The sequence below is a fragment of the Lynx canadensis genome, chromosome D1 (assembly GCF_007474595.2).
Source record: "Lynx canadensis isolate LIC74 chromosome D1, mLynCan4.pri.v2, whole genome shotgun sequence".
Lineage (NCBI taxonomy): Eukaryota > Metazoa > Chordata > Mammalia > Carnivora > Felidae > Lynx > Lynx canadensis.
Window position 1 is genome coordinate 63,707,150 of NC_044312.2, and position 144,179 is coordinate 63,851,328.

At 38.5% G+C, this 144,179-nt stretch overlaps 1 protein-coding gene and 1 pseudogene across 4 annotated transcripts; both read right to left on the reverse strand.

Annotated features, from left to right (window-relative positions):
- Positions 1-30,423: 30,423 nt before the first annotated feature.
- Positions 30,424-89,863, reverse strand: LOC115526496 (interferon-induced very large GTPase 1-like). 4 transcript variants are annotated; one of them, XM_030333877.1, is made up of 2 exons: positions 89,806-89,863; positions 30,424-39,014 (listed from the first exon to the last, which is right to left on the reverse strand). In XM_030333877.1, the coding sequence occupies exon 2, from the start codon at positions 39,010-39,012 to the stop codon at positions 31,705-31,707; it is 7,308 nt and encodes a 2,435-aa protein (XP_030189737.1). In that variant the 5' UTR covers positions 39,013-39,014; positions 89,806-89,863; the 3' UTR covers positions 30,424-31,704. The 4 variants fall into 4 exon arrangements, with proteins under 4 accessions (XP_030189737.1, XP_030189736.1, XP_030189738.1 ...); XM_030333876.1 differs by lacking the exon at positions 89,806-89,863 and adding an exon at positions 50,415-50,449; XM_030333878.1 differs by lacking the exon at positions 89,806-89,863 and adding an exon at positions 40,529-40,828.
- A 32,284-nt stretch (positions 89,864-122,147) lies between these two features.
- Positions 122,148-122,888, reverse strand: LOC115525642 (annotated as a pseudogene).
- Between the last annotated feature and the right edge of the window lie 21,291 nt (positions 122,889-144,179).

The following is a 144,179-nucleotide window of genomic DNA, read 5'->3' on the forward strand; positions in this document are numbered from 1 at the left end:
CATAGAAGTATACACCAACTTATCTTTCTGTCTTCTTTTCCCTTCTCTTTCCCATCCCTCTTTTCTGGTCTGTCCTTGAGTTTGGGAAGTTTGGAGGGAATTTAAATTTATATCCATAGCCCACTTGCTCCTATGTGATTCTTCCTTTCCTCTCTTTAGAAGAATGCTCTCTAGGCAGGCAAGTTTTCAAAATATACCCCCCATTCAACAAACGTTTCCTGAAGATTCAGTAAGTATGAGGCTCTGTGATAAATACAGTGTATATGTGGAAGAAACAGTTGACTCTTCGCCTGCACACAGGGAGCAGGGGAAACAGGGAAATAGACATTTAAACAAATGGTTGTTACAAACAAGCCCTTGAAGAAAAACAAGCTAAGACTGACTTTTTTTTTTTTTTATGAAATTTATTGACAAATTGGTTTCCATACAACACCCAGTGCTCATCCCAAAAGGTGCCCTCCTCAATACCCATCACCCACCCTCCCCTCCCTCCCACCCCCCATCAACCCTCAGTTTGTTCTCAGTTTTTAACAGTCTCTTATGCTTTGGCTCTCTCCCACTCTAACCTCTTTTTTTTTTTTTTCCTTCCCCTCCCCCATGGGTTCCTGTTAAGTTTCTCAGGATCCACATAAGAGTGAAACCATATGGTATCTGTCTTTCTCTGTATGGCTTATTTCACTTAGCATTACACTCTCCAGTTCCATCCACGTTGCTACAAAGGGCCATATTTCATTTTTTCTCATTGCCACATAGTATTCCATTGTGTATATAAACCACAATTTCTTTATCCATTCATCAGTTGATGGACATTTAGGCTCTTTCCATAATTTGGCTATTGTTGAGAGTGCTGCTATGAACATTGGGGTACAAGTGCCCCTATGCATCAGTACTCAAGACTGACTTTTTAAAATTAAGTTTAAAATTTTAATTCCAGTGTAGTTAACATACAATGTTATATTAGTTTCCCATGTACAATTCTGTGATTCAGAAATTCTATATATTACTCAGTGCTCATCCCTGTTAGTTTACTCTTTAATACCCATCACCTCTTTTACCCACCCACCTCCCCTTTGATAACCATCAGTTCTCTATCGTTAAGAGTCTGTTTCTTGGTTTCTCTCTCTCTCTATTTTTCCCCTTTGCTCATTTGCTTTGTTTCTTAAATTCTGCATGAGTGAAATCATATGGTATTTGTATTTCTGACTTATTTCACTTAACATTATACTTTCTAGCTCCATCCATGTTGTTGCAAAAGGCGAGATTTCATTCTTTTTTTTATGGCTGAATATTATGCCATTATGTATATGCCATATCTCCTTTATCCATTCGTCTGTTGGTGGATACTTGGGCTGCTTCCATAGTTTGGTTATTGTAAATAATGCTGCTATAAACATCAGGATGCATGTGTCCCTTTGAATTAGTGTTTTTGTATTTTTTGGGTAGATGGTCGGTAGTGTGATTACTGAATCAGTAGGGTAGTTTTATTTTTAACTTTTTGAGGAAACTCCATGCTGTTTCCACACAGTGGCTGCAACAGTTTGCATTCCCACCAGCAGTGCCTGAATGTTCCTTTTACTGCACATCCTCACCAACACTTGTTTCTTGTGTTGTTGATTTTAGCCATTTTGACAAGTGTGAGGTGATATCTCATTGTAGTTTTGATTTGCATAACACTGATTATGAGTGATGTTGAGTATCTTTTCATGTGTCTGTTCACCATCTGGATGTTTTCTTTGGAGGAATGTCTGTTCATGTCTTCTGCCAATTTTTAATTGGATTATTTGTTTTATTGGTGTTGAGTTTGATAAGTTTTTTTATATATTTTAGATACTAACTCTTTATCACATATATCATTTGCAACTATCTTCTCCTATTCAGTAGGTAGGTTGTCTTTTAGTTTTGTTCATTGTTTCCTTTGCTCTGCAGAAGCTTTTTATTTTGATGTAGTTTATTTTTGTGCATGGTATAGGAAAGTGGTCCAGTCTCATTCTTTTGCACATTGCCGTCCAGTTTTCCCAACACCATTTGTTGAAGATTTTTCCATTAATATTTATTCCTCCTTTGTTGAAGATTAATTGACCATATAATTGTGGGTTTATTTCTGGGTTTTCTGTTCTGTTCCAGTGATCTATGTGTCTGTTTTTGTGCCAGTACCATACTGTCATGATCACTACAACTTTGTAATGTAACTTGGAGTTCAGAATTGTGATGCCTCCAGCTTTGCTTTTTTTTTGTTTTTGTTTTTTTCAAGGTTGTTTTGTTTATTCAGGGTCTTTTGTGGTTTCATACAAATTTCAGGATTGTTTTTTCTAGTTCTGTGAACAGTGCTGTCGGTATTTTGATAGGGATTGCATTAAATGTGTAGATTGTTTTGGGTAGTATACACTTTCTAACATTAATTGTTTCTCCAACCTATGAGCATGGAATGTCTTTCTATTTCTTTTTTTTTTTAAGTTATTTATTTTGAGAGAGAGAGAGAGCACAAATGTGCAGGAGAGGGGCAGACAAGAGAGAGGAGAGAGAGAATTCTAAGCTGACTCTATGCCATCAGCACGGGGCCCAATGGAATGCTCCAGCTCATGAACCTGGGAGATCATGACCTGAACCAAATCAAGAGTTGGATGCTTAACCAGCTGAGCCACCCATGTGTTCCATCTTTCCATTTCTTTGTGTCATCTTGAATTTCTTTCCTCAGTGCTTTACAGTTTTCAGAGTACAGGTCTTTCCCCTCTTTGGTTAAGTTTATTTCTAGATAATTTGTTATTTTTGGTTCAGTTAAATGGGATTGTTTTCTAATTTCACTTATTGTTTTTTCATTATTAGTGTGTAGGAATGCAACAGATTTCTCCACATTGATTTTGTATCCTACAACTTTACTGAATTCACTTATCAGTTCTAACAGTTTTTTGGTTGAGTCTTTTAGGGTTTTCTATTTCAACATAGCATTGAGAAGCTGATACTAACTTTTTTTTTTTTTTTCAACATTTATTTATTTTTGGGACAGAGAGAGACAGAGCATGAACGGGGGAGGGGCAGAGAGAGAGGGAGACACAGAATCGGAAACAGGTTCCAGGCTCTGAGCCATCAGCCCAGAGCCCGACGCGGGGCTCGAACTCACGGACCGCGAGATCGTGACCTGGCTGAAGTCGGACGCTTAACCGACTGCGCCACCCAGGTGCCCCCTAGAAGCTGATACTAACTTTTATACTGACTTTCTAGGCCCATGTCTGTGAAACTATCCCAGGTGCATACTTAGTTATATTCTCTTCATTTCTGCCAACATTTCCGCCATGCCATTTATCACATTTTATTTTGTCCTGTGTTCATTTTTCACTACCAGTCTGTGTACACCTTTGGAATAGGATCTGTGTGTAGGGATGCTTGGGTGGCTCAGTAGGTTAAGCATCCAGATCTTGATTTCAGCTCAGGTCATGATCTCACAGTTTGTGAGATCGATCTCCACGTCGGGCTCCATGCTGACAATGCAGAGCCTGCGTGGGATTCTCCCTCTCTTTCCTCTTTCTCTGCCCCTCCTCCTGCTTGCTTGCACCCATGTGCAGGCACACTTTCTCTCTCTCTCAAAATAAATGACATTAAGAGAAAAAAAGATCCATGTGTAATTCACTTTGTAAAGCTCTGTACCCTGGCAAAATTCTAGCTATATAGAAACATTGAGTATAAACTGTCAATCTCAGGCTGTGCAAAGATATGCATGTTCCAGGGTATTAAATTGCAATGGTATTTATAATAGTGAAAATTTAGGAATTTCTGCCTACCAGTAGAAAGTTGGTTGATTACATGCAAAAGGATATTATGCAGGCATGAAAATAGGCCATATTGTCGATCTTGAAAGGTGTTTATAGTAGATTTTGAATGGAAAAGAAGATTATAGGAGAGTATGTGTACTATATATTACCATGCATGACAAATTGTACATATTTAACATGTGTCCATATGCTTGAAGGATGGTCATTTAAATGTTCACAGAAGTTAATCTGAGTGGCTGGATTTTGTGTGTTTTAGACTTCCCTTTTTATTTTTTATTTAACTAAAATTTTTTTTTAATGATTATTTTTGAAAGAGAGAGATAGAGAGAGCATGAGTGGGGGAGGAGCAGAGAGGGAGGGAGACATGGAATCCAAAGCAGGCTCCAGGCTCTGTGCTGTCAGCGCAGAACCCGATATGGGGCTCAAACCCATGTACCATGGGATCATGACCTGAGCCAAAGTCAAGAGTTGGACGCTTAACTGACTGAGCCACCCAGGTGCCTGTATTTTTTATTTTTTGAGTGTTTTATTTATTTTTGAGAGAGTGCAAGCAGGGGAGGGGCAGAGAGAGGGGGACAGAGGATGTGAAGTGTGCTCTGCCCTAAAGCAGCGAGCCTGATGTAGGGCTTGAACTCATGAACTGCAAGATCATGACCTGACCCAAAGTCGGACACCCAACTGACTGAGTCACCCAGGTGCCCCCCAAATTCCTTGTTAAATGTTTTTTCACATTTTTGTAATTTTTTTCAATTAATAAATGTTATTTTTTAAAAAAACAACAAAGCTTTTAAAAAATTTCATCAAAATCTGATTCTCTTTCTCTCTCCTATTCAAAACCCTTCAGGGTCCTATTGCATAGTGGTTCTCAACCAAAGAACCCAAATATTCCAGGGACACTTAGCAATGTCTGCACAAATATTTGGTTGTCATGACTGCAGGGAGTGCTACTAGCATCTAATGGGTAAAGGCCAGGGATGCTACTAAACATTCTACAATACACAGAACAGCCCCCTCCAACAAAGAATTAGGTGGCCCCAATGTCAACAGTGCAGAAGTTGAGAAAAAGATCAGAATTATCCTGATGAGGCTCTTTACCACCATCTTGTGGTAAGTGGCGGGTCTACAACTTCTATGTAGCTTCAGCAGAAATTCAAATGGATGAAGTAGAGCTTCAGAAATAAGATGGGGCGGCTATAAGGATAGTTATAGTTAGAATGGGAGGCAAGAGAAAAGCAAGAAATATTCATGGTTTAGAGTGTCTGTGATGTTTTTATTAAGACCAGTAGTTTCTTATGAGGTGGGTATTGTTTATTTATGAACCCCACATTAAGATTCCCAGTTTCATTGTGACTCCAGAGACCCTGAATAACTAGGTGCTAAAGCAAGAAAGGCATTGGGTAATCTTTACAGATTTATTTAACTTGGCAGGTAGAAGGGAGCTGGGGTGATGGTGGGGATCTGCAATTGGACACATAGGTGCCTCCCCAGTACACAGGATGCTGAGTCTGTTCTTCAGGAATAATTGTAGCCCAGAGCACATGAAACCAGGGTAGGGCTCCTTGTTTTGGCTCAATTTAACTATTATCCCTACCTCTTTCCTCCTCAAGAATCCATTTTCAAGGCCTAGGCTTCTTTATTTGATCCTGCCTTTTTCACTTGCACCTCCAAGACCATTTAGAAAAAATATCTATTCTTGCTCTGCTCATCAATTTTACCTTTCTCTCTCTCTCTTTTTTTACCCTCCAGTTTTTTGTTTTCTAATTATCATTTACTGATGAGTTGCCCACCTGGCAGCTACATCTCATGCTCCTCTCCACTGCTCTCAACAGAGCTGTGGGCCACTGTTTACTTCCCTGCCTGCTGTTCACTGCTGGAAGGCCTGCATTCTCTCACCCTTTAAAGTATGCCGCTCTCTTCTGACAGCGGCATTCTGTAGGAATATTATGCAGCCCGTATTTCTTTTCTGCACGGTTGCTTTATTTTCCACAACCTCATTGTTCAAATCCACTTAGATGTAGCAGTCTTCTCACCAGGCCTTAAAGGATGTTACAGATTGGTTTCTCCGGAAGCAAATGCTGAAGTAGCGTGTTTATTAATAAGGGACGAACACCTAGAAAGGGGGCAGAAGAAGTTAAACTGTGAGGAAAATCCCACAAACCATCATCAGCCAGGTGGGGAGCTCTGGAACTAATGTAGCCCATCATAGCATCCTCTGTCAGGCGACACTGGTCAGATGTTTTTTTTTTATATTCTGTCTCGCTTAGTCACTGCATGTAGGCTGCCCCAAGAAGATTATGAGTTCAGGTGAAGGGGCTCTCTGTGGTTGAGGCAGATTTGAAGGATCTGACGGCTGAAGAATAGCTGCTTACTCTGTACTATTCCCCTCAGCTGGGCAGCAAGTGTTTCCTTGAAGGAAGATCTGGGTGGCACATTACTGTGTTTACCACAGCAGAATTGATGGGAATAACAATGTAAATTACAAGATGAATAGTATTGTTCTCCTGGTTCAAAGGAAAGGCGTTAAAGATAATTAAACTACTAGGCAGGTTGTTCCCAGAGAATGTGCCCTGGTTCACAACTTTTCCAACTTTGAATAAATGCAAATCCCGTAGATTGCATTAGCAATAACAATGGCATTGGGCCCTATTAGGGAGCTATTGCCAAGGAACCTGCAGTGCTCTAATTCTGTCCTTGCCTAGCCACTTTGACCTCCCCACCTCCCAAACTCATCCCCTTTTTGAGGTTTATATCTTTAATTCTACTGTGTTTTTAAAAATCTTATTTAGAGAAAATAAAATACAAATACAGGAGACAATAAGGCAAACACATTTGGAACCACTGCTAGGTCAAAATATAGAACTCACTACCTCTCTCTGTGCTTCTCTTAAGTGCCCCTTTTCAATTTTAATCCTTAATCTTCCTTCCCTCAGTAGTAATTACTCTTCTTTTTTTTATTTATTTATTTATTTATTTATTTATTTTATTTATTTTTTTTATTTTTATTTTTTTATATATGAAATTTATTGACAAATTGGTTTCCATACAACACCCAGTGCTCATCCCAAAAGGTGCCCTCCTCAATACCCATCACCCACCCTCCCCTCCCTCCCACCACCCATCAACCCTCAGTTTGTTCTCAGTTTTTAACAGTCTCTTATGCTTTGGCTCTCTCCCACTCTAACCTCTTTTTTTTTTTTTTTTCCTTCCCCTCCCCCATGGGTTCCTGTTAAGTTTCTCAGGATCCACATAAGAGTGAAACCATATGGTATCTGTCTTTCTCTGTATGGCTTATTTCACTTAGCATCACACTCTCCAGTTCCATCCACGTTGCTACAAAAGGCCAGATTTCATTTTTTCTCATTGCCACATAGTATTCCATTGTGTATATATACCACAATTTCTTTATCCATTCATCAGTTGATGGACATTTAGGCTCTTTCCATAATTTGGCTATTGTTGAGAGTGCTGCTATGAACATTGGGGTACAAGTGCCCCTATGCATAGTAATTACTCTTCTGACTTTTATATTAATTGATTTAATTTTATATTAATTGCTTACTTGCTTTTATTTACAGTTTTATCTCCCAAGGGTTTATCCCTAGTCACTATGGTTTAATCCTACCTATTAAAAAACAATGTGATATCTCTTCTATTTTCTATTATTCTACAAGATTTCCCCTCTTTTCCTTTCTTTTCTTCACAGGTTTCCTTACGAATGCATGATACTCGACCTATTCCTCCACCCTGCATTTTTCTGGCTGCATACTGTTGGTGCAGTTCAATTTGCTTCAGTCTTCTGTATTTTGTGTAAATTGGCAGCTTGATCCAGAGACTGGATTAGACTTATGTTTGCTCCTTTTGGTGTTTTATGTTCTTTCAGTTAGGAGGCACATAGTCGTCACTCTTTTTGTGGTAGTGGCTGTTGGTGCTCAAAGCTTGGATGCAGTAATTCAGTGGAGGATGCAAAATGGTAAAATTCTAATTTTCATTGATTTATAGGTGAGAATCCTTTCATAGAGAAATACTTCCCCTTCTCTACTACTTTGTAGCCCAGGGGTAGAGATCAAATGGGAAAGGAAGGATATATGGTTGATTCTTTTTCTTTAACTTATTAATTAGTAATTTAATTATTAGTTTATTGTGATGTTTTCAAAACAATGAATTATTGGTTCCTTGATATTTTCTGAAAGTGATCAATGTTAAACATATTTGATAGATTTCAATAAATTATAATTTTTATTCTTTTGAAGCTCAGATTGTCTAATCTTTAATTAGCGAGAGGCCTTTCAAGTTGGCTCCTGAGTCCTTTTGTCATGACCTTAGTTGTTTTTGATAGCTTCTTTTCTATCTGGTATGCAAATAATTTCTAGACCCTTCTGTACATTTTATGCTCCAGACTTGGAATCCGATATTTCTTGAAAAAGCCCTCGTTGGGGCGCCTGGGTGGCGCAGTCGGTTAAGCGTCCGACTTCAGCCAGGTCACGATCTCGCGGTCTGTGAGTTCGAGCCCCGCGTCGGGCTCTGGGCTGATGGCTCAGAGCCTGGAGCCTGTTTCCGATTCTGTGTCTCCCTCTCTCTCTGCCCCTCGCCCATTCATGCTCTGTCTCTCTCTGTCCCAAAAATAAATAAAAAAAAACGTTGAAAAAAAAAAGGAAAAAAAAAAAAAAAAAAAAAAAAAAAAAAAACCCTCGTATATTTTAGTGGAAGTTCATATTACAAGACCACAGTCCGGGTACTATGCTTTGTGAACCTGTGTTATGGTGCTAGCACTAGAAAAATGTATTAGTGAAAGAGAGGGGTGCCTGGGTGGCTCAGCTGGTTAAGTGTCCAACTCTTGATTTTAGCTCAGGTCATGATTTCAGTGTTGTGAGATTGAGCCCTGCATCGGGCTGTGCGCTGTGTGTGGAGCCTGCTTAGGATTCTCTTTCTCCCTTTCTGCTCCTCCCCACCTTGTGTGCAAACTAACTCTCTCTCTTTCTCTCTCAAAATAAGTAAGTTGATTAATAAAACTTAAAAAAAAAAAAGAAAGAAAAACAAGAATTGAAATATATGGAGCCAGAAGCTGATCTCTGGAGAATTCTCCCAGTGTTTAAGATTTGTAAGCAAGGATTTGGTTTTCATTGATACTTAGTCAAAATGCAAGTTCTGTATTCCTAAATACACTTGATTTATTTAAGTAGCATTACCATTTAAAATGCATTAAACTCCCCCCTCCTTTTTTGGTGGGAATCATGTGAAAGAGAATTCTTTAGAATTTCTGTGTTCGTAGGGCACACATATGTAAACACTACAAATTGTACAACTGTGCGAAGCTGTATGCTTTTACACATTCCAACTGTCATAATAAAAAATTTAGATAACATGTTAGAAGAAAGACTGAACTAGTTTTGTATCCTTACTACAGAGAACAATACAAAGTTGTCAACATATGAAAAGTATACTGCCAAAAATGAAGGAAAAGGTTTTAGAGGTATATCAATCAGTTAATTAATACAAATATGTTGGTTTTGGATTTTGTGGTTTATAGTTGTCAACTTACAAAAATGTGTAGTTATATCTTTGAGAGAGAGTGTGTGCACAAGTGGGGGAGGGGCAGAGAGAGGGGGACAGAGGATCTAAAGCAGACTCTACACTGACAGCAGCCAGCCCTTTGTGGGGCTCAAACTCATTCACGAAATGCAAGATCATGACCTGAGCTGAAGTCAGATGCTTAACCGATTGAGCCACCCAGGCGTCCCTATAGTTGTCACTTTTTAACATTTGTCATTTGTTACACATTCCTTTTCTTCTACAAGTATTCATTTTTTAAAAATTCTTTTTGTACCTACCTTTGGATTTATAATCATGTTTTCTTTTTCTTGAAGAGAGCCTTCTAAATTGTATAAGCTTCAGGCCCCTGGATGAGCTCCTGCACAGAGGCCCAAGTCTTGGCATCTCAACCTTTTCTCCTAGGGATCTCTTGCCTGTCTCTGCAGCCTTATCTTTCTTCCTGCTGCTCCTCACCGTTGGTGTTCTTGTGACACTGAATTCTTTGTCATTCCCGACCTGTAACTATCTGGCTGCTTTATGACCCTCCCTAACTGCCTTTGTTAGTCTGGAAACCATTTCACATTCTTCAGTCACAACACTGACAAGTTTTTCTAACAACTTACTATTATAATCCCCATTTTATAGTTGAGGAAATATAGAGTCAGAGATACAACTTGTTCGTATCACAAGCCTGGTAAGTGGAGGAGCCAGAATTCAATCCCAGACAACCTGATACCAGATTCTCTGCTTTTAACCACTACCATGCTGCTGCTTTTTCTTAATTAATGTTGACTGAATAAATGCCAGGTACTGGAATAGGCGTTTTACTTTTATTTCATTCTCTTGAAATCACTTTTTAAAAACAGTGTATTTATTTTGAGAGAGAGAGAGACAAGAGAGAATGAATGGGGGAGGGGCAGAGAGACTGGGAAAGAGAGAATCCCAAGCAGGCCCTTTGCTGTCAGTATAGAGCCCAACGCAAGTCTTGAACTCTCCAACCATGAAATCATGACCTGAACTGAAACAAAGTTGGATACTTAACTGACTGACCCACCTAGGCACCTCTGAAATCACTTTTAATTCACATTACCTATATCATACATCATGAGGACACTTACTCATACTTTTATTTTGATTAGAAGGACTACTAATGATCATTATTATTATTAAGATCTACTTCTACCCACAAAACACTCTGACCCCAAATGTGTGGATTTTTCCATACCAAGATATTCTCTAGTTTTTGTGGATACCAACTAGATGTCCTGTAATTTAATTTTATTCTGACAGTAAGTACTTGAGTTCATGCAGACCCCAGTGTTGAAGGACTCAGTCCCATCAGACTGCCTCCCATTTCAGTTGCCAATCACCAGTCGTAGGTCCCTGGTTACCCACACACTTCTCCAACTTGGCTTCAAATTGGATAACTCCATCTTCAGGTTTGATAATTTGCTATTATAATGGCTCACAGAACTCAGGGGTTTCACTTACCAGTTAATTTATAAAGGATATTAGAAAGCATACAAATGAGCAACCAGTGAAGAGGCATATAGCGTGAGGTTTGTTAGAGTCCCAAATACAGGAGCTTCTATCTTTGTGGAGTTTGGGATACATCCCCTTCCTAGCCTGTGGATATGTTTACCACGCCAGAAGGTCTTTGAATGCCTTCATTTAAGTGTTTTTTTATGGAGGGTCCATGACATAGGCACAATTGATTAAATCATTGGCCATTGGTGATTAACTCTGTCTCCAGTCATTCTCTGCCTGGAGGTGGAGAGGGGCCAGTGGGCTGAAGGTTTCAGCCCTTTAATTCCATGATTAGTTTCTCTAGCAACCAGCCCCTATTCTAAAGCTATCTAGAGGCCCATCCAGAGTTACCTCATTAGCATAAACTCAGCTGTGTTTGAAAAGGACTTATTAAGAAAAACAAAGGATACTGCTCTTACCCCATCACTCGTGAAATTACAAGACTTTTAGGAGCACTGTGCCAGGAACCTGGACAAACACTGAATACATATTTATTATTATGTCACAATATCTCACTAGTTAGTAATCAGAAATAATTGGAAACTTCTGGGAGCAGCCTGTAAGACACCTCAAATGCCCCCTCCTATTTCCAGAGGGTATTCATCTGTGTTGTCATTACCTCCCTCTTGTCCCTCTTTTTACTTTTCTTGCTTCATCTGTGTAGAGGTGGCTTTTAGGAAAACAGGGTTGAACAATGGAATGTGGAAACGGCCCACAGTGACAGCTGGCTGAATACAGACAAGGCCATCAGGCTAATCACCTCAAAATATCCCTAACTGACAAATGGGCTACTTACAACCGGGCACAGTTACCAAAAAAGGGAGAATTCCATACATTGCCATACCTCCCCTCACCATCCCTCTTTACTTTTCATTTTTTAAAAAATATCTCACAAACTGTGACATCATGGCCTGAGCCGCAATCAAGAGTCAGACACTTTAACCAACTGAGTCACTCAGGCTCCCCATCCCTAAACCAATTTAAATATATATATATATATATATATATATATATATATATATATTTTAAACACTTATTTATTTTTGAGAGACAGAGTGAGACAGAGCAGAAACAGAGGAGGAGCAGAGAGAGAAGGAGACGCAGAATCTGAAGCAGGCTCCAGGCTCTGAGCAAGTGTTCAGCACAGAGCCCATTGCGGGGCTCGAACCCACAAACTGTGAGATCAGGACCTGAGCCGAAGTCGGACACTTAACCGACTGAGCCACCCAGACGCCCCCCCAAACCAATTTTAAAGCCATATTTCATCATTTATATTTTCTTGAAATACATATTTCAGAAAGAAACGTAGTATTATAGTATATTCTATATATAATATACTAATAATAGTAGTATTCTATTCTGTTTTTTATTTCTGATATTTATATATATTTCCCTTTTGTCTTGTTCAGACTTTTCAAAAGATTTTTTCTGTGTTTAGTTCATTTCAGTGATCCACCTTTAATTCTACTTACTTTATGTTTTTTTAATAATAAATATATTATAATCATTTTTTACTTGAAAATTTTATTAACTTTTATTATTACTTTAAGTATTTTATGTATCTATAGGACCAAAATTTCCTCAGAGCTTTCCTTTTCCTATAACCCATATATTTGTAATACACTGTACAACGTTATAGTTGTCAATCATTTATAAATAGTCTGTGATTTTGGTTTTGATTTCTACTTTATGTAGAGAGATATTTAAAAATTTCCAAGTTGTTAATGGTTTGGGGGTATTTGTTCCTAATTTTAGATAATGTAACCTCTGTAGTTTCTATATTTGGGGGCATACTGACATTTTGATGGCCTGTTGTTAATTACTTTTTCTGTAAATAGCCTTATTGAGATATAACATACTATAAGCTTTACTTATTTATAATGCACAATTGAGTAGTTTTTATTTTATTTATGGAGTTGTGTAACTATCACCATAATCTATTTTTAGATTGTTTTCATCACTTCCAAAACAAACCTTGAACTCATTAGTATTCATTCCTCCCCTCCCCCTACCTCTACGTCTCAGCCTTAGGCAACCACCGGTATATATACTTCCTGTCTCTATAGATTTACCTGTTCTGAATATTTCACATAAATAGTTTCATGCAGTATTTGGTCTTTATGTCTGGCTTCTTTCAGTTAGTATAATGTTTTGGGGGTTCATCTATGTTATAGTACATGTCAGAACTTCATTCCTTTTTATTGCTGAGTAATATTCCATTGTATGAATCTACCATATTTTGTTTACCATTCATCAGTTGATGAACATTTGAGTTGTTTCTACTTTTTGGCTGTTATGAAGAAGCTGCTGTGCATAATTTTTTGTGTGGGCATATGTTTCCTTTCTCTTGGGTGTATGTGTAGGAGTGAAATTCCTGGGTAATATTGTAGCTCTTTATTTAACAGTTTAAGAAACGGACAAACTTTTCCAAAGTAGCTGTTAACTTTTCACATTCCCATAGGGGTTCCAATTTCTCCACAACCTCACCAACACTTGTCATTGTCTCTCTCTCTCTCTTTTTTTTTTTTTTTTTGTCTTTTCGATTATAGCTGTTCTAGTGGGTGTGAGGCGGTATCTCACTGTGCTTTTGATTTGCATTTCTCAGATGACTAATGATGTTGAGCATCTTTTTGTATGCTTATTAGTCATTTATATATCTTCCCATTTTCAACTGTAGAGTAGTGAGAGCACAGAAATGAAGGAAGATTAAAGGAACAAGTCAGGAAAATAGTTAAGAAGGTAACCTCAGTTTCTTTTCCTGTTGCCATGAGGCAGGTGTGGAGTTGGTGAAAGAGATAAGTTTTCAGTTGAATAAGATTGTATTAGACTATATTAAACTTTTTAAAGACTAAGATTCACTGAGAAAACTAGGTGATTCACTTGATATTTCCTCCATGGTTGATGAGAACTGAGTCCACTGCACAGACTAAATGAGGCAGTCATGAGAAAAATAAAATTGCTTTTTGCTTGTACCTACTGATCCCAACTCATTCAATAAACCAGGTATATTTGTTATACTTAAAAAAATTCATATGGTAGAATAAAGGTGGAAAATGCATATCATAAGGAAAAAAAGATAAAGTTTGACTGATCCAGTAGGCCAGAAAAGGAAAAAGAAACAGTCAGAAATAATACACACACAAAAAAAACCCCTAAAATAAGATTGTCAAAATAAGGCCAAGCTTATCAGTGCTGACAATAAAGGCAACTGATGAAAGCCATAGACTATCAGGGGCAAATTCAATTAATAAAAGATAAAATCCAGCAAGAAGAACTAATAGTAATACAGTGAAAAAGTTATTTTAAATATACAGGGAGGGAAAAATAACGAACATTCATAATGGCAGTTAAACATATCTTACAGAAACAGATCCAACAGGCAAAAATAAGTAAAGATAAGGGAAATTTAAAATCATACAATTAATCTGTTATATCCCATATACCCCTGTACTCTACTCTGTTTCTTTCCCTTCACAACAAATTTATCGGAAGAATTGTCTACTTTTGCTGTCACAGCAAACATAGAGAATTTACTTACCTTTCACTCACTCCTCTGCCCGATTTAATCTGACCTATTCTCCCACAGCTCCGATGAGACAACAATTACCAAGGTCAGTAAAATCTTCTATTTTGCCAAGTCCATGGAAAATGTTCAGTGTTACCTTATTTGACCTCTCAGTAGGATTTGACAGGGTTGACAAGCCACTACTACTTGAAACAGTCTCTTCATTTTGGCTTACAAGACACAAGCCTCATATCATCATCACCACCATTCTCCATCATCTTTTCCTGGTTTTCTTATGTCATTCAGGCTTCCCCCCCACCCCCTAAATTTCTTTCTGTTACTGACTTCTAATTCAATTCCATGGTAGTTAGAGAACATGTGAGAAAGCTACAGAGGGTTAGTAGAGTATCCAAATGGGTGAGGATGCTGACTTAATGCTGGGAGGTCAGAGCAGCCTTCCTTGGAAAAGTGACTCCAGCTGAACTGTCAAAAAACTAGAAAAGGAAGAAGTGTGGAGAAAAACATTATAGACCAAAGAAATGTACACAAAGGCCCCGTGGTAAGTGAGGAGACATGGGGCACTCAAGTAAATAAATTTTTAAAAAGGCCATTGGGGCTCCATAATAATGTTTAAGTGGGAGAGTGGTGGAAGATGAGGCCGGAAAGATAAACAGGATCCACTCTGGGGAGGGGTTTGTCTACTTCGTTAACAATTTTGGCCTTTCTTCATAGAGGCTTGGGAAATCATAAAAAAGATTTCAAGGGAGAGTGGTATTATATGATATGATCATATTTAAATTTTAAAAACCACTGTTTGACTAAAATTTGGAAACTGGATTGGATGGGCAACAACGAATGAGGAAAGACCAACTGGTAGGGGACTAAGAGAGATGGTGGCAGTTTGTATCAGAATGTTGGTGGTAGACAGGTGTGAGTAGATTTGAGAGATATTTGTGAGGTAAAGTTGACAGATCACGGTTATAGATTAGATATGAATAATGAGAGGAGGCTGTCAAAGATGACTCTTTATGGAAGCATCTTGTGTTTGGATAGTCTGTCACATTTTTCTGGGAATAGTACATTAATTTTGCTTGTTAAAAAAATTTTTTTTTCTGTTCCAGCATTAACTGTTTTCTTGGGGATAGTTCTGTGTCCATCTTAGTTTCTCTCTTTCTGTTTTTTTTTTCCCATTGTTTTTGTGATTTTTTAGTTGGACTGACCTGTGTTGGTAAATGGAATGAATTTCCCCACAGAATATGAAAATTATGATTCTTCTGATAGCAAACACATAGGCTAATTATGAGAAGGCAAGTATACTCAGGTGGCTGCTCTACTGCCTAGCCAGGTGCTTAGATTCTCTGGGTGTGAACTCAATGGCCATTGTGAAGGCTGGACATTGAGACCATTAATCTGTTTCTGTTTCTGTCCTTGATGCTGCCTCTGGAGTTTTTCATATAACTCTGTCTCTCTCTCCCCAATGAAATAAATTTTTCTTGTAGCTTTATCCTAGAATCAAATATCACAGCTCTTATCCCTGGGACTGATGCAGCTTTTCTGTAGCTCTTTAGTTAATTTCTACCCATGAGCATTCCGACTCCCAGATGCGGCTGTCTCTTAGGGATTTTTGAGCTTTTCTCATTTCCTTTAGCTGTTTGTGATCCTCATAAAGCCATAGATGTGAACTGAGGGTGGGGTCCTGGTTCAACCAGGGTGGATGACTTGGCATTCTGGGCTACCTGGTCATACTTACTCATGCCCTCTGTTCTACTCAAACTTGATCTTGGATATACTATTTCTATATTATAATGGATTGCTGCTGGGCATTTCTGACTCTATGCTTTGGTGGGTCCAAAATAACCCAACTTATAATGGGCAATTCCAGAAACAGTGTCTGTTTCTGTCTTTTGCCCATTTCTTCCCTGAATTATTTGTTTTTTGGGTGTTGAGTTTGATAAGTTCTTTACAGATTTTGAATACTAACCCTTTATCTGATATGTCGTTTGCAAATATCTTTTCCCATTCCATTGGTTGCCTTTTAGTTTTGCTGATTGTTTCCTTCACTATGCAGAAACTTTTTATTTTAATGAGGTCCCAATAGTTCAGTTTTGCTTTTGTTTCCCTTGCCTCCAGAGACGTATTGAGTAAGAAGTTGCTGCGGCCAAGATCAAAGAGGTTTTTGCCTGTTTTCTCCTTGAGGATTTTGATAGCATCCTGTCTTACATTTAGGTCTTTCATCCATTTTGAGTTTATTTTTGTGTATGGTGTAAGAAAGTGGTCCAGGTTCATTTTTCTGCATGTCACTGTCCAGTTTTCCCGGCACCACTTGATGAAGAGACTGTCTTTTTTTTTTTTTTTTAATTTTTTTTTTCAACGTTTATTTATTTTTGGGACAGAGAGAGACAGAGCCTGAATGGGCGAGGGGCAGAGAGAGAGGGAGACACAGAATCGGAAACAGGCTCCAGGCTCCGAGCCCTCAGCCCAGAGCCCGACGCGGGGCTCGAACTCACGGACCGCGAGATCGTGACCTGGCTGAAGTCAGATGCTTAACCGACTGCGCCAGCCAGGCGCCCCGAAGAGACTGTCTTTATTCCAATGGATATTCTTTCCTGCTTTGTCAAAGATTAGTTGGCCATATGTTTGTGGGTCTATTTCTGGATTCTCTATTCTGTTCCATTGATCTGAGTGTCTGTTTTTGTGCCAGTACCATAGTTTTTTTAATATTCTTATAATCAGTAAATTCTCTTTTTTTTCACATTTTATTTTATTTTTTTTCAGTATATGAAATTTATTGTCAAATTGGTTTCTATACAACACCCAGTGCTCATCCCAAAAGGTGCCCTCCTCAATACCCATCACCCACCCTCCCCTCCCTCCCACCCCCCATCAACCCTCAGTTTGTTCTGTTTTTAAGAATCTCTTATGCTTTGAATCTCTCCCACTCTAACCTCTTTTTTTTCCTTCCTCTCCCCCATGGGTTTCTGTTAAGTTTCTCAGGATCCACATAAGAGTGAAAACTTATGGTATCTGTCTTTCTCTGTATGGCTTATTTCACTTAGCATAACACTTTCCTGTTCCACCCACGTTGCTACAAAGGGCCATATTTCATTCTTTCTCATTGCCACGTAGTACTCCATTGTGTATATAAACCACAATTTCTTTTTTTTTTTTTTCAATATCTGAAGTTTATTGTCAAATTGGTTTCCATACAACACCCAGTGCTCATCCCAAAAGGTGCCCTCCTCAATACCCATCACCCACCCTCCCCACCCTCCTACCCCCCATCAACCCTCAGTTTGTTCTCAGTTTTTAAGAGTCTCTTATGCTTTGGCTCTCTCCCAATCTAACCTCTTTTTTTTTTCCCTTCCCCTCCCCCATGGGTTTCTGTTAAGTTTCTCAGGATCCACATAAGAGTGAAACCATATGGTATCTGTCTTTATCTGTATGGCTTATTTCACTTAGCATCACACTCTCCAGTTCCATCCATGTTGCTACAAAGGGCCATATCTCATTCCTTCTCATTGCCACATAGTACTCCATTGTTTTTATAAACCACAATTTCTTTATCCATTCATCTTTTGATGGACATTTAGGCTCTTTCCATAATCTGGCTATTGTTGAGAGTGCTGCTATAAACATTGGGGTACAAGTGCCCCTCTGCATCAGTACTTCTGTATCCCTTGGATAAATTCCTAGCAGTGCTACTGCTGGGTCATAGGGTAGGTTATTTTTAATTTTTTGAGGAACCTCCACACTGTTTTCCAGAGTGGCTGCACCAGTTTGCATTCCCACCAACAGTTCAAGAGGGTTCCCGTTTCTCCACATCCTCTCCAGCATCTATAGTCTCCTGATTCGTTCATTTTGGTGACTCTGACCTGTGTGAGGTGATATCTGAGTGTGGTTTTGATTTGTATTTCCCTGATGAGGAGCGACGTTGAGCATCTTTTCATGTGCCTGTTGGCCATCCGGACGTCTTCTTTAGAGAAGTGTCTATTCATGTTTTCTGCCCACTTCTTCACTGGATTATTTGTTTTTTGGGTTGGAGTTTGGTGAGCTCTTTATAGATTTTGGATACTAGCCCTTTGTCCGATATGTCATTTGTAAATATCTTTTCCCATTCCGTTGGTTGCCTTTTAGTTTTGTTGGTTGTTTCCTTTGCTGTGCAGAAGCTTTTTATCTTCATAAGGTCCCAGTAGTTCATTTTTGCTTTTAATCCCCTTGCCTTTGGGGATGTGTCGAGTAAGAGATTGCTACGGCTGAGGTCAGAGAGGTCTTTTCCTGCTTTCTCCTCTAGGGTTTTGATGGTTTCCTGTCTCACATTCAGGTCCTTTATCCATTTTGAGTTTATTTTTGTGAATGGTGTGAGAAAGTCGTCTAGTTTCAACCTTCTGCATGTTGCTGCCCAGTTCTCCCAGCACCATTTGTTAAAGAGACTGTCTTTTTTCCATTGGATGTTCTTTCCTGCTTTGTCAAAGATTAGTTGGCCATACGTTTGTGGGTCTAGTTCTGGGGTTTCTGTTCAATTCCGTTGGTCTATGTGAATGTTTTTGTGCCAATACCATACTGTCTTGATAATTACAGCTTTGTAATGCAGCTTGAAGTCTGGGATTATGATGCCTCCTGCTTTGGTTTTCTTTTTCAAGATTGCTTTGGCTTTTTGGGGTCTTTTCTGGTTCCATACAAATTTTAGGATTGTTTGTTCTAGCTCCGTGAAGAATACTGGTGTTATTTTGATAGGTATTGCGTTGAATATGTAGATTGCTTTGGGTAGTATTGATTGCTTTGGGCAGTATTTGTTCTTCCAATCCAGGAGCGTGGAATATTTTTCCATGTTTTTGTGTCTTCTTCAATTTCTTTCATAAGCTTTCTATATAGTTTTCAGTGTCTAGATTTTTCACCTCTTTGGTTAGATTTATTCCTAGGTATTTAATGGTTTTTGGTGTAATTGTAAATGGGACTGATTCCTTGATTTCTCTTTCTGTTGCTTCATTGTTGGTGTGTGGGAATGCAACCGATTTCTGTGCATTGATTTTATATCCTGCAACTGTGCTGAATTCATGAATCAGTTCTAGCAGTTTTCTGGTGGAATCTTTTGGGTTTTCCATATAGAGTATCATGTCATCTGAGAAGAATGAAAGTTTGACTTCCTCCTGGCTGATGTGGATGCCTTTTATTTCTTTGTGTGTCTGATTGCTGAGGTTAAGACTTCCAATACTATGTTGAATAACAGTGGCAAGAGTGGACCTCCCTGTCTTGTTCCTGACCTTAGGGGGAAAGTTCTCTGTTTTTCCCCATTGAGGATGATATTAGGGTTGGGTCTTACATATATGGCTTATATGATCTCGAGGTACGATCCTTCTATCCCTACTTTCTTGAGGGTTTTTATCAGGAAAGGATGCTGTATTTTGTCAAATGCTTTCTCTGCATCTATTGAGAGGATCATATGGTGCTAATACATACTAACTAATTCTTGTAGCTCTCTTGGAATGTAATCTCAGTAATCCTTGCAGGTATCCACTGAGATAGCCCATCCCATGTTCCAGGTTCCAGGTTCCAGGTTCTCGACTTTCCCAGTCAGGGCCCTGACCTTAGCAAAACAGACTTGCCCTGGCTGAACATCTCTGGATATCTGTGACTCTAACTGTTAAGTCCTGAGTCTGCGTCTTAAATGTGCTCATTCTTCCACTGCAGGGGACAATGGCTTCTTTGTAAGCTGCATAAGAGTCCCTTAGACTCTTATACACAGGCTTTAATTATTTGTTAACTACCCCTAATTTCTCATTATTTCTCTGCAGGGTGGCAGTACAACTTTCTAATAACCAGTCAACCTCACTTCCCTATAGGGAGTGTTCTCTCCATATTTTTCAAATATCTGAATCATCACACTGATAACAATGTTATGAAATTGCCACTGGTAAATTATTTAGCAATTTGGTTGCCATCTTATGTGAGGGACTGTGCTTTACATTCTACTCAAGTTGGGTCCTTTTTGTCAGCTGGGTGGTGAGTGAGCCAATTTCTAAACTCTATTTTATTTCCCATTTCTGGGACCATTTCAGTACCATCTCTGTAACTTTGAGCTATTCAAGAAACATACACTAAAATAAGATTAGACATATCAGAGATTTAATGAGAGACATGCATATGAAGGATAAAGTGGTGGGAGCAAGTGTCTATCAGTGAGCACCGTGGGATCATAATGCTAGTCTAACATCAGTAAAGGAGAGGGGGAAGAAGGATAAGGTAGGAAAAGTTTCAGATTACAGCACACTTCTGGCAAACTCTCAGGTCTTGAGCAAAGATCGCTTGCTGGAGGAGCTTTGCAGTGGGTGGGAACAGTCCAGCTCTAATAATCCCATCATGCTCAGTCATTGGCTGGGGGTAGCCCACATCTGAACACCATTTGTGACTTTGGTATGAGCACCATAGTGGATCCAAAAGGGTAGCACCTTGAAGCTGTCCTTTAGCAGGTTCTTTTGAAGGAGAACTAAGTGGTGCATCTCTATGGCAGCAGTAGGATGCAACATTGGATAAGAAGCAGGTATATATGTGTTTTGTTTTGTTTCTGTTTTTGCAGTCAGGCATTGGGTGAGAGGAAATACAAATGGAAGATAATGGGAGCAGAAATGAAAGCAAAATTAATTACTAGAGAGCTTATGAGAATAAAGAAGGAAGCTCAGGGAGGTGACCAGGCAGGTTAATCAATAGAAAACTCATAAATTCTTTAACAGGTTGGGATCAAACTCAGCATATTCTAAATGGCATTCTTTAGGGGTGCCTAGGTGGCTCAGTGAGTTAAGTGTCCAACTCTTGATATTGGCTCAGATTGTGATCTCGTGGTCATGATTTTGAAGTGGTGAGATGGAGCCCGGCATGGGCTCTGTGCTGGGTGAAGAGCCCGCTTAGGAGTTTCTCTCTCCCTCTTTCTCTGCCCCTCCCCCACTTGTGTGGGCATGTGTTCTCTCTCTCTCTCAAAAATAAATATTTAAAAAAATGGCATTCTTTTTTTTTTAACATTTATTTATTTTTGAGAGAGAAAGAGAGAGAGAAAGAGAGAGAGAGGATACAAGCAGAAAGAGAGGAAGACACAGAATCCGAAGCAGGATTCAGGCTCAGCTGTCAGCACAGAACCTGACCCGGGTGAAGGGGGGTTCGAACTCACAAACCCATGACCTGAGCCAAAGTTGGATGCTTAACCGACTGAGCTACTCAGGTACTCCTAAATGGCATTCTTAACTCTGTTCCTTAAAGATTCTACAAATCTGTTCCATTTTAGAGGAGTTCTACTTTTTTTTTCTTTTTCAAATTTTTATTTAAATTCTAGTTAGTTAACATATAGTGTAATATTGGTTTCAGGAATAGATTTTTTTTTTTTTAGTTTATTTATTTATTTTGAGAGAGAGAGAGAGTGCATGAGTGGGGAAGAGGCAGAGAGAGAGAGAGAGAGAGAAGGAGAGAATCCCAAGCAGGCTCCCCACTGCCAGCACAGAGCCTGATATGGGGCTCCAACTCACAGACTGTGAGATCATAACCTGAGCTGAAATCAAGAGTTGGTCGCTTAACTGACTGAGTCACCCAGGAGCCCTGTCCTTCAGGAGTAGATTTTAGTGATTCAACATTACGTATAATACCCAGTGCTCATCATAACGGGTGCTCTCCTTAGTACCCATCACCCATTTAGCCCATCCCCACTTACCTCCCTCCATCAACCCTCAGTTTGTTCTCTATTGTTAAGAGTCTCTTATGGTTTGTTTCCTTCTCTCCTTTCCCTCCACTTCCCATATTTTCATCTGTTTTGTTTCTTAAATTCCACATATGAGTGAAATCATAAGGTATTTGTCTTTCTCTGATTGACTTATTTCGCTTAGCTAATATACTCTAGCTCCAACCACATCATGCAAATGGCAAGATTTCATTGTTTTTGATGACTGAATAGTATTTCACTGTATATATATTCCACATTTTTTAACGTTGTTTTTTTTTTTTGAGAAAGAATTTGCAAGTGTGGGGAGGGGCAGAGAGAGAGAGACAGGGAGAGAAAGAACATCAAGCAGGCTCCCTGTTCAGTGCAGAGGCCCAACACAGGGCTTGATCTCATGACAGTGGGATCATGACCTAAACTGAAATCAAAAGTCTGATGCTTAACCGACTGAGCCACCCAGATGCCCCAATATACCATATTTTCTTTATCCATCCATCAGTCAATGGATATTTGGGCTCTTTCCATAGTTTGGCTATTGTTGATAATGCTTCTGTAAACATTGGGGTGCATGTACCCCTTCGAATCTGTAGTTTTGTATCCTGTCCTTTTGCATACGTAGTAGTGCGACTGCTGGATTGTAGGGTAGTTCCATTTTTAACTTATTGAGGGACCTCCATACTGTTTTCCAGAGAGGCTGCACCAGTTTGCCTTCCCACCAACAGTGTTAAGAGGGTTCCCCCTTCTCCGCATCCTAACCAGCACCTGTTGTTTTCTGTGTTGTTAATTTTAGCCATTCTGACAGGTGTGAGGTGGTGTCTCATCATGATTTTCATTTGTATTTCCCTGATGATGAGTGATGTTGGGCATCTTTTCATGTGCCTGCTAGCCACCTGTATGATTTTTTTTTTTTTTTTGAAAAATGTCTATTGATGTCTTCTGCCCATTTCTTAACGGGGTATTTTGTGTTTTTTTGAGTGTTGAGTTTGATAAGTTCTTTATAGATTTTGGATACTAACCCTTTATCAGATATGTCATTGCAAATATCTTCTCCCATTCTGTAGGTTGCTTTTTAATTTTGTAGATTGTTTCCTTCACTGTGCTGAAACTTTATCTTGATGAAGTCCCAATAGTTCATGTTTGCTTTGTTTCCCTTGCCTCTGGCAATGTGTCTAGTAAGAAGTTGCTGCGTGTGAGGTGAAAGAGGTTGCTGCCTGTGTTTGAAGAGGTCTGCTTCTAAAATGGCAGTGTGAGGAACTTCATGGATCTATTTCTCAGTGAAATAGTATAGCTGGTGAAATTTATTTAAAAAATCAACCAATGAAATATTCTGGGAATTGTCTTAAGGCCACACAGCAAATGAAGGAAATTTTATTCAGGAAACTCTATTAAAAGTTGGCAAGAACAGCAAAAGAGTCTGTGGCATGATCCATGACCCACTCTTCCTTCCACTGTAAGCAGATGTGGATGAGAAGATGGGGTTCCCTCTTCCCTCAGCTCCCAGTGAAGAGGTGTAGGATATTTTACTGGGAGGGGCAGGTGGCCAGCATTTTTCATCCCCTCCAACTTCGAGTTGTAGAGGCTAATTTGTAAGAGAGTGCTGCTGAGAAATTGGGGCTCCCTTCTTCCACCTAGCCCCACCCATAGGTGTGGAGGTTCTACCACAGGGATGGCAGGCTGAATATACTGGGACCTCAGCTCACTTGTAGGGAATGTGTTCTATGCTGGGAAGGGCAAGCCAAGAAGGCTGAAGACTGCTGCCCTTACTCAGTGCCTATTGAGTAGCTCAGAGATTTTTAGGTGAATAGGCAGTTCATAAGAACAGAGAGCCCTGAAGCTCTCCCCTAAAGAATTGACTTTATTTAAAAGAGTGTGAGGGGAAGTTAAGACCTAAGGGTGCTTCTGAAAACAATGGAGATTTTTGTGGTAAGAGTTAAGCGGAGGCTAATAACTCTATGACAGTAACATGCTAAACTATAGGCCAGGTAGTTTGCCAAAGAGAATTAGGGAAAGAGACAGGAAGACTCACCCTGGGGTCAGGAGAAAACCCTCAAAGATTGGCCTTAAAAACTAACCCTGCTCACAGTTTATTGGAGCAGACTGTGAAACCTCTTATGCCCTAGGGCACTGTTGAAAAGAATGGAACCATCAGAGAGGAATTAGTGGAGTCCAGCTGGGTGTCATATTGAAGGTGGGGGTAAACTGAACAGATCAGAGAAAGAGACTAATAGAATCCTGCTAAAACCAGTCACCCCAGGGTGATTGTGTTTATCACTGGCTGCATTCTCTGAGGAAGAACATCAGAGGCATAAGACTGCAAAAGAGGCAGAATGGGGGGAGGAGAATAGAGAATCCACTTCATTAAAACAGTCTAGCCAGTCACTAAGCACACAAATAATAACAAGACCCATAAAGGGGACCAATATCCACCTTGCTATAATATATTACCTAAAATGTCTACTTGGCAACAAAAAATTACAAGATGTTAAAAGAAATAGGAAAGTATGACTCATACAACAGAAAAAAAAAAAAGCAGACAACAGAAACTGCCTATGAGAGCAATCAGATATTAGAATTAGAGTAGAAGACTTCAAAGTAGCCATTATAAAATGTTCAAAGAACTAAATAAAAGCAGGATTAGAGAAGTAAATATGATGACAATGTCACATCAAATAAAGAATATCAATAAAAAGAAATTATAAAAACCCATGGAAATTCTAGAGTTTAAAAAGTACAATAGAACAATCCACCCCCTCCCCTCCATCCATGCTTTTGCTTTCTGTGGTTTCAGTTACCCATGGTCAACTGTGTCTGGCAGCAGATGATCCTCTTTCTGATACATCAAAAGAAGGTCAGTAGTAGCCTAGTGCTGCATTACAATGTCTATGTCATTCACCTTACTACATCTCATCACGTTGGCATTTTATCATCTCACGTTATCACAAGAAGAAAGAGGTAAGTGCAGTATAATAAGATATTGAGAGAGAGACCACATTCACATAACTTTTACTACAACATATTATAATTGTTCTATTTTATTATTAGTTATTGTTGGTAATTTCTTACTGTGCCTAATTTATAAATTAAACTATCATAGGTGTGTATGTATCTGAGAAAACATAGTATATATAGAATTTGGACTATTTGTGGTGTCAGGCATCCACTGGAGGGCTTGGAATGTATCCCCTGTGGATAAGGTAGGGGACAAATATAGCTGAAATGAAAAATTCACTAGAGGAGCTCCACAGTAGATATGAACCAGCAGAAGAAAGAACTAGCAAACTTAAAGGTAGACTGATAGAGATTATGCAAGTATGTATAATCTGAGAACAGAGAATAAAAGAATGAAGAAATGTGAACTGAAACTCAGGAAAATGTGGGACACATTAAGCATGCCAACACATACATAATGTCAGTACCAGAAGGAAAGGAGAGAGAGAGAGAGAGAGAGAGGTGTGCAAAAAAATATTTGAAGAAGTATGGCTAAAAACTTTTCAAATTTATTTATAAATATTAATTTGCATGTCCAAATGCTGAAAACTAAAAAGGAGGAGAAAATTGTGAAGGCAGCAAGAGGAAATGGACTTATCTTGTATAAGGGAACCCTAATAAGATTAATAGTCAACTTCTCACCAGAACCAGGAGGCCAGGAGGCAGTGGGATGGTATGTTCAAAGTGCTAGAAGAAAACAAAGGTATTAATCAAGAATCTTATTCCAGAAAAACTGTCTTTAAATAAATGAAAGCAAACTACATTTCCAGGTAAACAAACAGAGAATCTGTTGCTAGAAGACACATCTTAAAGAAATACTAAAGGAAGTTCTTTAGGTTGAAAGCAAAGAGCCTGAGAGAGTAATTTGAAATCACATGAAAAAACAAATCTGTTCATTTTTTTTTGTTTTATTTATAATTTTGAGAGAGAGAGAGAGAGAGGGAGAGAGAGAAAGAGAGGTAGAGAGAGAAGGAGAGCAAGAATCCCAAACAGGCTCCACCCTGTGAGTGCAGAGGCCGACGTGGGGCTCAAACTCACAAACCATAAAATCATGACCTGAACCGAAATGAAGAGTCAGACGCTTAACTGATTGAGCCACCCAGGCACCCCAACTCTGTTCATTTGAAAACAGATCGATTCATTTATTTATCCATTCAGCAATATTTATTGTGTACCTTTATTGAACTAAGTATACATTGTGGTAGGTGCCAAGGGTGTCACAGTTAACAAAAGAGATCTCTTGCTCTTATGGACCTTATATTCTAGACAATAAAATGAAATATCAAATGAGTATATGATAGAGTCCAGAAGATGGTAAGTTTAAAAACAAAAAAGTCATACATAAGGACCTGGATGCCAGAGGTAAGGTAGGGGTGCAGACTGTTTTATTAATTAGGGTGGTCTAGGAAAGGTCTCATTCATAAGATGAAGTATGAGCAAAGACTTAGAAGTATTTGGGAGCATAAGGGAGTTTTCACATTGGATATCTGGGGGAAGAATATTCCTTCAGGTAGAGGTAAGACCTACAGCTAAGGTCCGAACAATGAATGTTTTAGAATAGCAAGTAGTATGGTTGGAGTGAGTGACCAAAGAGGATAGAAGTAGGAGAGTAGATCAGAACAGTAACCAGAGGCCTTGATGACTCTTGTGACTTTGGCTTTCACACTGAATGAGAAATGGAGCTATTTCAGGGTTTTGAGCAAAAGATTGAAATGATCTAGCATAAATTCTTAAGAAAGCTTTCTGACTGCCTTCTGGAGAATAGGCTATAGATACGGCAATCTGTTAGCAGGCCGTTGAGCCTCAGTGCTTGCAGTGGAGTGGTGATAAATGGTTAGATCTTGATATATTTTGAAAGTAGATCCCACAGAATTTACCAATGAATGAGAGGGGTGAGATGAATTATGGATGAATCAGAGTATTTTTTGGCCTGGGGGATTGACACAATGAATTTCCCTTTAAATGAGATGAGGAAGGCTGTGGGTAGAGCAGGTTTCAGGTGAGGGGAGATTTAAAATCCAGTTTTGAGCGTGTTACACTTGAGATGTCTTTAAGACTTCCAAGTGCAGGTGTTGAATAGGCAAGTGTTTGACATTTGGAAAGAGGTATTGGTGAGACATATGTATTAGGAGTGGTCAATGAATGGGTGCTCTTTAATGCCTTGGGGACAGGTGACACATTAAGAGGGAGAGAGTCTAGATATAGAAGGAAGACCAAAGATTGAGCCCTCAGAGTATGCTAGCATTGAGAATTCTAATAGTAGAGGAAGAACCAGTAAAGCAGAGTGACTGGAGGAGGAAAAGCAAGGGTGCAGTATTCTCAAATCCTAGTGGAGAAAGTGTTTCAGGGAGGTGAGAGTGATAAAATGATGTTGGTAGATCAAGTAAGATTATTGAAAGTAAAAAAAAAAGTGGATTTAACAAAGCAGAGGCCATTGGTGACCTTTATTTAGTTAATTTAGCTGCATTATCACTGTGTGAAATATTAGAACCATCTTCAGTTTCTTTCTTTTCCTTCCACCTGTCATCACCTTCACCTCCAATAGGTAGAAAACTTGTCTATTATATTTAAGAGTCATTATTTATCACCTACACTTGTGGTAAGTACCATTCAAGATACTGAGCATATGGAAATGAGCAAGACATGGACCCTCTTTTTTCAGAACTTAGAGTTCAGAACAAGTTACAGGCATAACTACATTTTAGTAGAATAGCAAAGATAACAATAATGTTAATAATTACTGTAATTCTATTAATGTGACTTATGCTGCTGTTGCTGCTGCTGCTGCTAATGCTACTACTACTGCCACCAAACGTCATTAGAACGGGTACTCTGTGCCAGGCATGTACGTTGTCCCAAGTAATCCTCGCACCTCTGTGAGTTGGCACCCTTTTATAGGTGAAGAAAATAAAGCAGAGACAGGTTGAGGAACTCATTCAAGATCACACAGCCAGGAAATTGTGGAGGCCCTATGTAAAAGCAATCTAACTTCTGATTTTGTGTTCTTAACTACAACTGCAAGCTGACACTCCCTAACTCTTAAAACTTGACTTAAACCTACTTATTTATTCCCTCACCTTAAATTGCCTTTCCCTCATTGCTTCCCCTTACTCATTTTTACTGGGATAAGTTTCATAATTAGTCACTTTTATGTCAGTCTATGTCTTAGGCCTGCTTCTGAGGAATTTAAGACATATTATTTTCACATTGCTAAACAATTTTGGCAGTGACTCCTCTAAGTTTTTGATTGGTTGATTAGTATTTGAAATCATTGTAACTACTCATAAAGTATCAAAGGACATTGATATCTTGAGATGCATTTTGAGCTATAAGTGATAATCGCATTTATTGAGAACTTACTATGTTCCTATTATGATTTCCCAAGGAGTCCTTGTTAAATATTCCTGCCATTGAACCTTAGTCACATGAGGCTATCTTAACCTATCAATATGATTCTAATAAAATGTTACGCAAAAGCAAAGGAAGAAGGAACCTGAGACAGGGAGTATAACAATTATTTCTTATAGGGTACTTATTATGTATATGCCATTGTCCTAAATGCTTTATATACAGCAATTCATTTATTTCTCTCAACAACTGCATGAGAAATGTACTATTTTACAGATAGGGCACTTGAGCACAGAGAAGTTAAATTACATGCCCAAGGCCTCACAGGTACCACTGCTACAAAGATAGCAGTATTAGTAATTATCATGATAATATCAATGGTGATACACACACTTTCCTTCCCTTCCTTGTTCACTCATTTACCACAACACTCCCACACCTTACTAAAGGGTTAGAATGATTCAAGGGAATTACAATTTTGAGGCAAGGGGAAAAAAAATAAAAATTGTATGATTCATGTGTCTTTTCTTATAGTCCAAGGGAGGAGTCTGCCAGAACTTTAGGGGGTGAATTTTTAGACACACACTGTCTTGGTTTGGGCTGCTGAAACAAAATAATCATAGACTGTGTATCTTAGAAAACAGAAATTTATTTCTCAGTTCTGGAGCATCTGAGATCAGCGTGCTACCTGGTTAGATTTGTGGTACGCAATCTTCCTGGCTTGCAGATGGCTGCCTTCTCACTGTGGGCTTATATAGCCTTTCCTTGGTTCATGGCATGGGGAGAGAGAGGTCTGTCTGGTGTCTCTTCTTTTTTTTTTTTTTTTTTTTTTTTTTTAATTTTTTTTTTTCCAACGTTTATTTATTTTTGGGACAGAGAGAGACAGAGCATGAACGGGGGAGGGGCAGAGAGAGAGGGAGACACAGAATCGGAAACAGGCTCCAGGCTCTGAGCAGTCAGCACAGAGCCCGACGCGGGGCTCGAACTCACGGACCGCGAGATCGTGACCTGGCTGAAGTCGGACGCTTAACCGACTGCGCCACCCAGGCGCCCCTGGTGTCTCTTCTTCTAAGGGCACTAATCCCATCATGAGGGCCTTGCTCTCAATAAGTTATTTTACTCTAATAATCTCCCAAGGAAGAATCTCTCACTATAATCTCTTTAATCTTGACTCCACCTTCATGGCAGCTTTACACTCTCCATTACTATCATAGAAAACTCCATTCGTATACAGTCATCTTTTCTCTATCCCAATTTACTTCTTGCCAGTTTATTTGGGATCTCTTGAGCATAGTGTCTGAATCTCATTGAATAATCATACTGCTTAAATGCCTGAGGAATTTGTCAAAGATCTTCTTTATTTATACACAATTTTGGCTTGAAAATCAAAGTTAATATATGATATGTAATACTTCTTAAAGGTGATTTTGGATTCATTAAATAAATACAAAAGGCATTTAGCAAATGTTAACTGAACATTGCAATTTTTTTTTTTAAATTTTTTTTTTCAACGTTTATTTATTTTTGGGACAGAGAGAGACAGAGCATGAACGGGGGAGGGGCAGAGAGAGAGGGAGACACAGAATTGGAAACAGGCTCCAGGCTCTGAGCCATCAGCCCAGAGCCTGACGCGGGGCTCGAACTCACGGACCGCGAGATCGTGACCTGGCTGAAGTCGGACGTTTAACCGACTGCGCCACCCAGGCGCCCCTGAACATTGCAATTTTTGAGGATGCAGTGATTTGAGAGACAGGAACCATGCAGGGATTCTGTTTCCATCACCATTTCAACTTAATCATATTGGTAGGTCCTTCCAACTATTAATGCGATTATTTTCCAGAGAACAAAAGGAAAATTGTGCTGTTCAAGAATACCTGTTTCCTTTATCTTTTATAATTTTTCTGTTCCAGGATTTCTTTTGGAGACATGGGTCATTTTACCTGAAACTGATAGTATTCTGGAAAACTTTTCGAGTAATAAAACAGCAGAGTCATTACTCCTATCTCCTAACTTTAAAGATTCCGGTCCTTTGACTCTGGTTCCCTGTGCTGTTTGTTTTCACTGGCTATGGAGGGGTTGATAGTGCGTTAAATAGAAACCAATGGATGCCCTTATGTCCGACATATATTTTCTTCTTTGTATCAGGATTCCTTTAGATCATCAGCTTTGAGAACCTAGTGTAAGTCATTGTTTTAGAAGGTGTAGGTTTGTAGAATGGCTATTTCTTTCCCCTCTCACATCCTTGATTAGCTTCAGAGTGATTGTCATTTTTATTCTGATCATGACCCTATGACTTAAACAGTATGAAAAGTTACTTATCACCTAATGTGGAGATAAGTATTTCCTTATACTTGAATGTATAAAAAGAATTGCTTATTAAAATATTAGAACCTAAAAAACTGTATAGTTTTTGATATTTTATTCTTAAAGGAATAGTTGATACTTTATTCTTAAAGAAATAGTTTTTTTAAAAAAAATCATCAATGGCTTAATCAGATTTGACCTTATCCACAGCTTCGATTAAAATGGCCCTTTTTAGCTGGTCATAAATTATGTTAGCTGGTCATAAATTATGTTCCAAAAGCCAATTTATCTTAGACTTGTATACAGCACCAAGCTTTGAATACCTAAGCTCTTGTGACCCCCTCCCCCCTTTTTCTAACATATATAGGCAAGATGCCAGGGAAGAAGAGGGTGAGGATTAAATGAGAAGAACAGTTATTTGATTTCTGTTTTCTATATTTGCTTGATAACATTTCTTGAATTGATGCAGACTTTGTTCTGGTAAAGTCTCTGTTTTATTCCTCTCCAGAACAGAATATGCCTAAATGTTGCTATGCTTGGGGATCATGAATTTTCCGTGAATGTTTCTCCATTTGAGGATTAGTAACTTTTTCTCACAGTTTCACAGGATTAAAGAAAAAAAGGCTTTTGGTAGCTTCCAGTCAATATTGTATGAAATATCCATATATTTATTCTATAGAAATTTGTAAATTTGTAGTAGTCTGCAATGATTTTGTTTTCCTCCTATGAAAATGACTTTCTCTGAGACTTTATATAACATTATATATTTCGAAACAAAAACATTCTGAATAATAGTTTAAAACGTACAGTAGATATTTTAAATGGATTTTATTTGATTTTATCATATGTTCATATATTTTAGAAATATGTTTTTGAGCCAGAAGGAATTGAGGCAATGAAAAATGAAGTCTTTTCACAAGACTTAAAGTTAATTGATTGATTTTTAGATTTTTCATTTGAAAAAAGGAAATAATGAGGATTCTTACTGTGAGGAGGAGGTATTTTAGGATTGTCTGAGTATTGGGGTTCATTGAGTTTTACCGTTTTTTCAAGTCATCGAGCACATCCTGCTTTTTTATTTTGGCCCATGAATCAGGGATTTTACCTTTATTTATAAATTTTTTCTGATATTTTTCTTCTAGCTTTAATCTGAAGTGAGAGACAAACCATTTCCAGTATGGCTGGGTAGGTGAGTCTGGTGATGCTGGGTAGGTGAAGCTCCACTTGGCATACTCCCCTACTACTGCCTGTAGATAGTTCTTATATGGGTTTTTCCAGCTATGTGTCGAAACAAATAGAGGACTGTTTACTACAAAATTAGAACAGCAAGCAATGATAAAGTTGTCTGTGTTGCCAAAATACCTTCCACTAACAGCCTGAGGACGGTGGAAGAGAACACTGTGGTTTCCTTCATGTGTAGGGATTGTGTTTGTACAAATTGCTCCACAGCAGGGACACTGTTTCCAGCAGCCAGAGAGATGTTCAGAGAGCATTTTCTGAACTGCCAGAATCATTTCTTGTTCAGACATGTTCACATAGTTCTCTTCTACTCTTTTCATTGTGGGATCCAAAGCTTCACTCATAACTTCTTTGAGAAACTCAATATCTTTTATCTCTTGGTGTTCAGTGCTTATCAAGTCTTTTCTTGGAAAGATCACATTACTCCCCAGGTGATCACAGAACAAATCCAACCACCCAGACACAGTGCTGCTTTTATCTTTGGCTATTACTGTAGATTTATGAATAGCTGAGAGGATGGCATTCTTGATATCATCTAAAGTTGTTTTTAAAAAAGTCTTTATTTTTTCACTTCCTTTGTCTGAACAATATGTTTTAATATGGTTTTGAATGTAATTCCTAAAAAATGATTCTGAATTATGAAGGTAATCCCAGTAATTATCAAAATTTTCTTCTTCTGCCAGAGAGATGAGAATGTGTTTCTCCAGGTTAGACTTGTTTCCGTTGAATGCTGGGCAGGTAGCTCTCATATCCCCAGCAATTTTGAGGACCATTTGTTCCCATATGGTGGTAGAGACAGCAGGAGTGAGTTTGTGCCACAGAAAATCAACAAATGTTTTGACTGAAGTTGCTTCTTGACAAGATATCTTAAAACTCATGAAGAAATCCTCTTTCTTACTTTCCAGATGGTTTACAGGATCATTTGCTCTCTTGAATGCCCTGTGCATCTTCTTAAAAGTCTCTGATGCTTTTTGGAATAAACACAAAGATAAATCAATTTCATATTTACTTGTAAATGTGTATCTTCCCTCAGTGTTTGCAGATTTCACTTCCTCATCTATTATTCTCAGGATTTCATGGAAATAATTTGGATTGTAATCACGCTGTTGTGTCCAAATATTCTTAATAGTTTCAGCATATCTTGAAATAATGTGGTCAGTAGTCTTATCTATGGACATTTTATCATAGCCCTCTAATGTCCTTGTAATTATGTAATATTTGGTGTTCATTTTGACATGTTTGTCATATTTGATTTGAAACTTTTCTCCAGGATTTTCCTTCAGTGTGTCTACAATATTTCTCTCCTTTTTGAAATACTCCAAAAGGATGTTTTCAGAATCCACATCAATGTTAGGCTCTGTGACTAGAGGGAGAGTTGAGGACACAGCATAGACCCATTTTTCCCAAAGTTGATTGAACTTCTCATGTAGCTCTTCCTCACTCAATTCTGTGCCTTTGACAGTTAAAGCCAACCTTCGGCTTTTTTCTAATAATTCCTTTTCATAACCTGACTTTTTGTTTTCCAGTTTTTCTTGACTTTTCTTAAAACTAATAAGTTCATCAGCTTTTTTTTGGCTTTCTAAAATAAGTGCCTCTGTAAGGATTATTAGCTTATTTTCAAAATTTTCTTTCCACGGAACCAGTATTTCACTATCTGGATCTTCATTAAAATATTTTTCAAGTTCTTGCTTGATGGCTTCATACTTTTCTGTGACTGGCGCCTTAAATGTGCTTATTCCGAATGTCTGGATTTTCCCATTCTGAATCTGGTTGATTAGCTGGTTCTGCAAACCCAGCACATGACTCCTCAGCTCCCAGGTCCAGTAGTTATACATTGTTTCCAGTTTGCTCATGGCCATGACTTCTCGTGTGTTCCTGAAACTGAAAATAAAGTTCTCATTCACCAGGGCTCCCCACAAATCTTGGACTCGGAATTTTACATCTGATATCTTCATGATGCTTCCCCTAGATTCCTGTTTGGCTGTGAGAAGAATTCTACTTTTCAGTTCCTGGACATTGTGGCTGTAGCAAGGATTGGGAGGGGCCATTGGAGGATTGCCATCCCAGAGGTGAGCAAAGTAGTAGACATGAGTATTGACATCAAACTTAATGACATCACTAAATCGGGTTACATCTGAATACTGTTCTTGTTCAGCTGCTTTTGCTGCCATTTCATCTAATCTCTGCTCTAGCCGCCTTCGTCCTTCCATAGTTTGGTCTTTAGCTGTAACTTCCCCCACATTCTGATGGACAAAAAGGCAGCTAGGGGAGATTTTTACTTGTTTCATCCTCAGAAAGGCTTGGACAACTATTTGTAGAATATCTTGCATTTCTGATGGATTTTCCCCAAAAATGTTAATCAGAGTCAAGTTTCCAAGTCCAATAACAAAGGTTGCCAACTCATTGTCACGATTCTGGGATTTGCTGCTGAGTTCTGGGGCCCGAAGTCCTTCTGTGTCCACAACAAGCACAAAGTCAAAGCCCAGTTCCTCTGTGAATGTCTCCTCCACCTTCAGGAGCTGCATGTAGGCACCCCGGGTACACCTCCCAGCACTGACAGTGAACTGCAGCCCAAAAAGGGCATTCAACAGGGTGGACTTCCCTGAGCTCTGCAGGCCAAGGATAGAGAGAACAAACAGTCGTTTGTCTCCAAGTTTCTCAGAGACCTTGTCAAAAATAGCTGCTACCCACTTTAGAGGCACATATGAAGCATCCCCATCCATCAGCTCAATGGGAAGACCAGATATCATTAGATCTGCAGCAATCTGGGGAAGGGAGAGAAAAAGGTTATCTTTTGTGGAGAAAGTTTCTTCCAGAACTTCATAGATCTGGCCTATTTCTCTGAGAAGTTGTTCAATTCCCAAGGTGCAGTCAGTAATCTCTGTAGAAATAGCTTCTATCTCGTTTTGCCAGTGTTTCAGGGAGGTGTTCTTTGGTGCTTTTTTCTTTTCTGTTTGTACCAGTGACCACAAAGCCTTTTTCTTTTCATTCAGTTTTTCCAAGTGTCCTGCAGTCAGGTTGTCCAAAGACACACTCAGCCATTGTAAGAAGTAGAGTTTGGTATGAGTTTCTGAATGGTTTTGGATAATTTCAAGGACAGATTGCATTAGCTTATTGAGAGGAAAGGCTCTGGTTAATTGTTGCTGCCGTATTATTCGTTTATCTGCCTCAATCTCACTCTTGTGTTGTTCAATGCTCCGGTTTCCCTTTTCTCTCAGATGATAGAGTTCTTTGTCCTTTTTACACCAAAGATGCCACAGGTGTCCCTGAAGGGGCAGTAAGTTTTCCTTCATCTGAGATATCTGCATTTCTCCTAATAGGGCCATGAGAACCTCTACCTTTTCTTTGGCTTCCTTGCAGTCTCTCTGGTCTTCATCAATAAGGAATCCTTGCTTATGAGCAATCTGGGCACAGTCCTCTAAGCTAAAAGTAGTGTCAGAGAGCTCTAGCAAATGTCTGATTGTAGTTTTGAGCTCCTCTGCTAATTCTGCCTCATTTCTGTTCCTGATTCCAATTCTCACTTTTTGGCCAGAATTATTGGCTGTGGTTTTTTCTTTGTCATCAAGCAGACAGATCAAAGGTTTGGATAGCTCACACAGGCCACGGATAATTTTTCGGTTTTCTTGATTGCCATCAGAAGTTGCCATGAGGACTACAATGAGAGAAGAGATCTCCTGCAGGAAGGTGAGTTGCTTCTCATGTTCCTTGGCATCTCCATGCAGATTGGTGAAGGTCAGACAGTTGTCAAATCTGTCCTCATCTTCACCCCCAGGACAGAACCAGCAGATTTCCACTACACCCCCCATCAAGAGACAGTCTTTGCTACTCCCTCTGCAATGGCGATGAAAAAAGATGTCATGTTTACGTTTACTGAGAATACAGTTCATAATCTGAGATTTGGAAGCAGAGAAGCCATTTCCAACCCTAACAAAGGACACAATGGGGGTAGAGACACGACACATTTGCTGATTCTTGTAATTGTTCTTTGCGTCTTTTGTTGATTTCCTTGCTTGCTGCCAGCTTCTCCTAATTTGACTGAGAGACCAAAGAGAGAATTCAATTTGAGAATTGCAAGGATTAGGTATAAGAAGAGGGAGGGCAAACTGGCAAATGGAAAGGTTGGCCAGAATATATTGTCTAGCAAAATCATCAGCACAGTGAAGAATTGCCATCTGAATATCCATAGGGTGAATATGGGGTCTGGAATTAGTATCTGAAGGATTAGTGGGACTATCATTGTCTTCAAAAAAATCATCATATGGATCAAAAACCTCATTTTTCTGTTTTGAGGCACTTAGATAGACTTGATTCTCTGTGTTTCCATCATCTTTGAAGACCAGATATCTCAGCCCATAATCCAACATGAGTAGCTTCTGTAGGAAGTAGAAGGGAAGCTCCCGTTCAGAGCTGGGCTGGGTGTTGTACACAGAAGTCTTGTAGATCAGATGGAAATGAGCTCTGCTCATCCTCTTTGGGTAGTAGTGTTCTAGGCCTAGACGCTGGAGCAATTCTAAGAAAGCTCCATTTTCTGTGGCCTCCCATTTGTTGTTTTCATTATCATGTGGTTCATGAGGCAGTTCCTTTTCATGGAAGATACTTTGCAAATGTTTTCTCACTTCATCCATTTGCAATGAAGGGGTGGTGGCTTCATAATTCCCATCAATGAGCAGACTCAAGTCTTTCTCTAGGTTTACCCAATCATGATCTGCTCCAGGTTTGGTGAGGACATCTACAACTTCTTTAGTCAATGATTGTCCCATGTAGTGTCTTATAAATGTCAAACGTTGTGTTTTCTCCTTTGGAGAAACAGCTGTAACTCCAACAGTGGCTGTCAGACCTGTGAGCACCAGGAATGCCTGAGCCCTGTGGCTGCAGATATTTTTGAGCTCCTGGTATTTATCTTGGGCAGTTTGCATTTCATGCACTAGAAAGTCTAACTCATCACACCCCAGGAGATACTGAAAAGTCTTGTTTACCATGTGGTAACCTGCGCCAGTTGCAATGGAAAGTAGCAAGAGCTGTATGTCTGGCTGCTCTGTCTCTTGGAGGTAATTCAAGAAGCAGCGAAGAGACAGGCTGACCTCATACGTGGCCTTTCTTTGTGCTTCCTCCACTATTTCTGGGGACTCGGACTTAATCTTCACTTCCATGAAGTCATTTTTGTTTTTTTCAAAGATTTTAATTAATTCAGAAAATTGGGAGATTTTGATATACTCCTGCTCTGACTCTGACCTGAAGATCCACTGCATGATGGAATGAGCCTCAGGAAAGTTTGTCACGCTATAGATGTGAGGATCCAAAAGGCTGCGCAACTGAGATTTAATAAATTTGGTTTCATAAATGGAATACCTTTTGCAAAAGTTGACAGTGTTTACCAGAAAATTCTGCAGATCCTTATCTGTCAGGCATATGTCAATCCAAGTGTCATAACTTTTTAGTTTTTGACTCAACATTTGCATGAAACTTACCAGTTTTTTAAGCTGCTCTTCAGGGTCAGATACCTCCCAGGATTTCACATCCTCTAGGAAAACCCTGGCCTTCTTCATAACGCTCAGGAATTCTTCTCCACTCTGGATCTGGGTGGTGAAGCCAGTCAGAGCAGTGTAGCTGTCTTTCAGGCACATAGCTACCTGAAGAGGATGTTGAAAATCACTTCTGTGGCTGGAGAGGATGATGTCCCAGACGGGCACCAGTTGAATTCCCCGGTCAATGACACACCAGGTTCGATTACTGGCAACTAGGCCAGCTTTCCACTGGAAAAGGTCATTTGCTTCTGGTGGGCCGCCTGTCTGGGCTGTAGATAATTGGATTTTGGTTTGGAGATTTTGGGAGCTTGTGCTCCGAGAGTCTTCTTTTGAATGAGAGTCTGTCACAGCCACGTCTGTAGCAACTTGAATTCCAAAGCCACTGTAGCTGCCCCTTATGTAACTATCCAGGGCCTTGGCTGACTTCTGTTTCACTTCTGCCAGCTGTTCACTTTGGAAACCCTCTGAAATGGCTTTCCACCAGTAGATTCCTCCCAAGTGCAGAGGGCCCTGGTTAGCATGAGAGCCAAACCTGTGGAAGAAGGCTTTAGTCCTGGACTTTAGCAAAAGGAGTCTGTCTGAGTCTGCAGACTGACCCAGAAGGTCTTCAATGCATTTTAATTCCTGGAGAGCAGCCTTGGATAACTGGAGCTGATCGGTGGGAAAGTGGCAGGAAGCCAGCGGGATGTAGCTGAACCTGGTTGAGCAAAAATAAGAGTTCTCAGAATGTGATTGTTGGGTTTTCTTAGATTCTGAATGTATGCTGTGATGTACACTAGCTTTCAGGCTAAATCCCCAACCTTCACCTTTGGCTGAGGCAGTTGCACTGAAGCCCAGCTTCTCTATCGTCTGGGTGAATGTGGATTCTGCTTGAGAAGATGTAAATTCTCTTGTTTCCATCCGTGTGCCCTGCTCAGGGCCAAAGAGTGAGAAGTTCTTTGGGACACTGAGTAGCTCCTCTCTCTTCTCTATCAAACCCCTTTCATGGCTAGTTTTGTAAATTCCCTGCAGAGCCAACCCTCCAGATGCCCATCTCACCAGATCTCCATCTGGGAGGTTCTGCCTGTGAGACAATGTCCCCTCCATGAGGTTGAGTTGTTTCTGAATGTTTTCCATGACTTCTTGTAGGGACTTTTGGGGAGGTGGCCAGTATTCTTCAGGAATCCTGGTTGCCTGCCTCAGCTCTGCCTGTTTTTTCCTCACTGCTTCTTCCTCTTGCTGCCTCCCTTCTGACAGCAAGTCTCTTAGCTCTTGCAGTGTCTGCTCTGTATGCTTCTGCATTTTCTTTATCATCTCCAGCCGAGGCTCCTGTAACTCTGAAAGACTATTTGAGTGTGACATGTTAAGAAGCATCTCCAGGGCTTTTTTCTCCCAGGAATGTCGTGCTTGAGATTTCAGCTTCTGGAGGTCTTTTTCTTCCAGGTGTTGTAAGGCCTGGGCACAAGTCACACCTAGGTGTTCCTGCAACTTGGGCAACCAGTACTCGAGTGCCAGTCCTACTTCTGTCAACATCTCCTGGAGATCATGTGTTCTTTTGCCTCTGAGCTGGGGCTCATCAGGGGTGGACCTTGCTGTGGCCATGGCTGTGGGAAGAAAAGACACTCAGTTAGCCTGTGTTATGACCTTAGAAGTCACATAGCCAAAGGGTGAATGTACTAAAGATGCAAGTCTCCAAGGCTTTCTCATTTCCTCCTTTCATTGTTCCAATGAATATATTTTGTTAAAACAACTTCTTCTTCTTCTTCTTCTTCTTCTTCTTCTTCTTCTTCTTCTTCTTCTTCTTCTTCTTCTTTTTTGGCAAGACATCCTTGTGGGTGTTCTCAACATGGATTGCCTTTTAGTTACCAGGGTGAGTTGCACCTTGAAGTCTGGCTTTTGGCATTTCCTGTTACACAGAATTGATTGCATGGAGAGCATTAAGCTGAGGGTTGGAGTTTGGAAATATGCATGAGTTTGATAGCCTGAGGTTTGTTTTAAAACCAAGAGTGGGGGGCGCCTGGGTGGCTCAGTCGGTTAAGCATCTGACTTCAGCTCAGGTCACAATCTCACGGTTCGTGAGTTCGAGCCCCGCGTCGGGCTCTGGGCTGATGGCTCAGAGCCTGGAGCCTACTTCTGATTCTGCCTCTCCCTCTCTCTCTGCCCCTCCCCCGTTCATGCTCTGTCTCTCTCTGTCTCAAAAATAAATAAAACGTTAAAAAAAATTAAGAAAAAATAAAATAAAACCAAGAGTGGCCACAAAAAAAAAAGAAAAGAAAAAAAAAGATGGAATTTTGCTCTTTGCAATGATGTGGATGGAGTTAGAGTATTATGCTAAGTGAAATAAGTTAGAGAAGGACAAATACCATATGATTTCATTCATATGGGAATTTAAGAAACAAAACAGATGGACATAGGGGAAAAAAGACAGGCAAACCATGAAACAGACTCTTAACTACAGAGAACAAACAGAATTACTGGAGGGGAGGTGGGTAGAGGGAAGGGTTAAATGAGTGATGGAGATTAAGGAGACCACTTGCTGTGATGAGCACTGGGTGTTGTATGTAAGTGATGAATCACTAAATTCTATACCTGAAACTAATATTACACTGTATCTTAACTAACTTGAATTTAAAAAAAACTTGAAAACAAAAAGAAAAAAATTAAAACAAATTATTCAATAGCAAACAAAAAACAAGAGTGGCACCACCAATTATATTTCCTCTCTTAAGTTTCTGTCAAACCTGTGTTGAGTGGTTTCTTTCCTGTCTTTCTGTCACTTCTTCTTAGGCTATTTTATGATATTTATTTACTGTCCTGTCCTTTAACTCACTTGCGGATATCAGCATCATGGTGGTATAAGATGTTCCTCTTTTTTTGGCTCCCTTTTAAAACAACTTATTAGACATCCATCTGTGAACAAAAGTACCTCATTGGGAGTTGTGAGATACAGCACCATAGGCCAAGGGACATGGGAGTAGTCTCATCCTCCTGTGAATCTGGTAATAGGCAGAAGACCTCAGTATGGGCCATGGAACCAGCAAAACCAGCAAGTCTCCCCCAGCCCCCTGGCCACATTCAGAAAAAAACCTGGAGTGTGCTGTCCTGGGCAGATACTCACAGATGAAAGAATTTGCAGAAATCCAGCCCTCTTGATGGGAGATTCCTGCACAAATTTGCTGACATTGGTGGACTGGAACTGTCCATTGGCAGTGACCTCTACAGTGGGGCTAAAGGATAGTAGATAGCCCATCTACTCCCAATTGTGTGGGACATGGCTGGAGAAATCCATTTTTGGGTATTCATCCCAGAGTATCAAGTCAGGACTGGGAGAAGGGAGAAGAGATTGGGAAAGAAGAATATCAAAGGACTTTAAAGGGACATGGTCCCTGTTGATTACACTCAAGATTTCAGCAGGAAGTCCCCCCCCATGAGCCTCTTGGGAGAACCTCACCCAAGGATCTCCCCACCAGGTGCACGGGCACCCTCAATGACCAAGTGCTAAGCTGACAAATACACCCCACCTCCCATTGTGGCTGACTTTCTGTGCATGCTCCTGAGTTCAGTGGTGAGAGCTAGTCTGTTAGAGTGCTGTTAGCAAAACAGATCAGGATTTGTGAGGAAGAGAGAAACCATACAGTTGAGCCATAGCACCACCTTCTGGAAAACAAAAGAGAAGTTTCCAGTAGCCAATCTGCTGAATTGTAACAACCAGACAAGACCTAAAAGGTTAAGAATTCTGCCACAAGAGAGAGCAAGAATAATGGAGCAGTTGTATCCATACAAAGGTAGAGAAAACCCCAGATATAATAGTACCAATACACAGAATACTCTGACTGAAGGGAACTAGTAAAGATTTAAGGAGGCGTCTTCCAACTTCGGATGCAAAGCAGCAAAACTACAAGGACATGAAAAATGTCATTAACATGTCATTAACAAAAGATAATAATTCTCAATAACCTAGTTCAGAGGCATGGAATTTTGTGACCTTCCTCATAAAGAATTTGAAATACCTGTTTTGAAGAAAATCAGTGAGCTACAAAAACTCAGAAAGACTATTTAAGGAAATCAGGGGGAGATATGTAAATAAAATGACACTTACCAAAGATACTAGATCATAAAAAAGAAACAAGCAGAAATTCTGGAGCTGAACAATTTTTATCCTATTTTATTATAATTTTTTAAATAAAATATTGTGTTTATTTGAAAAATGATATAATTGTTTATATAGAAAAGCCAAAAGAATCTACAAATTACTGAAATTAATAAAGTTATAAGCTGTAATTTATAAGATTAAGAAACAGATGAGTAATAAACATTCAATATTATTTTTATTTATTTTCCCCTCAATTTTATTTTTAAAATTTTTATTTAAATTTCAGTTAAGATACAGTGTAATATTAGTTTCAGATGTACAATTTAGTGATTCAACACTTACATACATCACCTGGTGCTCGTCCCAACAAGTGAACTACTTAATCCCCATCAACTATTTAACCCATCCCCACACCCATCTCCTCTGATGGCCATCAGTTTGTTCTCTATAATTAAGAGTGTGTTTCTTTGTTTGCCTCTCTCCTTTTTGCTCTATGCTCCTTTGTTTTGTTTCTTAAATTCCACATATGAATGAAATCATATGGTATTTGTCTTTCTCTGACTTATTTTACTTAACGTTATACTCTCTAGTTACATCACCATCCTTGCAATTGGCAAGATTTCATTCGTTTTTATGGTTGAGTAATATTCCGTTGTATATATATACCACATTTTCTTTATCCATTTGTCAGTCAATGGACATTTGAGCTCCTTCCATAATTTGGCTGTTGTAGATAATGCTGCGATACACATAGGGGTGCTTTTATCCCTTTGAATTAGCGTTTTGTATCTTTTGTGTAAATACCTAGTGCAATTGCTAGATCATAGGATAGTTCTATTTTTACCTTTTTGAGGAAACTCCGTACTGTTCTCCAGAGTGGCTGTACCATTCGCATTTCTACGGATAGTACAAGAGGGTTCCCCTTTCTCCACATCCTCGTCAATACTTGTTATTTCTTGTGTTTTTGATTTTAGCCATTCTGACAGGTATGAGGTGGTGGTATCTCATTGTGGTTTTGATTTGTATTTCCCTGATGATGAGTTATGTTGAGCATCTTTTCATGTGTCTGTTGGCTGTCTGTGTGTCTTCTTTGGAAAAATGTCTTCATGTCTTCTGCCCGTTTTTAAATTTGATTATTCATTTTTAAAATATTGTTTTATTTTTTAGAGTGATCTGCACCCAACATGGAGCTCAAGCTCACAACCCCGAGATCAAGCATCACAGGCTCTACCGACTGATACAGCCATGCGACCCTAAATTTGATTATTCATTTGTTGAGTGTTGAGTTTTATAGGTTCTTCATATATTTTGGATACTAACCCTTTATCAGATAAATCATTTGCAAACATATCTTCCCCCATTCTGAAGGTTGTCTTTTAGATTTATTTCCTTTGCTGTGCAGAAGCTTTTTATCTTAGTGAAGTCTCAATAGTTTATTTTTGCTTTTGTTTCCCTTGCCTAAGGAGACATATCTAGTAGGAAGTTGCTATGGCCAATGTCAAAGAGATTACTGCCTGTGTTCTCCTTTAGGATTTGAATGGTTTCATGTGTCACATCAGGGTGTTTCATCCATTTTGAATTTATTTTTGTGTATGGTGTAAGAAAGTGGTCCAATTTCATTCTTTTGCAAGTTGCTGTCCAGTTTTCCCAACACCACTTGTTGAAGAGACTGTCCTTTTCCCATTGGATATTCTTTCCTGCTTTGTCGAAGATTAATTGACTATAGAGTGTGGGTTTATTTCTGAGTGTTCTATTCTGTTCTGTTGGTCTATGTGTCTATTTTGGTACCAGTCTTGAAAACTGCATTTTGTAATATGACTTGAGGTCTGAAATTGTGATGCCTCCAGCCTTGCTTTTCTTTTTCAAGGTTGCTCTGGCCATTCAGAGTCTTTCATGGTTCCATACAAATTGTAGGATTGTTTGTTCTAGCTCTTTGAAAAATGCTAGTAGTATTTTGATAGGGACTGCATTAAATGTGTACATTGCTTTGGGTAACACAGACATTTTAACAGTATTTGTTCTTTCAATCCGTATGAACATGGAACGGTTTTCCATATCTTTGTGACCTCTTCAGTTTCTTTCATCAGTGTGTCTTACAGTTTTCAAAGTACAGATCTTCTACCTCTTTAGTTAGGTTTATTCCTAGGTATCTTATGGTTTATGGTGCAGTTGTAAATAGGGTTGATTCCTTAATTTCTCTTTCTGCTGCCTCATTATTGGTGTATAGAAATGCAACAGATTTCTTTACATTGATTTTGTAGTCTGCAAGTTTATTGAATTCATGTATCAATTCTAGTAACTTTTTGGTGGGGTCTTTCAGGTTTTCTGTATAGAGTATCATGCCATCTGCAAACAGTGAAAGTTTTACTTCTTCCTTGCCAGTTTTGATGTTTTTGATTTTATTTTCTGATTGCTGAGGCTGGGACTTCCAGGACTGTGTTGAATGAAAGTGGTGACAGTTGATATCCCTGTCTTGTTCCTGATGGTAGGAAAAAGCTCTCAGTTTTTCCCAATTAAGGATGATATTAGCTGTGGGTTTTTCATGTATGGACTTTACTATGTTGAGGTATGCTTCTTCTAACCCTACTTTGTTGACAGTTTTTATCATGAATGGATGTTGCATTTTGTCAAATGCTTTTTCTGCATCTTTTGGAAGGACCATATGGTTCTTGTCATTTTTTGAATTAACATGGTGTATCACATGATTTGTGAATGTTGAACTACTCTTGCAATCCAGGAATAAGTCCCAGTTGATCATGGTGAATGATTCGTTTAATGTACTGTTGGATTTGGTTTGCTAGTATTTTATTGAGAATGTTCGCATCCATGTTCATCAAGGATATTGGCCTGGTGTCTTTCTTAGTGGAGTCTTTATCTGGTTTTGGTATGGTATGATTTCAGTCTTTTTGTATGTGTTGAGGCCTGATTTGTGACCTAGTATGTGATGTATTCTGGAGAATGTCCTGTGTGTACTTGAAAAGAATGTGTATTCTGCTGTTTGAAGATAGAATGTTCTGAATATATCTGTTAAGTCCTTCTGGTCAAGTGTGTCATTCAAAGCCATTGTTTCCTTAGTGTTTTTCTGCTTAGATGATATATCCATTGATGTAAGTGGGTGTTAAAGTCCCCTAATGTTGTATTATTGTCAATGAGTTTCTTTATGTGTATTATTAATTTTTTGATGTATTTGTGTGCTTCATGTTGGGGGCATAAACATACAATTGTTATACCTTCTTGTCGAATTGTTTTCTTAGTCATAATAAAGTGCCTTTCTTCATCTCTTGTTATAGTCTTTGTTTTAAATCTAGTTTTCCTTATATAAGTAAGTATTGCTACTCTGGCTTTTTTTTTTTTTTGACATCCATTTGCGTTATGAATGTTTCTTCATCCCTTTACTTATAAGCTGCAGGTGTCTTTAGGTCTAAAATGAGTCTCTTGTAGGCAGCATATATATAAGTCTTCTTTATTTATTTATTTATTATTTATTTATTTATTCATTTCCATTTTGACATCCTATATCTTTTCATTAGAGAGTTTAGTCCATTTTCATTTAGAGTAGTTATTGATAGATATGCATTTAGTGCAGTTTTATTACTTGCTTTGTAATTGTGTCTGGGTATTTTCTCTGTTCCTTTCCTGTCTTTGTCAGTTTTGGTCTCTCCTTTGCACTAAAGAGTCCTCTTTAATATTTCTTGCAGGGCTGGTTTAGTGGTCATGAACTCCTTTAGTGTTTGTTGGTCTGGGAAACTATCTCTTCTTCTGTTTTGATGATAGTGTTGCTGGATAGTGTATTCTTGGCTGAAGATTTTTACCATTCAGCACTTTGAATATATCATACCACTACCTTTTGGCTTGTTAAGTTTCTGTTGAGAAATCTGCAGCTAGCCTTATGGATTTCCCCTTGTAAATTAAGGACTTCTTTTGTCTTGCTGCGCTTAGGACTTTTTCTTTATCACTCTATTTTTCAAATTTATTTATTTTTTCTTTTTTATTTTTGTAACATTTATTTGTTTTTGAGACAGAGAGAGACAGAGCATGAGCAGGGGAGGGTCAGAAAGAGAGGGAGACACAGAATCCGAAACAGGCTCCAGGCTCTGAGCCGTCAGCCCAGAGCCTGATGCGGGGCTTGAACTCACAGACTGAGAGATCATGACCTGAGCCAAAGTCGGACGCCCAATCGACTGAGCCACCCAGGCACCCCTCTATTTTTCAAATTTAATTACAATATGTCTTGATGTTGGCCAGTTTTGTTGATTTTAAGGAGTTCTCTGTGTCTCCTGGATGTGGATGTCTGTTTCCTTACCCTGATTAGGAAAATGTTTGCTCCTTGGTCAGAATGTGGCAAGTTTTAACTAGGTGGGGTCTGGTCTGCTTGTTAAATGAGACCTGATACTACTTCCACTAGAACTGAGACCCTGCAGAACTCTGTGGTTAGGAAATGTGTTGGTAGGGGTTTCTGCTGGTCTTCTGGGGTAGGGACCCACTGTGCTGGGACTGAGTCAAGCTTGATTGAGAAGGGCAGTCCCGCCAGACCACAGTTGTGTGGGACGAGATGTAAGCAAGTTAGGCAGCTAGTGTCAGTGCTGGGCTGCTACCCAGGGTAGCTTTTTGTTTGTGCTGAGGGGTGGGGAAGGGAAATGGTTCCAGCCAGTTTCTTTGTCCTCTTAGAGGCTTCTCCATGAATGCTGCCTCTTAGGGAAGCACTCTGAGAAGAAGGAATAATTCCCCGTGTGCATTTTTCAAATCACTGTTTCCACACTGTGTGCCCCTATGTTGTTTACCTGCCTTCTCTCCAGGAGCAGGACAGTGCTCTCTGAGCTCTAGCCCAGCCTGATAACTTTTAAAATTTCAGGCTTTAGGGAGTAGCATGGACAGGAGTTTGTACTAGTCTTCTTGGGGAGGGGCCTGCTGCACTGGGACTGAGGCAAGCTTGACCAAGAAGGTCAGTCATGCCAGAGCACAGGTGTTTGGGGCTTGGTGTAAGAAAGTTAGGCCCCAGTGTCTGTGCTGTGCTGCCAGCAGGTGGCTCTGTGCTTATGTTGAGGGGTGGAGGAGGGAAATGGTGCCAGCCATCTCCTTTGTCCCTGTAGAGGCTTCTTCATGAATGTTGCCTTTAGGGATGTGCCCCAAGGAGAGAAAATAATCTCCCTCCTTGTGTGCCCCAAGCATTCTTCAGGTCACTGTTTCCAGGCCATTTCCCCTAGGTTGTTTGCCTGACCTTTCTTCAGGAGCAGGGCAGTGCCCTCAGGGTTCTATCCCAGTCCAGCCTGCTGACCTTTAAAACTTCAGGCTTTAAGACTCACTGGTTGCAAGAACGTATACAAAGCAGCCCCTGTCATTTTCTCACCCTATGGCTTTGTGGAAATCTTGTCTTTTTGTGTTCCCTTGTGTGTTCTGACCTCTCTCACCCTTCTCCACAACCATGGCTCCCTACTCTCCACAGCACCTGTGATCTTTTTCTCCCCTGAACCACGTCTCCACACTCCCTACCTTCTTTGATGTGGCTTCTTCTCCCCCTTTAGATATGGAGTTTGTTCTGTCAACCTGCAGATTGGTTTCTTGGGTATTTAGAATAATTTGATAGTTACCTAGTTGTATTCCTGGGATGAGACAATCCTAAGGTCCTCCTACTGTGCCACCATCCCCTTCTAGGTGATTTTTTTTTTAAAATATGAATTGACTCCCTTTTGATTGGCCGAAGACAATGGAGGCAATTGCCTGTTCTTTCACAATGGCGCTTGCCCATCTCTCAGGACCAACTGACCCATGTTCAATTGCTGTTCACATGGAACCTTTCTCCACTTCAGCCTTCAAAGTTTTTTTTTTTTTAAGTTTTTAAAAAATTTATTTATTTTGAAAGAGAGGGAGAGAGCATGCTTGCGTGTGCATACATGAGAGCAGGGGAGGGGCAGAGAGAGAGAGAATTACAAGCAGGCTCCATACTGTCAGCTCAGAGCCCAACATGGGGCTTGATCCCACGAACCATGAAATCATGACCTGAGCTGAGATCAAGAGCTGGGAGCTCAACCAATGAGTCATGCAGGTGCCCCCAGCCCTCAAAGTTCTCATTTGAATATTTGCTACTATCACCAAGATCTGCACCAGTGGCAGCTCCACCTGGGCCCATGCCCAAGGCTTCAAGTCTCACCACAGTGGCCTTCCTACTCATTGTGGCATAGTGGCTGTGGTGGCCCTGGGGGGAACCCATGTTCCCTGCCCCCCACTTGCTTCCATCCTTCTTGCATGTATCACCAAATGCCAGCCATGGCTGTGTATGGGCCCATCACTCCCAGCATTTTCAGGGCTAGGTCGTTCAGCAAGTGGGTGTTTACATACTTCTTAGTGGGTTCCAACTTCCATTGACATTATCCTGTTTATATCAACCAATATCTTTTCTGGGGTCTAATGAGGTTTGTCGTTGGGTACCTTAACCTAGCATTTGATTCATCTTGTAGCACTACTACTGCTTACCAAAAGTAGCCCACTAGGCACTTGCATTCCACTCCTGGCTCCATGCTAGCAAGGCAGGCTTCTTAGCCATTTGAAGTTTGAGAATAGGTTGAAATTGTTGTGGTTGAAGACCCTAGTCATTCACTTTACTAGATAAAACTTGTAGGTTTGTGTGTGAGCATGCCAACTATCCTGAGGGAAACTTTGGAGGGAACCAGCTACTAAATGGTTCGATTAGTCTTTTGCCCCTATACACAGGTCAGATGACCAATTTGCACATCAGGACCATTACAGACCTCCACCAACTTTCCTTTGGCTTCACCCTTCCTAGACATAGTTCACCATCTTTCAGGTCCTAATACGTGTGCTCATGCTTTACTTCCCTGGTGGATGAGATGGTCTGGTGATACACCCTCAGCAGACTAGAGAGTAGAGCTGAAGAACTTAATGAATGAAATGGAAAAGGCAATAGAGAGAATGTACACAATAGTAGAACAAATGAAAGACAGAATAAGTGAGTTAAAGGACAAGAAAATTAAATAACCCGATTAGTGGAGATTAAAGAAAAAAGATTGAGAAAAGAGTGAAATCTGCATGATGCATAGGATTTTGTAAAAAGAAAAATCAGAATAATAAGGATTCCAGAAGGAGAAGAGGGAAAGTTGCAGAAAGTTTATTTAAATGAATAATAGCCAAGAACTTCCCACACCTGAGGAGAGAATTGGACATCCAAGTTTATGAAGCCAAGAGATCACTCTATTATCTCAGTGCAACAAGACCTCCAAGACACATTATACCGAAACTGTCAAAAATCAAGATAAAGAGAAACTCCTAAAATCCAGTGAAAAAATGATGGTAGTCTACAAAGGAACCCCCATTAGGCCATTAGTGCATTTCTCAGAAGAAACCCTACCGGCCAGGAGAGACTGGAATGACCTATGTGAAGTGTTGGAAGAAAAAAAATGTTAATCAAGAATACTCTAACTGGCCCCCGAAACAAGAATTATGGACCAGATGGCTTCCCAGGGAAATCCTACCAGACATTTAAAGAACAGTTTAATACCTATTCTTCTCAAAGTTTGCCAAAAAAAAGAAATGGAAGGAAAGCTTCCAAACTCATTCTGTGAAGCCAGCCTTACCTTCATTCCAAAACCAGACAAAGACCCCACTAAAAAAGAGAATTACAGGCCAAATCCCTGATGAACCTGGATGCAAAAATCCTCATCAAGATACTAGCAAATTGAATTCAACAGTGCATTAAAAGAGTTCTTCACCATGATTAAGTGGGATTTACACTGGGATGCAGGGCTGGTTCAGTATTTGCAAATCAAATCAACATGATACACATGAATAAAAGAGAGGATAAGAACCACATGATCCTTTCAATAGATGTAGAAAAAGCATTTGACAAAAATACAGCATCCTTTCTTGGTAAAAACCCTCAAGAAATTCGGGATAGAAGGATCATACCTCGAGATCATAAAGGCCATATACAAAAGACCCACAGCTAATATCATCTTCAATGGGGAAAAACTGAGCTTTCCTCCTAAGGTCAGGAATATCCACTCTCACCACTGTTGTTTAACATAGTACTAGAAGTCCTAGCCTCAGGAGTGAGACAACAAAAAGAAATAAAAGGCATCCAAATTGGCAAGGAAGAAGTCAAAGTTTCACTCTTCTCAAATGACATACTCTGTGTGGAAAAGCCAAAAGACTCCATCAAAAAACTGCTGGAGCTGATACATGAATTCAGCTAGTGGCAGAACATAAAATCAAAATACAGAAATTGGTTACATTTCTATATGCCAATAATGAAGCAGCAGAAAGAGAAGTTAAGGATTCAATCCCATTTACAGTTGCACCAAAACCCATTAAATACCTAGGAATAAACGTAATCAGAGAGGTAAGAGATCTGTACACTGAAAACTATAGAAAGCATATGAAAGAACTTGAAGAAGACACAAAGAAGTGGAAAAACATTCCATGCTCTTGCAGTAGTAGAAGAACAAATATTGTTAAAATGTATATATTACCCAAAGCAATGTACACATTCAATGCAATCCCTATCAGAACAACACCAGCATTCTTCACAGGACTAGAACAAACAATTCTGAACTTTGTATGGAACCAGAAAAGACCCTCATTAGCCAAAGTAATGTCAAAAAAGAAAACCAAAGCTGGAGGCATTACAGTTCCAGACTTCAAGCTGTAATCATCAAGAGTGGCAGTATGGTATTGGCCCAAAAATAGACACATAGAGCAGTGGAGCAAAATAGAGAACCCAGAAATGGACCCACAAATGTATGGCCAACTAATCTTCAACAGAGCGGGAAAGAATAGCCAATGGAAAAGTCTCTTCAGCAAATGGTGCTGGGAAAACTGGACAGCACCATGCAGAAGAGTGAAACAGGATCACTTTCTTATACCATGCACAAAAATAAACTCAAAATGGATGAAAGACCTAAATATGAGATAGGAAACCACCAAAATCTTAGAGGAGAAAACAGGCAGCAACCTCTTTGACCTCAGCTGCAGCAACTTCTTACTAGACATGTCTCTGGAGGCAAGAGAAAGAAAAGAAAAAATGAACTATCGGAACCTCATCAAGACACAGACTTCTGTATAACGAAGGAAACAATCAACAAAACTAAAAGGCAACCAATGGAATGGGAGAAAATACTTGCAAATGACATATCGGATAAAGGGTTAGTATTCAAATGTATAAAGAACTTGTCAAACTGAACACCCAAAAAACAAATGATCTAGTGGAGAAATGGGCAGAAGAAATGAATAGACACTTTGCCAAAGAAGACATCCAAATGGCTAACAGACGCATGAAAAGATGCTCAACATCACTCATCATCAGGGAAATACAAATTAAGACTACCATGAGATACCACCTCACACCTGCCAGAATGGCTAGATTAACAACTCAGGAAACAACAGATGTTGGCAAGGATGTGGAGAAAAGGGAACACTTTTGCACTATTGGTGGGAATGCAAACTGGTGCAGCCACTCTGGAAAACATTATGGAGCTTCCTCAAAAAATTAAAAGTGGAACTACCTTACAACCAAGTGATTGCACTGCTACGTATTTATCAAAAGGATACAAACATGCTGATTTGAAGGGACACATGCACCCCAATGTTTATAGCAGTGCTATCAATTATAGCAAATTATGGAAAGCGTCCAAATATCCATCAACTGACGAATGGGTAAAGAAGATATGAGATATATATACATATATGTGTGTGTGTGTGTGTACATATATATATATATATACATATATACACACACACAATGGAATTTTCCTTGATGATCAAAAAGAATGAATTCTTGTCATCTGCGACGTCATGCATGGAATTAGAGTGTATTATGTTGATCAAAATAAGTCAGAGAAAGACAAATATTGTATGATTTCCCTCATATGTAGAATTTAAGAAAGAAAACGGATGAACATAGGGGAAGGGAAGGAAATATAAGATAAAAACACAGAGGGAGGCAAACCATAAGAGAGTCTTAAATGCAGAGAACAAACTGAGGGTTGCTGGAAGGGAGATGGGTGGGGGGAATGGGCTAAGTGGGTGATGGGCATTAAGCAGGGCACTAGTTGGGATGTGCTCTAGGTGTTCTATGTAAGAGAGGAATCATTGGGTTCTACTTCTGAAACCAATACTACACTGTATGTTAACTAAATTTAATTTAAATAAATAAATTTAATAAAAAAGAATGCTTGGGGCACCTAGTGGCTCAAAGTTGAGTGTCCAACTTTGGCTCAGGCCATGATCTCGTGGTTCATGAGATCAATCCCCATATCAGGCTCACTGCTGTCAGCCTGTCAGCACAGAGCCTGCTTCAGATCTTCTGTCTCCCTCTTTCTGTCCCTCCCCCACTTGTGGTCTTCCAAGAAATAAATAAATACTAAAAATATTAAAAAAATAAAAAAGAATACTCTATCTTGCAGTTATCCTTTCTATATGAAGGAGAAATAAAGGCTTTCCCAGGCAAACAGCAATGAGGGATTTCATCACCACTAGCCCTGCCTTGCAAGAAATACTGAAAGGAGTTCCTCAAGCTGAAACAAAATGCTAATTAGTGGCATGAAAACTTATAAAAAATACAACATACTGGTAAAGATAAATATTTAGAAAACTCTAATTCTCTAACATAATGTGTTTACCACTGAATGCTATAAGAGTTAAAAGAATATTAAAAATAACTATAGCTATTATAATATATAATAGAAATAGAGGTAAATTATGATATTAGAAATGTAAAAGGAGGAAGCAAAAGGGGGGACCCTTTGTAGGCAATGAAAACTAAATTGCAACCAACATAAAAGACTTTTATTTATGAGATGTATAAGCCTCATGATAACCACAAATCAGAAACATAGAGTAGATTCACAAAAGATTAAAGGGGAAACAGAGTATATCACCACAGAAAACAACAAATTTACAAAGTACTCAGAAACTGAAGGAAAAAGAAACAATAGAAATATAAGGCAAACAGAAAGCAATTAATAAGATGGCAGTAATAGATCCTTACATATCAGTAACATTCCTAATGTAAATGCATTGAACTCACCAATCAAAAGGCACAGAATGGCTAGATGGATTAAAAAAACAAGACCTAACTATATGATGCCTACACGAGATTCACTTCAGCTTTAAGGAGACACATAGGTTCAAAGTGAAGAGATGGAAAAAGATACTCCATGCAAGTGGAAACCAAAAGAACGTGGGGGTAGCTTTACTAATACCAGACAAAATAGACTTTAAACAAAAAATGGTAACAAGAGACAAAGAAGGTCAATATATAATGATAAAAGTGTCTGTTCATCAAGAATATATAACAGTCATAAAAAGATAAGCACTCAACCTCAGAGCACCTAAATATATTAAGCCAATACTAACATATCTGAAGGCAGAAATAGACGATAATGCAATAATAATGGGACATCAGTACCCCACTTTCAGCAATGGGTAGATTATCCAGACAGAAAATCCACCAGGAAACAGTGGGTTTGAAATACACATTAGACCAAATGGGCCAAACAAACATTTACAGAACATTCTATGCAACAGCAGCAGAACATATTCCTTTCAAGAGCACATGGAACAGGATACATCATATGATAGCACACAAAACAAGTCTTGGGAAATTTAAGATTAAAATTATATCCAGTATCTTTTCTGACCACAACGGTATGGAACTAGAAATCAATAAGAGGAGAGTTGGAAATTTCCATATATGGAAATCAACCAACCCACTCCTGAACAACTGATGAGTCAAAGAAAAATTGAAAGGGAAATAGAGAAATATCTCAAAATGAATCGAAGAGGAACACAACATACCATAACCTATGGAATGCTTCAAAAGTAGTTATGAGAGGGAGGTTTATAGCTATAAATAGGTATATTAAGGAAATATGAAAATCTCAAATAAAAACCTTGCCTTTACCCCTCAAGGACTAGAAAAAGAATAAACAAAGCCCCAAATTAGTAGAAGCAGGGAAATAACAAGATCAGAGTGGAAATAAATGAAATAGCAGAAAAATAGTAGAAGAATCAATCAAATGAACAGCTGGTTTTATGAAAAAGACAAAATCGACAAGCCTTTAGTTAAACTAAGAAAGAAAGACTCAAGAAAATAAAATCAGAAATAAAAAAGGAGTCATTAAACCTAACACCACAGTAATGCAAAGAACTATAAGAGATTATGATGAACACGTATATGCCAATGAACTGGATACCTGAGAAGAAATGAATGTATTCTAGAAACATACCAACCACCAAGACTAAATAAATGAGAAATAGAAAATTCTGAACACACAGATAATGAGTACAGAGATTGTATTGATAACCAAACTCTAGACACAGTACACCCCAGGACCAAATGTCTTGAGTGGTAAATTCTACCATACGTTTAAAGAAGAATTAACACCTTTTCAGACTCTTCCAAAAAAAGTGAAAAGGAAGGAATACTCTCAAACTGATTTTATGAGGTCAGCATTATTCTGATACCAAAGGCAGATAAAGGCACTACAAGAATACTATAGACCAATATCTTTGATGAATATAGATGCAAAAATTCTCAACAAGATATTAGCAAACTGAATTTCAGAACACATTAAAAGGATCAAGAAAAATTAAAGATTAAAAGAAAATTAAAAGGCTGTAATGTCATGTCAATTATACCTCAATTTAAAGATAGAAAAAAGGCAAACCAAAGAATGGAAGAAAATGTTTGCAATGTATATGTATGACAATGGACTGGTATCCAGATTATATGAAGACTCTTTTAGCTCAACAGTATGTAAGAGAATGTAATTAAGATGGGCAAAAAGCTTGAACAGTTAACAAAATAATACATTTAATGTTCAATAAGTAAATGAAAAATTGGTCAACATCAGTCATCAAGGAAAGGCAAACTAAAACCGCAATAAGATAGTACTCCTCATTAGAATGGTTAAAATTAAAAAGACTGACGATATCAAGTGTCAAGAAGAATATAGAGCAACTAGAATTCTCATTACTGTTGGTGGTAACTATTTTAGAAAATTGTTTGGAAATTTCATAAGAGGTTACATATGCACCTGCCACACAACAATGAAATTTCATAGGTATGCATTTAAGAGAAGTAAAAATCTATGTTCATACAAAGATTTTTGTATAGAGTTCATAGCAGATTTTTTCATAATAGCCCCAAACTGGAAATACCCTAAAATGTCAGTCAGTAGGTAAATAGAGAAACACAATATGATATGCAATGAAATGCTACTCAACAATACAATTGAATAATTACTTACACTTGCAACAACATGATTGAATTTAAAAATTATGCTGGTGGGGGGGTGCCTGGGTTGCTCAGTCTGTTACATGTCTGACTCTTGATTTTGGCTCAGGTCATGATCTTATGGTTGGTGGGTTCAAGCCCCACATCGGGCTCTATACTGGTATTATGGAGCCTGCTTGGGATTCTCTCTCTCTCTCTCTCTCTCTCTCTCTCTGTCCTTGCCCTGCTTGTGTGCTCTGTCTCTCTTTCTCTCTTTCTCCCTCTCTCTCAGAAAAAAAAAAAAACCTTAAGCATAAATAAATAAATAAACTTGGAAAAGTAAAAAAAAAAATTAGGCTGGGCAAAAGAAGCCATCAACCAAATAATACATAATGTATTATTCCATATATATATAATACATAATGTATTATACATAAATATAAATATAAATATAAAAAATATAATATATATATATCTAAATAATTTATAGTAACTAAAATCAGTGGTTTCCTAGGGGTGGGACAGAGGGAGGGATGGACTGCAAAGGAGCACTGAGAATCTTTTAGGAGGATGAAAATGTTTTGTGCATTGATTGTAGGAATGGTTTCAAGGTTTCAGTGGTTTCAAGTTGGTAAAATTCATCAAAATATGGAAGGATGCATTTTATTGTGCACAAATTATTTCTCAATAAAGTTGACATAAAAAATTTCTGTCCTCTAAATCCTGCTCATACTTATCTCTGCTTCGGTCTTGATTTTTATATCTGGAGTGTACAATATCTTGAGTACCTTACATTCATGGTTGCTTTGCTTTGGACAAGAAAACCATTCTTCCCATTCCATTTAAATGAAAATTGGATCCTGCCTCCTCCACAAGCTTTTAGCTTCCTCATTTTCTTTTTAACGATAGATTTCTTAAAGAAAAATAGGAAGGAAACTTGAAACTTAGCACTTCTGGCTCAATAAACATTTGTTGATGACATAAACTGATGAGTGCATCCCATGCACTTATTATTTAGTCTCACTTCTGCCCTCACAATTTTATGGAAAAATTCTTTTTAAGCTGTATTGATACATTCCAATTACCCAGTCTAGGGTGTATCTCCAGTATATTCATCCTGCTCAGTCCTGTCTAGGGACCTTCTCTTTGTTGACTATCTCTCCTCTCCTACCCATTATGATAATGTGCCTTTAAGTGAACTAGATCATATAAGTACCATGGATCAGAGGCTTAGCAAAGATATGTTTAAAATCCCAGCATCTATTCCACAAATATTTATTGAGGTTTTTCAGTATGCCTGGAAATGTTCTGGTGCTGTGGGTTGATTGATGAATAAGACTCCTTTGTGGAGTTTACATTCTAGGTGAAGGAAGCAGACCATAAATTTGTAAATGCTTGAACAGGCAAAATAACTTCAGATTTTTTTAAGTGCTAAGACAGAAATAAGCAGGTAATAGGAGGGAAAGTAACTTGAGGCTACATTCAATCATGTGGTTGGAGAATATGTGTTTCAGGAATTGTGTCCCTACTGCTCATTATGAGTTGCTTTAGGCTCTTTTTGCAGTGTCCATCCTATTCCAGGTTCTATAAAATTTAATGATCCAGCAATCCCACTTCTGTGTGTTTATCCAAGGTAAAATACTAACTCTAAAAGATCTATGCCATTATATTCATTGCAGCAAAATATGGAAATGACCAAGTATCCAGTGATGGATGGATGGATAAAGAATGTCTGGTATATACATAATAGAATATTATTCAGCTATAAAAAAGAAGGAAATCCTGCCATATGCAGCAACATGGATGGACCCTGAGGGCATTAGGTTAAATGAATTAAGATAGAGAAAGACAGGTATTTATGATCTCACTTATATGTGGAAATTAAAAAACAAAGAACTGAACTCATAGATACAAAGAATAGATTGGTGGTTGCCAAAGGTGGGGGTGGGGTGGGGGATGGACAAAAAGGTGAAGGGGGCCAAGAGGTACAATCTTCCAGTTATAAAATGAATGAGTCCTGGGTATGCAAAGTATGTATAAATATGGTGATTATAGTTGATAATGCTGTATTATATATTTGAAAGTTGTTAAGAGAGTATACCTTAAAAGTTTTCATTGCAAGAAAAAAATTATAACTATATATGGTGATGCAATGTAAACTAGACTTATGGTTGTGATCATGTTTTAATACATACATATATTGAATCATATGCAACTGATACGAATATAATGTTATATGTCAATTATATCTCAATTTTTTACATCTGGGAGTGTGATACTTTTAGCTTTGTTTTTTTTTTTTTTTCCTTAATATTGTTTTGATTACTTGGGGTCTGTTTGTGGTTCCATACAAATTTTAGGATTTTTTTTTGGTTCTAGTTCTGTGAAAGATACTTGTGGTATTTTGAAAGAGATGTCATTGAATCTGTAGGTTGCTTTGGGTGATATGAACATTTTAACAATATTAATTCTTTCAATCTGTGAGCATGGTATGTATTTCCATTTGTGTTGTCTTTGATTTCTTTAATCAATGTCTTATATTTTTCAGAGTAGGTATTTTACCTCTTTGGATAATTTATTTCTAAGTACTGTATTTTATTCTTTTTGATACAATTGTAAATGGGATTGTTTTCTTAATTTCCCACTCTGCTCTTTCGTTAGTTGTATTACAGCAGATTTCTCTATGTTGATTTTGTTTTCTACAACTTCATTGAATTCATTTATTAGTTCTAATAGTTTTTTGGCGGAGCCTTTAGGATTTTCTACATATAGTATCATGTCATCTGCAAATAGTGACAGTATTACTTTTTCCTTACTAATTTGGATGCCTTTCATTTTTTCTTCTGATTGCTACGGCTAGGACTTCCAGTACTATAATGAATAAACGTGGTGAGAGTGGACATCCATGTCTTGTTCCTGATCTAAGGAGAAAGAACTTCCAGCTTTTCATCATTGAGTATGATGTTAAGCTGTGTTTTCTTATATATGGCCTTTATTGTGTTTTTGAGATATGTTCTCTCTATACCCACTTTGTTCAGAATTTTTCTCATGAATAGATGCTGAATTTTATCAAGTGCTTTTTCTGCATCTATTGAGAGGATCATATGATTTTTATTTTCATTTTGTTAATGTGGAGTATCACACTGATTGATTTGTGTATATTGAACCATGCTTGCATTTCTGGAATAAATCCCACTTGATTGTGGTGAACTATTTTTTTAATGTATTGTTGAATTTGGTTTGATAATATTTAAAAAATTTTTTTTAATGTTTATTTGTTTTTGAGAGAGAGACGGACAGACAGACAAAACTTGAATGGGGAAAGAGTAGAGAGAGAGGGAGACACAGAATCCAAAGCAGGCTCCAGGCTCTAAGCTGTCAGCACAGAGCCCAACGTGGGGCTTGAACCCATGAGCTGTGAGATCGTGACCTAAGCTGAAGTCAGACACTTAACTGACTGAGCCACCTAGGCGCCCCGGTTTGCTAATATTTTGTTGAGGATTTTTGCATCCATGTTCATCAGGGATAATGGTCTGTAATTTTCTCTCTCTTTCTTTCTTTCTTTCTTTCTTTCTTTCTTTCTTTCTCTCTTTCTTTTTCTTTTTTCCTTCCTTCCTTCCTTCCTTCCTTCCTTCCTTCCTTCCTTCCTTCCTTCCTTCCTTCCATAATGCTTTTGTTTCTCTTGGTATCAAGGTCATGGTGGCCTCATAGAATGAATTTTGTAGCATTCCTTTCTCTTCTATTTTAGAATAGTTTTGAGAAAGGTTATGTATTAACTCTTCTTTTTTTTTTTTTTTTTGTATTAACTCTTTACATGTTTGGTAGAATTCACCTGTGAAACGATCTGATCCTGACTTTAGTTTGTGCTGACATTTGTTTGTTTGTTTGTTTTATTTGTTTATTATCAGTTCAAATTTGCTACTAGTAATGGGTCTGTTCATATTTTCTGTTTCTTCCTGGTTCAGTCTTGGAAGATGTATGTTTCCCTGAATTTATTTTTTCTAGATTATCCAATTTGTTGTTATATACTTTTTCATGGTAATCTCTTACAATTTTTTGTATTTATATGGTATTCGTTGTAACGTCTCCTTTTTTATTTCTGATACTGTTTATTTGAGTTCTCTTTATTTCTTGATTAGTCTGGCTAAAGGTTTATACATTTTGTTTATCTTTCAAAGAATCAGCTCTTGGTTTATCTTTTCAAAGAATTAACTCTTTTGAAAAATCAGCTTTTGATCTTTTCTAATTTTTAAAAAAAATTCTCATTTATTTCCTCTCTAACCTTTGTTATTTCCTTCCTTCTACTAAATTTAGGCTTTGTTTGTCATTCTTTTTTAGTTCCTCTATGTGAATGGATAGATGAGTTTTTCTTCATTTCTTGAAGTGGGCCTTTATTGCTATAAACTTTCCTCTTAGAACTCCTTTTGCTGTATCCCAAAGATTTTGAATGATAGTGTTTTCATTTTCATTTGTCTCCAACAATTTTATAAATTTTCTCTTTGATTTCTTCATTAATCCATTGATTGTGTAGTAACAGGTTATTTAGCCTCCACTTTATGTTTCTTCTAGCTTTTTCCTTGTAATTGATTTTTAGTTTCAAACCACTGTGTTGAGAACAGATGTTTGATATGATTTTAATTTTAAATTTATTGAGACTTGTCTTGTGACATATCATGTGATCTATTTTGGAGAACATTCCATGTGCACTTGAAAAGAATGTGCATTCTGCTGTTTTTGGGTGGAATGTTCTTTATGTATCTGTTAAGTCCATCTGGTCTAAGGTGTTGTTCAAAGCCACTATTTTTTTTTTTTACTGATTTTATATCTGGATGATCTATCCCCTTTAATGTAAGTGGTTGTTAAAGGCCCCTACTATGACTGTGTTATTGTAAATTTCTCTCTTTATGATTGTTAACATTTGCTTTATATATTTAGGTACTCCTATGTTGGGTGTATAGATATTTATAATTGTTGTAACCCTTTGTTGGATTGATCCCTTTATCATATGTAGTTACCTTTTTTTGTCTCTTGTTATGGTCTTTGTTTTAATGTGTATGTAATCTGACTATTGCCACCCCAGCTTTTTTTTACTTCCATTTGCATGGAATGCCTTTTTCCATCCATCCCTGTATGTATCTTTAGGTCTGAAATGAGTCTTTAAGCAACATTAGATGCATCTTATTTTTTTATCCATTTGCTACCCTATATATTTTAATGGGAGCATTTAGTCCATTTATATTTAAAGTAATTTTTTTTAAAGTAGGCTTCACATCCAGCATGGAGCCCAATACAGGGCTTGAACTCATGACCCTGAGATCAAGACCTGAGCTGAGATTGGGGTGCCTGGGTAGCTCAGTTGGTTGAGTGACCAACTTCAGCTCAGGTCATGATCTTGCGGCTTGTGAGTTCGAGCCCCACATCGGGCTCTGCGCTGACCGCTCCGACCCTGGAGCCCATTTTAGATTCTGTATCTCCCTCTCTCTCTACCCCTCCCCCCACTCATGCTCTGTCTCTCTTTTCTTCAAAAATAAATAAACACTAAAAAAAAAAAAAAACAAACCTGAGCTGAAATCAAGGGTCAGATGTTTGACTGGGCAACCCAGGAGCCTCCTCTTCAATTTTCTTTCACCCTCTGGCCCTCCTGGAGTTGATCCCCACTATTTTTCAAAGTCAGTTGTTATGGGGACACACCTTCCAAGTGGGGGTCTCCAGGGCTGGGTGCCCGGTATGGGATTTTATCACCTTGCTCCTCCATGCTTATGATATTGCTCCTGTTTGCAAGTAGTCCCACTCAGAGTTTGGTTCCTGATTGCATCTCTATCCCAAAGAAGGCCAAAGGGGCCTTCTCTCTATGCCTAGCTATGGAAGATCTGTTCGCCAGTCTTCAGATCATTTTCAGAGTGAGTTGCAATACTATAGTTGTTGCCTTGTTGTGTCTTTAGGAGGAGGTGAACTCAGGATTCTCCTAGTTGGCTATCTTTTCTGTCTTCCTTTCCCAGTTATCATCTTAAGGTGTATACCACAGAAATAACCAGGTTTCCTTTTCAATTGCATTATAATGAACTCTCATCAGATCTTTAACCATAGCCATTATTTTTTTTCTTTTTAAGTTTATTTATTTATTTTGAGAGAGAGAGAGAGAGAGCGCAGGAGGGGTGGAGAGAGAGGGAGAGAGAGAGAATCCCAAGCAGGCTCTGCACTGCAGGGCTTGAACCCATGAACTGTTGGACACTCATCTGACTGAGCCACCCAGGCATCCCTAACCATAGCCATTCTTAGTCTTTTGTCATTTACAGACACTTATTGTTTTATTCTGATGCTTTGCAACATGTTCCTGTAAAAGTGGTTCATCTTCAAGGAGACTAATGGAAACGACTCTAACAAGTACAGGTCTCTGAAACCTTTCCGATCATACCAGTAAATTGGGTGTGAATTTGTAGAGCTCTAATGCAGAAACTAATGACTTATGAAACTGCTAACAAAAGATCAAGATCAATAAGAAATAATTACATGGAACTGAAGAACTGATGCGGATAGTTATAATTTTATATGATTTTTTTTTTTTTGGTTGGAAACATTGGTTCTTTGTGTTTTGTTTTCCCAGATTTAAGGACACCCTTTTCTCTTTTCTCCCAAGCTACCAGCAGTTTGGTAAAATATACCTTTGTGAACAAAGGTGAAAAATTTATCTTTTTCTCTCTTTCTGATACCTTCAGAATTTAGAAGCTTTCAATATGGTGTTAAGTATACTCTTAAGTATTCTTATTTCATGACAATATAGTTATGCATAAATTTAATAAGAATCTATTGTCCTTCAAACTGATATTTATCAGAGGGGAAGTGGGTAGGAAGATGAGTAAAAGAGGTGATGGGGATTAAAGAATACACTTAACATGATGAGAACTGAGTAATATATAGAATTGTTGAATCACTATATCGTACACTTGAAGCTAATATAACACTGTGTGTAAACTATACTGGAATTAAAATCTAAAACTTAAAAAAAAAGAATCTGTTCTCATAACAGCACACAATTGGAAACATTAGTTATATTACCAAGGCTTTGATTGGAATGTCATCTTTGGGAGAGATGTAATACTCAGATATGTAATAGACTCAGATATGACCACACAGCTTTAAGGAACTAAGGTTGACTTTATGGAACCAATAAACATTGGCCTAGTACCTTGCTTACATGGTTCCCAGAAGCTTTAGCAGGTGAATAAGGAAAGTCACTTCTTGGCAGTCCCAGGAACCTCAGGTTATTTAAGATGGTTTGACAAGAGAGGAATTCACCCAAATCTATAGGTATTGCAGGTAAAGTCTAATGGCTAGCACTTGGCTTGGCTTCCTAGCCTTGAGAGGTTTTTAAAAGTCTAGTCTAAGATTCTTTATGAAAAATTCTAGCAATGCAGACTGAAGAGCCTATATGGTTAATTACTATTCTTGGTGCATTTACGTAAGTAATCAGGTTAACTTAATGAGACTAGACTTATTGTGCAAACAAATTAGTTTTAGTTTGGTTATTTCTGATAGAAACAGGGGTGCCTGGAGAGAGAGAAATTATGTTTTAGCAAAAACCATAGTGCACCCTGGTGGGTATCAGATTCTAGTTCTATTAGTTGTCTTTGAGGTTCTGTTTTCTACCTATAAACTGGACTGGACTCTGAATTCTTCTAGTTTCCTTCAATATTTGGCTACAGCTGTCTAAACTAACATTTCCAATTTTCTCTCACCTTCCTGCCTTGGAATCATTGAGAAACTACCCTTTTCTAGAGGCTCTGCAAGGTTAAGTTGGACAACTTGATATAAACTTCTAAGAAATCACCCCAACGACTCATGTGTAGGTAACTCCATTCTGGTTGCTGTGTGGGCCATTCAGAAAGACCATCAGAGACATTCAAATTGTAAACCAGGAAAACCTGGCAGACTGCCACAGCCTGCCCTCACTCCATTTGAAGATGTTTTGAGCCTGACATCTAGAAATGTTCTTCACTGGCTGCCTTCACACCTCAGAAACTGGAATTATAGTTGATTCCAATCAACCATTGTTTCTGTTTTGTTTCCACAGAAAAGCCTCATTAAATATTGGATTGCTTATGCAATATAAGCCTAATTTTGGGAGCCTACTGTCTCCTGAAATGGGTTTAATGAAAGTGATCCATTGTCAGAACTAAGAGACTGGTTCAGGGAAATGGAGCAACCTACCAACTCAATTTCTGGACTGTGAGACTTCTTGGGGAAGTTTCAAAGGCAGGACTGAAGGGGAGTAGAATATGCCACCCCAAAATGTGCCACTTTGGCATGTGGATTGTTTTGAGCTGAAGGCAATTAAGAACCAGTAGATTCCAGAAAAAGCTTTTTACCTGTTTCTTAATTGCTTAGAGAATTTAAATAGGGGATTTGTCCCAGAAAGAGAGCTATTATCAGAAATAACTTTTTATATCAGAAAGACTTATCTGCATTGCATGGCAAACATTTGTTTGCCAAACATTTATTGTCATATTCCTGTGAGTTGTCTTCCTTCCCTTTGAAACCCTAGGCCCCTAATTCCTTCTCATTAGCTCAATAGCTTTAATTTCCTGATTGCTTTGATTCTTCATGTCTTTGTGGGACTCCTGTATATACATAATTAAATTTGGTTTTCCTCTGTTAATCTGTCTTGTGCCAATTTAATTATTAGACCAGCCAACCAATCTAAAACTGGAAGGAGACAAAAGAAAATTTTTCCTCCCCTACATCATTATTTACATGAACCCTTCCCCATCTTCTCTGCCCAGGACTCTATACTCCTGACCCAGTTCAAGGTTCTCCTTATTTGTGAAGACTTCCTTCATACTTCTAGGTTGAGTTAATACCTAGGTTGAGTTTACAATAGCATCTGATGCTTACATGAATCATTATAACAATATTAAATTTTTCTGAGTCCTTCTGGAAATATGTTCTGGTAAAGGCTTACTGCAAAGAACCGCTTTTCTCCATATCACTTAGTTAAGACTCATGGATGGAGGTCTCCCTTTTTAACTTACTAATAATGAGGACAGACATGGACCCTTTAAATTCCCATTTTGTCTCATAAAACATTAGCTGAGCTGTTTGTCCACACTGATCAATCTAAGTAAAGTGTTTGTAATTTAACTAAACATTAGTTAAGCTTCTCTGCTTTCTCCAGGGCTCTTAACTTTGATCAACTCTTAACTTGACTCAGCACACAACTACTTAATCAGGGAAAAACATTACTGGATTATTCCACTCCCTCTATAGCCTGTTCTTTCTAGCCTTGTTGACATTTCCCCATAGAAGAAAATTCCTTTCTGCCTGACCTTTAAGATGCTTGCACCTCTGTGGTTAGATTGTTTTGCTTATTGCAGGTCTCCTTCTCCTTATGGCAATAATACTTTCAAACAAAGTATTTTTTTTAATCTAAGTTACTTGTTTGTGTAGATAATATTCTGCCTCTGTAGCTGCTTATCAGAACAGTGACAATGCCAGATTCATATTTGTGTTCTTAGTATGTCTTTTTTTAAAATTTATTTATTTATTTATTTTGAGAGAGAGAGAGAGAGAGAGAGAGAGAGAGAGAGAGAGAGAGCAAAGGAGGGGGAGAGAGAGAGAGAGAGAGAAAATCCCAAGCTCAGTGCAGAGCCTGACATGGGGCTTGAACCCATAAATTGGGAGATGGTGACTTGCACCAAAGTCAGACACCCAAACGACTGAGCCACCTGGGCTCCCCAGTGTTCTTAATATGTCTTAATCTGCCTGTGTCTCTGTTCGCTATGACTATTTTCAGTAATTTCTGTAGATACGTATTTTAGTTTCTGAGTCTGTTGTATCTCTCTGTTTACCCCATTTTCTTCCTTTTTTTTCATCTATCTGTCTCCTTAAAGTAAACTTTTCATCTTCAATTTGCTCCAGGGAGACTAGAGAGAAGGTAGAGTAGGTTCCTTCCTTGAGCCTTGTAGGATGGTGACTAACCTCCAGCCCAGACTCTGTCTCCCTCTGCGTCAGGGGCCTCAATTTATGAAAAACTGTTTCACTTTTCTTTTTGTTGGTTGTTTTGCTTAAAAAAAAATCAGTGGAATGCAACAAAAGTGGTTCTGAAAGGCAAGTTTACAGTAATAAATGAATATATTAAGACATTATTATAAAGATCTCAAATAAACACCTAACATTACACCTCAAGGAACTAGAAAAACAGAAGCAAATTAAGCCCAAATTTAGCAGAAGGAAGGAAATAATAAAAATCAGTGGAAGTACATGAAATAGATACCAGAAAATAATAGAAAAGATGAATGAAACTAAAAACTGGTTCTTCAAAAAGATAAAATTGGCAAACCTTCAACTAGACTAAGAACAAAAGAAGACCCAAATAAATAAAGTTAGAAATGAAAGAAGAGACATTACAATTGACACTATAGAAATATAGAGAATAATTAGACTACTGTGAAAATTACATACCAACCAATTACATAACCTAGAAAAAATGAATACATTTCTAGAAACACACAACCTACCAAGACTGAATCAGGAAGAAATAGAAAATTAAAAAAAAATTTAATGTTTATTCATCTCTGAAAAAGAGAAACAGAACATGAGTTGGGGAGGGGCAGAGAGAGAGGGAGACACAGAATCTGAAGCAAGCTCCAGGCTCTGAGCTGTCAGCACAGAGCCTGATGTGGGGTTCGAACCCATGAACCCTGAGATCCTGACCTGATCCAAGGTCAGACACCTAACTGACTGAGCCACCCAGGCACCCCAGAAATGGAAAATTTGAAAAGACCCATCCATACCAGTCAAGAGATTGAGATAGTAATCAAAAAAAACCCTCCCCACACTAAAACTCCTGGACCAGTTTCCCTAGAGCATTCTGAACATTTCTAGAATTAACACCAATTCTCAAACTCTTTCAAAATATTGAGGAAGACGGAACACTTCTTAACTTATTCTACAAAACCAACATTACCTTGATATCAAAACCAGATGAGCATATCACAAGAAAACTATAGACCAGTATTTCTGATATAGATGAAAAAAATTCTCAATAAAATATTAGCGAACCAAACTTAACACATTAAAAGGATTATACACGATGAACAAGTGGGACTTATCCCTGGGATGTGAGGATGGCCCAACATATGTAAATCATTAATCACATCAATAACTAATCACATGAATCACATCAATAAAATGAAAAGTAAAAATCTCACATTTATGTGACTCACATCTCAATAGATGCAGAAAAGCATTTGATAAAATACAATATCTTTTCATAGTAAAAGTCCTTAACAGATTGGGTATCAAAGTAACATACCTCAACATAATAAAAGCCATATACAACAAATCCACTGCTAACATAATCAATGGAAAAAAATTGCAATGTTTTTTTCAGCTCTGGAGACAAGATTGCCTACTCTCAGTACTCCTATTCAATATAGTACTGGAAGTCCTAGCTACAGCGGTTGGGCAAAACAAGAAATAAAAGGCATCCAAATCAGGAAGGAGGAAGTGACATAGTTGCTGTTTGCTGGTAATATGATCTTGTATGTAGAAATCCCAATGAGTCAGTCAAAAAGGTATTGGAACTAATGATTGATTTTAGTAAAGTGGCAGGTTACAAAATCAGTTTACAGAAATCAGTGGTATTCCTTTGCACTAATGATTAAGCATTAGAAAAAAGAAATAGTTTCAGGGGAGTTAAGATGGCAGTGTAGTAGGAGGATCCTTGGCTTGTCTTGTCCCTTGAACACAGCTAGATAACTATCAAATCATTCTGAATATCCAAGAAATCAACCTGAGGATTGACAGAACAAACTCCATAACTAGAGGGAGAGAAGAGGCAACACTGAGGAAGGTAGGAAGTGCAGAGATGTGACTTGGGGGAGAAATGGATTGTGGGTACTGCAGAGGGGAAAGAGCCCTGATTGCAGAGAGAGACCAGAGAGAGTGGGGTGCACAGAGATACGCCTGAGAAAACTTCCCCAAAGCCATTGGCTGGGAAAACGAGAGGAGCTGATTTTTGTACTTTTGCAACTAGTGGGGCTCAAAGACTGGAGCTTTAGAGGTTGGCATGCATGACTGGAAGAGAGACCTGAGGGCATTGCCCTACTGCTGGAGAGAAGGCAGGCAAGCAACCTCGGGGGTAAATGATGCAATCTGAGGATCACCTAAGGCACACCAGGAGAGACTGTTGGATCTTCTTGGAGCGCATCTGTGAGAGGTGGCATTTGCAGGGATGCCTCTTTAAGGAAAACAGAGCCAGTGAGCACCATTTCCCTTCCCTACCTTCAGCATAGGAGCAGAGATGCCTGCTGAGGGTGGTTAACCCAGACACTGGCTCCTTAGATGGTTTTGCTCCAAATCCTACACCTTTGCGCTCAGGTGCATCTGTTGTTCTTGGTCAAAACTGCCTATGTCCCAGCACAGAGAGACACTCCCCCAGAAGACCAAGGCAGGCCCCCACCACAGCACATTCCTAAAGTTTAGAGTTTTAAAAGTCAGAAGGCTTGGCTTAGGATAGAGCCCAAAGTACACTGTGCTGGTCCAGGCAGTCAAGAAACCTGGAGACAGACAGCGTGAAACATGATTTGAGGAACATTAGGGGACACATGAGGGGAAATTATTCACTCTTCCGGAAGTTCTTTGAGAGAAGATAGCACAGAGACCTCTCTTTGGGGACAAAGGAGCTGGCTGGCACCATGTCCCTCCCCACCTCCAGCATAAATAAACTTCAATAACAGCACAGCCACCACTGACTGCCTAACTTGTTTACAACATGTCCCACCGCCCTGCACCCTGCTGGTTCTGCCTTTCTTGGGCAAGTGTGCCTAACACCGGTGCAATGGGCCCCTTCTGCAGAGTCAGCAGAAACCCCCACCTGCACCCCGTTCTGCAAGGCTTCAGTTATAGTGGAAGTGGCATCAGATCTCATTTAATAATCTAACCAGTGCATGGCTAGTTAAAACTCACCACACTCTGGCTAAGGTCCAAACACTGCCCATTGCAAGCAAGGTAAGCCTGTTAGAAATGACTGATTTGAGGTATAAAGAGGTACCTGCAGGGATCAGATTCTGTACAGTAGAAAAAAATAGGGCTTTTACACTAAAATCTCTAGGGTAATAACCTTCTACATTGACCTCATTTTGTAACAACTGGACCCTGGCCGATACTTCTCTGCCCTTTGCTGACTCTGCTTCCATCCCCTTGTACTTTTCCCGTTGCTACAGGCAGAAGCCTACATGGAAACCTGGTATTTTGATTTTGAAAATCTCTGGATCTAGAAACTGAGATGAATATGACAGCTTTTGAGGACTTTTGTTACCAAAAGACCCAATACTTTGCTCTATCATCTCTGTCACAGTGTACATACTTTACCCTGAGCTCATGCAGAAGGTAAAGTGGCCAATTTGTAATTTTCTTCTTGAGTTCAAGGTAGGAAGAAAAAAACCCATTATTTGTGCAACCTTACCTACTCTAAGCCCAGGTGAACATGCCTTATTTTTCCTACTTTCATGCTTTATGGTTCCTGGTTGTATAAGTGTTTGTGTTTGGGAATATAAATAAAAATATGTATAAAATGTGTGGTAATATGTGCATGGGATATACACTTATTGATTTGTTACATAGATTTTTATTGAAAAAGTTATCTGTGTCAAGAGATGGGGATAAAGTCACTGAGAATCTTTGTCTTAAGAATTCATAAACTAGAAAAAAACAGCGACTTGAAAGTAAATATATATTGTATGACAGAAAATATGTATGAATAGTGGTAGGTATAAAACCTAGAGAAACAGAGAGATGGGAAATAACAGCTCAGCTTAGTAGACTTCTCGAAAGATTGGGTGAAGAAGTGTCAGAGGAGAATACTGAAGGATGACTAGGAGTTTATCTAGATGATAAGGCAGAAGTGAACTTCGATAGAGGAAATGGCACAGGCAAAGACACAGATTCCTGTACCTTTGGGTATAGCAGGGACATGAATTAGCAGTTAGGAAATGGGGAAGGATGGCCTTTCAGACAGCCGCAGTCAGGTAGAGATGCTGTAGGATTTGATCAGGCATTTGGACTTCAGTCTATAAGCAACGGAGAATCACTGAATTGATTTAATGGGGGAATTGAAAATGATACGATTGTCACTTTCTAAAGATTATTCTATTCTATTATTAAAAATTTATCTTGAGAGGGAGAGAGAGACTGAGAGAGAGAAGGAGAGAGAATGAGAGAGAGAACATGAGCAGGGGAGGGGCAGAGAAAGAGGAAGAGAGAGAGAATCCCAAACAGCCTCTGCACTGCCAGCACAGAACCCAAACTAATGAACTGTGAGATCATGACCTGAGCCAAAATGAAGAGTTGGGCACTTAACCAACAGAGCCACCCAGGCGCCCCTCTTCTATTCTGTTTTTTTTTTTTGAAAGAGCAATACAGGAGGCAGAGAGATCATAGAAGTATAACAGAAAGTATAGGGTCAGAAAATAGGTTGATGATAACTGGGAATAGAGAGGAGGGGAGAAATTTGAGATCTGAGATATAACCTAGTGACGATTTCACCTGTCTAGTAGGTAGAAAGGAAAGGAAGGGAGAGAAATGTCTCCCCTTTTCAGCCTGAGAGACTGTCTTAGTATTTGTGTCCATATAAGAAAGAAAGGGAGAATTTATGTAGAAAATAAATTATGGAAAAAACAGAGGAGTAAAATAGTTTCAATTTTTGTTGTCCTAAATTGAAAGTTAAATGAGAAGATGTGTGTAGAGTGACTGGTTCATATTTGTGCATTAAGTAATATATATTTGTTATTATTACAGATAATTAATACTTGTCATATACCAAATAATAACTGTGTTTATATAAGTTATTACATTTAATTCTTACAGCAAATGGAGAAATTAGATACTAATATCCTCATTTTATAGATGTGGAAACTGAGGTTTGTGTAACTGAAATTACTTACTCAAGATGATCTATATGTTAATTCATAGAACTCATATTCAAACCAAGTTGTCTGTTCTCAAAACTTATACTATCATCATCATCATCATCATCATTTCTAATATATATGTAAGGAAATTGTCAGTGAGGTCCTGTAAGATGTTTGATGTGTAAATCAGAACTCTGGAAAAAAAAGCCTCAGTTGCTTATGGAGATTTAGAAGTCATCAACAATTAAATGATAGCCGAAGTCAGAAGAAATGCGGTCTTTCAAGGTGTAGACTCAGAAAGTGAAAAAATGAAGGAAATGTCAATATTAAATGATGAGCAGAAGGAAAAAGATGATAAAGGAAAGGATGTCACTAGAGAAAAAAACGAATAAGAGAAAGCAAGGGAGAATGCATCTTCAAGAGTATCCATAGTTTTAATTATGACTGAGAGATCAAGCAAGATAACCAAAAGAAAAATCAGTATGTTTGGCCGTTGAAAGGTGTCTTTGAATTGTGCAGAACAGATTCATTGGAGAGATGAAAAGCACACTACATGGAGAAGCTTAGAGTGAAGGGTAAGATGATAAATATATGTATTCTTTTATTAGAAGGAAAACCAATAGCATAGGAGATAGGGAAGATAAAGGGAGAAAAGAGGTTGTAATTGTTAGAGAAATAGCCAGAGAAGAAGTTTGTGAAGTTTTGAGCACAGGGAATACCCTTATTGTAGCTAAGGCAATTTTTTTTTTAAAGACAACTCTTCCCTCTGAGGAAAGGATGGATTGCTACAGGTTTGTAGGTATGTGTGGTCAGAGAGGTGAGTGGTTTAATTTATTTACGTTGAGGCTTTTAATTTCTCCGTGGTATGGTCAGAGAGACAGAATCCTGAGAGTGATGAGATGGAACCGGTTGGGTTAGGGTGGGGACTAGGAAAGAATTCTGTTCCCCCAGCTATGGAAGGGGTATTGGAAAGACACAAGGAAATAGTAAAGAAGGGTGCCAAGGTTTGTGGAAACACTGGCTGTAATAAGAAACTTTTGCATTTGTTGTGATTATTCTGTAGTTTAACCTAGTAACTGGCATATAAGTGAGACAAAAATCAAATATTAACTGACTTTAGGTTCAGGAAATTAGACTTAAAAGAATCAAATGAAGAAGAGTTGTGATAAAGAGGAGTGTCAACTTGCCAAAAACTCTAACTAATGAACGAACTAACTAACCAACTAATGAGGATACAGTTGGGGGTCCCTGGTGGCTCAGTCAGTTAAGCATTCAACTTCAGCTCAGGTCATGATCTCACGGTTTGTGTGTTTGAGCCCTGCATCAGGCTCTGTGCTGATAGCTCAGAGCCTGGAGCCTGCTTCAGATTGTGTCTCCCTCTCTCTGTCCCTTCCCTGCTTGCGCTCACTCGCGCACTCTCTCTCTCTCTCTCTCTCTCAAAAATAAATACAAGAAAAAAAATAATAAAATTGATGAACCTCTATTAGACTTATCCAAAAGAAAAGAGAAAGGAACCACATAAATAAAATCACAAATGAGAGAGGAGAAATAACAAACAATACCACAGAAATATAAACAATTATAAGAGAATGTATTAAAAATCATATGCTCTCATATTGGACAATCTGGAAGGAATGGATTAATTTCCAGATACATATTAATTACTAAAACTGAAACAGGAAGAAATAGAAGACTTGAACAGACTGATAACCACCAAAGAAATTAAATCAGTAATTAAAAATCTCCCAAGGAACAGAATTCCAGGACCAGATGGCTTCACAGGGAAATTGTCCCAAACATTAAAGAAGAGTTAATATCTCTTCTTCTTAAACTGTTCCAAAAAAGAGAATGGGAGGAAAACTATCAAACTCATTCTAGGAAGCCAGGATTATGTTGACAAGGACTCCAGTATAAAAGAGAATTACAGGCCAATATCCCTGATGAACATGGATGCAAAAATTGTCAACAAGTACTAGCAAATCAAATTCAATAGTATATTAAAAGAATTATTCACCATGATCAAGTGGGATTTATTCCTGGGGTGCAAGGTTGTTTAATATTTACAAATCAATTAACGTGATACAGTACATTAATAAGAACCACATGATCCTCTCAATAGATGCAGAAAAAGCATTTCACACAGTACACCATCCATGAATGATAAAAAACCTTCAACAAAGTAGTGGTGGAGGGAACATACCTCAACATAATAAAGGCCTTGTGAAAAAACCACAGCTATTTTTATCCTCAATGAGGAAAAAGTGGAACTTTTCCTTATGGTTATGAATAAGACAGGGTTGTCCGCTCTCACCACTGTTGTTAAACATAGTACTAGAGGTCCCAGCCTCAGCAATTAGACAACAAGAAGTAATAATATTGTATCTAAATTGACAAGGAAAAAGTAAAACTTTCAGTATTTATAGATGTATGATACTCTATATAGAAAACCCTTAAGACTCCACCAAAAAATACCCACACAAATTCAGTAAAGTTGCAGGATACAAAATCAATGTACAGAAATCGGTTGCATTTCTATACACCAATAATGAAGCAGCAGGAAGAGAAATCAAGGAATCATTTCCAGTTACAATTGCACCAAAACCTGTAAGATACCTACAAATAAACCTAACCAAAGTGGTAAAAGGTTTATACTTTGAAAATTGTAAAACACTGATGAAAGAAATTGAAGAGGGGGCTCCTGGGTGGCTCAGTTAGTTAAGTGTGTGGCTTTTGATCTTAGCTCAGGTCTTGATCTCAGGGTCGTGAGTTCAAGCCCCACTTTGGACTCCATGCTGAGCATGGAGCCTACTTAAAAAACAACAACAAACAACAACAGCAAACATCAAACAAAAAAGAAATTGAAGAAGACAGAAAGAAATGGAAAAACATTCCAAGCTCATGGATTGGAAGAACAAATACTGGTAAATTGTCTGTACTACCCAAAACAATCTACACATTTAATGCAATCCCTACCAATATACCACAAGCATTTTTCACAGAGGTAGAACAAACTATCCTAAAATTTGTATGAAGCAACAAAAAACCCCAAACAGTCAAAGCAGTCTTGAAAGAGAAAAGCAAAGCTGGTAGCATCACAATTCTGGACTTCAATTGATATTACAAAGCTACAGTGATCAAGACAGTATGGTGCTGGCACAAAAAAGACACATACATCAATGCAAGAGAATAGTAAACCCAGATATAAACCGAAAATTATCTTTAACAAAGGAGGAATAAATATACAAGAGGAAAATCTTCAACAAATGGTGTTGGGAAAACTAGAAAACAACATGGAAAAGAATGAAACTGGACCACTTGTTACACAATACATAAAAATAAATTCAAAATGGATTAAATACCTAAATGTGAGACAGAAAGCCATCAAATTCCTAGAGGAGAACACAGGCAGCAATCTCTTTGACATCGGCCATAGCAACTTCTTTCTGGATATGTCTCCTGAGGCCAAGGAAAGAAAAGCAAAAATGAACTATTGGAACTTCATCTAGATAAAGAACTTCTGTGCAATGAGGGAAACAAGCAACAACACTAAAAGGCAACCTATGGACTGGGGTAAGATATTTGCAAATGACATATCTGATAAAGGGTTGGTATCCAAAATATATAAAGAAGTTATAAAACTCAACACCCATAAACCAGATAATCCAGTTTAAAAAATGGGCAGAAGACACGAATAGACATTTTTCCAAAGAAGACAAACAGGTGGCCAACAGACACGTGAGAAGATGCCCAACATCATTCATTATCAGGGAAATGCAGATCAAAACTACAGTAAGATATCACCTCACACCTGTCACAATGGCTAAAATTAACAGCATGGGATACAACAGGTGTTGGTGAAGATGGGGAGAAAAGGGAACCCTCTTACACTGTTGGTGGGAACCCAAACTGGTGCAGCCACTCTGGAAAACAGCATGGAGATTCCTCAAAAAGTTAAAAATAAAACTACCCTATGATCTAGCAATCACACTCTAGATATTTACCCACAGGATACAAAAATACTGATTTGAACAGATACATGCACCTCGATGTTTATAGCAGCATTGTCAACACTAGCCAAATTATGGAAACAGTTCAAATGTCCATTGACTGGTGGATGAATAAGGAAGATGTGGTGAGTACACACACACTCTCTCTCTCTCTCTCTCTCACACACACACACACACACACACACACACACACAGAATATTAGCCAATTAGCCATAAAAAAGAATGAGATCTTGCCATTTGCAACGACATGGGTAGAGCTAGGGAATATTATGCTAAGCAAAATAAGTAAGTCAATTAAAGCTAATACCATATGATTTTACTCATATGTGGAATTTAAGGAACATAACAAGTGAACATAGGGGAAAAGGAGGCAAAACAGAAAACCGATTCTTAACTATTTGTAGAGAACAAACTGAGGGTTACTGGAGGGAGGTAGGTGGGGGATGGGTTTTGAGGGCAGTTGTAATGAGCACTGGGTGTTGTATGTAAGTGATGAATCACTAAATTCTACACTTGTATGTTAACTAACTGGAGTTTAAATAAAAACTTCAAAAAAGAAAGAAAGAAAGAAAGAAAATTATCCCAATCACAACTTCAAAAACAATACAATACTTAGGCATAAATTAAACTAAGGATGTGAAAGATCTGTATAATGGAAACTAGAAGGCTTGGCTGAAAGAAATTAAAAGAGACATAAAACAAGTGGAAAGACATCTCATCCTCATGAATCCTAAGAATAAATATTGTTAAGATGGCCAATCTATTCAAAGCTATCTACAGATTTAATGTAATCCTTATCAAAATGCTAAAGATATTCTTTACCGAATAAGAGGAAATAATCCTAAAATTTGTGGTGGAACCACAAAAGACCCTGAGTAGCTCAAGAAATCCTGAGGAAAAAAAGAACAAATCTGGAGGTATCACACTTCGTGATTTTAACTATACTACAAAGTCATAGCAATAAAAAACAGTGTAGCTCTAGTGTAAAAATAAATAGACCAAAGGAACAGAATAGAAATCCTAGAATTATATCATGGCCTATATACTCAAATAATATTTGGTAATGGAGCCAAGAACATTCAATGGTGAGAAGGATAGTTTCTTCAACAAATGCTGCTGAGAAAACGAGAAACACATGTAGAATGATGGAATTGGTCTCCTATCTCACACCACTGACAAAAATTAACTTGAAATGGATTAAATACTTAAACATAAGCTCTGATACCTTAAACCCCCTAGAAGAAAGTATAGAGAAGAAACTCATTGAAATTGGTCTTGGGAATGTTTTTTTTTTGGGAATGAGGCCAAAAGCACCAACAATAGCAAAAATTCTATGCAATGAAAGAAGCAATTAACAAAATGAAATCGCAGCATGCAGAATGAGAGAAATTTTGCAAACCATATCTTGGATAAGGGATTAATATCCAAAATGTGTAAAGAACTAACACAACAAAAGAACACACAATCCAGATAAAAAATGGGCAGAAGAACTAAATAGATATTTTTTCAAAGAGAACATCAAAATGGCTAATGGGCACATGAAAAGATGTTCAGCATCACTGATCATGAAGGAGATGCAAATAAAAGCCATAGTGAAATATCACTTCACATTTATTGGAATGGCTATCTTCAAGAAGGCATGATAATTGCTAGCAAGGATAGGGTTAAAAGGGAATCCCTATACACTACTGCTGGGAATTAGTCTTACTCTTGTGGAAAACAATATAGAGGTTTTTCAAAAAATTGAAAATAGACCTATACGATCCAGCAATTCCACTTTTGGGTATGTACCCAAAGGAAGTGAAAACAAGATTTTGATGAGATATAGGCACGCTCATGTTTATTGCAGCATTATTCCCACTGGTCAAGATATGCAAACAACCCAAATGTCCATCAATGAATGATAGGTACAAAAGCTGTGGTGTATATTTGTTTTTAAAAATTTGTTTTTAACGTTTATTTATTTTTGAGACAGAGAGAGACAGAGCATGAACAGGGGAGGGGCAGAGAGAGAGGGAGACACAGAATCTGAAACAGGCTCCAGACTCTGAGCTGTCAGCACAGAGCCCGATGCGGGGCTCGAACTCACGGACCGTGAGATCATGACCTGAGCCAAAGTCGGACTGTGGTGTATATTTGTAATGGAATATTATTAAGTCACAAGAAAGGAGGTTATCCTGCCATTTGCAACAACATGAATGGACCTTGAGCACATTATGCTAAGTGAGATAAGTCAGAGAAAGACTAGTATTGTATGATATCACTTATATGTTCAATCAAAAAAAGTCAAACCTACCAAAAAAACAGAGTAAAATGGCTATCTGCTGATAGCTGGCATGGGGGAATAAAAACTGATGCTATTTAAGACTACAAACTTGTAATGACTGACAAATAAGCCATAGAGATCTAACGCATAGTATAATGAATATAGATAATAATATATAAATGTGTTTATACATAATATTGAATGGCAATCATATTGCAGTATATAAATGAATCAAGTAATACACTGAACACCTTAAATTTAGAAAATGTAACATACCAAGTTTATAAAATAAAAAATCCAGCTGATTAAAAAGAATCCTGTTTATTTATTTGTTTATATTGTGATGCCTGGTGTGTGTGTGTGTGTGTGAGATCTTGGGTTTAAAAATTACTGCAAATAGGGGCACCTGGGTGGCTCAGTTGGTTAAGTATCCGACTTTGGCTAGGGTCATGATCTTGTGGTTTGTGAGTTTGAGCCCTGTGTCAGGATCTTTGATGACAGCTGGGAACCTGGAGTCTGCTTCAGATTTTTGTCTCCCTTTCTCTTTGCCCCTCTCCCACTCACACTCTGTCTCTCTCAAAAATAAATAAACATTAAAAGAATTTAAAATTACTGTAAATAGAAGACTAAAGTTGATGTGTGTGTGTGTGTGTGTGTGTGTGTGTGTGTGTGTGTGTGTACCAGTGGTGGGGGGTGGTGAACGCGTGATAATAAACATAGCAGAAACAGGATAGGTGAAGAATTAGGGAGAAAAGACATGGGCACATTAGAGTTTCTTCCTCAGGAAAAGTGCTTTAACTGCTTTACTGTTCCAGTTCACAAGTCACTCAAGGACAAAGAGAAGCAGGCCCCCGGTTGTAATTAAACTTGTTACTTTTATTTTCTGTGAAAGACCTTTATGTTAGATTTAGTTTTTATCTCCTGTAAAATACTTTTTTTTTTTGCTAAAGTTGTTTTTCTACAGTTGTTCAGTTGAAAATTAACAACATTCCCAACATTATGTTGGCTCATTTGGATTATTCAACACTAAAGCGAGCTTAAACTGTTAAACGCATATTGTGTGTTTATGGTGAGAAGGAGAGAATTTCACTGTTCTCTATCTTTTATATTAGAACTTTTTAGTAACGTTATTGCTGACAGTTTTCCCTCAAATGTAAATCCCATGGAAAGTGTTTTGTTTTCTAACAAGCAAGAGTTTTGATATCAGTTACAGACAAATTTGGGTCCAAGAACCAACAGTAACTAGCTACATTTACTTAAGTCTTGGGTGAGAGGAGGGTGACCTAAGCAGTGAGAAGGAGCTGAGTAATGGGAAGAAGTTGTTCTGGTCGTACTACTTCACATTACATTAATGACAATAGAATGATATAGGTTATATTATAAGTTTCTTGGCCTGAAGAAACATTCAAATAGGAGTTATTTTCTCCCCAGCACATAATTGGTTTTGAGATCAACTCTATGAGAACAAGGGGCATCAAGGGAAATGTCTCTAGGTGCAGTGTTCCCTTGTGTTTAATTTGAATCTCTGAGAATTTCTATATGAGTGCTACCATGTTACAGTTCTTAGCGGATTTTTTTTTGCACTCTTCTGCTGAGTCTTGTTTCAGTGCTCATGTCTTCTCTATTGCTATGCTATGAGTATATAGATGGATGACAGAGTGTTTTTGATCCACTTCAGATTCTTTCACGGTATGAGCACATTTTCTGTATATGGTGAGATCTCAGTAAATGTTGTATAAACTAGTGAAGAGGGTGAAGAAATCCCATGACCTCAAAATCAGATTTACAAGCAAATTCATTCCACCATACAGCTGGCTCCTGTTACGTAGGTCAACCCCCCAATACTGAGAAAGGACTGGGTTTCATTTCTCATTCTCATGTCAACTCTCAGTCTTTCTGTGAAGGATACCAGTCTGTTTGTCTTGAGCAAGGCTGAGGGTCACCCTTTAGGTTTGGCGTATATCTAGTGGACTATGGAGCTGCTTTTGTGGAATGTAGGCTGTGGACACCATCTTGGCACTCTCCCTCTGCCTTGTTCCAGCTCACTGGTATCTCCCAGAAAAGAGCTTATACACTCATCTCCAGTTCAAGATGACAGCATGGGAAGAGCCTGAACTGACCTCCTTCCATGGACACACTGAGTTTTATAGCTACATATGGAATAATTTCCTCTTAAAAAAACCAAGGTTGGCTGAGTGATGACTGCACAATGGGCAAACAAGAAGAAAACCACACTGAAGTGGGGAGGAAAGGCTGGGACACAGTTTTGCCATAAACTGTACCCCTGTTGTGACAAACCAGAAATGGGAAAAGAAAAACCTCAAAACCAGAGCTTCCCTTGAAGAGTGAAGTGGTTGAACCCATCAGAACCTCAACTTTTAGACCTGCCCTTGAGAAATGAACCCCCAAATATATCTAACTTTGAAAACCAATTAGACTTGTGAGCTGAGACCCACAAAATTGTAGTGATCTGGGACACAACTATTAAAAGGCCCACACACTCTGTTATCTGCCCTAGGGCCCAGCTCAGAAGTAGCTGACCATGCCCAGGCTTAAAGTAAAGGAGACTCACCTGCTCATATTAAAACATTGGCTTAAGGGGTGGGCATCTAATTTAACACACATAGTTGGGAACCTGCTGGAACACCTTCAGGGGATGGAGACTGGTGGGCACCATCTTTACACTCTCCCTTTACTGTGTTCCAGAGCACCAGTATCTCCTGAAAGGGGGATTTTATATATTTCTGGTCCCCCAATCTTTGTGGCAATTTTTCTCAGGGGATGCCTCTTGACTACCTGTGTCTGGAGTCAAGGGGAGCTTCAGGCCCTGGTCTCATGGGATTGTAGTAGTCAATGTCACCCAGAAGGGAGCTCATACCCCTAGCCAGCACCCTGATTTTTGTGGCTGTTGCCAGAGGACAGCTTTACGTCACCTGGCTCTGGAAGCCAGTGGAGCTTATGCTTGTTGGTCCCAAAGGACTATAATCAAAGGAGAAGAGTTTTTAGACCCCTGTTACCCCTAGGGCACAGCAAGAGGCCACAGACCTAGGAGCTCAGTCTTTCTGTGAAGGAGGCCTATTAGCTAATCATCATGGCTGTAGCCTGAGGATCAGACTTCTAATTAAACATGCACCTAAGAGCTGGCTGTAATCCTTTCCAAAAAACATGGAGGTCAGGAGCTATTATTGTGCTCTCCTGCCATGCTCCACAGGGCCCCTTGATTACCTTGCTCTAGTGGCCAGGAGTTCCATGGGACTGTGGCAATCAGAAAGGTGATTCTTTTTTTAAATTTTTTTTTTCAACGTTTATTTATTTTTGGGACAGAGAGAGACAGAGCATGAACGGGCGAGGGGCAGAGAGAGAGGGAGACACAGAATCAGAAACAGGCTCCAGGCTCTGAGCCATCAGCCCAGAGCCCGACGCAGGGCTCGAACTCACGGACCGTGAGATCGTGACCTGGCTGAAGTCGGACGCTTAACCGACTGCGCCACCCAGGCGCCCCCAGAAAGGTGATTCTTGATAGGCTACCACCCCGGGACTGTATTCAGATAGCAGCCTGAGGCGTACTCCACCCACTCCCCAATATTTCTGTGAAGGAGGCTTCTTACTTGTCCTTAAGTTTGGCCTGAGGGGCAGGCTTCAGGTTTGGCACACATTTAGTGAACTGTGGAACTTCTCTCAAGGAATATAGGTTGTGGATGCCATATTGGGGCTCTCCCTCTGCCTTGCTCCAGCTTGCTGGTATTTCCAAGAAAAAATGTTACATACTCACCTGGAGCCCCAATTTTTCAGACTGGCACCCTGGGGACACCACTAGATTATCTGGCAAGTGGGGCTTATATTTGTGATTCTACAGAACTGTATATATTTGCATTCTTTTAAAATCTGCTGTATGAAGGTTTGGCTTCTAAAAATCCTGAATTTAGGTGATTAGATCATCCCTTTAGGAACAGTGACAGGTCTTGGCATGTCTTCAACTACTGGAAACTATTAAAAATATAATAGGTTACTTGGACAAGCACAAAGGTTTGAGAGACAACAAGGCCTGAAGAAGGGTTGAACAACAAGGCTCACCTCTAACCTGAGGCCATTCCTTCAAAACTGGGAGAGATAGTGGATTCATCTACTATATAGAAACCAACATAGAGAATCAAGAAAAATGAAGAAATAGATGAATAAGTTCCAAATGAAGGAATAAGATAAAACCTCTGGAAAAAACTTTAATGAGACAGATACATAATTTACCTGGTAAAAAGTTCAAAGTAATGGTCATACATATGCTCATCAGACTGAGGAGAAAAATGGATGAACACAGTGAGAACTTCAACAAGGAGATAAAAAGTATAAGAAAGTACCAGCTAGGGGAAACAAGATGGCAGAATAGAAGGACTCTAGGCTTGCCTTGCCCCATGAACACAACTAGATAACTATCAGCTTATCCTAAATACTCCAGAAATTGACACGAAGACTGACAGACTAAACTGCACAATGAAAGGAAGAGAAAAGACCACACTGAAGAAGGTAGGAAGTATGGAGATGTGGTTTAGGGGAGAAATGGGCCCTGGCTGTTGCAGAGTGGAGGGAGACATGGTCACAGAGAAGGTGGGGGTGGGGGAGAGAGAGAGAGAGAGAGAGAGAGAGAGAGAGGAGCACACAGTGGGGAATGCACAAGGAGAACATTTCCCCATGGCCATTGGCTTGGAAAGTGAGACGGGCTGGATTTTGTGAGTTCTTGCAACAAGTAAGGCTTAAAGCCTGGAGTTTTAAAAGTCAGGGGGGTTGGCTGGGGTAGAGTGTGAAGGGCACTGTGCTGCTCCTGGAGAGAAGGCAGGCAAACAACCCAGGGACAGATAGAGTGGAAGGAGCGAGGTGAAAGGCACCTGGAGCACACAGTGGGGAGATTATTTACTCTACTTGAAGTATTTTCCTGAAAGACAGCTTTCATGGAGACATTTCTCTAAGAAAAAAGGAGCTGCCTGGCATCATGTCCCTCCCCTGTCCATCAGCATAAATACAGAGCCACCTACAGGAAGCAGTACACAGAGCATGGACACTGGCTGCCTAACTCTATACACCAAGCCCCATCCTCTGTGCTCCAGTAGAACTGCCCTTCTCATTCATGTTGCCTCAATCGCAGCATGATGAGCCCTTCCACTAGAAGAGCAGCACAAACCCCTGTGCACACTACATCTCTCAACCAGAGTTTTGCAGGACTTCAGTTCCAGAAGAGGTGGTGACAGGTCTCATTTCATAAGCAGACCAGACACCTAGTTAAAACTCACCACGTTCAGACCAGAGGTGAAACATTGCCCACAGCAGACAAGGAGAGCCTCTGCAGAGGACTGGCCTGAAGGATAGAGCAGAGAAACACAGCAGCACAGAGCATGCAGCACATACTGGAGACACTCCCTAAAGCACCGGGTCCTGGGTACTGCATGACCTCTTCTTCATAAAGCCATTACTTTCAGGAGCAGGAGAAATAACTAGCTTAGATAAAACACAAAAACAGCAAAGGGTTTTATCACAAATGAAAGACCAAGATAAGGTCACAGCCAGAGATCTAAGTGAAACAAATGTAAGTAACATATCTGATGGAGAATTTGAAGCAGTAATCATAAGGATACTCACTGGACTTGAGAAAAGAATGGAAGACATCAGTGAGACCTTACCACAGAGATAAAAGAGTTAAAAAAGAATCAATCAGATATGAAGAGTGCATTGATGGATTAGAAACATGCTAGATGCAGATGAATAGCAGATTGGAATAAGCAGAGATTGAATTGATGACCTAGAAGACAAAGCAATGGAGAAAAATGAAGCTGAACAAAAGAGAGAAGGAGGAATTGTGCAAAACAAGAATAGACTTAGGGAACTTAGTGACTCTATCAAACATGATAACATTTGTATTATAGGAGTCCCACAAAAAAAGAGAGAGTAAAGGAGACACAAAGTTTATTTGAAAAAATAATAGCTGAAAATTTCCCTAATTTGGAGAAGGAAATAGATATCCAGATCTAGGAGGCATGGTGAACTCCCATCAAAATCAACAAAAGCAGGCCCACACTAAGATATATTGTAATTAAGTTTGAAAAAAAAAAAGTGCCGAAGAAAAACCTTAAAAGCAACAAGGCAAAAGAAGTCATTAATTTACAGCAGAAAACCCATAAGGCTGACTGGAGATATCTCAGCAGAAACCATGGCAAGCCAGAAGGGAGTGGCATGATATATTCAGAGTGCTGAGTGGGAAAAATCTATACCTAAGAATGCTCTTCCAGTAAGGCTGTCATTCAGAAGAAGGAGAGATAAAGAGTTTTACAGACAAACAAAAACTAAAGCTCATTAGCACTAAACCAGCCCTGCAATAAATATTAAAGAAGAATCTTTGAGTGTAAAAGAGAGACCAAAAGTGACAGTGTAAAGGCAGGAAACACAATAGCAATAAAAATGAATATTTCTTTAAAAATCAATCAAGGAACTCACATACATAAAAAGGATATAAAATATAATAACATATACCTAAAATGTGGGCATGGAGGATGGAAAGGAGAAAAGAATGGGTTCAAACTGGAACAACCCTCAATTTACTATAGACTAATCCGATACAGGTAATTGGAGAACAGTTTATAAACAAACCTAATGGTAACCATATATCAAAACCCAAAAATAAACTTGCAAAGAATAAGGGAAATAAATCCAAATATGTCACCAAAGAAAATCAGCAAATATAGAAGAGAGAAAGACAGAAAGGATCAGAGAAAATCTCTAGAAACAACCACAAAACATGTAATAAAATGACAATAAATACATATCTATCAATAATTACTCTGAATGTAAATGGACTAAATATTTCAATCAAAGACATAGGGTATCATAATGGATTAAAAAAAAACCTCAAGACTCATCTATATCCTACCTAACAGAGACTCATTTTAGACCTAAAGACACCTGCAGATTGAAAGTGAGGGGATGGAGAAACATTTATGATGCAAATGGATGTCAAATGAAAGGTGGAATAGCAATACTTGTATCAGACAAACTAGACTTTAAAGATTGTGATAAGAGACAAAAAAGGGCACCATGTTATAAGTAAGAGGACAGTCCAACAAGAAGTTAGACAGTTGTAAATATTTATGCACACAACATGAGAGCATCTAAATACATAAAATAATTACAAACATAAAGGAATTAATTGATAACAATGCAATGATAGTAGATTTTAACGCCTAACTTACATCCATGGACAGATTATCTAAACAGAAAATAAACAAGGAAATAATGGCTTTTAATGACAAAGTGGGCCAGATGGACCTAACAGATATATTCAGAACACTCCATCCTAAGACATCCTGAAAACACATTCTTTTCAAGTGCACATGGAATATTCTGCACAATAGATGACATATTAGGTCACACAACAGGTATCAGCAGACACAAGAAGATTGAAGTCATACCATGCACCTTTTTATAACACTATGTAGCTAGAAGTCAACCACAAGAAAGAATCTGGGAATCCCAGAAATACGTGGAGGCTAAACAACATGCTACTAAACAATGAATGGATAAAGCAGGAAATCAAAGAAGAATTTAAAAAATACTACATGGAAACAAGTGAAAATGAAAACACTTGCTCCAAACCCTTTGAGATACTATAAAAGTAGTCCTAAGAGGGAAGTATATAGCAGTGTAGGTCTACAAGAAAAACCTCAAATAAACAATCTAACCTTACACTTAAAGAAGTTAGAAAAAGACCAACCAATGAAGCCTAATGCCAGCAAAAGGAAGGAAATAAGAATCATTAGAGCAGAAATAAATGATACAGAGACTAAAAAACCCAGTAGAGCAGATCAATGAAACCAGGAGGTGGTTCTTTGAAAACATTAATAAAATGGATAAATCTTTAGCCAGACTTATCAAAATTTATAGAAGAGAAAGGACCAGAATAAACAACATTGCAAATGAGAGTGGAGACATAACAGCTAACACCACAGAAATACAAACAATTATAAGAGAATATTATGAAAAATCATATGCCAACAAATTGGACAACCTAGAAGAAATGGACAAATCCCTAGAAGCATGTAAATTACCCAAACGGAAACAGGAAGAAGCAGAAAACTTGAACAGACCGGTAGTCAGCAAAGAAATTGAATCGGTAATCAAATATCTCCCAACAAACAAAAGTCCAGGACCAGATGGCTTCACAGGGGAATTCTACCAAATGTTTAAAGAATTAGTACCTATTCTTCTCAAACTATTCCAAAAAATAGAAAAGGGAGGGAAACTTACAAATTCATTTTATGAGGCCAGGATTACCCTGATAGGAAACCAGATAGGAATTCCACTAAAAAGAGAACTATGGGCCAGTATTTCTGATGAATGTAGATGCAAAACTTCTCAATAAAAACTAGCAAACCAAATCCAACAATACATTCAAAAAGTCACCATGGACAAGGGGGATTTATTCCTGGGTTGCAAGGGTGGTTTAATATTCACAAATCAATGTGATACATGACATTAATAGAAGAAAGGATAAGAATGATCCTTTCAATAGATGATATTTTTAACATATCATTTCAATAGATGCTGAAAAAAGATATGACAAAGTACAACATCTATTCATGATAAAAACCCTCAATAAAGTATGTTTACGGGGAGCATACTGCAACATAAAGACTGGTCAAGTTTTGTGCAAGTTCCTATTTGAAGATGTTTGAAATTTTTCTAAAAGATGTACACATATGAGTGGAATTGCCTTATTATCAGAAATCATTGGGGGCGCGTGGGTGGCTCAGCGCTTAAGCGTCCGACTTCGGCTCAGGTCATGATCTCACGGTTCATGAGTTGGAGCCCCGCATCGGGCTCTGTGCTGACAGCTCAGAGCCTGGAGCCTGTTTCAGATTCTGTGTCTCCCTCTCTCTCTCTGACCCTCCCCCGTTCATGCTCTGTCTCTCTCTGTCTCAAAAGTAAATAAACGTTAAAAAAAAAAAAAAAGAAATCATTAATCTATGTGAGTAGGAATCTTGAATATTTTCCATACAGATAGATGATTTTCCTACCCTCATTAATCTAATAATGTTCCTCTTCTGATTTGTATCACTGTCTCTCTAATAAACAGAGCTTGTGTATGGAAGGTTTTTGTTTTCTAGGCTCTTATTCTCTGCCTTTGCCATATTTGTTTATCCTCTGTCATTATTAGAGATTATTCTAAATGGTATTGACTTGTAAAATACTTTGTTATCTGGTTCGGCAAGTACCTCCCCTTTATTTTTTTTCTTCTAGTAGTGTTGGTTACTTTTGACTTTTAAATAGATTCTCATATTATTTTAAGGTAAACTTTTAACCTTGTTAAGCTTTTGTCTATAATTACATTGAGTTTGAGAATTTTTTTGGGGGGGGGGGGAAATGCCATCATTATTGAGACTTGTCTTTACAAATATGGTTTGTTTCTCTATTATTTAGGTATTTCTTTATGTGCCTCAATAAAGTTCCATAACTTTCTTTCGTAAAGTTCTTATACACTTTCAGTAGATTTACTCTTAGATTCTTTATTATTCTATTGTTAGTGTTAATTACATGGTTTTAAAATTACATTCTTTTTTTAATGCTTTTACATATATATTTATTTTTTTTCTGCAAATTTTTATGTAAATTCCAATTAGTTAACATACAGTGTAATATTAGTTTCAGGTGTAGAATTTAGTGATTCATTATTTACAGAAAACACCCAGTGCCCACCACCACAAGTGCCCTCCTTAACCCCATCCCCTATTTAACTCATCCACCCCACCCACCTCCCCTCCAGTAATATCAGTTTGTTCTCTATAGTTAAGAGTCTGTTTCTTGGTTTGCTTCTCTTTTTTAAAAAACTACATTCTTGAAATCTGGCCATTTGTAGCAACGTGGATGGAACTGGAGAGTGTTATGCTAAGTGAGATAAGTCAGGCAGAGAAAGACAGATACCATATGTTTTCACTCATATGTGGATCATGAGAAACTCAACAGAAGACCAGGGGTGAGGGGAAGGGGGAAAAAGTTATAGACAGGGAAGGAGGCAAACCATAAGCAACTCTTAAATACTGACAACAAACTGAAGGTTGATGGGGGGGGGTTTAGGGGGGAGGGGAAAGTGGGTGATGGGCATTGAGGAGGGCACCTGTTGGGATGAGCACTGGGTGTTGTATGGAAACCAATTTGACAATATATTTCATATAAAAATAAAAATAAAAATTACATTCTGTATGGTTTCTGGCAGGCATACAATTTTGTAAATTTAGCTTCTATACAGACATGAAAGAATAATATAGGTGACATTTAGTTATATATTCACATGCAAATGTACTCATGGGATAGATACAACGAGTAGACTGTTGTCAGTGAACAAACTGCAAAAACAGATTTGTAAAAGTCTGGGATCACTTAAGTCTTGCTCTTTTTTTCATTGATAAGCAAATTAACTTTTAGCCAGCAAAGAGGTAAATCTAGACAAAGAGGTAAATCTAGTCTGACCTTGAGCAGACTGGCTGGAATCTTCAAAATGATGTATGGATTCTCTGAAAACCCTGTGAATTTAATTATGGAGTATTTGTGACAAGTGTCTTCCATGTCATTCTGTTAACACCAATTTCTTAGGCTAGGTTTATACTTTTTCATCAGGAATTTCTCCTAACAAACTTGTTGACCCTTCTGTTAATCATAACAATGTGGTTATAGATGTTATGGAATTCTTTAGGCAGGTAGTCATACTATCCGCAAATAATAGACATTTTATTTCTTTTAAAAACTTTATTTTTTTAATGTCTATTTATTTTTGAGAGAGAGAAAATGAATGAGTGGGGGAGGGGCAGAGAGAGAGGGAAACACAGAATCTGAAGCAGGTTCTAGGCTCTGAGCTATCAGCACAGAGCCTGACATGGGGCTCGAACCCACGAACTGTGAGATCGTGACCTGAGCCAGAATCAGACATTTAACTGACTGAGCCACCCAGGTGCCCCTAGACATTTTATTTCTTATCTTTTAATCCTTAGTGTTGCAATTGTTATCTGACTGTGATCAGTGGAGCTGTAATTAAATGTGGAACAAGAACTTTGATACAGGGTATATTTTAATGTTCTTGACATTAAAGAGAATATTTTTAACATTTCACCATTAAATATGATGTTTCCTATATATTTGTGGGAGATGTTCCCGATTAAACAACTTTCATTGTATTGTCAGTGTGCTAACTTTATTATGAATCTGTGTTGAATTTTTTTTTTTTTAGTTAAACAATGATTTTGTTGCTTGAGATTAGACAAATGTATGCAACCAGGGCAGAAGCTGTGGATGACTCATATTTCCAGTTGGAGAGGAGGACTCAGATGATTTTACAATATTGGGCCAACTAGTGAATATGGCTCTTGACCAGAAACAGAAAAATGTAAGACACTTCATGAATTTGCCCAGAGGCCACGCTAATCTCTGTATCATTACAGTTTTAGTATATGTACTGATAAATCCTAATAAATATATTGAGATAAATTCACATAACATAACATTCACCATTTTTTATCCATTTTAAAGTGTATAATTCAAAGGTTTTTACTATGTTCACAATGTTGTACATCAAAGGACACTACCAGAAGAGTGAAGAGACAATCCAATGAATAGGAGACAATTTTTTCTTTCTTCCTTCCTTCCTTTCTTCCTTTTCTTTCCTTCTTTCTTTCTTTCCTTCTTCTTCTTTCTTTCTTTCTTTCTTTCTTTCTTTCTGTTGCCTATCTACCCATCTATCTGTCAATCATCTATCTAAATCCAGAACATTTTTATCACCCCAAAGAAACTTCATCCCCATTCAACAGTACCTCCTCATTTCCCCTCCTCACTATTGTAGAGATCACTAATGTACTTTCTATCTCTATGAATTTGCCCATTCTGAACATTTCATATAAGTAGAATCATACAGTATATGGCTTTTTGTGTCTACCTTCTTTCATTTAGCATGTTTTTTCCAGGGTTCATCCATGTTGTAGCATGCATCAGTACTTCATTCTGTTTTATGGCTGAATGACATTCTATTGTATGGGCCTATCACATTTGTTTATCCATTCATCAGGTGATGGACATTTGGGTTATTTTTGCTTTTTGGCTATTATGAATAATGCTGCCATGATCAATTTGTTTACAAGTTTTTGTGTGAACGTCTCTTGGAATTGAAATCTAGAAGTGGAAAGGCTGAGTCATATGGTAATTCTGTGTTTAACTTTTTGAAGAGCTTCCTGTTTTTCACAGCCATTGCACTGTTTTACATTTTTACCAGCCATGTAATGGAGATTTCAGTTTTACCACATCCTCTTATTTGTTTATTCCCTTTTATTTCCATCTCCATTTTTATTCTCATTTCCTTCATAGACACCCACTTTAATAGGTTTGATATGTATGGTAATGTGTGTGGCCATGTAAGTATACTGGTAAAATGTATAGTCCTTTTTTTACATGAGTATATATTATTAATTTTTATAAATAGTTGTGTAATATAGACTTTGTTCTATTTTTTTTTGCCCCCTTTCTCTGTGTAATCTCTTCAGTTGTCTCCTAGGTGGTAACTTCATTGTAGTTGGGCTTCTTATATGGTGGTTAAAGACCCCATAAGATAGTGTTCCTAGCAAACAAGGTGGAAAATACATGGCATTTTTATGACCTAGCAATGGACTGTATAGTGTCACTTCTGCAGTGCTCTGTGGTTGAGGTAATCACAAAGCCTGCTCAGTTTCAGGAGGAAAGGACAGAGACCCTACTTCTTGATGTGAAGAATGTCAAAGAATTTGGATGTCTATGAAAACTTTCATGGATATTTGATCTGTTATTAAGTAAGAATAGCTGGTTATGGCAGTCTTTACTTGATTATGAGAAATATGACTTTGTTCTCAATCATTGACAAAACTAGCTAAATCAGATTTTTTTTAAATCATATTCTCCCTTACAGAGGTTTATTTCTGTCTGTGTGTGCTGTGTTATACCTAGAGGAGAGCCCAGTAATATAGTAATAATAGTTCATATATTTTTAATCCCTTGCTAACTGTGGGATATTAAGCGTTGGCATTAATTTTCTTAATTGTAATTTCTACAACAATCCTTTGAAGTAAGTGCTGCTCTGCTGTTATTGTTGTTATTATCATCAACTAAACTGGTGCACATTCAGCTCGCTGGTTATGAAAATGTTGAAATACTTCCATACGGAGTGGTAAACAGCTGCTGCTTCAAAGGTGTCTTTGATGTCCTGGTCATCCAGACTACATACCCTTCCCCACAATCCAACAGCAGCTAAAAGGCTAATTCTGGGTGCTATAGAGAGCCAGACTCCACCCAGAATGTTCAGTGCTTCTGCCTTTCCATTTACCATTTTGAACACCACTCCTAGATAGTGTTATTTTGGAAATGGAAGAAAAGATCAGACACAGAGAAGTTAAATGACTTGTCCTGACCACATAGCCAGGATTCAGCTTAGGAAATCCTAGACCCCCACCTGTGCTGTTAACTACTCTCCTGTAATGTGAAGTCTGTGAATGTTTGTGGAATAAATCGGCAGAATTAAGATTCTGTGATCTTTTCCCCCCAAATGACAAAGAAGGAAGTTTGGAAAGAGGTAAGGATGCTTCTATGAGTCCTAGAGGCTAGAATAAATAGATTTTCCTAGGATGCTTGGTATGGCTATCAGCACACACAGATGAACTTCCCCTCCAAAATTTGGTTTGGATGTTATGACTGATAACATGTTTCTCCCTCTCTCCTTCCCTCCCTCCCTCTCCTTCTCCCTCCCTCCCTCCCTCTCTCTCTCTCTCTCTCTCTCTCACACACACACACACACACACACACACACACACACACACATTGAATGAAAAAGTTCATTACTTACATAATTGAGGTCTCTGTGGAGAATAGGGAAGACCTTTCGAGGACGTCTGAAATGTCTGAAGAGCAAGGAAAGGAAGTGGCCTGAGTTTCTATTGTGGTGAGGGGTGGGGCTGGGTAAAACTTCCTGTACTTTGGGAAGGGTGTGTGTTGTTTGAATCTGTGCTGATGCTAAATATGGGAACATCAGGGCTTTCTCATTAGGTTACCCAGATGTGGATGCAAGGGGAAGAGTGAAAGAGGAGTTTAAAAAGTTGTTAGCAGTCAAATATCAACCACCCAAAAAAGGAGTTGTACTCCACATTATAGTGCTTTATTCCAATATCCTTTTTCATTTCCAGCCTAGAGTTAGTGCAGCATAGTAGAAAGAGCACAGGCTTTCATATCTGAAACTTTAGAAATCATGTCTTAAGGAGTACATCTATGAGGACTGGCAAAAATGAAGCCCACAGTCAGCTTTACTCACAGGATTTATTTATTTATTTATTTATTTATTTATTTATTTATTTATTTTTTATATGAAATATAATTTATTGTCAACTTGGTTTCCATACAACACCCAGTGCTCATCCCAACAGGTTACTCATGGGATTTATAAATCATTCAAAGGATGACTAAGAGAATTGCAGAAATAAGAGATATATTTGAGTTAATTAGGCTGCTTGACATTCCCCTTAGGTTTCTTATAGGAAATGTGTTCAATGTGGTAAGGATGATTGGTGGTCAGGTGAGGAATTCACCAGGTATAAATTGTACCCAAGAAACTGTGTAAAGTTTATCTATGGCACTCAGCAACCCTTGACATCCACTCCCTGAAACAACTTCCTGATAGAGGAAAAACAGTAATTCTGCTGCTCAGCAAGCCACACAATCCAGGTTCAGATATCTGAACAATTTGCTACAGTATAATCTATGATATTTTCCTGACATCTGTACCATAAATAAATCAACATCACCTCACTTGCATTTGCATTATAGGTCCTAGGATTTTTCCTTTTATGTTTGGTTTATATATAGTCCCATGGGCAAGATGGGCTATGGTTTACCTCTGCCTGAAGTAACTACCTTTGGATTTTTTCTGTGAAACTTATTGGGAGATTGGATGGTGATGAGTTTGGGGTGGAGTTAAGAAATGGGAATCACTTAAGTCTTAGAGTTCAGTGACAAGATTGTCTTTCCTCAGGACATTTCTTCTATATCCCCCCACTATGTCTTCCCTCCAGCCTCTCAATCTAGTCATCTAGAAGAAAGAGAAAGGACAAAGGAATACTTTAGCCATGCTCTCTTTAGAGGCATGAATGGAGGTCAGGCTTGTGGAAACAAACTTTCGCTTCCCTTAAAGTAATTCCCTCTGTATTTCTCTTACCACTGTCTGGACATTCATTCCATCTCAGCATCTTGTTTGTCTCTGTTTTTTCAGGACTACAATGGGGAGATAACTGATGTATTTTAATCTTCCTTGCTCCAAGGTCTTCTGGCTTCTTCCTTCCTGCTTTCTCTTCAAAAGACTCTTCCATACACAGATCGGGAATAACAAGATTAATAATTCTTTTTCCTAAGACTTCAGTAAATCTTTACTGAACATCTACTAAGTGTGAGGCCTTATGCTAATATCACAGAAATATGTGTGACTAAATTGACCATTGCCCATACAAACCGTGTTTTATGGGGCAGGGGTAGGAAACAGATATGCAAGTAAATAATGAAGTTAAAAGATGCTAATCACAAGAGATGAGGAATGTCACCCCAAGTCTTACACTGAGAAAAGAGCTTCTAACTTTGTCTAACTTGTTCTTCCAAGGCTAGTTGAAAGGCTATCTTCCTGTAAAGAGTTCTTGGATGAACAACCAGTTGCATTCTCTATTTGACCAGTTGACCAACTGTCACATTTCATATCTTCAGTGTCACTTAACTCATTGTATTTTTGCTCCCTCCTGGATTGTGAGCTGCTTGTGAACAAGAGCTGTGTCCATTCCATTTTAGGCATAGTTGGATGTGATTTGCAAACATTATCATAAAGAATTTTTGCATCTTCATGAATAAGATTGGGTTATACTTTTCTTTCCTTGCAGGGTCCTTGTCCAACTTGGTGGCTCGATGAAATACCCTTATAAAGGAAATTGATTGCTCTCTCTTTTCTCCCTTCTCCAAACTATTTTATGAGATAGGCATTTGTTTTTGAGTATATAGTTGCGCTATAAAAATGAGTCTGGGGGCGCCTGGGTGGCGCAGTCGGTTAAGCGTCCGACTTCAGCCAGGTCACGATCTCGCGGTCCGTGAGTTCGAGCCCCGCGTCAGGCTCTGGGCTGATGGCTCGGAGCCTGGAGCCTGTTTCCGATTCTGTGTCTCCCTCTCTCTCTGCCCCTCCCCCGTTCATGCTCTGTCTCTCTCTGTCCCAAAAATAAATAAAAACGTTGAAAAAAAAATTAAAAAAATAAATGAGTCTGGAGTCTTTCAGGGATGGAGAATTGGAAAACAAACTTGGTTCCAGTTAGCTACATTTTCTTTTTTTAAAAAAATTTTTTTAATGTTTATTTATATTTGAGAGAGAGAGAGACAGAGCAAAAACAGTGGAGGGACAGAGATAGAGGGAGACACAGAATCTGAAGCAGGCTTCATTCTCCTAGGTGTCACCACAGAGCCCGAAGTGGGGCTCGAACTCACAAACTGTGAGATCAAGACCCCAGCCAAAGTCAGATCCTTAATGAGTGAGCCACCCAGGTGCCCCTGGTTAACTACATTTTCTAAAGTGACTGTATCATTTTACATTTGCATTCTTACCGGCAGTGTTTGTGAATTCCAGTTGGCCATATTTTTGTCAACACTAGTATTGTTAGTCATTTGAGTGGGTGTGCAGTGCTATCTCATTATGGTTTTAATTTGCATTTCACTAGTAATGAATTCTTGTGAACATTTTTATGTACTTACTGATCATTTGTATATCTTCTTTTGTGAAATGTCTGTTCAGATATTCTCCCAGTTTTGTCGTTTTTTTTTTTTTTTTCTTTTTGACTCTTAAATGTTCTTTGTATATTCTGGATACAAGTCTTTTGTCCAATATGTCTTGCAAAGTTTTCTCCCATTCTGTGGCTTGATATTTTTTTTAAATGTTTATATATTTATTTTGAGAGAGAGAGAGAGAAAGCAAGAGTGGGGGAGGGCAGGGAGAGGGAGAGAGAGAATCCTAAGTTGACTCTACGCTCAGCACACAACCTGATGTGGGGCTTGATCTCACCACTGTGAGATCACGGCCTGAACTGATATCAAGAGTTGGATACTTAACTGACTGAGCTACCCATGTGCCTCTTATATTTTCTTTTGTTAACTATGTCTTTCAGAGGGTAAAACTATTTTAACCTCAATGAATGCTCTTTTATCAATTTTTCTTGTATTGTGTTTTGTGTGTCCTGTTTCAGGAAGTCTTGCCTAGCCTAACCCAATGTTATGAAGATTTTCTTTCTTGTTTCCTTCCCCAAAATTAATTGTTTTAGCTCTTATATTGACTTCTGTGATCCATTTTCTGTTAACATTTGTTTATGGTGGGAAACAAGGATGAAGGTTCATTGCCCCCACTATACAAATATCTAGTTGTTCTGGCATGATTTCTTGAAAACATCTTTTCCATGTTAATTCAGTGGGTAACTTAAAAAAAAACTGATTATGTAAGTGTTAGTGTATTTATGAACTCTCTCTTCTATTATAAAAAAATTCCAAAGAAATTGAAGAATAAATGAAGACATATAAAATGTTCATTGATTGGGAAGATGGGGGAGGAGTAGGAGGACCCTAGGTTCACCTTGTCCCATGAATATAAACTAGATGACTGTCAAATCATCCTAAATACCCCAGAAATAACATGAGGACTGATGGAACAAACTCCATAACTGAAGGGAGAGAAGAGATCCCATCAAACAAGGTAGGAAGTGTAGAGATGAGGTTTAGGGCAGAAATAAATATTGGCAGCTTGGAGGTGAGGGAGTCTTAGGTGCAGCTGAGGGTGAGAGAGAGGGGAACATGTTGTGTGTGTGTGTGTGGGGGGCGGGGTGCGGGGTGGGGTGGAAGGCACAAGAGGAACATTTCCCCATAGCCATTGACTTGGAAAGCAGAAGATGCCGAATTTCCTGAGTTCTTGAAACCAGCGGGACTTAAAGCCTGGAGTTTTAAGGGTCAGAGGGTTTGGCTAGGATAGAGCCTGGAGGGTACTGCCCTGCTTCTGGAGAGAAGGCAGGCAAACAACCCGTCAGTGGATAGCATGGAAACAGTGTGATGAATAGCACCTGGACACACAGTGAGGAGAATATTTTCTCTTCTTGGAGCTTGTCCCTGAGAGGCAGTGTTTATGGAGACACTTCTCTGGGAAAAAAGGAGCTGGCCTGCACCATTCTCCTCTCCTTCCCCTCAGCATAAACACAGAGCCACCTGTAGGAAGGAGCACACAGTAGGAGGACAATGGCTGCCTAACTTGCATACACCGAGTCCCACCCCCGTGTACTCCGGTAGAAACCCACTACCTAGTCATGCTTGCCTCAGTCCCAGTGTGTGTGTGTATGTGGGTGCCTCCCCAGAAGACCAGCACAGGCCCCTGCCCACAGTCCATTTACTGACCAGAGAGTTGTGCAGGGCCCCAGTTCTAGAAGAGGTGGTGACAGGTCTCATTTTATAAGCAGCACGCCTAGTTAAAATTCACCACTTTCAGACTAGGGATGAAACACTGCCAACAGCAGGCCAGGAGAACCTCTGCAGAGGACTGGCCTGAAAGATAGAACAGCCAGAAAAGAAAAGCACAGTGCATGGAGCACACACTGAAGACAGTCCCTGAACTGCCAGGCCCTAGGCATTCCATGATCTCTTCTTCATAAGGCCATTACTTTCAGGAGCAAAAGACACAACTGGCTTTTCTAATAACAGAAGCAGCCAGATACTTAGGCATATGAGAAGACACAGGAATCTATTCCAAATGAAAGAAAAAGATAAGGCCATGGCCAGAGATCTAAGCTAAACAGATATAAGTAACATACCTGATGGAGAATTTAAAGCAATGATCATAAGGATACTCACTGGACCTGAAAAAAGAATGGAAGACATCACTGAGACCCTTACCACAGAGATAAAGAATTGAAAAAGAAATAATCAGAAATGAAGAGTGCAATAAACAAGATTGGAAGCGTGTTTGATGCAATCAACAGCAGAAACAGAGAAATGAATTAATGACCTAGAACACAAAGCAATAGAAAGCAAGGAAGGTGAAAAAAAGAGAGAAAGAAGAATTATGCAGAGTGAGAATAGACCTATGGAACTCAGTGACTGCATGAAATGTAATAACATTAGTGTTATACAGCAGAAGAAGAGAGAGGAAAAAGGGCAGAAAATTTATTTGAAAAAATAATAGCTGAAAACTTCCCTAATCTGGGGAAGGAAACAGACATCCAGATCCAGGAGGCACAGAGACTCCCATCAAAATCAACAAATGCAGAGCAACACCAAGGCATATTATAATTAAATTTTCAAAAAAGAGTACAAAAATGTATCTTAAAGGCAGCAACACAAAAGAAGTCATTGACTTAGAAGGGAAGGCCAATAAAGCTAGCTGGAGATTTCTCAACAGAAATGTGGCAAGCCAGAAGGCAGTGGTATGGTATATTCAAAGTGCTGAATAAGAAAATTCTGCAGCCAGAATATTGCATCCAGGAACGCTATCATTCAGAATGAAACAAAAACTAAAGGAGTTGTGACCACAAATCGGCTCTGTAAGAAATATTAGAGGATACTCTTTGAGTCAAAAAGACAGACCAAAAGGGACAATGTAAAGGCAGGAAACACAAAAGCAGTAAAAACGAATCTTTCTGTAAAAATGAGTAAAGGAACTCACACACAAAAAGAGGTATAAAATAGAATGTGTACCTAAAATGTGGGGCCATGGAGAGGGAGAGGAAAAAGAATGGACTCAAACTTCAGTGACCATCAACTTAATATAGACTGTTAATTTGCAGAGGAGATTTTATATAGACCTAATGGTAACTATGTGGTAAAAACCAAAAATAAACTTACAAAGAATAGAGAAAGAAATCCAAATATATCACTAAAGAAAATCAGCAAAACATGAAAGACCGTAAGGTTCAGAGAAAATCTCCAGACACCACCACCAAAGAAGTAATAAAATGGAAATAAATATATATATATATATATCAATAATTACTCTGAATGTAATTGGACTAAATGCTCCAATAAAAAGACATAGGGTGTCACAATGGATAAAAAAAGCAAGAACCATCTATATGCTATCTAGAAGAAACTCATTTATAGCTAAAGTCACCTGCAGACTGAAGGTGAGGGGGATGCAGAACCATTTAACTTGCAAATGGGTGTCGAAAGTAAGCTGGAGCAGCAATACTTATACTGGACAAACTAAACTTTAAAACAAAGCCCATTATAAGAGACAGAGAAAGGCACTATATTATAATTAAGGGGACAATCCAAGAAGAAGATATAATAATTGTATTATATATTATATTATACTAATATTATATTATTATATTATATTATATTATATTTATTATAACAATTGTATTTATGCCTCCAGCATGGAAGCACCCAAATATATAAAATAATAATAAACATAAAGGAACTAATCCATAATAATGCCATAATAGTAAGGGACTTTAACATCTCACTTATATCAATGGACATATCATCTAAACAGAAAATCAATAAGGAAGTAATGGCTTTGAATGCCACACTGGACCAGATGGACTTAACAGATATATTCAGAACATTCCATCCCAAAACAGCAGAATACACAATTTTTTCAAGTGAGAATAGGACATTCTCCAGAATAGATCACATATTGGGTCATAAAACAGGCCTCAACAAATACAAAATTTTAAAGTCATACCATGCATGTTTTCTGACTACAGCACTATGAAGCTAGAAGTCAACTATAAGAAAAAATCTGGAAAGATCAGACATACATGGGGGTGAAACAACATGCTACTAAACAATGAACGGGTCAACCAGGAAATTGAATAAGATATGAAAAATTACATGGAGAGAAATGAAAATGAAAACACAACAGCCCAAAACTTTTGGGAAGCAGCAAAAGCGGTCTAAGAAGGAAGTACATAACAATACAGTCCTATGTCAAGATGCAAGTAAAATCCCAAATAAACAGCATAACCTTACACTTAATGGAGCTAGAAAAAGAAAAGAAGGAATTATTTCCAGCAGAAGGAAAGAAATAATAAAGATTAGAGAGAAATAAATGATACAGAAACTAAACAAACAATAGAACAAACAAACAAATTAATGAAACCAGGAGATGGTTCTTTGAGAAAATTAAAAAAAAATTAATAAAATTGACAAATGTCTAGCCAGTCTTATCAAAAAGAAAGGAGAAAGGACTCAAATAAACAAATCACAAATGAGAGAGGAGAAATAACAATCAACACCACAGAAATACAAATAGTTATAAGAGCATATTATGAAAAACTAGAAGACATGGATAAATTCCTAGGAACAGATAAACTACCAAAACTGAAACAGGAAGAAGAAGATTTGAGCAGAATGATAATAGGACAGAAACTGAAACAGTAACCAAACCAAATATCTCCCAACAAACAAGACTCCAGAACCAGATGGCTTTACAGGGGAATTCTACCAAACGCTTAAGAAAGAGGTAATACCTATTCTTCCGAAACTATTCCAAAAAACAGAAAATGAGAGAAAATTTCCAGATTCATTCTATGAGGCTAGCATTACCCTGATACCAAAACCAGATAAAGACCTCACTAAAAGAGAGAACTACAGGTTAATACTCCTGATGAACATAGATGCAAACATTCTCAATAAAATACTAGCAAACCAAATCCAAAAATATGTTTAAAAAAACCATTCACCATGATCAACTGGGATTTATTCCTGGGTTACCAGGGTGGTTTAATATTCTCAAATCAATCAATAAAAGAATTAATAAGAGAAAGGATAAGAACCATGTAATCATTTCAGTAGATGCTAAAAAAGCATTTGACAAAGTGGAACATCCATTCATGATAAAAACCCTCAATACAGTAGGTTTAGGGGAAGCATACCTCAACATAATAAAGGCCATATGTGAAAAACCCACAGCGAATATCATCCTTAATTGACAAAAACTGAGAATTTTCCTCTACCATCAGGAACAAGACAGGGTGTCCACTCTTACCACTTTTATTCAACATAGTACTAGACATTCTAATCACAGCAATAAAGAAACATAAAGAAGTAAAAGACATCCAAACAAGCAAGGTAGAAGTCACACTTTCACTATTTGCGATGACATGACACTCTATGTAGAAAACCCCAGAGACTCCACCAAAAAATTGCTAGAACTGATACACGGATTTAGTAAAGTCACAGGATACAAAGTCAGTGTACATAAATCTGTTGCATTTCTATATACCAATAATGATGAAGCAGAAAGAGAAATCAAGGAATCAATCCCATTTTACAGTGGCACTAAAATCCGTAAGATAGTTAGGAATAAACCTAACCAAAGAGGTGAAAGGCCTGTACTCTGAAAACTATAAAATACTGATGAACAAAATTGAAGTGTACACAAAGAAATGGAAAGATATTTTATGCTCATGTACTGAAAGAACAAATGTTGTTAAAATGTCTATACTACCCAAAGCAATCTACACATTTAATGCAACCCTTATCAAAATACCACAGGCATTCTTCACAGAGGTAGAACAAACAATCCTAAAATTGGTATGGTACTGAAAATAGCCAAAGAAACCTTGAAAAATAAAAGCAAAGCTGGGAGCATCACAATTATAGACTTTAAGTTATATTACAAATCTGTAGTAATCAAAATAGTGTGGTACTGGCACAAAATAGACACATAAATCAATAGAACGGAATAGAAACCCCAGAAATGAACCCACAAGTATATGGTCAACTAATCTTTCATTAAGCAGGAAAGAATATGCAATGGGAAAAGGATAGTCTCTTCAACAAATGGTATTGGGAAAACTGGACAGCAACATGCAAAAGAAAGAACTAGACCGCTTTCTTACACCATACGCAAAAATCAATTTCAAATTGATTGAAGACCTAAATGTGAGACCTGAAACAATAAAAGTTCTAGAAGAGAACATAGGCAGTAATCTTTTTGACATCATCAGTAGCAAGTTCTTTCTAGATGTTTCTCCTGAGACAAAGGGAACAAAATATCAAATAAACTGTTGGAAGACTACATAAAATAAAAAGCCTCTTCTGCATATTGAAGAAAACACTCAGTCTACAGAATGGAAGAAGATATTTACAAATGACGTATCTGATAAAATATCAATATCCAAAATCTATAGAGTTTATCAAATTCACACCCAATATTGAATAATCCACTTAAGAAATGGGCAGAAGACATGAATTGACATTTTTCCAAAGAAGGCACACAGATAACCAACAGACACATGGAAAGGTGCTCAACATCACTCATCATCAGGGAATTACAAATCCAAATTACAATATCACCTCATGTCTGTCACAGTGGCTAAAATCAACAACACAAGAAACAACAGGTGTTGGTGAGGATGTGGTGAAAGGGGAACATTTTTGTAATGTTGGTGGGAATGCAAACTGGTGCAGCCACTCTGGAGAACAGTGTTGAGGTTCCTCAAAATATTAAAAATAGAATTACCCTACACTCTAGCAATTGCACTACTAGGTTATTTACCCAAAGGATAAAAAAAAATACTGATTCAAAGGGATACACACACCCTGATGTTTATAGCTACATTATCAACTGTAGCCAAATATGGAAAGAGCCCAAGTGTCCATTGACTAATAGTGGGTAATGAAGATGGAGTGTGTGTATATACATAAACTCAACATCCAAAATTGAATATATATCATGGAATATTACTCAGCCTTGAAAAAGAGTGAAATCTTGCCATTTGAAACAATGTGGATGGAGCTAGAGAGTATTATGCTAAGGAAACTAGGTCAGTCAGAGAAAGACAAAAACCCTATGATTTCAATGATATGTTGACTTTAAGAAACAAAAGAGATGAACATGGAAAAAAAGGGAAGCAAACCAGGAAACAGAGTCTTAACTATAGAGAACAAACAGATGGTTTCTGGAGGGGAGTTGGGTGGGAGGATGGGTTAAACCAGTTATGAGTATTAAGTGCACTTTAGAAAAGCACTGCGTGTTGCATGTAAGTGATGAATCACTAATTTTTACACTTGAAACTAATATTGCACTGTTTGTTAACTAGGTGGAATTTAAATAAAAATTTGGGGGAAAAAAGAGAGAGAAACGAGTTTCAGGTGTTAAGTCCAACTCATTGTAGGAATTTATAAAATTATGCGTCTCTGGTTTTCAAAGCTAGATGTTATGTGGGTTCATCCTCCTCATCCAGTTTGCCTGTGCCCGAGTGCTTGGAGTGAGGGTTTGGTTTTTTTCCCTTCTCCGTGGCTGTGGTGTCCCTCCAGCTTGTGGACAGTCTGATTTAGCTCTGTACTGTGTCTTTGCCCTTTCTCTCCTCTTCAATGTGGATTATTCTGTACATTTAAATGTGGCAAGTCTGGCCTACCAGTGTTTGGATTGTGTTTTGGCTCATTCACACTGATGTGGGTATTATCTAGTTTCATCTGTGGGAGGAGTTGAGTTTAGGATCCTCCTACTCCACTGTCTTCCCGTCAAGTGTACTTTTCGTTAATGGGAGAAATCCTAAAAGTTTTTTTTTTTTTTTAAGAAATTGACAAGCAGATTTTAAAATTTATATGGAAATGCAAAGGACTTAGAATAGGAAAGATGATTTGAAAAAGGAAAATAAAATTAGAGAAATTTAATTATTTGAATTTAAGACTCACTGTAAAACTACAATAATGAAGAATATAATTTTAGTGTTTATTTTATTTATTTTTATCATGATAAGTGTACTCTTTAATCTTTATAACTTATTTTAGCCATCTTCCCAATTACCCTTCCTCTGGTAACCATCAGTTTTTTTCCTTACAGTTAAGGTCTGTTTCTTGATTTCTCTCTCTCTCTCTCTCTCTCTCTTTGTTTGTTTTTGTTGCTTAAATTCTACATATGAGTGAGATCATATGGTATTTGTCTTTCTCTGATTGCCTTATTTCATGTAGCATTTTTTGGTTTTGTGGTCAAGAACTCTTTTAGATTTTGTTTGTCTGAGAAAATCTTTATCTGTCTTTCTATTCTGTATGATAGCCTTGTTGGATAAAGTATTCTTGACTGCAGATTTTTTCCATTCAGCACTTTGAATATATCATGCCACTCCCTTCTGGTCATCAGGTTTCTGCTGGAAAATCCACTGATAGTCTGATGGGATTTCCTTTCTTTTCTCTTGCTGCTTTAAACTTTTTTTACCACTACTTTCTGCCATTTTAATTACTATGTGTCTTGGTGTGGACCTCCTTGGGTTGAATTTGGGAGGGGGATCTCTGCCTCCTACATCTGAATATTTGCTTCCTTCCACAGATTCAGGAAGTTTTCAGCTATTATTTCCTCAAACAAATTTTCGGCCCCCTTTTCTCCCTCTTCTGATATCCCTATAATCCGAATGTTATTATACTTGATGGAGTCACTGAGTTCCTTAAGACTATTCTGAATTTGCTTACTTTTCTTTCATCTCCTTTGTTCAGCCTGGTTACTTTCCATTACTCTGTCTTCCAAGTCATTAATTCACTCCCTTTCTTCATATTTTCTGCTATTAATTCCATCAAAGGTATTTTTAATTTCATTTATTGTGTTCATAATCTTCCCCTGCCACCACTTTTTTTTTTTATCTCGCTGAATAAAAGGCTAAGGGTCTCACTGATGTCCTCCACCCATTTCTCAAGTCCGATGAGTGTCTTTAATGATCATTACTTGTAATTCTCTCTCAGACATATTAATGTATATCCGTTTCACTTAGGTGTCTTGTTTTGGTGTGGTTGTGTTCTTTCATTTGTGACATATTTTGTGTCTCCTTATTTTTGTAACTCTCTGTGTCTGTTTCTGTGTGTTAGGAAAGTCAGTTACTTCTCTTGTTATTATTTTTTTTAACGTTTTTATTTATTTTTGAGACAGAGAGAGAGCATGAACAGGGGAGGGGCTGTCAGCACAGAGCCTGAAGTGGGGCTTGAACCCATGGACTGTGAGATCATGTCCTGAGCTGAAGGCGGACGCTTAACTGACTGAGCCACCCAGGCACCCCTACTTCTCTTGTTCTTAATGATAGTAGCATTATGAAGAAGAGGTCTTGTAGTGCCCTGAACTGCAGGGTCTCTTGTTCCCCTGGCACTCTAGGAAGGCTGGCACTCTAGGAAGAGTACTACTGTTGAGTCTTGGCCTCTTTTTCCTTACTCTGATTGTCTGCAGAGGCTCTGTTTGCCTCTTTTGGGTAGTGTTTGGTCCCCACCAGGGAGGGGTGGGGCATGTTTTAACAAGGTGTGTGGTGGTCTGCTTGGGAAATGGGACCTTCCCCTGCCACCACTGGAACTGACCCACCCAACATGTGGGTCAGGAGATGTGGTGTTGGTAGGGTTTGTGCCAATCTTCTTGCGGGGACAGGGCCCACAGTGCTGGGATTAAGGTGAGTATGTGTAAGAAAGGCAGAACCACCCAAAGCACAACAGCGTTCTGGGATGGGGAGGGTGCATTGGTGTAAGCAAGTTAGGCGATGAGTGTCAGCTGTGGCTGTTGTTTATGCTGGGGGTTGGGAGGGAAATGGTGCCTGCCAGTCCTTTGTTCCTGGAAGGGTCTCCCTGTGATCCTTGTGTCTCTGGGCCATACTCTGAAATGAGCAAATTACTCTTCTTCCCATCTGCCCCTGGTGTTTTCAAACTGCTGGTTCTTCTACCCCCAAGCCCAAGAGCACACTGTACACACTGTATATTAGCCAATCTGACAATAAATTACATTAAAAAAAAGCAAACAAACCAAACTGTTGGTTTTATGCTGTATCTGCACAGTCTGTTTTCCGTTCTGTCCCTTTAAGGGGAGGGACTCTGCTAATGCCCTCCTGGCTCTCCTAGAGCCAAGCCCACCAATTGATAAAAACTCCAAGTTTTAAGTCCCACTGGTTTTAAGAACTCATGAAATTTGCTTTCAAAGGCAAATATTATGGGGATTTTTTTATGGGCTCCCTGGTGTAAAAGTCTGTTTCCTGCCCTTCTCTGTGCCACCAGTTCCCTCTCCACTGTGGATGACCATGATCCATTTGCTCCCAGACCACATCTTTACCCTTACTACCTTCTTTGATGTGGCTTCTCTACCTTTAGATGTGCAGTTATTTCCTCTAGTGTTCAGATCATTTTCTGGGTTATGTATGCGGATGTGAGTGTTCTCTAGTTGTATCCATGGTATCAAGTGTGTGTGTGTGTTTAGTTTCTGCCTACCTTCTAGCCACTTTTCCCTAATGTTAACATCTTCCATAACTATGAAACATTTATCAAACTAAGAGATTGACATTAGTACATTACTATTAATTGAACTCCAGAGTTGATTTGAGTTTCACCAGTTTTTCCACTATTATCTTTTTCTGTTCCACGATAACACTCCATCTAGTTGTCACATCCTATTTTCTTTGGGTCTGTGATAGTTTCTCAGTCTGGCCTTTATTTATCATGGCCTTAATTAAAAGTTTCAAAGAATAATGGCCAAGTATTTTATATAATTTCCCTCAATTTGGATTCCTTTGATGTTTATATTGTGGTTATGAGTTGTTGGTAAAAATACCACAGAGACAATGTGCCCTTCTCATAAATATAATATCAGAGGGTACATAATATCAGGGAAGAGAGTTTTTAGTGAACATTGAGATACCCAACTTTGATTTTGCCCTCAAAATGCATACAATTTTCTATGATATAGTGCTGCTTTTATCCTTCAGTCACTTGAAGCCCATTTTCTGGACTACACTGCCAGTTCTTGGCTAAGCCCAAGCATTGATAAAAATCCATACCCCATCATTATTATTAGTTCCTCTGATGCCATGGGGAAATTATTATTAATTCTGCCCATTAAGTGTATTTTCCTCTTTCATCCTAAGTTATAATACAATCATCAACAAACTTGAGTACATCTACTTTAGAAGTTGAATGTTTTGCCCTCTAACATTGAGTTGCCGTATGTAAACTATACTTCTTGTTGATGTTGTCTGAAAACATTATCGACTGTGACCTATTTTGGGGGGGTTAGGAAGTCCTCAGGGGATATAATGTGGGGACCAACGTCATGAAAGCCACCTGTTTATGTGTGCAATTGGTATTCCCAGTGGTCCCCACTGTTATATGTTCTTGAATGTAGTATTACTGTTTAATGACAGAACTCCTTCATGCATTTCCTTCCCTCTTAGAATGATGAAATGTTATAACCTAGGACAAAATGGGTGTTTCAGATCTCAAAATATTTTATGTTCTTTCATAATTTAAGAGGTTTCTTTTAAAACCTAATAACAGGCCAACAGGCCTTTCAAGTGGGGAAATACCTTAAACACATGGGTAGTTTTCTAGTCCGGAATTCCAGTGGTTGCTACTGGCTGGAAGTCATAGCCCTTTGCCAAAGGCACCATGTATCTTGTTGGCACCTGGTCAACACTTCCACTTTCACCATCATTCAGCCCCATTTGGGAAATCTGAGAAAGGAGATCCACAATAATTTCCTTCAGGTCCTCGTCATCCAACAATAAAGTTACTTAAAAGAGCATAAGCAGTTAGAGTGACTTTAAAAATTTTTTAATTTTATTTAAATGTTATTTAGTCAACACACAGTGCAATATTGGTTTCAGGAGTAGAATTCAGAGGTTCATCACTTACATACAACAGCCGGGACTCATCGCAAGAAGTGCCCTCCTTAATATCCATCACGTATCTATCCCATCTCCCACCCACGTCTCTCCATCAACACTGTTTGTTCTTTATCATTAAGAGTCTCTTGTGGTATCCCCTTTCCATATGTTCATCTGTTTTGTGTCTTAAATTCCACGTATTAGTGAAATCATGTAGTGTTTGTCTTTGATTGACTTCGTTGACTTCGCATAATGCATTCTAGCTCCATTTACGTTGTTTTAAATGACAAGATTTCTTTCTTTCTGTGAGTAACATTCTGTGGTATAAATACACCATTTCTTCTTTATCCATTCATCAGTTGATGGACATTTGGGCTCTTTCCATAGTTTGGCTATTGTTGACAATGCTGCTGTAAACACTGGGGGCATACCCCTTTGAATCTGTATTTTTATATTCCTTGGGTAAATACCTAATGTGTAATCACTGAATTACAGGATAGTTCTATTGTCAGTTTTTTGATGAACCTCGATACTGTTTCCCAGTGTCTGCACCACTCTTCATCCTCACCAGGATGGTGAAGGCTCGTCTTTCTCTGTATCCTTGCCAACACCTTTGTTTCTTGTGTTGCTCATTTTAGCCATTCTGATAGGTGTGAGGTGGTATCTCATTGTAGTTTTGATTTATATTTCCCTGATGATAAGGATGTTGAGCATCTTTTCATGAGTCTGTTAGCCATCTGGATGTCTTCTTTGGAAAAATGTCTATTCATGTCTTCTGCCTATTTCTTAACTGGGTTATTTCCTTTTGGGTATTAACTTTGTAAGTTCTTTATAGATTTTGGATACTAGCCCTTTATCAGATATGTCATTTGCAAACATCTCCCACTTGCAGGCTGCCTTTTAGTTTTGTTTATTGTTTGCTTCACTCTGTAGAAGCTGTTCATATTTTTTTTAATTTTAATTTTATTTTTTTAATTTACATCCAAATTAGTTAGCATAGAGTGCAACAATGATTTCAGGAGTAGATTCCTTAATGCCCCTTACCCATTTAGCCCATCCCCCCTCCCACAAACCCTCCAGTAACCCTCTGTTTGGTCTCCATATTTAAGAGTCTCTTATGTTTTGTCCCCCTCCCTGTTTTTATATTATTTTTGCTTCCCTTCCCTTGTGTTCATCTGTTCTTTGTCTTAAAGTCCTCATATGAGTGAAGTCGTATGATATTTGTCTTTCCCTGACTAATTTTGCTTAGCATAATACCCTCTAGTTCCATCCACGTAGTTGCAAATGGCAAGATTTCATTCTTTTTGATTGCCGAGTAATACTCCATTGTATATATATATATACCACATCTTCTTTATCCATTCATCCATTGATGGACATTTGGGCTCTCTCCGTACTTTGGCTATTGTGGTCAATGCTTCTGTAAACATTGGGGTGCATGTGTCCCTTTGAAACAAGGAGCTGTTTATCTTGATGTCCCAATCCTTCATGTTTGCTTTTGTTTCCCTTGCCTTGGCAACATGTAGTAAGAAGTTGTTATGGCTGAGGTCAAAGAGGTCGCTGCCTGTGTTCTCCTCTAGGATTTTGATGGTTTCCTGCATCCTGTGTAGGTCTTTATCCATTTTGAATTAATACTTGTGTATGGTGTCCACTTTCATTCTTCTGCATGTTACTGTCCAGTTTTCTCAACATCATTTGTTGAAGAGTTTTTTCCATTGGATATACTTTCCTGCTTTGTTGAAGATTAGTTGACTAAATAGTAGTGGATCCATTTCTGAGGTTTCTAATCTGCTCATTGACCTATGTGTCTGTTTTTTCTGCTAGTGCCATACTGTCTTGATGACTACAGCTTTGTAATATAGCTTGAAATCTGAAATCGTGATGCCTCCAGTTTTGTTTTTCTTTTTCAGGATTGCTTTGGCTATTCAGGGTCTTTTGTGGTTCCATACAAATTTTAGGATTGTTCCAGCTCTGTGAAAAATGCCAATGGTATTTTGATAGAGATTGCATTAAATGTGTAGATTGCTTTGAGTAGTGTAGATATTTAAAATTTTTTTTTCAACGTTTATTTATTTTTGGGACAGAGAGAGACAGAGCATGAATGGGGGAGGGGCAGAGAGAGAGGGAGACACAGAATCGGAAACAGGCTCCAGGCTCTGAGCCATCAGCCCAGAGCCCGACGCGGGGCTCGAACTCACGGACTGCGAGATCGTGACCTGGCTGAAGTCGGACGCTTAACCGACTGCGCCACCCAGGCGCCCCAGAGTAGTGTAGATATTTTAATAATGTTTGTTCTTCCAATCCATGAGCACGGAATGTTTTTCCCTTTCTTTGTATCCTCTTTAATTTCTTTCATAAGTGTTTTATAGTTTTCAGAGTATACATCTTTTACCTCTTTAGTTAGCTTTATTCTTAGGTATCTTATTGCTTTTGGTGCAATTGCAAATGGGATCAATTACATGATTTCTTTTTCTGCTGCTTCATTATTGGTGTATAGAAATGCCAATTTCTGTACGTTGATTTTATATCCTGTGACTTTGTTGAATTCATGTATTACTTCAGGAATTTTTTGGTGGAGTCTTTTGGTTTTTCTACATAGAGTATCATGTCATCTGCAAAGAGGGAAAGTTTGACTTCTTCCTTGCTGATTTGGATGCCTTTTATTTCTTTTTGTTGTCTCATTGCTAAGGCCGGGCTTCTGGTAATATGTTGAACAACAGTGGTGAGAGTGGGCATCCCTGTCATATTCCTGACCTTAGAGGGAAAGCTCTCAGTTTTTCCCCATTGAGGATGATATTAGCTGTGGGTCTTCTGTATACGTCCTTTATGATGTTGAGATATGTTCCTTCTATCTCTACTTTCTTAAGGGTTTTTATCAAGAAAGGATGCTGTATTTTGTCAGATGCTCTTTCTGCATCTTTTGAAGGGTCATATGGTTCTTATCCTTTATTTTATTAATGTGGTGTATCATGTTGATTGATTTGCAGATATTGAACCAAACTTGCAGGTCAGGATTAAATCCCACTTGATCATGGTGAATGATTCTTTTAATGTACTCTTGAATTCTATTTGCTAGTATCTTGTTGAGAATTTTTGCATCCAGTTTCATAAGGGATATTGGCCTGTAGTTCTCCTTTTTAGTGGGGTCTTTATCTGTTTCTGGAATCAAAGTAATCCTGGCTTCATAGAATGAGTTTGGAAGCTTTGTTTCCAGTTCTATTTTTTAGAACAGTTTGAGAAGAATGTGTGGTAGAATTCCCCTGGGAAGGCCTAGGATTCTTATCTGTTGTGGGATTTTTGATTACTCATTCAGTTTCTTTGCGGGTTATGGGACTGTTCTTCCTGTTTTCTGTTTTCTGTTTCTTTCTGTTTCAGTTTTGGTAGTTCATGAGTTTCTCAGAATTTGCCCATTTCTTACAAATTGCCCAATTTGTTGGTGTATGATGTTTCATTGTATTGTCATAATTGCTTGTATTTCTGTGTTGTTCATTGTGATCTCTCTCATTTCACTCGTGATTTTATCTATTTGGGTCCTTTCTCTTTTCTTTTTGATATATCCGGCTAGGGGTTTATCAATTTTGTTAATTCTTTCAAAGAAGCAGCTCTTAGTTTCATTGATGTGTTCTGCTGGACTTTTGTTGTTGTTGTTTCTATATAATTTATTTCTGCTCAAAGTTTATTATTTCCCTTTTTCTGCTGGCTTTAGACTTTATTTGTTGTTCCTTTTCTAGCTCCTTTAGATGTAAAGGAATTGCGTGTAGGTGTAAATGTAGGTTGTGTACTTGGGACCCTTGCTTCTTGAGAAGGGCCTGAGTTGCAATGAACTTTCCTCTTAGGACTGCCTTTTGCTGCATCCCAAAGGGTTTGGACTCTCATGTTTTCATTTTCGTTGACTTCCATGTATTTTTAAATTTCGTCTTCAATTTTCTGGTTAACTCATTCATTCTTTAGTACGATGTATTTAACCATGTATTTGAGTGCTTTTCAAATTTTTTCTTGTGGTTGACTTCAAGTTTCATAGGGTTGTAATGTGTAAATATACATGGTATGATCTTGATTTTTTTGTACTTGTTGAGGGCTGACTTGTGACCCAGTATGTGATCTGTTCTGGAGAATGTTCCATGTGCACTCGAAAAGAATGTGTATTCTGCTGTTTTAGGGGTAATATTCTGACCATATCTGTTAAGTCCATCCAGTCCAGTGTGTCATTCAAAGCGATTGTTTCCTTGTTTTTTCTGCTTAGATGATCCGTTTATTACTATAAGTGGGGTGTTAAAGTTCCGTAGTATTAGTATAGTCTTTTATCAATGTGTTTCTTTGTTTGTTAATAATTGATTTATATGGGTTCTTCCAAGTTGGGAGCATAGATGTTTACAAATGTTAGGTCTCCTTGGTGGATAGACCCCTTAATTATGGTATAATGCCCTTCTTCATCTTTTGTTACAGTTTTTGTTTTAAAATCTAATTTGTCTGTTATACGTATGGGAACTCTGGCTTTCTTTTGATGTCCATTAGCATGATAGATGGTTCTTTATTACTTTCAATCTGCAGGGGTCTTTAGGTCTAAAATGAATCTCTTGTAGGCAGCATGTAGATGGATCTTTTTTTTTTTTTTTTAATCCATCCTGACACGTTAGGTCTTTTGATTGGAACTTTTAATCCGTTTACTTTCAGAGTAATTATTGAAAGATAGGTATTTAGTGCCATTGTGTCACATATAGAGACACATGTATAGGTGTTTCTGGTGATGTTTTCTGGCCCTTTGTAGTCTTTGTTGCTTTGGTCTTTTATTTATTTTTTTCTCCACTCAAAGAGTCTCCCTTAAAATTTCTTGCAAGGTTGGTTTAGTGGTCATGACCTCCTTTAGTTTTTGTTTGGGAAACTCTTTATCTCTCCTATTCTGAATGATAGCCTTGCTGGATAAATAATTCTTAGCTGCATTTTTCCCATTCAGCACACTGAATATTTCTTCCTTTCTGGCCTGCCAGGTTTCTGTGGAAAAATCTCCTGCACACTGATTTGTCTTCCCTTGTAGGTTAAGGACTTTTTTTTTTCACTTGCTGCTTACAAGATTCTTTCCTTGTCTGTGTATTTTGTGAATTTGACTATGATATACCACGATGATCAGCTTTTATTGAATTTAATGGGAGTTCTCTGTGCTTTTTGGCTTTTGATATCTGTGTTCTTCCTCAGATTAGGGAAATTTTCAGCTATAATTTGTTTGAATAAATCCTCTGCCCTTTTCACTGTCTCTTCACCTTCTGGGACTCCTATGATACAAATGTTATTCTGTTTTAATAACTTGCTGAGTTCTCTAAATCTGCCTTCATGGTCCATGACCTTTTTTCTCGCTTCTTTTTGGTTTCATTATTTTCCACAATTTTATCTTCTGTGTCACTGATTCCCTCCTGTACTTTGTCCTTCCTCATTTTTATGGCCTCCGTTTGCGATTGCATCTCAGTTATAGCATTTTTGATTTCGGCCTGACTAGATTCTAGTTCTTTTATCTCTGTAGTAAGGGATTCTCTCATGTACTTTTTTCAAGCCCAGATAATATCCTTATAACTGTTGTTTTAAATTCCAGTTCAGACGTCTTACTTATATTTGCATTGATTAAAACTCTGGCCATCATTTATTCCTGTTCTTTCTTTTGGGGCGAATTCCTCTGTCTTGTATTTTGGAGAGAAGGAAAAAAAGCAAAATAAAACAAAATAAAGATTTTTAAAAATCAAAGAAGAACTTTTGCAAGTAAAATAAAATAAAGGAAGCCCGATCATGGGTGTGATTTGGTCTTCTTGTTACTAGAAGCTTGATAGAAAAAAGGTAGAAAGAGAGAAAAGATAAAAGAAGAAAGAAAAATTGGAAAATTAAAAAATATACATACACTAAAATAAATTTAAAAAATAAAATAAAAATAAAAAATTGGTCTTTATCAAACAAACAAAACAAACAAAAGCAAAGACAAAAGAAAAAACAAAAATAAGAAACAAACAAATCCCCCCCCAAAACCACTTAAAGTACACCACATCCCTTTCCCCCTAGAGCTGAAGGTGAGAGCATTCTATGATCAACAGACCTGGTGTATGCTAGGGGTTTGTGCTATTCTTCTGGGAAAGGGGCCTGCTGCTGTGACTCGCAGGTGCAATTTCCCTAGTGAAGATGTGCCTGCAAGGTGCAGGGGGGTGGGGCTTGGTGTAGCAGATCCATTTTCCACTTGGTGGCACTGTTTAGTTAACTGAGTTGGATCAGACTGGTGGGTGTGGGAAGACAATGGCTTCACAGTGTTCTCTCAGCTCCACAGCAGCAGGCCCTCACAGACCTGCAAAGAGTGACCTTGCCTGTGTCCCTGATTTCCTTTTGATCTCTGCCTTTACCCTGTCTGTGTCCAAGCTGTCCACCTGCCAAATAGCACAGCACTCGTGTTTTAAGTCAGGTGCCTCTGTGTTTCAAAACTCCACTCTTCAGAGACCATCCCACCCCTGGCCTTACTTGCACTGATCTTCTGGGGGAGGGTCTCCCTGCACTGTGGCCGGTGCCAGCCAGCGGATCAGAGTGTATGGTAAATCACTGTAACACAGTCTGCATCAGGGTTTGCAGACCTCCACCAGTATCTTTGTTCCTGTCTTGGTGAGTGGGAGAGTTTGATGGCTCTCCCAGGGTCCTTTGCCCTTGGAGAGGTCTTATTACCTCTACCAATCCACTCCAGGCAGGGGAACCACTTCTCTCCTTGTGACCCTGGGGATCCTCAGGCTGCCTGCTACTGGGACTCAGCTCTGCTGTCCCATAGGAACACCGCTCACCTTCCTAAGCATGAACCTGGCAATGTTGCAGACCTCTGAAACTTCAGAATCTGCTCCACTATTTCTAGAAAACTGGCAGTATTATAACCCTCTCTTTGTAACCCCACAAAAGGTTTTGGGGAATAGTTTTCTTGCGTAGTCCTCTGTACATATTTTCACTCTGTTTTTGTTTTTTGTTTTTCATTCCGTGCCTTTTCTCTCTCTTTTCTCACTATTACCACCACATTCAATGCTCCCTCCCCTGGGGACCGCCCAAGGCTCTTTTCTCCCACTCATTCTACAAAGTTACCACCTTCCACCGGTCCTTTTTCTAGTTTGCAGATGTGCAGCCTTGTTCTCTAAGGCTTCTGATGGATCTCTTGGGTGTTCAGAAAGATTTGATACTTATTTAGCAGTGTTGGAGGGAAGAAGCAAGCTTAGGGTCACCCTACTCCTCCGTCTTACCACCAGTCTCTGGAATGCCTTTATATCACAAATCATTAATTGCAGAAATTAATAGAATTAGGAAAAACTTTAGTATTATCATAGTTTTAGGCTTAGGATTATTCCATTAACTATTCTTTTTTCAGAGTACATGTTATGTACCCCCGTCTTTAACCAAATTAATAGATTCAGAATTTCTCTTTTATCCGTACTTGTGTAAAATCTTCAGCTAACTTAAGGTTATGAGTAAGAACAAATGTGCATTCTATTCAACCAGCATCTAATGCAAGGGATATAGCAACTTGATCTCCCATGTGCAAAATCCATTTCAAAAAGTGTTCAGAAGAGTTGCCAATAGTGCTTCCCACAGAGTGGCTTAACTTCAAAAAAATAGTTTACAGTTGGGAAATGAAATGTATTTGAGCTAGTTGCAAAAATATGGCACATTCAAAGGAGGTAATTAAAAAAATTTAATGAAGGGTTTACTTATAAAGGGGTTTAAGAGATAGTGAAATACCAGGGGCTAGCAACAGCAGGAAAGAAATTCTAAAATATGTATCTTTGTAGGAAAAGGCCACTGCCAACCTGAGTCTGCCAAAGTGAGAACCATAGGGACAAAAACTCTGATCTGCTCCAACCCCCTCTACTTCTCAGTCACCTGCAGGAGCCTCTCCTTGGCCAAACTCAAAGTGTCGTCAGAAGGCAAGGAAGCCTGGTTGATTCAAAGCACTGAAATTAGCTTCATGGTATACACTGCAAAGTGTAGAGAGGTGACAGGGATCCTGAAGAGATAAAGGGAAATTGTTCAGCACAGCTATGTGTCTTTTAAAAAGTCCCACCCAGGATAGACAAATATTCTTATGAGGGTCAACAAGACCTATGTAACATGGACCTGGCTTTCTATCTAACTTAAATTTCCTGTCATTCCCCACGTACAACTTGTGCTCTAACCATATAGTGAACTTTACTTCTTCAGTATCTAAGCTCTTCCCCCTGCCTGAGTTTTTTCTCTTTGCTTGACAGTTTTTATTCTTCTAAATTTGGCTCAGGCTTCATCTTCCTTAACTTACAAGCATTACCTGATGGTTCTACCAATGTAGACTAAGCAAAGCCTTCTGTCCTCTGTGTTTCCATACCTTTCTTTAATTACTAAAGTGATAGGAAATCTTATAATTTGTTGTCAGTGAAATTTATTTTTTCGTTTCAAACAGCCCTTGAATTAAACAGGTATGCCCTAGTGTGGGAGGTTTGAGGGAATTCAAGGCTGATCATGACCACAAGATGGCAGAAGCACATTAGCTTTTATTTCCTCACTCTCCTCATTTTCTGCTGCCCATATACACGAGATTACTTTGTTTCCCAAACGTAACCTGCTTTCACACATTTTTGCCTTGGCTTTTCTGTTCTATTTAGAATGCCTACCCACTTACTCTTGGCCTGATAAAATCCTATTCCAAGCAAGCATTTGAGGCTAATGCCATTATCACTACACTCTATTTTATCACCAAAATACTCCTGTCTTCTGTAATCTGTCTTGTCTCTCTTCATCAAAACCCTGCCTATTGTTGAAGTTACTATAGAATGTCATCTTCCCCATCTGTTTTGATTTTTCTCCAAAGATGTTGTGCTATCTACTTTTAACTCTCACAATTCTTATGATACTTCTATGTGGTCTTGTTATTACAGTTATCTGCTTACTTCAACCATTTACCTCTGTTAGATTGAAAAAAACTGTTATTTAAATGTACAACTAACTGATAGGTATTGGGCATCATTTGCATCCTGGGTACTATGGCAGGTACTTTGCACAATTTATCTCATTTATTTTAAACAAAGAAATAGGTATTATGTTCATATCATAGGTAAGAAAATCAAGAGTGAGACAGAGTAAGATTTCCAAGGTAATTTAGTGTGTGAGTGTAAGAATTCAAGCACAAGTCTTTGCAATTCCAAATCTACAATCTTAACAATATTATCAACAGATAATATATTATTCATCATTGTGTACATCTCAGTACATATCAGAATACTTTTTTAAACGTAATCATTGTCAAAAGAACTTTAACTTTTGCTTATTTTTTCCAACATTTCTGAAAAATCTCGTCTAAAATTCACTTATCACTTTTTTATTTTTAGTGCCCAAAAGCACATTGACTAACTGATTAGCGCTCATCATGCACCATGCAATGATCCATTGCTAGTTATTCAATCCTGGACAAGAGACAGAGATTCCTTTCCACAGAGAACTTTCATAGCAGGGCAGGGTAGATGTTGGAGTGTGTGAGAAAAACAAGAGACAAACCATAAAAATATTAGTATGATTATTTCTGCTGTGAAGATGATGGAATAAGGTAATGTAAAATATTCCTGGGGTTGGAAGATAGGGACTTTTGGGAAAGAATACTCTGGAGATGTAATAATTAAATTTAAACCTGAAGGAAGATAAGAAAGCTGATATGTGAAGAACTTGGAGAAGAACCTTCCAAGAATGAGGAAGAGCAAATTCAAAGGACTCAAACAGAAGCTAGTTTGGTGTTATAGGGGACAGGAAAAGCCCACTGTGACTGGAGCAAAATTGAAAAACAGGCGAGGGAAGAAGATAAAAGTCTGAAAGTTTGATTCATATTCTGCCTTTTAGGTCATGATAAGAATTTTGGCTTTTATTCCATGTCATGGAAAGCGTTTGGATCATTTTAACCTTTTAAGCATGGGAATGACATTATCTGGTTGAGCTTTAGGAAGATTACTTTGTCTCCTGGTTGCATATATAGAATAGGGGGGTTACAAGGAAGAAGGCAGTCGTAACAGTTAAGAGACTGTGGGCAGTACCTATGGGTATGATGGGATATCACTTTGTGATTATGTTACTTTATATGGCAAAAGGATGGTTATACTGCATGGGCTTGACTTAATCAGGCCAGCTTTTAAAAGACACAAGAAACAGCAACAAGTGTGCTCCTGATGATCTGAAGAGAGCATGTGGTGAACTGCCTGTGTGGGCCATGTGCCTGGGAGCTGAGAGTGATTCTGGACTGATAGCCAGCAAGAAATTGGGGACTTCAGTCTTACATCCACAGTCTTACAACTATTTAAGTTGTTACAGTTTTTGGTAATTTGTTATGCAGAGATTGAAAATTAATACAGATGATTTCTAGAATTTTGACCTGAGCAAATAGGTTGATGATGGTGTCATTCTCTGATATGGTCAAAGTTTATGACCCCCATGAGCAGATTGGGGGTCATATTTAATTTGTGATACCAATTAGGCAGGTAAGTGGAGATGGAAAGCAGACTAAAGTAGGCCATGCCTTTTAAGGGATGCCATCCATACCAAGGAATGGTAGTGGTAAGCTTGGCTAGAAAGAAAGTGTAGACAGAGGAGAAAGAAGGATGCTGGAGGTGGGCAACACTCTAACATTTACAAGAGAGGTAAAGGACACTAAGAAGAGGCATCCAGAGAGGAGGAGGTGGGGACTGAGACACATTTGGGATCCTTAAAAGCTGGAGAAGGAAGTATGGTAAAAGTATGTTCAACCATATTAAATGCTTCTGAGAGGTCAAGAGGGTAAGGGTAGAGAGTTGATCATTATGTATTCTAAGATGAAAGTCATAGATGAACTTGATAAAAGCCATTTCCATGGGTGGGGGGAAGGCCAAGTACAACTGAGTAGAAATAAAATTTGAGATGAGGAGGGGGAGTTAGTGAAAGATCAATATTTCTTGCTCTTAATATAAGCAGAGGAAAGGGACTATCACAAGAATGGTACACATAATAAAGTTTTGTTTATGTGTTTGTTTTAGATATTGGTAATTCCAAGGTATTTTATGAGGAGGGAGAAAGTTTTGCTGGAGATTGTATTAGTTTCCCATTGCTGCTATGAAAAATGAGCATAAAATTAGTAGTTTAAAGGAGCAGAAACATATTACCTTACAGTTCTGGAAGTCAGAAGTTTAAACTTAGTTTTATGGAGCCAAAATCGTGGTGTTAGCAGGGTGGAACCAGCTCCAGGGCTAATCCATTCCTTACTCTTCTAGCTTCTGTTGCATTCCTTGGCTTGTGGCTTCATCATTCCAGTACTTATTTCTGTGATCACATTGCTCTCTCCTCCTTTGTAGTAAAATTTCCATCTGCTTCCCTATTCTGTGATTACTTTTAGGGCCTTCTTGGATAATTCAGGCTAATCTTTCCACCCCAAGATCCTCTACTTAATCACATCTATAAAGTCCCTTTTGCAATATTAGGTAAAGTTTGTAGATTCCAGGCATTTGGTGATGGGTATCTTTGGGGGAGAGTCATTATTTAGCCTACTACAGAGATTAAAAAAGATTGTGAGACAGAGGTAGAGGAAGGGAGGGATACACAGAGTGAGGGAAACAGGAGGAGAGAAACAGAGAGGAAGAAAGGGGAAGAAAGAGGAGAGAGGAGAATAATGTTTTGATATAAGTAGAACATGATGAGGGTTAGGGGTAGAGCTCTATCGGGAGGAAAAAGGTATAGAATAAAATCAATTTAAGGGTTTAAAATTGCAAGACTTTTTTTTTTCTTTTTTAATTGTGTGTGGAAATGGAAGTATAGGTCTTGAAGGTGATTCCTAGTGTGTACCTAAATGGGTAATTTAGTGAGATGGGAGACTACAAGGTACAGGGCAGCTCTGAGGGTAGAGGAAGGTGACCGATTCAGTTTTGATACACTGAGTTTGAGATTAATATAATGGTTAACACCATTGTATGGTGCTTTGTATTTTCCAGACACTCTTCTAAGTACTTTACGTGTATTTTTTCATTTAATACTTATAACAACACTAAGAGGTAAGATAAGTACCATCTTTTACACATGAATCAGAGATGTGACTTGTTCAAGGTTCTCTGACAGCCTGGTTCTAAAACCAGTGCCATTAACTACCACATTAACATCCCGGTGGAAGTACCTACTAAGCTGGTTACACAGTCCTGAGTTCCAGAAACCTGTCTGGGGTTGAAGATTTAGATTAAGGAATCATCAGCATATAGATCACAGTCAAAACCATTAAAAAAATGCAGTAACTCAGGGAAAATATGTTAAGAGAGGATTAGTGGTCCCAGTGCCCTAGTAACATGGAGATGATATGCAGCTATTAAGCTGTGGGATGTCCTTATCAGCTATTAAATATTGAAATACAGTGCTTTCATACTGGTGACAAATAGATTCTTCTCTGACTCCCATGTGTCCTACCACCATCCTAGCTTCCCAGGCACCAAGGAAGCCTGGGTGGGCTCTGCCAAGGAGGGATATTCACTTTTATTTTTTAAATAAGCATTTATTGAACTTACCTTACGGTGTTGTGGCAGATTATGATGAATAAAAGAGAAATTCCCTTAAGAGATTTATGAAGAACGGCAGACACAACCATGGAAAAATGTGATTAAGCTTCAATGAAATTATTTTGTAGTGTGGCATAGCAGTCCAGAGGAAACAGAAAATATTGTCATCTACTCGTTGATTCACTCATTCAGTTCATTCATTCAACGTGTATAAAAAGCTCTGTTAAAGCATCTGGTATATGCCAGGCACTGTATGTTGTTATTCAAAGACTAAGAAGACAAAATCCCAATCCTCAAGTGTGTGGTGGAGGACATGGGCACAGACCTGATTTGCATATGTGTTTGAGGATAAAGATACAAGTAGAAGACATAGTGGAGCATAGTGGGAATGGTAGCCAGTTTTGCCCAGTTCCAGTGACAGTGAAGGCCAAAAATGTGCCCAGGCTCCAGTTAATTAGTAGGCAGATGAGATTTTACACAATATTTAGAAAATTCCCACTTTCATGGGAAATTACCTTAGGGATTTTCTAGCCCACCCCTCCATTTTTTTTTTTAATTTTTTTTTTCAACGTTTTTATTTGTTTTTGGGACAGAGAGAGACAGAGCATGAACGGGGGAGGGACAGAGAGAGAGGGAGACACAGAATCGGAAACAGGCTCCAGGCTCCGAGCCATCAGCCCAGAGCCTGATGTGGGGCTCGAACTCACAGACCGCGAGATCGTGACCTGGCTGAAGTCGGACGCCCAACCGACTGCGCCACCCAGGCGCCCCCACCCCTCCATTTTCTAAGCCTAGGACTCGGAGGTAGGCTGTGATCAGCCTGTTTCACACAATGTGTTAGTGGCTGAGCCATGGATCCTACCCAGTCTCTAAGCCTGTCCAGAGATGTCCTCTCTGCCTCATGTTGCTTATTTCCTGATGAGTTTAGGCTGACTAAACCTATTAGAATCCAGTCCCTTTGCTCTGTTTCTTCATTGCTATATCTCCAGCATTTTAACAATTATTAATCAAATTCATTTATTTATCCATTCGTTTAATAAATTATTACTGAAATTCCTCCACATGCCAAACACTGTTATGTGTACTAAGGATAATGGAGCAAATAAAATAGTACCATAGTTACAATGAATGTTAGAATGTCCACATCTGTTAGTTTCCTATGGCTGCTGTAACAAATTACTGCAAACTTGATGGTTTAAAACAACACAAACGTATTCTGTTACAGTTCTGCAGGCCGTAAGTCCAAAATCAGTTTTGCTGACCTAAAATCAATGTGTTAGTAGGATTTGGTCCTTCTGGAGACTCCAGAGGACAATACGTTTCCTTGCCTTTTCCAGCTTCTAGAGGTCACCTACATTCTTTGGCTCTTAGTCCTTTCTTCCATCTTCAAAAGCAGCAGTGTATGGCTATTTAAGCTATCTTTTCTTCTTTACAAAGTTGTGGTAGTTTGGGTCTTTTAATGAATTTGCTCATATCATCTTAGTTGTTGAACTTACTAGCATGTTTTCCATAAGTGTTCTTTCTTTCTTTCTTTTCTTTTATCTTTCTGGACAGATGTTTATAATTGATCTTCATTATTTCTTTTCTTACTCTTATTTGGGTTTAATTTGTTCTTTTTCTGTGTTTTTTTTTAAGTTGGGAGCTGAGATTACTGATTGGAGATTTTACCTCTTTTCTGGTATAGGCATTTGGTGCTATAAATTTATACGTAAATACTGCCTTAGTAGCATCCCACAAAATTTTGTGTATTGTGTTTTTATTTTTATTTCACTTCAGTACCTTGTATTTCCCTGTGGAAATGTGGGTCATTTAGAATTATGTTGTTTACTTTTCAAATATTTGAGTTTTTTTCAGATATCTCTCTGATATTTATTTCTAGTTTAATTCCATTTTGATTAAAGATCATACTTTGTGTGATACTTAGCCACAAGATCACACAAACAGAAGCATTTTTAAGCAACCAGTTTCAAAAATGATTTTTTTACTGCGACTTTAGTGAGATGATTACTTTCATTTTTTCTTAGTATTAAAACGTTCTTGTAACATTTTCAACCTGGCAGGAAACTTGGATGCTTCTAGAAGTGTTAATGAAATGATTAATATAGAGGTCAGGATAGAATTAAAGAAACTACCAAGGGATATTGAGATATCCAAAGATACCACAAACATACCATTACTACCCTAAGCTTGAAGGGGGAATGGAGGAAATAATGTAGTACTGTATTCTAGGGAGAGAAGCAGCGTGGTGGAGGGTCCTCCTGCAAGGGTTGGGACATCAATACTATCAGAAAACAGGGCCCATACCAGAGAGTAATCAGGGAAGAAATACTCTACCTCTGTTTTACTCCTGCTCTCTTGTTCCCTGCTGGCACTTCTTTCTCACTGTCTATGTCCAACCAGAAGCTAGCCAGCAAAAGAACCCAGTTATAGATTCTTTAGTGATCACCTCTTAGACTATCAGAGCATAGAAGGGTATAGAATGTTTCAGTGTAAGAAGGAAAATGGCAAAAACCAATATCATCTTTTCCTTGAGGGGAGATATCACAACTATTTATTTTGTGTAAATATCTCTTACGCCGTTTTAGTGGTATCCACTTATCAACAAAGCAAAAGTCATCAAGTTTGGATTTTTTTTTTTTAATTTTTTTTTTCAACATTTATTTATTTTTTGGGATAGAGAGAGACAGAGCATGAACGTGGGAGGGGCAGAGAGAGAGGGAGACACAGAATCGGAAACAGGCTCCAGGCTCTGAGCCATCAGCCCAGAGCCCGACGCGGGGCTCGAACTCCCGGACCGCGAGATCGTGACCTGGCTGAAGTCGGACGCTTAACCGACTGCGCCACCCAGGCGCCCCAAGTTTGGATTTTTTGAATGATTCACTGAATGGATTTCATATGAGTTGCTATTTCCATAACTTATTCCTGAATTCTCCCTATTTTTAAATTGGCATGCAGATTAGATTTTATAAAAATAAGTTTTAAAGATGTACAACTTAAATTTTTTTTTAAATGAGTACAGTTGACACGCAATGTTACATTAGTTTCAGGTGTACAACATAGTGATTCAACTTTTCTATATACTATGCTATGCTCCCCACAAGTGTAGTTGCCATTGGTCACCATACAGCACTATTACAATATCAGTGACTATATATTCCCTATGCTATGCCGTTTATTCCTATGACTTATTTATTCTATAACTGTAAGCCTGTATCTTCCACTCCCTTTCACCCATTTTGCCCATGGGTTTGTTGTTTGTATTTATAGGTCTGATTTTGCTTTTTGTTTGAATAAATTCTTTGTTTTTTTGTGGGTTTTTTTTTTTGGTTTTTGAAAGATTCCACATATGAGTGACATGATATGGTATTTTCCTTTCTTTGGCTTATTTCACTTAGCATAATAGTCTCTAGGTCCATACATCTTGTCACAAATGGCATGATCTCATCCTTTTTAAAGGCTGAGTAATATTCCATTGTATATATATATATACCAAATCTTCATTATCCACTTGTCTATTAATAGACACTTAGGTTGCTTCCTTATCTTGATTATTATAAATAATTCTGAAATAAGCATAAGAGAGCATATATCTTTTCAAATTAGTGTTTTCACTTTCTTTGGGTCAATATCAAGTACTGGAATTATTGGATCATAAGGTATTTCTATTTGTAATTTTGGGGGGAAACTTTATGCTGTTTTCCACAGTGTCTGTACAAGTTTACAGTTAATGGATTTATAACTTCAATATAATATAAGACATCTATTATAATATAATATAGTAGATATATAATGCATCTATTTAAATTTTTCATCAGAAAATTTCCTTATGGCCTTTTGCTGTCAGTTCTTTTTTTTGGTTATTGTTTCCACTGCATTTATTACTAATATAAAAAATGTTTAAAAGAAAAAAATCAATTCTCAGTTCTCCAACAGCTCTCATCCTTCCGTCTTGCCCACACAACTCCTGACCCATTTCCTCAGGGCCAGTTCAAAACTGAGCCTATTCACTGCTATTTTTATAGAAAGCAACCAGTGCCAGGGATGCAGGGAAGAAGGTTAGATGAAGGCAACCCTACTGCCCAGGTTCCACCCAAAGGTAGGCCGGGTGGAGTTTCACAGAATTTAGATGAAAGGGCTGGTGGCCTCACAATGACATAGTGTAACTAATGTGGGCTGGAGAGGAGATAAGGTTACTTGTCAGAAGCTTTAGAGGACATGTCATGGACTTTTGTCAAACCCAGAAAAACCAACGCCAGGATGGGGAGACCAGGGAGGCAGTCTTGCAGAAAGGTTCACAATTCTCCCATGTTGGGAGGTATGCAAAGTCTAGAGGGCACCAAGTCTCATTTGTTTTGGCAGAAAAACTTACTGTAGTGTCGGGACGTCACAAAGAGGCCACGGACATTGAGAGAGGCTGCATACAAGGGGATGGGCAGTTTCACAAAGCACAGTGATCACAGACCAGAGTGGTGGAGATCATGCTACTGATGCAGAAATTACAAAATCCAAAAGCAGGGAGAGCGTCCTTTCAGGGAGTAACTCTGAACCAGTCATCCATACTTGACCCCAGGTCAACCTGGTGAGTTTCACAGGACAACGGGCAACTTTGGAGGTAAGGGTTGTTACATTTTAAAAAGGACTTAAGCAGCTAGAAGGGAATGCTAGGAAACTGCCCTAGGGCTCTCAGGAATCAAGGGCAGTACTGGGGACTGGGTGAACAGATGCACAAGAAACAGCACCAAAGAGGTTTCCTGTTCAGTCAGTTGGTGAGGGGGAAGAGGATCCAGAAGGCAGTTGAAGGGAGCAAAGATGGGGTCTTGAAGGCGAGTCTCTAGAGGCTGGATCAGAAGAAAGACCACACACTGGGCACCAGGGAGGAAACACAACTCTGGACCCCAAATGGGGAGGTGATGGATGGGGGTGGGTGTCACTGATTGAGGGTGGTGGGTGGAACAGCCTCACAGTAGCCATCACAGGGCCACAGGGAAATATATGACTGCTAGGTCCCAGATGGCTCCTTCCAGCCTGGATGGGAAGGCATAGTCTCACAGAGGAGGTCCATTGATGCCTGCGTGGTCGAAGGCACAGAGGTCCTCATATCGACAGTGGCCCTTTTTTTGCAAAGTGTCGGCAGAGAGGGTGGTTGGATTTGTCTTCCATAACTTGGGGGCCATCCTTGGGTGGGCAGATAGAGACCAACTTATGAGCTTTTGAGGATTTTTCTCTGCTCTTTGTGAAAGCCTCCCCTGGAAGGACCCCCACGGCGTGGTCCAGGAAAAGGAGGTTCAGTATTGGCCCCCCACCAACCACGACCATATGGGCCACATCTGGGGCCTAGTCCCCCCGAATTGGGCCTCTGCCCCAGGGAGGAGGTTTGAGACTCACTAGTGGTGAAATCATTGGTCCCCTTGATCCTGGAGGACTTCTGTGAAGAGAATCTGCATTCTTTCCTGTCTGGCTCCTTTCACTCAACATCGTGTTTGTGAGATTTAATCCAGGTTGCCTATAGCAGGAGTTCATTCATTTTCTTGCAGTGTAGTCTCCCATTGCACGCACACGCAACAACTTATTTATCTATTCTACTGATGGTGGACATGTGGGAGGATTCCAGTTTGGGACTGACTTGGGTCACCCGGCTTTCCATTTGGCCATGGGGGGGCACCCAGAAGCCTGGGTGGTCCTATGGCGCTCCCACCCTCCTCGACTCTAGTCTCTTCCTGCTCTGGCAGCGGGGGCTGCTGTGGTGGCGGCAGCTGCTACTGATTCTGCTTCTTTCGTTTCGGCATCGTGGTTGCAGCAATGGCCGCAGCAGGATTTGGAGGGCAGTGAGGAAGGGGCACGCTGGGTTGCTGTCAGTTCTTATACACTGGTCCCCAAGTAGCTACTGACTCTCGAGTTTCATAAAAATGGAATCATACGGTATGAACCTTTTTGTGATTAGTTCTTTTGTTCAGCACAGGGTTTTTTGGATTCAATTATGATGTTACATTTTTCAGCAGTTCATTAAAAAAAATACTGAGTTGGGTCACCTGGGTGGCTCAGTCGGTTGAGTGTCTGACTTTGGCTCAGGTCATGATCTTGTCATTTGTGAGTTCAAGCCCCACATCGGGCTTGCTTCTGTGAGCCTCTCTGTGCAGAACCTGCGTTGGATCTTCTGTCCCCCTCTCTCTGTCGCTCCCCTACTGGTGCTATCCCAAAAATTAATAAATATTTTTAAAAATCTGAGTAGTATTCTGTTAAATGGATGCACCATAAGGATACACTAGTTTATTTGTGTATTCATCTATTGACACACATTTGGGGTTTTTTTTCGAGTTTTTGGATAGTTTGAATAAAGCTGATAAGAACAATTGTAATTTTTTGTGAACAAAATATTTAATTTCTCTTAGGAGCCTAGAAATAGAATTGCTCTGTTGAATAACAAATATACATTGGATTCCATATCGCTCTTTAAAATTTTGTCCCTTTTTAGTAGAGTTTAAAATCAAGGGAGACCCAGAGATTGTAATCTGTGTCTACAAGCATAATACAAAGAGCTTCAGAGAATTTTATGAAGCCAGACTCATGGGAATGTACTGTTTATCTCAGCTCTCAGGACTTCATTTTTAATAACTTCCTCTTAGGAAAACCACTGTTCAGGCCCTTAGAGAATTTAGGTTTTTGTCTTTGACAAGTGGTTGGCAACAGTTTAGGATAGAGAAATGTTCTGAGTGTCTAGGAATAAAAATCTGGGAAGAACTGCCAAGTGGGAATTGGATCTTCAGACTGCAGATTTCACCATCCTATACTCAGCCCTTGACCCCTCACCAGCGACTCCACTGCTCTGTGCTTAGCCCAGCCCAGCAGGTAACAGTAGGGAATTGTCCAGGGGACTACATCTCTTTAGGAGCTTCTGCAAGATTTGTGAAGAATTGGCCTTTCCTCCTCAACACCAACTTTCCTTTTTTGATGTGTGGGGGCACTTATCTTTAACTCTCTTTGCAAGAACTTGGTACAGAGATTCTGTTCCAAGATACCTGCAGGGATCAGATTCTGTACAGTAGGAAAAAAATAGGACTTTTACACTAAAATCTCTAGGGTAATAGCTTTCCACATTGACCTCATTTTGTAACAACTGGACCCTGGCCGATACTTCTCTGCCCTTTGCTGACTCGCTTCCATCCCCTTGTACTGTTCCCATTGCCACAGGCAGAAGCCTACATGGAAACCTGGTATTTTGATTTTGAAAATCTCTGGATCTAGAAACTGAGATGAATATGACAGCTTTTGAGGACTTTTGTTACCAAAAGACCCAATACTTTGCTCTATCATCTCTGTCACAGTGTACATACTTTACCCTGAGCTCATGCAGAAGGTAAAGTGGCCAATTTGTAATTTTCTTCTTGAGTTCAAGGTAGGAAGAAAAAAACCCATTATTTGTGCAACTTTACCTACTCCAAGCCTAGGTGAACATGCCTTATTTTTCCTACTTTCATGCTTTATTGTTCCTGGTTGTATAAGTGTTTGTGTTTGGGAATATAAGTAAAAATATGTATAAAATGTGTGGTAATATGTGCATGGGATATACACTTATTGATTTCTTAAATAGATATTTATTGGAAATGTTATCTGTGTCAAGAGATGGGGATAAAGTCACTGAGAATCTTTGTCTTTAGAATTCATAAACTAGAAAAAAAACAGCGACTTGAAAGTAAATATATATTGTATGACAGAAAATATGTATGAATAGTGGTAGGTATAAAACCTAGAGAAACAGAGAGATGGAAAATAACAGCTCAGCTTAGTAGACTTCTCGAAAGATTGGGTGAAGAAGTGTCAGAGGAGAATACTGAAGGATGACTAGGAGTTTATCTAGATGATAAGGCAGAAGTGAACTTCGATAGAGGAAATGGCACAGGCAAAGACACAGATTCCTGTACCTTTGGGTATAGCAGGGGCATGAATTAGCAGTTAGGAAGGAAGGAAGGATGGAAGGATGGCCTTTCAGACAGCCGCAGTCAGGTAGAGATGCTGTAGGATTTGATCAGGCATTTGGACTTCAGTCGATAAGCAACGGAGAATCACTGAATTGATTTAATGGGGGAATTGAAAATGATACGACTGTCACTTTCTAAAGATTATTCTATTCTCTTTTTAAAAATTTATCTTGAGAGGGAAAGAGAGAGAGAGAGAGAGAGAGAGAGAGAGAGAATGAGAATGAGAGAGAATGAGAGAGAGAGCATGAGCAGGGGAGGGGCTGAGAAAGAGGAAGAGAGAGAGAATCCCAAACAGCCTCTGCACTGCCAGCACAGAACCCAAACTAATGAACTGTGAGATCATGACCTGAGCCAAAATCAAGAGTTGGGCACTTAACCAATGGAGCCACGCAGGCACCCCTCTTCTATTCTATTTTTTGAAAGAGCAATACAGGAGGCAGAGAGATCATAGAAGTATAACAGAAAGTATGGGGTCAGAAAATAGGATGATGATAACTGGGAATAGAGAGGAGGAGAGAAATTTGAGATCTGAGATACAATCTAGTGACTATTTCACCTGTCTAGTAGGTAGAAAGGAAAGGAAGGGAGAGAAATGTCTCCCCTTTTCAGCCGGAGAGACTGTCTTAGTATTTGTGTCAATATAAGAAAGAAAGGGAGAATTTATGTAGAAAATAAATTATGGAAAAGACAGAGGAGTATAATAGTTTCAATTTTTGTTGTCCTAAATTGAAAGTTAAATGAGAAAATGTGTGTAGAGTGACTGGTTCATATTTGTGCATTAAGTAATATATATTTGTTATTATTACAGATAATTAATACTTGTCATATAGCAAATAATAACTGTGTTTATATAAGTTATTACATTTAATTCTTACAGCAAATGGAGAAATTAGATACTAATATCCTTATTTTATAAATGTGGAAACTAAGGTTTGTGTAACTGAAATTACTTACTCAAGATGATCTATATATTAATTCATAGAACTCAGAATGAAACCAAGTTGTCTGTTCTCAAAACTTATACTATCATCATCATTATCATTATTTCTATTATATATGTAAAGAAATTGTCAGTGAGGTCCTGTGAGATGTTTGATGTGTAAATCAGAACTCTGAAAAAAAAAAGCCTCAGTTGCTTATGGAGATTTAGAAGTCATTAACAATTAAATGATAGCCAAAGTCAGAAGAAATGAGGTCATTCAGAGAGCATAGACTCAGAAAGTGAAGAAATGAGGGAAATGTCAATACTAAATGATGAGCAGAAGGAAAAAGATGATAAAGGAAAGGATGTCATTAGAGAAAAAAAGGAATAAGAGAAAGCAAGGGAGAATACATCTTCAAGAGTATCCATAGTTTTAGTTATGACTGAGAGATCAAGCAAGATAACCAAAAGCAAAATCAGTATGTTTGGCCATTGAAAGGTGTCTTTGAATTGTGCAGAACAGATTCATTAAAGAGGTGAAAAACACACTACGTGGAGAAGCTTAGAGTGAAGGGTAAGATGATAAATATATTTATTCTTTTATTAGAAGGAAAACCAATAGCATAGGAAATAGGGAAGATAAAGGGAGAAAAGAGGTTATAATTGTTAGAGAAATAACCTGAGAAGAAGTATGTGAAGTTTTGAGCACAGGGAATACCCTTATTGTAACTAAGGCAATTTTTTTTAAAAGACAACCTTTCCCTGTGAGGAAAGGATGGATTGCTACAGGTTTGTAGGTATGTGTGGTCAGAGAGGTGAGTGGTTTAATTTATTTATGTTGAGGCTTTTAATTTCTCTGTGGTATGGTCAGAAAGACAGAATCCTGAGAGTGATGAGATGGAACCGGTTGGGTTAGGGTGGGGACTAGGAAAGAATTCTGTTCCCCCAGCTATGGAAGGGGTATTGGAAAGACACAAGGAAATAGTAAAGAAGGGTGCCAAGGTTTGTGGAAACACTGGCTGTAATAAGAAACTTTTGCATTTGTTGTGATTATTCTGTAGTTTAACCTAGTGACTGGCATATAGGTGAGACAAAATCAAATATTAACTGACTTTAGGTTCAGGAAATTAGACTTAAAAGAATCAAATGGAGAAGAGTTGTGATAAAGAGTAGTGTCAAATTGCCAAAATGTCTAACTAAGGAACAAACTAACTAACCAACTAACTAACTAATGAGGATTCAGTTGGGGGTGCCTGGGTGGCTCAGTCAGTTAAGCATTCGACTTCAGCTCAGGTCATGATCTCATGGTTTGTGAGTTTGAGCCCTGCATCAGGCTCTGTGCTGATAGCTCAGAGCCTGGAGCCTGCTGCAGATTCTGTCTCCCCACTCTCTGCCCCTCCCATGCTCGTGCTCTCTTTCTCTCTCTCAATAATAAATAAACGTTAAAAACTTAAAAAAAAAAGAAAAATGGTAAAGTGGTAAAAAGGGGAAAATGGATGAAAAATTTCAGTCATGAATCTATTTGGCAATGAAAGAAAACAGAGTGAGTGGAAAGTTTGGGAACAAAATAAAAAAATATTAGGCAGTGGTTAGAAAAGGTAACAGGTAAAACGTTGAAAAAAAATTAAAAAAAAAGAAATAAAACGTTGAAAAAAAAATTAAAAAAAAAAAAAAAAAAAGAAAAGGTAACAGGACCAAAGAAAGGCTGTGTGTTTGTGTGTGTGTGTGTGTGTGTGTGTGCATGTATGGATTTTTTTTGATCCATATATAGTGTATTTCAATAAATGTATGAGGAATACATCCATCATTAAACAAAATTGCTAGCCAATATCCCAACATCATTAAAGTATTATCTAATCCTTATTATTGTTTAAATTCAAGTTAGTTAACATACAGTGTAGTATTGGTTTCAGGAGTAGAACCCAGTGATTCATCTCTTACATACAACACCCAGTGCTCGTCCCAACAAGTGCCCTCCTTAATGCTTGTAGCCCATCTAGTCCATCTCCCCACCCACCTCCCCTCCAGCAACCCTCAGTTTTTCTTTTGTATTAAGAGTCTGTTATGGTTTACCTCCCTCTGTTTTTCTTATTTTTCCTTCCCTTCCACTATGTTCATCTGTTTTGTTTCTTAAGTTTCCTGTGAGTGAAATCATACGATATTTGTCTTTTTCTGACTTATTTCACTTAGCCTAATACACTCTAGTTTCATCCACATTGTTGCAAATGGAAAAATTTCATTCTTTTTGATCACCAAGTAAAATTTCATTGTATGTATGTATACCACATCTTATTTATCGTTCATCAGTCAATGGATATTTGGGGTCTTTCCATACTTTGGCTATTGTTGATAGCACTATTATAAACATTGGGGTGCATGTGCCCCTTCGAATCAGCATTTTTGTATCCTTTATAAATACCTAGTAGTGCAGTTACTGGGTTGAAGGGTAGTTCTATTTTTAACTTTTTGAGGAACTCCATACTGTTTTCCAGAGTGGCTGCACCAGTTTGCATTCCCACCAACAGTGCAAAAGTGTTCCCCTTCTCCATATCCTCACCAACATCTGTCATTTCCTGAGTTGTTCATTTCAGCCATTCTGACAGGTGTGAGGTGGTATCTCATTGTAGTTTTGATTTGCATTTCCCTGACGATGAGTAATGTTGAGCATCTTTTCATGGGTCTATTGGCCATCTGGATGTCTTCTTTGGAAAAGTGTCTATTCATGTTTTCTGCCCATTTCTTCACTGGATTATTTGTTTTTTGGGCTTTGAGTTTGATAAATTCTTTATAGATTTTGGATACTAGCCATTCATCTGATATATCATTTGCAAATATTTTCTCCCATTCTCTTGGTTGCCTTTTATTTGTTGATTGTTTCCTTCACTGTACAGAAGTTTGTGTCTTGATGAGGTCCCAATAGTTTGTTTTTGCTTTTGTTTCCCTTGCCTCTGGAGACATGTCTAGTAAGAAGTTGCTGTGGCCAAAGTCAAAGAGGTTGCTGCCTGTTTTCTCCCCTAGGATTTTGAAGGTTTCCTGCCTCACATTTAGTTCTTTCATCCATTTTGAATTTATTTTTGTGTATGGTGTAAGAAAGTGGTCCAGTTGTATTCTTCTGCATATTGCTGACCAGTTTCCCCAGCACTATTTGCTGAAGAGACTGTCTTTATTCCATTGGATATTCTTTCCTGCTTTGTTGAAAGTGAGTTGGCCATACATTTGTGGGTCCATTTCTGGGTTCCCTATTCTGTTCCATGGGTCTATGTGTCTGTTTTTGTGCCAATACCATACTATCTTGATGATTATGGCTTTGTGTAACTGCTTGGAGTCTGGAATTGTGATGCCTCCAGCTTTGGTTTTCTTTTCAACATTGCTTTGACTATTCGGGGTCTTTTCTAGTTCCTTAAAAATTTTAGCATTGTTTGTTCTTGCTCTGTGAAAAATGCTGGTGTTATTTTGATACAGATTGCATTGAATGTGTAGATTGCTTTGGGTAGTGTAGACATTTTAACAATATTTGTTCTTCTAATCCATGAATATGGAAAGTTTTTCCATTTCTTTGTGTCTTCTTCAGCTGTTTCATAAGCTTTCTGTAGTTTTCAGTGTACAGATCTCTTACCTTTTTCATTAGGTTTATTCCTAGGTATCTTATCGTTTGTGGTGCAATTGTAAATGGGATTGATCTTCGGTATCTCCTTCTGTTGTTTTATTATTGGTGTATAGAAATGCAACAAATTTCTGTATGTTGGTTTTATATCCTGCAACTTTGCTGAATTTGTGTATCAATTCTAGCAGTTTTTTTGGTGGAGCCTTCCAGGTTTTCCATGTTAGAGTATCATGTCATCTGAGAAGAGTAAAAGTTTGACCTCTTCCTTGACAGTTTGGATGCCTTTTATTTCTTTTTGTTGTCTCATTGCTGAGGCTAGGACTTGCAATAATATGTTGAACAGCAGTGGTGAGAGTGGACATCCCTGTCGTGTTCCTGATCTCAGGGGGAAAACTCTCAGTTTTTCCCCACTGAGGGTAATATTAGCTGTGGGTCTTTTGTATATGGCATTTATGATATTGAGATATGTTCCTTCTATCTCTATTTTCTTCAGGACTTTTATCAAGAAAGGATGTTGTATTTTGTTAAAAGCTTTTTCTACATCTATTGAAATGATCATATGCTTCTTATCCTTTCTTTTATTTATGCGGTGTATCATGTTCATTGATTTGCAGATATTGAACTACCCTTGCAGGCCAGGAATAAATCCCACTTGATCATGGTGAATAATTCTTTGAATATACTCTTGAATTCGATTTGCTAGTATCTTGTTGAGAATCTTTACATCCAGGTTCATCAGGGATATCGTCCTGTAATTCTCCTTTTTAGTGGGGTCTTGGTCTGGTTTTTGGAATCAAGGTAATGCTGGCTTCATAGAATAAGTTTGGAAGCTTTCTTTCCATTTTATTTTTTGGAACAGTGTGCGAAGAATAGGTATTAAGTGTTCTTTAAATAGCTGGTAGAATTCCCTTGAGAAACTATCTGGCCCAGGACTCTTGTTTGTTGAGGATTTTTGATTACTCATCCAGTTTCTTTGCTGGTTATGGGACTGTTCAAATTTTCTATTTCTTTCTGTTTCAGTTTTAGTAGCTCATGGGTTTCTAGGAAATTTTCTATTTCTTCTAGATTGCCCAATTTGTTGGCTTGTAATTTTTCATAGTATATTCATAATTGTTTGTATTTCTGTGGTGTTGGTTGTGATCTCTCCTTTTTCATTCATGATTTTATCTATTTGGATCCTTTCTCTCTCTTTTTTGTTGTTGATATGTTTGGCTAGAGGTTTATCAATTTTTTAATTCTTCAAAGAACCAGGTCTTAGTTTCATTGATCTGTTTTACTGGTTTTTCTTTTTGTTTCTATATCGTTTATTTCTGCTCTAATATTTATATCTCCATTCTTGTTCTGGATTTAGGCTTTATTTCTTGTTCCTTTGCTAGCTCCTTTAGGTGTAAGGTTAGTTTGTGTATTTGGGACCTTTCTTGCTTCTTGAGGTGGGCCTGAATTGCAATATACTTTCCTCTTAGAACTGCCTTTGCTGCATCCCACAGGGTTTGGACTGTCATGTTTTCATTTTCATTGACTTCCATGTATTTTTAAATTTCTTCTTTAATTCTCTGGTTAACCCATTCATTCTTTAGTAGTATGTTCTTCAGTCTTCTGATTTGTGACCAAGTATATGAACTGTTCTGTAGAATGTTTCATGTGCACTTGAGAAGAATGTGTATTGTGCTGTTTTAGGGGGTACAAATCTGAATATATCTGTTAAGTCCATCCAGTCCAGTGTGTCATTCAAAGCTATTGTTTTCCTGTTGATTTTCTGCTTAGATGATCAATTCATTGTTGTCAGTGGGATATTAAAGTCCCCTACTATTATTGAAATCTTTTATCAGTGAATTTCTTTATGTTTGTTATTAACTGATTTATATATTTGGGTTCTCCAAGTTGGGGGCGTAAATGTTTACCATTGTTAGATCTCCTTGGTGGATAGACCCCTTAATTATGATATAATGCCTTCTTCATCTTTTGTTACAGTCTCTTTTTTAAAATATAGTTTGTCTGATATAAGCATGGCTACTCTGGCTTTCTTTTAACCTCCATTAGCATGACAGATGGTTCTCCATCCTGTCACTTTCAATCTGCAGATGTTTTTAGGTCTAAAGTAAGTCTTTTGTAGGCAGCATGTAGATGGATCTTGTTTTTTTTTTTGTTTTAAATCTATTCTGATACCTTATGTCTTTTGATTGGAGCTTTTAATCATTTAAAGAGTGATTATTGAAAGATATGTATTTGGTGCCATCGTGTCCTGTATAGAACTGGTGTTCCTGGTGATGTTTTCTGGTCCTTTATAGTCTTTGTTGCTTTGGTCTTTTACTATTTTTTTTCTCCACTCAAAGACTCCCCCTTAAAATTTCTTGCAGCGTTGGTTTAGTGGTCACGAACTCCTTTAATTTCTGTTTGTCTGGGAAACTCTTTATCTCTCCTATTCTAAATGATAGCCTTGCTAGATAAAGAATTATTGGCTGAATATTTTTCCCATTCAAGCACACTGAATATTTCCTGCCACTCCTTTCTGGCCTGCCAAGTTTCTGTGGAAAAATCTGCTGTGAACTGATCTATCTTTCCTTGTAAGTTAAGGACTTTTTTCCCTTATTGCTTTCAGGATTCTTTCCTTGTCTGTGTATTTTGTGAATTTGACTCTGATATGCTTTGGTGATGATCAGCTTTTGTTGAATTTAATGGGAGTTCTCTGTTCTTCTTGGATTTTGATGCCTCTTTCCTTCCCCAGATTAGGAAAGTTCCCAGCTATAATTTGTTCAAATAAACCTCCTGCCTTTTCCCCCTGCTCTTCTACTTCTGGGACTCCTGTGATATGGATATTGTTTCAGTTTATGGACTCTCTAAGTTCTCTAAGTTTCCCCTCATGATCTAATAGCTTCCTTTCCCTCTTCTTTTCAGCTTCATTATTTTCCATAGTTTTTTCTTTCATATCACCTATTCTCTTCTCTGCTTCTTAGTCCTTGCTGTGACTGTCTTCAGTTAGTTTTGCTTCTCAGTTACAGAAGTTTTTATTTCAGCCTGACTAGTTGATAGGTCTTTGATCTCTACAGCAGTGGTTTCTCTGGTTTCTTCTATGCTTTTTGAAGCCCAGCTAGTAGTCTTATGACTGTGGTTCTATCTTCTTGTTCAGATGTATTGGTTATATCTGTTCTGAACAAGTCCCTGGCTGTGATTTCTTCTTGACCTTTCTTTTGGGGAGAATTCCCCTGACTTGTCATTTTGGCTAAGTTTCTGTCTTTTGGGTGTTTTAAAATCTTGTTATATTACTGCACCTAAGAGTAATGCTATATTAAAAAGAGGTCATACACTGTCCAGGGCCTGGCTCTTCAGGAAATGTTTCTGGTGTATGCTGTATGCACGCTGCTATTGCATTTTGACTGCTCTTTCCCCCGGTCAGGCCTCGCAGAGCTCCTCCTTGCTTGCAGTGGGGAGTGTTTGGAACTTTAACTAGGTGTGCTTTGATTTGTTTGTTAAAATAAGCCTAGTTAAATGGAAAAAAAATTAAAAACCTGATTCTCCCCCCCCAAAAAAAAGAGAAAAGGAAAGGGAATAAAAAAAAACCCAGAGAATCAAAAAACAATAATGCTGATTCTAAAGGCAAAAAAAAAAAAAAAAAAAAAAAAAGGGAAAAAAAAAAAAAAAAGAAAAAAAAAAAAAAAAAAAAAAAAAAAGCTTGTCGAGAGAGAGAGAGAGAGAGAGAGAGAGAGAAGGAAATGAAAAAAAAATTGGAAACTATGAACCTGATTCCAGAAGAAAAAAAGAAGAAAGAAAGAAAAGAAAAGTAAGCCTGGCCCTATTTCCACCAGAACTGCAAGTGTTGTTTTGAAGCACTTGATTTTCAGTACACTTGGTGCTTTCTGGGTGCTGTCTGTGCCTGTCTTCTGGAGGAGAGGCCTGCTGTATTGGCTCAGAGTCAGTCTTGCCCCCATAAATAAGCAGTTGCCAGGCACAGGGAGGTTAGGTTTGATGTAAGTGGTTCCTACCTCCACTGGGGGTTGGTGTGCTGCTTTCTGAAGACCAACCATGTCGGTGTTGGGGGAAAATGGTGCCACCCCAATCTTTCATCCACAGACAGGGGATCTCACATCCCCTGCTGTTCAGGCAGCCCTTACAGTATAGTAAGGGCAGTTAGCTTGCTGTGTACCACAACTCCCCTGCATTTTTTCTTTGGCATGTGGCTGGAATCCAAAACTCAAAGTCTTAAAGGACACAGCACCACACATATCCATCCCCTTCCTCCAGAGTAGAACCCCTCTATGCTGTGTCTGACGTCCTTTGTCTCTGAAAAACAGTCCCACACTTACCCATGTGCAGAATCTATGGTGTAGCACCACTAAAAGCAGCAAAAGTTTTATTTCCTCTGGGTCCTCTGGTCCTCTGTCCACTATTGATGAAAGGCCTTTTGCTGGCACCTGCAGGGTCTTTTGGCCTTGGGGAGGCCATATACCCTCTTCCAAAAGTACTCTGGGGGGGATGTTCTCTCCCAATTCACCTTGGAGATCTCTGGTTGACGCTATGTATTCTGGGGCCAGCTCCCTCCTCCCCAGGAGGGCACAGCAACAACTCTGCTCCAGAGAAAGTCACTGTGAACTTCCAATATCTCAGAGTTTGAGCTCTAAACACTGTTTATAAAAACAAAAAACAAACAAAAAATCAAAAAACAACAAAAACAAAAACCCTGCAACATTTAGTACCTCTTGCTCCCCAGTCCATGGTCCAGAGAAGCTTTCCTCTTATGTGAACCTGATGCTGCACTGTCTCAACCCCTCTCTCTTCCTCTCTTTTTTTGTCTCTCCACAGAAAGGGTTCCCTTCCCCTCCACAGCACCACCATTTTTCCTCTCCCCCAATTCACTTCTACACCCCTCACACCTACCATGTTGTCTGCCTCCAACCATGGAGATCATTATGACAATCCACAGATCAATTTCCTGGGTGTTCCAAGTGATCTGACCTCAATATAGCTGTGTTTGAGGGAGTAGGATAGCCCAGGGTACCCCTACTTCTCTGACATCTTAACTCCTCCTCCTGTATGCATTTTAACATAGAGGATATTATAACATATTTGAAGGGATAATAAATGGAGGGAAAACAAAATCAAACACAACTAAAAGAACATCAACTTGTATTGATATTTCTGAAGAACAAAAAAAGAAGCTTCCTGCTTTTGCTATTAATTCTTTAAAACTAATGTGGCTTTCTCCCACAACTATATGGTCAATTAATCTTAAACAAAGAAGGAAAGAATATCCAATGGAAAAAAAAGAAAGTCTCTTCGACAAATGGTATTGGGAAAACTGGACAGCAACATACAAAAGAATGAAACTGAACCACTTTCTTATACCATCCACAAAAAGCAAATTGAAAATTAGTTAAAGACCTAAATTGAGAACAGAAATTATGAAAACCCTAGAGGAGAACACAAACAGTAACTTCTTTGACATTGGCTGTAGCAACTTCTTACTAGATATGTCTCCTGAAGCAAAGGAAACAAAAGCAAAAATGAACTCTTAGGACTTCATTAAAATAAAAAGCTTCAGTCCAGTGAAGGAAACAATCAACAAGAGTAAAAGGCAACATATGGAAATGGCATATCTGATAAAGGGTTGGCATCCAAAATATATAAAGATCTTATCAAACTCAGCATCTCAAAAATGAATAATCCAGTTTAAAAATGGGCAGAAGTCATGAATAACCATTTTTTTCAAAGGAGACATGCAGATGACCAACAGACACATGAAAAAATGCTCAACATGATTGATCATCAGGGAAATACATATCATAACTCCAATCAGATATGACCTCACACCTATCAGAATGGCTAAAATCAATAATGCAGAAAATAGGTGTTGGCAAGGATGTGGAGAAACAGGGACACTCATGCACTGTTGGTGGGAATGCAAACTGGTGCAACCGCTCTGGAACACGTATGAGGTTACTCAAAAAGTTAAAAATAGAACGACCCTATGACCTAGCAATTGCATTATTAGGTATTTATCCAAAGAATACAAAAATACTAAATCAAAGTGATACATGTACCTCTATGTTTGTAGCAGCATTGCCTACAATAGCCAAAGTATGGAAACAGCCCAAGTGTCCATAGAGTGATGAATGGATAAAGAAGATGTGGGGTGTGTATGTGTGTGTGTGTGTGTGTGTGTGTGTGTGTGTGTACTCAACCATAAAAAGAATGAAATTTTGCCATTTGCAGTGATATGGTTGGAGCTAGAGAGTATTATGCCTAGGGAAATAAGTCAGACAAAGACAAATACCATATGATTTCACTCATGTGGAATTTAAGAAGCAAAACAAATGAGCATAGGGAAAAAAAGAGAGAGAGAGGCAAACCAAGAAGTAGACTCTTAACTATAAAGAACAAACTGATGATTACCAGAGGGAAGGTGGGTGGGAGGATGGTTAAAATAGGTGATGGGATTATGGAATACACTAGTTATGAGCACCTGGTATTGTATGGAAGTGTTGAATCACTAAGTTGTACCCCTGAAACTAATATTACACTGTATGTTAACTAAGTGGAATTTAAATAAAAACTTAAAAAATTAAAGTAATGTGGACTTCTTGAGGAATTTGATTCTAGAATATGGCCCTTGATTATGTGTTGGATAAATAGAGCAATGACCATGTAGTCAGATGCCTATTTTCATTATGGCTAGTGGATTTGGTGTCATGATTAGTTTTTTCTTATTCCAAGACCAAAACAGAATTCTTTGTATTTTCTCTTAAATTTTTATATTATGGCTTTGACATATAGATTATTACTCCATCTGTAATATATTTTGTTTTATATTATGATGTAGTGATATAATTTTATTTTTATAAAAACAGTAAAATAAATATAGCTATGTATTTAATATCTTTCTTTTCCTAACTGAATTGAAATGCCAACATAATTATTTATTATGTTCTCATATCCATTAATATGGCTTACCTTAATGAGCTTCTTGATATAGAAGTAACCTTACATTCCTGAAATATAACCCACTCTTTAATGATGTATTATTTTCTTAAGGTGGTATTGATTCTGTTCATTAATATTTTTCAACAATATTTATAATTATTTTCTGTTGGGATGAGCACTGAGTGCTGTATGTAAGCCAATTTGACAATAAATTGTATGTATAAAAATAATTATTTTCTATAAATTCAGTCTTTATTTTATGGATTTGGGATGGTTTCCCTATTCAAAAATACACAAGGGTAATTAAGTAAAATTTCTGTAGTGGATCGTTTTGTTTTTGTTTGGGTGAAGTGGAGAGAGATTGTATGCCATTTGATTTTTAGTTCTCTTTTTTCTTACAGAGATCCTGATTTTTCTCCTTTTGCTTCTTTATTCTTTCACTCCCTAACCCTAAGGTTGCTTCTCTCCTAGAAATTATGCCTTTCCAAGACTGCTACTTTCAATCACACACATTCTTAAACTCTTCCCTATGGTCAGTTCTCTGATCTTTCAGGAAGTTTTTTGTTTGTTTGTTTGTTTGCTTGCTTGTTTTGTTCTGTTTTTAGTGTTTCCTTACTAAAGAAGGACTTTCTCGTTTAGGCGATGATTATAGATCAGTCTTGAGCTTTCTATTAGCATTTCTTTTCTTTTTTTTCCACCCGGTTTTCATTGGACTCTTACAGCATTCTGAAAAGATTTACATCAGGAGTATAAGAGGTAGTTTTCTTGGATTTGGTGGGATTTTTTTCTCCCTAATTTGAGTAATTTAAAACTCAGGAATTCTCTGTGTTTTAGTTAAAATAAGCACATGATTTTTGTAGTTTATTATTTTTTTATTTATTGCCATTGTAAGATACACTATGAGATTTAAATTTACACAGACATCATTTATTTTCACACTGTCACATTTATTAAATATATATGTATATATATTTATTAAAAAAGCTTGATATTTTTTATCAGTTTTGAAAAATTCTCAACATTTACCTCTTTAAATGTTTTTCAACCTATTTTCTCTTTTCTCTGAGACTTCAGTTATACTTGTTAGCCTATTTTTCATATATTTCACTTGTCTCATTTTTATTTCTTTTTTTTTTTGTCTTTTTGTCCTTCAATCCAGATATTTTCTTCTTTAAAAAAAATTTGTTTTAATGGTTATTTATTTTTGAGAGAGAGAGAGAGATAGAGAGAGAGAGAGAGAGACAGGGTGTGAGTGGGGAAGGGGCAGAGAGTAAGGGACACAGAATCTGAAGCAGGCTCCAGGCTCTGAGCTGTCAGCACACAGCCCCATACAGGGCTTAAACCCACAAACTGTAAGATCAAGACCTGAGCCGAAGTTGGACACTTAGCCACCCAAGCACTCCCTGATATTTTCTTCTTATCTGTCTTCTTGTTCAATGGACCTGTCTTTGTCTATGTCTAATATGCTGTTAAACCATCTTTTGTGTTATTTTAATAATTTTATTTTTTATACCTAAAAATTCTTTATTTTTTCCTAATGTTTTAATCCTCTGATTAAATTATCTAGTCTGTCATCTAATATAAATATATTTTTATATGTTTATTTATTCTGAGAGGGAGAGTGCAAAAGGTGGAAGGGCAGAAAGAGAGGGAGACAGAGGCTCCAAAGCCAGCTCTGCGCTGATAGCAGAGAGTCCAATGGGAGCCTGAACCCACGAACTCTGAGATCATGACCTGAGCCAAAGTCAGACGCTTAACCGATTGAGCCACCCAGGTGCCCTAATATAAATATTTTTTAACTGACAGTATTTGGAAGATTATATCTGATAACACAACTATTTGGATTTCCCATCTTGGCTCATTTTATTTATTGTGTGGTCTCTCTCTTTCTCTCCTTGTCCCTCTCTCTCCTCCTCTCTTCCTTACTTTCTCCTCTCCCTCTATCTTCTTCCTTTATTTTAAGAAGTAGTTCTGGTTCTTTTATTATGGTATGCCTTATAATTTTATTTTGCTGAGTCTGTGACATTGTGCAGGGAATATCGTAAAGCTAATTTGAGGTCCTGAATATGTTACCTTCTCTAAAAGACAACTTAATTTGCTTTCATCAGGGATTTAGGGAAAGAGAAGATTGTCTTATGCAAGTTAGAGATTGAATTGATTAAAGGAGATGATTTATATATTTCCATTTCACTCCCCATTCTAAAGTTATAGCTCTTCAAGTAGCCCAAGTAAAGACTGGGAGTATTTATTAGTATCACATGTGGTAAGTCTTAAGCCCCTATTTGTATCTCCCTCACCCCCACTATTTTAAAACTGTAGAAAAAATTTTCTCAACTTTTCAGCTTCTCAGACCCTACTTTATATTGAGTTTATCAGATTCTCAGCTGCTTCTTTACAATCCACAGACAGGAGAAAAAATAATTCTGCCTGTGAGGCCCACGATATTGTTCATCTTCTTTCTCCAAGATCTTTGTCTCTTGAGGTCTTATGGATTTAAACTGCTTTTGGTGGAAAGGTTGGTCTATAACAGGTATCAAACAATTACTAGAATTGGAAATCTGTATTTGTATTTTTATATTTCTCAGTTGATGTTATCATGTGCTTCTTATTCCTTAATGTTCAAAAATACTTATATTGGGGCGCCTGGGTGGCGCAGTCGGTTAAGCGTCCGACTTCAGCCAGGTCACGATCTCGCGGTCTGTGAGTTCGAGCCCCGCGTCGGGCTCTGGGCTGATGGCTCAGAGCCTGGAGCCTGTTTCCGATTCTGTGTCTTCCTCTCTCTCTGCCCCTCCCCCGTTCGTGCTCTGTCTCTCTCTGTCCCAAAAAAAATAATAAAAACGTTGAAAAAAAACAAAAAAACAAAAAACCAAAAATACTTATATTGCTTGGTAAAACTCTACAAAGGTATTATATATTCCTCATTAATGTACTTCCATTTATCATTTGCTATTATTTTATTTGTAATTTTTGCATCTATAATTGAAGGGTAAATTTCTATCACTCTGTGTGTTCTCTTTATCAGATTTTTGCATTAGAATTTGTCAATAAAATAAAATAGACAAATATACAGCTGAATTAGATATTTGATAATTGTGTTTTCGATAACATTTTTCCTTTGCTCAAAATTTGCTGATGTTTTGTGGATCCACATTTTTGTAGGGAATATGATTCTATGCCACATCAGACTTTATCCCAGTACCTTTGGTGGGAATGCCTATTGCAAAGAAACTTTATTTTTATTTTTAGATGTGGGCAAGAAATCATGGATCCCTAATAACTGTTAGGATAAGGGTGACAATGGTGAGAACTATGTGAAAAGCTATAAAGAAATATGTTGAGGGAGAGGAAGATGGCGGCGTAGGAGGACGCTGGGCTCACCGCGCGTCCTGCTGATCACTTAGATTCCACCTACACCTGCCTAAATAACCCAGAAAACCGCCAGAGGATTAGCAGAACGGACTCACCGGACCCAAGTGCAGACGAGAGGCCCACGGAAGAGGGTAGGAAGGGCGGCGAGGCGGTGCGCGCTCCACGGACTGGCGGGAGGGAGCCGGGGCGGACGGGCGGCTCGCCGGCCAAGCAGAGCCCCCGAGTCCGGCTGGCAAAAGCGGAGGGGCCTGACGGACTGTGTTCCAACAGCAAGCGCGACTTAGCGTCTGGGAGGTCATAAGTTAACAGCTCTGCTCGGAAAGCGGGAAGGCTGGAGGACAAAGGGAGGGTGAGCTGCGGAGCCCCCGGACCAAGAGCTCAGTTTGGCGGGGAACAAAGGCGCTCGCCAGCGCCATCTCCCCCGCCCATCCCCCAGCCAAAATCCCAAAGGGAACCGGTTCCGGCCAGGGAAATTGCTCGCTCCTCGCAAACACCCAACTCTGTGCTTCTGCGGAGCCAAACCTCCGGCAGCGGATCTGACTCCCTCCGGCTGCCACAGGGCCCCTCCTGAAGTGGATCACCTAAGGAGAAGCGAGCTAAGCCTCCCCCCCCCCCCCCCCGCCGTGCACCTTGCCTTCCCACCCCAGCTAATACGCCAGATCCCCAGCATCACAAGCCTGGCAGTGTGCAAGTAGCCCAGACGGGCCACGCCACCCCACAGTGAATCCCGCCCCTAGGAGAGGGGAAGAGAAGGCACACACCAGTCTGACTGTGGCCCCAGCGGTGGGCTGGGGGCAGACATCAGGACGGACTGCGGCCCCGCCCACCAACTCCAGTTATACACCACAGCACAGGGGAAGTGCCCTGCAGGTCCTCACCACACCAGGGACTATCCAAAATGACCAAGCGGAAGAATTCCCCTCAGAAGGATCTCCAGGAAATAACAACAGCTAATGAGCTGATCAAAAAGGATTTAAATAATATAACAGAAAGTGAATTTAGAATAATAGTCATAAAATTAATCGCTGGGCTGGAAAACAGTATACAGGACAGCAGAGAATCTCTTGCTACAGAGATCAAGGGACTAAGGAACAGTCACGAGGAGCTGAAAAACGCTTTAAAGGAAATGCAAAACAAAATGCAAACCACCACGGCTCGGATGGAAGAGGCAGAGGAGAGAATAGGTGAACTAGAAGATAAAGTTATGGAAAAAGAGGAAGCTGAGAAAAAGAGAGATAAAAAAATCCAGGAGTATGAGGGGAAAATTAGAGAACTAAGTGATACACTAAAAAGAAATAATATACGCATAATTGGTATCCCAGAGGAGGAAGAGAGAGGGAAAGGTGCTGAAGGGGTACTTGAAGAAATTATAGCTGAGAACTTCCCTGAACTGGGGAAGGAAAAAGGCATTGAAATCCAAGAGGCACAGAGAACTCCCTTCAGACGTAACTTGAATCGATCTTCTGCACGACATATCATAGTGAAACTGGCAAAATACAAGGATAAAGAGAAAATTCTGAAAGCAGCAAGGGGTAAACGTGCCCTCACATATAAAGGGAGACCTATAAGACTCGTGACTGATCTCTCTTTTGAAACTTGGCAGGCCAGAAAGAATTGGCACGAGATTTTCAGGGTGCTAGACAGCAAAAATATGCAGCCGAGAATCCTTTATCCAGCAAGTCTGTCATTTAGAATAGAAGGAGAGATAAAGGTCTTCCCAAACAAACAAAAACTGAAGGAATTTGTCACCACTAAACCAGCCCTACAAGAGATCCTAAGGGGGACCCTGTGAGACAAAGTACCAGAGACATCACTACAAGCATAAAACATACAGACATCACAATGACTCTAAACCCGTATCTTTCTATAATAACACTGAATGTAAATGGATTAAATGCACCAACCAAAAGACACAGGGTATCAGAATGGATAAAAAAACAAGACCCATCTATTTGCTGTCTACAAGAGACTCATTTTAGACCTGAGGACACCTTTAGATTCAGAGTGAGGGGATGGAGAACTATTTATCATGCTACTGGAAGCCAAAAGAAAGCTGGAGTAGCCATACTTATATCAGACAAACTAGACTTTAAATTAAAGGCTGTAACAAGAGATGAAGAAGGACATTATATAATAGTTACAGGGTCTATCCATCAGGAAGAGCTAACAATTATAAATGTCTATGCGCCGAATACCGGAGCCCCCAAATATATAAAACAATTACTCATAAACAGAAGCAACCTTATTGATAAGAATGTGGTAATTGCAGGGGACTTTAACACCCCACTTACAGAAATGGATAGATCATCTAGACACACGGTCAATAAAGAAACAAGGGCCCTGAATGAGACATTGGATCAGATGGACTTGACAGATCTATTTAGAACTCTGCATCCCAAAGCAACAGAATATACTTTCTTCTCGAGTGCACATGGAACATTCTCCAAGATAGATCATATACTGGGTCACAAAACAGCCCTTCATAAGTTTACAAGAATTGAAATTATACCATGCATACTTTCAGACCACAATGCTATGAAGCTTGAAATCAACCACAGGAAAAAGTCTGGAAAACCTCCAAAAGCATGGAGGTTAAAGAACACCCTACTAACGAATGAGTGGGTCAACCAGGCAATTAGAGAAGAAATCAAAAAATATATGGAAACAAACGAAAATGAAAATACAACAATCCAAACGCTTTGGGACGCAGCGAAGGCAGTCCTGAGAGGAAAATACATTGCAATCCAGGCCTATCTCAAGAAACAAGAAAAATCCCAAATACAAAATCTAACAGCACACCTAAAGGAAATAGAAGCAGAACAGCAAAGGCAGCCTAAACCCAGCAGAAGAAGAGAAATAATAAAGATCAGAGCAGAAATAAACAATATAGAATCTAAAAAAACTGTAGAGCAGATCAACGAAACCAAGAGTTGGTTTTTTGAAAAAATAAACAAAATTGACAAACCTCTAGCCAGGCTTCTCAAAAAGAAAAGGGAGATGACCCAAATAGATAAAATCATGAATGAAAATGGAATTATTACAACCAATCCCTCAGAGATACAAACAATTATCAGGGAATACTATGAAAAATTATATGCCAACAAATTGGACAACCTGGAAGAAATGGACACATTCCTGAACACCCACACTCTTCCAAAACTCAATCAGGAGGAAATAGAAAGCTTGAACAGACCCATAACCAGCGAAGGAATTGAATCGGTTATCAAAAATCTCGCAACAAATAAGAGTCCAGGACCAGATGGCTTCCCAGGGGAGTTCTACCAGACATTTAAAGCAGAGATAATACCTATCCTTCTCAAGCTATTCCAAGAAATAGAAAGGGAAGGAAAACTTCCAGACTCCTTCTATGAAGCCAGTATTACTTTGATTCCTAAACCAGACAGAGACCCAGTAAAAAAAGAGAACTACAGGCCAATATCCCTGATGAATATGGATGCCAAAATTCTCAATAAGATACTAGCAAATCGAATTCAACAGCATATAAAAAGAATTATTCACCATGATCAAGTGGGATTCATTCCTGGGATGCAGGGCTGGTTCAACATTCGCAAATCAATCACCGTGATACATCACATTAACAAAAAAAAAGAGAAGAACCATATGATCCTGTCAATCGATGCAGAAAAGGCCTTTGACAAAATCCAGCACCCTTTCTTAATAAAAACCCTTGAGAAAGTCGGGATAGAAGGAACATATTTAAAGATCATAAAAGCCATTTATGAAAAGCCCACAGCTAACATCATCCTCAACGGGGAAAAACTGAGAGCTTTTTCCCTGAGATCAGGAACACGACAGGGATGCCCACTCTCACCGCTGTTGTTTAACATAGTGCTGGAAGTTCTAGCATCAGCAATCAGACAACAAAAGGAAATCAAAGGCATCAAAATTGGCAAAGATGAAGTCAAGCTTTCGCTTTTTGCAGATGACATGATATTATACATGGAAAATCCGATAGACTCCACCAAAAGTCTGCTAGAACTGATACATGAATTCAGCAAAGTTGCAGGATACAAAATCAATGTACAGAAATCAGTTGCATTCTTATACACTAACAATGAAGCAACAGAAAGACAAATAAAGAAACTGATCCCATTCACAATTGCACCAAGAAGCATAAAATACCTAGGAATAAATCTAACCAAAGATGTAAAGGATCTGTATGCTGAAAACTATAGAAAGCTTATGAAGGTAATTGAAGAAGATTTAAAGAAATGGAAAGACATTCCCTGCTCATGGATTGGAAAAATAAATATTGTCAAAATGTCAATAC